At 39.3% G+C, this 106,761-nt stretch overlaps 3 protein-coding genes, 2 non-coding genes and 1 pseudogene across 13 annotated transcripts; 1 reads left to right on the forward strand and 5 right to left on the reverse strand.

Annotated features, from left to right (window-relative positions):
- Window positions 1–33,940: 33,940 nt before the first annotated feature.
- TTC5 (tetratricopeptide repeat domain 5) lies at window positions 33,941–54,388 on the reverse strand. 3 transcript variants are annotated; one of them, XM_047862728.1, is made up of 11 exons: window positions 54,316–54,384; window positions 53,652–53,734; window positions 50,352–50,484; window positions 48,969–49,180; window positions 48,434–48,584; window positions 46,587–46,678; window positions 43,453–43,509; window positions 42,423–42,569; window positions 41,351–41,565; window positions 37,974–38,118; window positions 33,941–35,234 (listed from the first exon to the last, which is right to left on the reverse strand). In XM_047862728.1, the coding sequence occupies exons 2-11, from the start codon at window positions 53,721–53,723 to the stop codon at window positions 35,115–35,117; spliced, it is 1,344 nt and encodes a 447-aa protein (XP_047718684.1). In that variant the 5' UTR covers window positions 53,724–53,734; window positions 54,316–54,384; the 3' UTR covers window positions 33,941–35,114. The 3 variants fall into 3 exon arrangements, with proteins under 3 accessions (XP_047718684.1, XP_047718686.1, XP_047718685.1); XM_047862730.1 differs by lacking the exons at window positions 53,652–53,734; window positions 54,316–54,384 and adding an exon at window positions 52,768–52,847 and having other exon boundaries at window positions 33,942–35,234; XM_047862729.1 differs by lacking the exon at window positions 53,652–53,734 and having other exon boundaries at window positions 33,943–35,234; window positions 54,316–54,388.
- Window positions 54,389–56,030: 1,642 nt separating this feature from the next.
- Window positions 56,031–56,244, reverse strand: LOC125168091 (short transmembrane mitochondrial protein 1-like; annotated as a pseudogene).
- Window positions 56,245–58,992: 2,748 nt separating this feature from the next.
- CCNB1IP1 (cyclin B1 interacting protein 1) lies at window positions 58,993–86,406 on the reverse strand. Of its 6 annotated transcripts, XM_047862731.1 has the most exons (9): window positions 86,372–86,406; window positions 83,421–83,545; window positions 79,089–79,182; window positions 77,947–78,064; window positions 72,809–72,885; window positions 72,520–72,668; window positions 69,472–69,804; window positions 62,131–62,464; window positions 58,993–59,876 (listed from the first exon to the last, which is right to left on the reverse strand). In XM_047862731.1, the coding sequence occupies exons 7-9, from the start codon at window positions 69,766–69,768 to the stop codon at window positions 59,674–59,676; spliced, it is 834 nt and encodes a 277-aa protein (XP_047718687.1). In that variant the 5' UTR covers window positions 69,769–69,804; window positions 72,520–72,668; window positions 72,809–72,885; window positions 77,947–78,064; window positions 79,089–79,182; window positions 83,421–83,545; window positions 86,372–86,406; the 3' UTR covers window positions 58,993–59,673. The 6 variants fall into 6 exon arrangements, with proteins under 6 accessions (XP_047718687.1, XP_047718689.1, XP_047718691.1 ...); XM_047862733.1 differs by lacking the exon at window positions 86,372–86,406 and having other exon boundaries at window positions 83,446–83,528; XM_047862735.1 differs by lacking the exons at window positions 79,089–79,182; window positions 83,421–83,545; window positions 86,372–86,406 and having other exon boundaries at window positions 77,947–79,055.
- Window positions 76,769–76,915, reverse strand: LOC125169349 (small nucleolar RNA SNORA79). Its single transcript, XR_007153656.1, has one exon. It is a non-coding gene; the product is annotated as a small nucleolar RNA SNORA79 (small nucleolar RNA).
- Window positions 78,827–78,903, reverse strand: LOC125169356 (small nucleolar RNA SNORD126). Its single transcript, XR_007153661.1, has one exon. It is a non-coding gene; the product is annotated as a small nucleolar RNA SNORD126 (small nucleolar RNA).
- A 6,745-nt stretch (window positions 86,407–93,151) lies between the features above and the next one.
- On the forward strand, window positions 93,152–101,965 carry PARP2 (poly(ADP-ribose) polymerase 2). 2 transcript variants are annotated; one of them, XM_047864432.1, is made up of 16 exons: window positions 93,152–93,294; window positions 94,270–94,431; window positions 94,723–94,793; window positions 95,388–95,438; window positions 95,651–95,747; window positions 96,153–96,228; window positions 96,862–96,964; window positions 97,708–97,867; window positions 98,127–98,265; window positions 99,572–99,635; window positions 99,714–99,848; window positions 100,119–100,246; window positions 100,401–100,500; window positions 100,867–100,965; window positions 101,206–101,330; window positions 101,698–101,965. In XM_047864432.1, the coding sequence occupies exons 1-16, from the start codon at window positions 93,264–93,266 to the stop codon at window positions 101,855–101,857; spliced, it is 1,701 nt and encodes a 566-aa protein (XP_047720388.1). In that variant the 5' UTR covers window positions 93,152–93,263; the 3' UTR covers window positions 101,858–101,965. The 2 variants fall into 2 exon arrangements, with proteins under 2 accessions (XP_047720388.1, XP_047720386.1); XM_047864430.1 differs by having other exon boundaries at window positions 93,154–93,306.
- Window positions 101,966–106,761: the final 4,796 nt, after the last annotated feature.

Raw genomic sequence — 106,761 nt, forward strand, 5'->3', positions numbered from 1 at the left:
TTAAAGAACATCCTACTAAGCAATGAATAGGCCAACCAGGAAATTAAAGAAGAAATTAAAAAATATATGAAACAAATGAAAATGAAAATATGACGTCCAAACATTTTACGATGCAGTAAAGGCAGTCCTAAGAGGAAAATACATTACAATCCAGGCCTATATCGAGAAACAAGGAAAATCCCAATATAAAATCTAACAGCACACCTAAAGGAACTAGAAGCAAAACAGCAAAGAAATCCCAAGGCCAGCAGATGAGAAATAATAAAGATTAGAGCAAAAATAAACAATATAGAGAAAAAAAACAGAACAGATCAATAATCTAAGAGCTGAGTTTTTTTGAAAGAATAAATAAATTTGATAAGCCCCTAACCAGACTTCTTAAAAAGAAAAGAGAGAACCCAAATAGATAAAATCACAAATGGAAGAGGAGAGATCACAACCAACACCACAGAAATACAAACGATTATTAGAGAATACAATGAAAAATTATATGCCAACAAACTGGACAATCTGGAAGAAATGGACATCACACACTACCAAAACTCAAATGGGTAGAAATAGAAAATTTGAACAGACCCAAAGAAATTTAATCAATTATCAAAAATTCCCCAACAAATAAGAGTTCTGAGCCAGATGGCTTCCCAGGGAATTCTACCAGACGTTTAAAGTAGAGTTAATACCTATCCTTATCAAGCTGTTCCAAAAAACAGAAACAGAAGGAAAGCTTGCAGACTCATTCTATGAAGCCAGCATTACCTTGATTCCCAAACCAGACAGAGATCCCACTAAAAACAAGAATTACTGGCCAATATCCCAGATGAACATGGATGCAAAAATTCTCAACATGATACTAGCAAATCGAATTTAACAGTACATAAAAAAAAATATTCATGGGGCGCCTGGGTGGCGCAGTCAGTTAAGCGTCCGACTTCAGCCAGGTCACGATCTCGCAGTCCGTGTGTTCGAGCCCCGCGTCAGGCTCTGGGCTGATGGCTCAGAGCCTGGAGCCTGTTTCCGATTCTGTGTCTCCCTCTCTCTCTGCCCCTCCCCCGTTCATGCTCTGTCTCTCTGTCCCAAAAAAAATAAATAAACGTTGAAAAAAAATTTTTAAATATATATATATATTCACCATGACCAAGTGGGATTTACTCCTGGGCTGCAGGGCTGCCTCAATATTTGCACATCAATCAGTATGATTCAACACATCAATAGAAGAAAGGATAAGAACCACATGATCCTGTCAATAGATGCAGAAAAAAGCATTTGAAAAAATGCAGCATCCTTTCTTAATAAAAACCCTCAAGAAAGTCGGGATAGAAGGAACATACCTTAACATCACAAAAGCCATATATGAAAGGCCCACAGCTAATATCATCCTCAATGGGGAAAAACTGAGAGCTTTCCCTGAGACTGGGATGTCTACTCTCACCACAGTTGTTTAACATAGTGTTGGAAGTCCTTGCCTCAGCAATCAGACAACAAAATGAAATAAAACGCATCCAAATTGGCAAAGAAGATGTCAAACTTTCACTTTTCACAGATGACATGATACTTTATATGGAAAACCTGAAAGATTCCACCAAAAAACTGCTAGAACTGATACATGAATTCAGCAAAGTCGCAGGATATAAAATCATTGTACGGAAATAGGTTGCATTTCTGTACATTAATAATGAAGCCACAGAAGGAGAAATCAAGGAATCGGTCCCATTTAGAATTGCACCAAGAACCATAAAATACCTAACCAAAGAAGTCAAAGATCTGTATGCTGAAAACTATAGAAAACTTATGAAACAAAGCATAAGAGACTCTTAAAAACTGAGAACAAACTGAGGGTTGATGGGGGGTGGGAGGGAGAGGGGGGTGGGTGATGGGTATTGAGAAGGGCACCTTTTGGGATGAGCACTGGGTGTTGTATGGAAACCAATTTGACAATAAATTTCATATATTGAGAAAAAAAGAAAACTTATGAAACAACTTAAGGAGACACAAAGAAATGGAAAAGCAATCCATGCTCATGGATTGGAAGAACAAATATTGTTAAAATGCTGTTACTACCCAAAGCAATCTACACATTCAATGCAATCACAATCAAAATTGTACCAGCATTCTTCTCAGAAATAGAACAAATAACTGTAAGATTTGTATGGAACTACAAAAGACCCTGGATAGCCAAAGTAATGTTGAAAAGGAAAACCAAAGCTGGAGGTATCACAATCCCGAACTTTAGCCTGTACTACAGAGCTGTAATCATCAAGATGGTATGGGACTGGCACAAAAACAGACACAAAGACCTATGGAATTGAATAGAGAACCCAGAATTGGACCCACAAATGTATGACCAACTAATCTTTGACAAATCAGGAAAGCGTATACAATGGAAAAAAGAAAGTCTCTTCAGCAAATGGTGGTGGGAAAACTGGACAGCAATATGCAGAAGAATGAAACTAGACCACTCTCTTATACCCTACACAAAAATAAACTCTAAATGGATCAAAGACCTAAGTGTGAGACAGAAACCATCAAAATCCTAGAGGAGAAAACAGGCAACAAGCTCTTTGACCTCAGCTGCAGCAATTTCTTGCTCAACACGTCGCTGAAGGTAAGGGAAATAAAAGCAAAAATGAACTTTTGGGATCTCATCAAGAGGAAAAGCTTCTTCACTGCAAAGGAAACAATCAACAAAAGTAAAAGGCAACTGATGGAATGGAAGAAGATATTTGCAAACGACATATCAGATAAAGAGTTAGTATCCAAAATCTATAAAGAACTTACCAAACTCAACACCCAAAAACCAAATAATCTAGTAAAGAAATGGGCAGAAGACATAAATAAACACTTTTCCAAAGAAGACATCCAGATGGCCAACAGACACATGAAAAGATGCTCAACATCGCTTATCATCAGGGAAATACAAACCAAAACCGCAATGAGATACCACCTCACACCAGTCAGAGTGGCTAAAATGAACAACTCAGGAAACAACAGATGTTGGTGAGGATGTGGAGAGACGGGAAACTTCTTGCACTGTTGGGAATGCAAACTTGTGCAGCCGCTCTGGAAAACAGTGTGGAGGTTCCTCAAAAAAATTAAAAATAGTATTACCCTATGACCCAACAATAGCACTACTAGGAATTTATCCAAAGGATACAGGAGTGCTGATTCATAGGGGCACATGTACCCCCAATGTTTATAGCAGTGCTATCACACTATCAACAATAGCCAAGTTATGGAAAGAGCCCAAATGTCCATCAACTGGTGAATGGATAAAGAAGATGTGGTGTGTATGTATACACACACACACACACACACACACACACACACACACACACAATGGAATACTACCTGACAATGAGAAAGAATGAAACGTTGGTCTTTTCAATGACATGGATGGAACTGGAGGGTATTATGGTAAGTGAAATAAGTCATTCAGAGAAAGACATATCAGATGTTTTCACTCATATGTGGAATTTGAGAAACTTAACAGAAGACCATAGGGGAAAGGAAGGGGTGAAAAAAAAAATAGTTTCAAACAGAGAAAGACGCAAACCATAAGAGACTCAAATATAGAGAACAAACTGAGGGTTAATGGGGGGTGCAGGGGGAGGGGAAAATGGGTGCTGGGCACTGAGGAGGGCAGTTGTTGGGATGAGCACTGGGTGTTGTATGTAATTGATGAATCATGGCAATATACTCCCGAAGCCAAGAGCACACTGTATACACTGTATGTTAGCTAACTTGACAATAAATTATATTTAAACCAAATAACTCAACTTTTTAAATGCACAAAGATATGAACAGAAATTTCTACAAATAAGATATACAAATGGCCAGTGAGCACATAAAAAGATGCTCAACATCATTAGTCATTAGGGAAAAGTAAATCAAAACCACAATGAGATACCATTTCATACCCATGTAGCACAGCTAGCTTCAAAAAGTCAGACAATACAAGTATTGACAAGGATGTGGAAAAACTAGAACATGCACATATTGTTGGCTGAAGTATGAAATGGTATAGCTCCTTTAGAAAACAATTCAGCAATTTCTTGGGGCGCCTGGGTGGCGCAGTCGGTTAAGCGTCCGACTTCAGCCAGGTCACGATCTCGCGGTCCGTGAGTTTGAGCCCCGCGTCAGGCTCTGGGCTGATGGCTCGGAGCCTGGAGCCTGTTTCTGATTCTGTGTCTCCCTCTCTCTCTGCCCCTCCCCCGTTCATGCTCTGTCTCTCTCTGTCCCAAAAATAAATAAACGTTGAAAAAAAAAAATTTAAAAAAAAAAAAAGAAAACAATTCAGCAATTTCTCAAATAAATATAGAGTTACATGATCCAACAATTTTCATGCATAGGTATAAACCCAAGAGAAAAACATATGTGTGCACAAAATGTGTATACAAGTTCTCATGGCAGCATTATTAATAATAGCCAAACAATAAAACAACCTAAAAGTCCATCATCTCATGAATGGACGAAATGTGGTATATACATAGAATGGAATATTATTCAGTCATAAAATGGGGCTAAGTATGATACTTACTACAACATGAATGAACTTTGAAACATTATGTGAAATAAAACATTCCAGACGCAAAGGTAACACATTGTATGATGTCATTTACATAAAAATGTCCAGAGTAGGCAAATCCATACAGACAGAAAGTAAATTAGTAGTTATAAAGGACTAGGCAGCGGGGAAAATGGGGAATGACTGGTAATGGATACCCAGTTTTGGAGGGAGTGATGAAGATATTCTACAATCAGCTGACGGAGATGGTTGTACAACTTTGTGAATATACTAAAAACTACCTACACTTTAAAAAGGTGAATTTTATGCAATGAGAAGTACATCTCACTAAAAAACTTGCATGAACATGCTCATTTTCCCATAGCCTCCCCAGCACTGGATCTTATCACTCTTTCTCATTTGTTTACCAATATGAGTGGTCAGATTAATATTGTGTTAATTTTCCTTCCTTGAACTGAACATTAAATGCCACAAGAGCTTAGGAAAATAAGATATCAATATATACTGTAAACAAATTTATTTAAGGAGGAAGTTGTGGCCAGGGCACTTGGGTGGCTCAGTCAGTTAACCATGGGATTCGGTTTTAGCTCAGGTCATGATCTCATAGTTCGTGTGTTTGAGGCCCACGTCGGGCTCTGCACTGGCAGTGCACAACCTGCTTAGGATTCTCTCTCTCTCCCTCTCTCTCTCTGCCCCAACTTGTTGCTCTCTTTCTCTTTCTCTCTCTCTCAAAATAAATAAATACATAAATGAACTTTAAAAAAAAAAAGGAGGAAGTTGTTATTGATCTGTGGCTTGAAGTTGGGAAGAAGAGAACATTATATATATGTAGATACTACCCCCTCCAGGAAGTGGAGCTTAACTTGTTTTTTATTTTGGAGTATTTTATATTTACAGAAGTTTAAAGGATAGTACATAAAATTCCAGTATACCCCTCACCCAATTTACCCCATTGTTAACAACGTATGTAGTACATTTGGTAAAACTAATAATTTTAGTCCTTCCTGCATTATCTTTTTGCAGATTTAAGTAAGAATGCATAATTTCTTTCACTTCCTTACTTGGCAATAATAGCCCCACAAAACAGGCCAGTATGGTGTCAAAAGCACTAGACCTGGTTTCAGGAGACCCAGATTTAAGCCCAGGCTTACCACTCACTAGTTTAAAACTCTTATACTGATATATCCAATACTAGAGTAGGTGTTTGATCAACGTTGATAAATTTAATCAGGAAGTGAGTCTAGGAGAAACCGGTGAAGAAGTGAAGGAGGCTTCCTCTTTGCTTGCCAACTTATGAATCAAACTATAAGAATAGGCAAACAAATAAAAGAAAGTATATAGTCCTTTCCCCCACCAACCCCCCAGTTGTTCAATCCTGGAAGGCAAAAAGTAAATGGCCTGCACCAGGAAATAAGCACAAAAAGAATGAAAGCTAGACAGGGCAAAAAGACTGGTAGGCTTAATTTCACTAAGATTTCTTATCCCCTGGGAAGCAGTTTTTCCTGACCACACTGGGAGATCATGTACTCTCCCATGCAGTGGGGCCATACCCTAGAATCCTAGCACTCTAGATCTACTTCTGATATATCATTCTATCAGATACTCATCTGATAGAATTCTGGTTAACATTTTCTACAGACATCATGACCTGAACAAAAATGAACAAGACCGTGTAGTCATTTTCTTTATCTTCTCTGTCAATATGAGCATGTAAAGTATATGGGGGGAAAAGAGTGAGAATATCATCTCTTAAATCTAAAGCAAGAATAAGAAAGACATGTGTAAGCAAAAATAGAAAAATGTGTTCAGAGAATTATAATCAACAACAGAATAATGTATATTCATTCAACATTTATTGAGTGTTTACTATAAACAGATACTATGCTAGGTTAGGGATACATTTTAGAAAGACATATTTCCTACCTAGAAGAGATCAAAATCTCATGGGATATTATTTATAATAGTTTACAAATCACTTATACATTACACAGTAATAAGAATATATACATATGGTTGCTTTATCTAGAACACAGTTCTCAATGAACACTGAATAAAACTGTATAGACTGAGATTCCTGTGCCTTTCTTGGTCTTGTCCCAAGATACACCCTTGTAAGCATGTTCATCCATAGGCTAACAACTATCCTATCATTTAGTAGAAAAGTCACAATTCAACCCTTAGACAAGTCTTCCATCCTGGACCTTGACTGTAGCCTGGCCAAAAAGCATTGGTATAAAGCACTCAAAGTCAAGTCTACTACTGCATTGCTTCTCCAAGTGTGAGCTGGAACCAGGACAATTTCCTTCAGCAGTATCCATTTGTTCAGAAAGAGGTCACACGAATGTGCTTGTATATGCCACAGGAGATAAATTTACTCTGTATCATAGCTTTAAAATCATACTTAAAAAATGTTTTTAAATGTCATTTAAAAATGTAATCCAAGAAGGGACACCTGTGTGGCTCAGTTGGTTGAATGTCTGACTTCAGCTCAGGTCATAATCTCAAGGCTTAAGTGTTGGAGCCCCGTGTCGGCCTCTTTGCCGACAGCTCAGAGCCTGGAGCCTGCTTCAGATTCTGTGTCTCCCTCTCTCTCTGCCCCTCCCCTGCTCACACTCTGTCTCTCTCTCTCTCAAAAATAAACAAACATTAAAAAAATATTTTTTTAAATGTAACCCAAAAAGTCAACCCCAAAAGACTATATACTCTATGATTCCAAATGTATGACATTCTGGAAAAGGTGAAGCTGTGGAGACAGTAAAAAGACCCGTGGTTGCTAGGGGTTAGAGGAGAAGGGAAGGATGAATAGGTGGAGAACAGAGTATTTTTAGGGTAGTGAAACTATTCTGCACGATACTAAAATGGTGGATACAAGTCATTATACATTTGTCAAAATCCACAGAATGTACAACCAACCTCAAGAGTGAATCCTAATGTAAACAAGCCATGGATTTTGGATGTAAGTTCATTGACTATAACAAATGTAACATTCTAATGCAGGATCTTGATGGTTGGGGAAGTGTGTGTGTGTGTGTGTGTGTGTGTGTGTGTGTAGAAGGTACATGGGAACTCAACAGTCAACTTTGCTGTGAACCTAAAACTGCCTTAAAAAAAATAAATTATATTTAAAAAATAATCTTAAAAAATTGCAACCCAATAATGATAATTGGCCAAAACTGCACAATTAGTGCTTATTCTCCTTTGGGCAGTGATAAACAGAAGCAAAGTAAGATTTCCACAAGGCTTTTTTTGCTAGAGAAGCAGTCTGTGGACCAAAATGTAGAGGCTCACATGATAACCTTTCCTCAAATGATTAGTTTTTTCATCTACTCGTTTCTCCTATCATTCATTTGTCCCATTTTGGAGACCTCAATCAAGTATCTTCTTCTCCCCTCTGTGCTAGCAAGAACAAAAAAGCCTGCAGGTCAAATACAGCAGTTGGCAAGTCTCAAAGAGGTTGGCATTGTTCATGCTGCCCTTGTGTGAAAGCAATGCCCAATGAGTTCCCATTCCCCCAGGCCTAATTGAAAGACAAAGTTGCTTTAACAGATTAAAAAAGAAACTTGAAGAAGCAGAGTCATAGCAAAAGATCCTGGGGTCCCCAGGTGCCAGTTTGGGACTCTCAGCAGCAGCTCTGCCTTGGCTGATTAAAGCAGGAGTTGGAGACCCGTGAGAGCCAATTAGAAAAGGAAGTCAAGGTGAGGAAAGGAGAAATGATTCCGGCAACTACCAATTAAAAATGAATGGATCTCACAGCACTGGGGGACCATGACTCAAATTGTTGCATCAGCCAAGTTCTAGTACTAACTCCCTAAACATGAAAAGGGAGCAAAAGGGAGAGAAGCAGCAGAGTTTCACACACTGGCAAGCGTCCACTGCTTATCCCAAGTGCACACATACCTGGCAATTAAGGTGAAAGGGATACCTCTTGATTAGCCATGTAGAAAACCCCAAGAAAATGCCATGAGAGTGACAGGCCTTACAGGCTGGAAAACACACCCAATGGAGTTATTCAGGGCGTTGCGGATACAACATCCCTGCTACTAATTCAGACTCACACCTGTCAGACCAGATCACACATGACCCATTGTCCTTTGTAGAACAATACTACTTCCATGATTACCCTCCCCTCCATCCTGTACTTGTAAAATACCTGATGATTTTCAAGCATGTTCACAAATAGCACTTCATTGACTGTCATAAAATCCCTGTGGGTTTTGTCAAGGATGTATCAGTATTTCCATCTAATAATCTAAAGAAGTTAATGCTGAAGTTCAAGAGATTTGCCTAAGATCACACAAATAGTATTACTTGTATATTTTAAGTGATATGCCACTATGCTGACATATACACAGACTATCTGTGGAAGAAAACATAAGAAAATGGAGTGGTTGCTACATCAAGAGAACTAGGAGTCAGGAGGGGAAATGAAGCTTGCTGCTATTACCTTTTTTTTTTCTTTTTTGGTAAGTTTACAATTTTATGCTATTGTGTATTTAACTTCCTGAAATTAGGTAGCTCAGTCAGTTGAGTATCCAACTCTTGATTTCAGCTCAGGTCACGATTCCAGGGTCATGGGATCAAGCCCTGCATCAGGCTTTGCCCTGAGTGTGGTGCCTGCTTAAGTTTCTCTCTCTCTCCCTCTCTCCCTCCCTCTCCCTCTCTCCCTCCCTCTCCCTCTCTCCCTCCCTCTCCCTCTCCCTCCCTCCCCTTCTCTCTCTCTCTCATTCAGATTAAATATTACGTCTCTTATAAAACCTTCCTGAGATCAATTGAAGTAGATTTTGATGTGTCTGTCTTTATATTCTCAGAGCCCTGATGACATTGTGTTTTAATTCTTTGCTCATTTCCTGTGGGTTGTGAGCTTTTTGAAGGTATCCATTTTTGTGGTCTTAGATCCTAGCTCAGTACCTGACACTATCTCTCTTTCTCTGTCTCTCTTATCCCCTCTGTAGCTCTCCCCTTCCCATGCTCCTCTCTCTCTCTCAAAAAAAAAAAATCAACTTCCTGAAGTTAAATGAAAAAGAATGTTATAATTAGGGAACAGAACACCACAATCCAATTTTCTTCCCACTGCATAACGCTGCCTCCCATGTTGGGTAGGAGGCCTGAGTAGATTTCTTTCTCCTGTATCTTCCCACTCTTTCCCATTCCATCACTTCCATCCACACATCCATACACAAGCACAATTTTCTATGAGAACTTTCCCATGAATGCCAGCTCTATGCAAATCTCCCAGGAGCTAAGAGTGTGTCAAAAACCAACCAAGTGATAAGGAAAGTGAAAATGTGATTCTGGCTTATAGATGGAGTGATCCTAACAATACAGTTTCATTTGGGAGGAAAAAAATAGCATCCTTGTTCAATATTTTAAGAGAATATAAATATAAATAAACACTTGAGCATAAAGGATCAAGATTAGAAAGAATGAAGGCCACAAAACCTGCCGGTATTTGGGATTGTGGTTCCCTAATACTCAACAGGCTGGCAAGTCACTGGCAGAGGGGAAGAACTCCCTGTCCTGGATATCAAGGGAGATTTCTCAGCCTGATAGGGTGACACAGGCAGCCACAAGAAGAAAGGTGATATATGACACAATGGCAACTGCAGTTACACACATCTAGAGACAAAACAGATCAAATTAAATTGATAGAGTATTGGAAGAAATTGCCTCTCACGTTACTTTCAACATCGACACTCAGTGACTACAAATCACAGACATAAGTAGAACAGTAAGTAGGAAAGAACGTGCTAACAGAATCCTGACACCAAGATGCAGTCATTACGGTGCATCAAATAAGGTATTTACCATGGGAACAGCATAAACATTCTTTCAAAATTTGTTCATCTGTTCCATGTAAATTTACTGAGCACCTATGTCAGATCCTGAGCTAGGATCTAAGACCACAAAAATGGGTACCTTCAAAAAGCTCACAACCCAAAGGAAATTAGCAAAGAATTAAAATACAATGTCACCAAGGCTCTGAGAGTATAAAGACAGACATATCAAAAAGGTACTTCAGTTGAGCTCAGGAAGGTTTTACAAGAGAGGTAACATTTAAGCTGAATCTCAAAGGACATTTGGGAACACTTCAGCACGTTTCAAGCAGAAGGAACCACAAGTGCAAAAGTACTGAGGTATGAAAGAGTGTGGAAAATATCCAGATATTAAGAATATGTTGGGGGTGCCATGCATTAGGATTTCAAGGAGAAAAGAGCAGAAATGAGGCAATACAAATGAACAGACAAAACATGAAGGCTGTGACCATGTGAAAGAGTGTCTTACTGGAATTACAGAACTGTTTAAGGCTTTAAATAAGGAAATAGGGTAGTCTTCCTTTATTCACTGGCAATTCTGCCCAAGACCCCCAGTGGATGCCTGAAACCCTGGATAGTACCAAACCCTACATATACTGTCTTTTTATACATATATACCTATGATAAAGTTGAATTTATAAACTAGGCACAGTAAGAGACTAACAACAGTAACTAATAAAACAGAACAATTAAAACAACATACTGTAATTAAAGTTATGTGGTCTCTCTCTCCCTCAAAACATCTTACTGTACTATACTCACCCTTCTTCTTGTAATGATGTGAGATGATAAAACACCTACATGATGAGATGAAGTGAGGGGGATGACGTAGGCGTCATGCTGTAGTGTTAGGCTACTAATGACTTCCTAAAAATTCACCAGGAAAATCATCTGCTTCCAGACAGTGACTGAGGAGAGTAACCGAAACAGCGAACAGCAAAATCGTGAAAGCAAAACCTTGGATGAGGGAGAACTACTGTAATGTGATCAGACTGACGTTTGACCAAGGTGAAGCTGTTGGCAGCATTTCACATTTCTGAAATAGCAGCAGCACATCAGCAGAAAGGATAAGAGTACAAGCTATGGAGCCAGGATGACTGAGTTCAAATTCCAGCTGTCACACAGCTGGAATATCAGCATAACTGAGTATTGTCCTACTTGTCTCTGTTTGTCCTGTACCACAGGGAGGACGTATGTTAACTCATTTATTTTTTTTAATTTTTTAATGTTTTTATTTATTTTTGAGAGAGAGAGCACAAGCGGGGAGGTGCTGAGAGGGAGACCCAGAATCTGAAGGAGGCTCTAGGCTCTGAGCTGTCAGCACAGAGTCCAAGGAGGGGCTCGAATTCATGAACTGTGAGATCATGACCCGAGCCAAAGTCGGATGCTTAACTGAGACACCCAGTTGCCCCTGTATGTTAACTCATTTAAACCTCACAACAATCCTACAAAGTAGGTCGTAATATTGTCTCCATTTTCCAGATGGGGTCACTGAATCTCAGAGAAGAAACTTGACAACAGCCTTTGAAGCAAAATAACAATTAAGATGTCAAATCTTGGCTCTGTTATTTACTAGCTATTTAATAGCTCTGTTATTTACTGTGTTTCAGACATGTTGGATATTAAGTGTCTGAGACACATACAGCCTAGTAAGCTGGTATATAAATTTATCACTGGTGCTTAGGGAAACTATCTGGAAATAGGGATTTAGGAAAATTGGTACCTAGTTGGTAATTGAACACATACTTATGAATGAAACAGCGTAGGAAAAATATTTTGAGAAGAAAAGCGGCAGGCCACAGGTAGAACTCCTAAAACCACCATCATTTAAATATGGGATGAGGGAGGCACCTGAGGGGCTCAGCCAGTTAGGCATCTGACTCGATTTCAACTCAGGTCATGATCTCATGGTTTGTGAGTTTGAGCTCCATGTCAGGCTCTGCACTAGCCCAAAGCCTGCTTGGAATTTTTCTTTCTCCCCTCTCTGCTCCTCCCCTGCAGGTGTTCTCTCTTTCTCAAAATAAATAAATTAGCTTAATCTATATGTAAATTATATATATATAAAATTATAGGAAGTGTACCTGTAGGAAGTATGACTCCGTAAGATTCTGACTTCAACACCAGGGCTATGCTCATCACATCCACAGATCAGAAACAGTGCATGTTTTGGTATTTATAGGGGTTCACTATGCTCATGGTTATTCTCTCAGATTTAGCATTCCATACTTTTCTCTTCTCAGATCTTCCCCAATCACTGTAATTAGGCCTCCTTTCCTCCCCTGTAGAACCTAGTTATAAGCCTCAATTTTCGTCACCCCTGGAGTAGCCTCCTAAAGTCCTGTGTGGAATTGCACTGAATTGCACTGTGTCAATCTGCTAAACTGGAGCCACCTTTCCAAGTATCCTCTTTCCTGTACGAGTTCTGGCTTGGAGTGGGGGGTGGGGAGGAATTTTTACAAAACCTGCAAGGTAGAAATGAATCACTAGCTGTTATTCTGACAGTCACTGTGGCAAGAGGTGGTGACAGACACAGAGCTGCCGACAAGTTCCAGCTTGTCCTTACTCTCCTCCACTCTGTCATGTCTTCTTTGTTCCTGACTGGTTGGCCTACAGGGACTGTGTTTACAGTGGCACAGCCTCCCACAGACAACCCCCACCCCCTGCCACTGACAAGCCTCCCTTCTGCAGCCCCATTTCAGTGATTGGATGTGCTTGGCTTCTCAGATTGACTGCCTCAAAACTTCATCCTGGCCCTTCACTTCTCCAGCCACTGACAACTGCATAAGGTCTGTTTGTATAATAAATCCCTTATCCCATACCTCATAAAGGTTCTGCTCCCCGACTGAATGAGGAACTAATATCTTCCATCCTCTTCCCTAATTCTGACCTCCAGTTTCCATGTTCTGCTAAAGAACAGCACAATTTCCACTGTGTCTTTGAAAGGCTAGAGACCATACAGACCTACAAGAAGAGCAACTACCAGAGCAGGAGCCCTGTTCTATAGGTTCTTCATGCCAATGGAATGAAGTTTCCAAATTATGAGTATTCTGCGTACAAGGTATCAATACCCTCTCTATGAGTTGAAAATATCCTACTTTCCTAATCCACCTTCTATAAGGCCAGCCAGCTATTTGTTATTGAGTCAGGCAATATCTAACCCTCAGGTGTATGTGATAATGTCTAAACCTCAAAGATAAGTAGTGTCTGTCCTTAAAGAGTTCAAACCATATAAGCAAGCAATTCTAAAACAATAAAACATGGTCCATGTAATACAGAATGTACGAAGTGCTATATTATTTCCTAAACATATGTCCGTAATGTTTTTTTCTTTAATACCGTTTCCACAGTCTTGGATGTCCTATTTTTCCATTTCACATCAAATTCATAAGTAGCTAACAAATATTTTGTTAAAATATGCTCAACATCATGGATAAAGGAATATAAACTTAAAGAATGAAGTGTCATGTTGCCTATCGAATATAAAAACTACATCCCAGCTAGTTGCGGGAGGGGCCAAGGTGGCAGAACAGCATGGAAGTTTTTTTGCGTCTCTCTTCCCTAAAATGCAGCCAGATCAACACTAAACCACCTTGCACACCTAGAAAACTGATCTGAGGATTAACACAACAATCTGCACAACCTGAACCATAGAATTCAGCAAGTACTCAGCACAAGGTGAACTGGGGGAGAGAGAAGCCATGGAGGGCAGGAAGATGGTTTTGCTGGCAGAGACAGATTGGAGATTGACCAGGGGAGAGTATGGAAAAAACACCAGCTCCCCCAAAAGCAGCTGGAGAGAAAAAGGAACAGTAGAAACAGCCGTAGGGATTGAACAAAAAAGGGAGGAAGGAGAAAGGAGAGGATTTAAATTCCATTAACACTCTATACACAGGGGAAGCACAGAGTCTGAAACTCCACAGCTCAATACCTGGCAGAGCTCTGGTGGGAAGGGCGAATCTCCGGGAGCAGAGCACAAGGTCCAAGAGCCACATGGGAGAGGTGGTTCCCTGCTGGGAGGACATTTGGTAGAGGCAAATCAACAGAGCCCAGAGAATGGCTACATTCACTGGTGTTGGAGCGAGGACGTTGAGGGTGAAGCCTGGTGCCACATGTGTGTTGATTTGCCATAATCCCTGAAATGCTGCTCCTTAACAATCCACGAACTTCTTCTCAGGCAGGCTGGCTCCCAGCTGCAGTCTCTAGGCATTGGAAGCAAAACAAACTAACAAATGTTCCTGGGGGTGGCCAGCACCCGGCCATTGCTCAGCGAGACCCTCCCCCAGAAGTTCAGAAGGGTCAAAGCCGCAGTCCCTCAGAAGTGAGGGGTTGGGAAACACAGCCCCATCTGAGATAAAACCCAGGAAGAAGGTGTTGCCTAGCAGCCTGACTGCTTGGTCACAGACAGTATAGAAACAGGGATCAGACAAAGCCAAAGACAAAGGAGAGATGCTTGATTGCCAGTCAGGGAGAACACAGAGTCTGATACTAGAGACTGGGTAGTTGGGTGATGCCATTTTCACCCCTCGGGGAATAGGCACACAGCCCTACACGTGCCACAGCAATCCACCACAGTAAGCTAAGCAGTGTCACCTGGTGGAGAACAGAGCCATTACACTAAACCCCGCCCAAATGGGTTAACCTGGCACTTGAAGAACACCACAAGTCTCTCCACCTGCTTAGTTTACAGACTACAAAGCATTTCATAGTTTGACTTCTAAGGGAAACTAGATGTAATTTCAAACATATTCGATTCTGTTCTCTGGTCCATCTATTCAATTTTCTTTTCTTATTCTTGAATACAGAAAGAGTAAATTTATTTTTATTTTCCATTTTTATTAAAAAAACTTAATTTTTTTCTAATTTAATTTTTACTTCTTTGTAAATTTCTTATATTCTACTTTACTTCCATAATTTCATTTTATTCTATTTTATTGTATTTATTTTTTCAAATTTTCAAGCATTTTCCTTTTTTTTTCCTTTTCTTATCTTTTCTTTTTTTCTCTAATCAAATTTCTTTCAACAACCAGACCAAACTCACCTAGGATCTAGCGTCATTTATTTGACTTTATTTAATACTTATTAATACAATATTTAATAAATATTGACTGTATTTAATACTTTAATTTTTTTTTACTTTATTAATTCCTTTTTTCCTTACAAAATGAAATGAAGGAATTAACCCTAAAAGAAAGAACAGGAAGAAATGACAGCCAGGGACTTTATCAACATAGATACAAGCAAAATGTCTGAACCAGAATTTAGAATCATGATAATAAGCATACAAGCTGGGATTGAACAGATTAGAATCCCTTTCTGTGGAGATAAAAGAAGTAAAAGCTAGTCAGGATGAAATAAAAAATGTTGAAACTGAGCTGCAATCTCAAATAGATGCCACCACGGCAAGAAAGGATGAGGAAGAGCAGATCATACAAAAAGAGGAAACACTTATGGAGAATAATGAAGCAGAAAAAAAGAGGGAAACCAAGGCAAAAGAGCCTGATTTAAGAATCAGAGAAATCAGTGACTCATTAAAAAGGAACATCAGAATCATAGGAGTCCCAAAAGATGAAGAGAGAAAAAGAGGTAGAAGGGTCATGTGAGCAAATCATAGTGGAAAACTTTCCTAACCTGGGGAAGGACACAGACATCAAAATCCAGGGAGCACAGAGGACTCCCATTAGATTCAACAAAAACCTACCATCAACAAGGCATATCGTAGTCAAATTCACAAAATAATCAGGCAAGGAGAGAATCATGAAAGCAGCAAAGGAAAGAAAGTCCTTAACCTACAAGGGAAGACAGATCAGGTTTGCAGCAGACCTATCCACAGAAACTTGGCAGGCCAGAAAGGAGTGGCAGGATATATTAAATGTGCTGAATCAGAAGAATATGCAGCCAAGAATTTTTTATCCAGCAAGACTGTCATTCAAAATAGAAGGAGAGATAAAAAGTTTCCCAGACAAAAATTAAAGGAGTTTGTGACCAACCCAACCCTACAAGTAATTTTATGGAGGACTCTCTGAGGGGAGAAAAGATGAAAAAACAAACAAACAAAAACCACAAAAAGACCAAAAGCAGCAAAAACTAGAAAGAACCAGAGAACACCACCAGAAACTCCAGCTCTACAGGCAACATAATGGCAATAAATTCATATCTTTCAGTACTCACTCTAAATATCAAAGGACCAAATGCTCCAATCAAAAGACACAGGGTAACAGAATGGATAAGAAAACAAGATCCATCTATATGCTGTTTACAAGAGACCCTCTTTATTTTTTTAATGATTTATTTATTTTCTTTTTTTAATGTTTATTTTTTTATTTTATTTTTTACTTTTAAAGATTTACATCCAAATTAGTTAACATATAGAGAGTGAAAGAATGATTTCAGGAGTAGATTCCTTAATGCCTCTTACCCATTTAGCCCATCCCCCCTCCCACAACCCCTCCAGCAATCCTCAGTTTGTTCTCCATATCGATGAGTCTCTTCTGCTTTGTCCCCCTCCCTGTTTTTATATTATTTTTGTTTCCCTTCCCTTATGTTCATCTGTTTTGTCTCTTAAAGTCTTCATATGAGTGAAGTCATATGATATTTGTCTTTCTCTGCCTGACTAATTTCACGTAGCATAATAACCTCCAGTTCCATCCATGTAGTTGCAAATGGCAAGATTTCATTCTTTTTGATTGCCAAGTAATACTCCATTGTCTATATATACCATGTCTTCTTTATCCATTCATCCATCAATGGATATTTGGGCTCTTTCCATACTTTGGCTGTTGTTGATAGTTCTGCTATAAACATGGGGGTGCATGTGTCCCTTTGAAAGAGCACACCTGTATCCCTTGGATACATGCCAATTGCTGGGCCATAGGGTAGTTCTATCTTTAGTTTTTTGAGGAACCTCCACACTGTTTTCCAGAGTGGCTGCACCAGCTTGCATTGCCACCAACAATGCAAAAGAGATCCTCTTTCTCCGCATCCTCGTCAACATCTGTTGTTGCCTGAGTTGTTCATGTTAGCCATTCTGACAGGTGTAAGGTGGTATCTCATTGTGGTTTTGATTTGTATTTCCCTGATGATGAGTGATGTGGAGCATTTTTTATGTGTCGGTTGGCCATCTGGATGGCTTCCTTGGAGAAGTGTCTATTCATGTCTTTTGCCCATTTCTTCACTGGATTATTTGTTTTTTGGGTGTTGAGTTTGATAAATTCTTTATAGATTTTGGACATTAACCCTTTATCTGCTATGTCATTTGCAAATATCTTCTCCCATTCTGTCAGTTCCCTTTTAGTTTTGCCAGTTGTTTCCTTTGCTGTGCAGAAGACTTCTATTGTGATGAGGTCCCAGTAGTTCATTTTTGCTTTAATTTCCCTTGCCTCCAGAGATGTGTTGAGTAAGAAGTTGCTATGGCCAAGATCAAAGAGGTTTTTTGCCTGCTTTCTCCTCGAGGATTATGATGGCTTCATGTCTTACATTGAGGTATTTCATCCATTTTGAGTTTATTTTTGTGTATGGTGTAAGTAAGTGGTCCAGGTTCATTCTTCTGCATGTCGCTGTCCAGTTTTCCCAGCACCACTTCCATTGGACATTCTTTCCTGCTTTGTCAAAGATGAGTTGGCCATATGTTTGTGGGTCCATTTCTGGGTTCTCTGTTCTGTTCCATTGATCTGAGTATTTGTTCTTGTGCCAGTACCATACTGTCTTGATGATTACAGCTTTCTAGTATAGCTTGAAGTCTGGGATTGTGATGCCTCCTGCTTTGGTTTTCTTTTCCAAGATTGCTTTGGCTATTTGGGGTCTTTTCTGGTTCCATACAAATTTTAGGATCATTTGTTCTAGTTCTGTGAAGAATGATGGTGTAATTTTGATAGGGATTGCATTGAATATGTAGATTGTTTTGGGTAGTATCGAAATTTTAACAATATTTGTTCTTCCTTTCCAGGAGCCTGGAATCTTTTTCCATTTTTTTGTGTTTTCTTCAATTTCTTTCATAAGCTTTCTATAGAGACCCAGTTTAGACCTAAAGACACCTTCAGATTGAAAATAAGGGGGTGGAGAACCATCTATCATGCTAATGGTCAACAAAAGAAAGCTGGAGTGGTCATACTTATATCAGACAATCTAGATTTTAAAATAAAGACTGTAACAAGAGATGAAGAAGGGCATCATATCAAAATTAAGGGGTCTATCTACCACTAAGACCTAACAATTGTAAACATTTATGCTCCAAACGTGGGAGTACCCAAATATATAAATCATTAATCACCAACAAAGAAAGTCTGGGGCACCCGGGTGGCTCAGTCGGTTAAATGTCCAACTTCAGCTCAGGTCACGATCTCATGGTCTGTGAGTTCAAGCCCTACATGGGGCTCTGCGCTCACAGCTCAGAGCCTGGAGCCTGCTTAAATTCTGTGTCTCCCTCCCTCTCTGCCCTTCCCCCACTCACACTCTGTCTCTCTCTCCCTCTCAAAAATAAAACCATAAAAAAAAGAAACTCATTGATAATAATACCAATATAGTAGAGGACTTCAACACCCCGCTTACAACAATGGACAGATCTAAGCAGAAAATCAACAAAGAAACAACGGCTTTGAATGACACACTGGACCAGATGGACTTAACAGATATATTCAGAACATTTCATCCTAGAGCAGCAGAATACACATTCTTCTCAAGTGCACATGAACATTCTCCGAAAGAGATCACATACTGGGACACAAATCAGTTCTCAACAAGTAGAAAAATATTGAGATCACACCATACATATTGTCAGACCACAACACCATGAAACTCAAAATCAACCACAAGAAAAAAATTGAAAAGATAACAAATACTTGGAGACTAAATAACATCCTACTAAAGAATTAATGGGATAACTAAGAAGTTAGGAGGAAATTAAAAAGTACATGGAAGCCAATGAAAATGCTAACACTACACCCCAAAACCTCTGGGACACTGCAAAGGCAGTCATGAGAGGGAAATATATAGCAATCCAGGCCTTTCTAAAGAAAGCAGAAAGGTCTCAGATACACAACATAACCTTACACCTTAAAGAGCTGAAAAAGGAACAGCAAATAAAGCCCAAAACCAGCAGAAGACAGGAAATAATAAAGATTAGAGCAGAAATCAATGCTATCTAAACCAAAAAAAAAAAAAAAAAAAAAAAAACCACACAGAACAGATCAATCAAACCAGAAGCTGGTTCTTTGAAAGAATTAAAAAACTGATAAACTCCCAGCCAGTTTTATCAAAAAGAAAAAGGAAAGGATGCAAATAAGTAAACACATGAATGAAACAGTACAGATCACAACCAACACTGCAGAAATACAAACAACAAAGAGAATATTATGAGCAATTATACGCCAATAAAATGGGCAATCTGGAGAAATAGAAAAATTCCTAGAAACATATAAACTATGAAACCTGAAAAAGGAAGAAATAGAAAATTTGAACAGACCCATAACCAGTAAAGAAATCTAATTAGTAATCAAAAATCTCCCCAAAAAACAAGAGTCCAGGGCCAGATGGCTTTCCAAGGGAAATCTACCAAACATTTAAAGAAGAGTTAACACCTATTCTTTTCAAGCTGTTCCCAAAAAATAGAAATGGAAGAAAAACTTCTAAACTCTGGCTTCTATGAAGCCAGCATTACCTTGATTCCAAATCAGACAAAGACTCCACTAAAAAGGAGAACTACAGACCAATTTCCCTGATGAACATGGATGCAAAAATCCTCAATAAGATCCTAGCCAACTGGATCCAACATTACATTAAAAGAATGATTCACCACAACCAAGTGGGATTTATACCCGGGATGTAGGGCTGGTTCAATATCCGCAAAACAATCAATGTGATACATCACATCAATAAAAGAAAGGACAAGAACCACATGATCCGCTCAATAGATTCAGAGAAACCATTTGACAAAATACAGCATCCTCTCTTGATAAACCCTCACGAAAGTAGGGACAGAACGATCATACCTCAAGATCATAAAAGCCATATATGAAAGACCCAAAGCTAATATCATCCTCAATAGGGGAAAACTGAGAGCTTTTCCCCTAAGGTCAGGAACACGACAGGGATGTACACTCTCACCACTGTTATTCAATATAGTATTGGAAGTCTTAACCTCAGCAATCGACAACAAAAAGGAATAAAAGACATACAAATTGGCCAGGAGGAAGTCAAACTTTCACTCTTCCAAAATGACATAATACACTACATGGAAAACCCAAAAGATTCCACCAAAACTCTGGTAGAGGTGATCCATGAATTCAGCAAAGTTGCAGGATATAAAATCAATGCACAGAAATTGGTTGCATTCCTATACACCAACAATGAAGCAACAGAAGAGAAATCAAGGAATCAATCCCATTTACAACTGCACCAAGAATCATAAAATACCTAAGAACAAACATACCCAAAGAGGTGAAAAAAATCTATACACTGAAAACTATAGAAAGCTTATGAAAGAAATTAAAGAAGACAAAAAGAAATGGGAAAATATTCCATGTTCCTGGATTGGAAGAACAAATATTGTTAAAATGTCGATACTACCCAAAGCAATCTACATATTCAATGCAATCCTTATCAAAATAACACCAGCATTCTCCACAGAGCTAGAACAAATAATCCTAAAATTTGTATTGAACCAGAAAAGACCCCGAATAGCTAAAGCAGTCTTGAAAAAGGAAACCAAAGCTGGAGGCATCACAGTTCCAGACTTTAAGATGTATTACAGGAGAGTTGGGGAAGATGGCGGTGTAGGAGGACGCTGGGCTCACCGCATCCTGCGGATCACTTAGATTCCACCCACACCTGCCTAAATAACCCAGAAAACCACCAGAAGACTAGCAGAACGGATTCTCCAGAGCCAAGCATAGACGAGAGGCCCAAAGAGGAGGGTAGGAAGGGCAGAGAGGCAGTGCACTACATGGACTGGCGGGAGGGAGCCAGGACAGAGGGGCAGCCCACTGGCAAAGCAGAGCCCCCAAGTCTGGCTTGCAAAAGCAGAGGGGCCAGATGGAGTGTGTTCTGACAGTAAGCAGGACTTAACATCTGGAAGGTTATAAGTTAACAGCTCTGCTCGGAAAGCGGGCGGGCTGGAGGATAACGGGAGGGAGAGTTGTTGAGCCCCGGACTACAGAGCGCAGCTTGTTGGGGAACAAAGGCACTCGCCAGCGCCATCTCCCTCGCCCATCCCCCAGCCAAAATCCCAAAGGGAACCAGTTCCTGTTGGGGAACTTGCTTACACCGCGCAAACACCCAACCCTTTGCTTCTGCAGATCCATCCCTCCGGTGGGTCTGACTCCCTCCTGGTGCTGCAGGGCCCCTCGCGAAGCGGGTCTCTGAAGGAAAAACGATCTGAGCCTGCCCCTCCCATCCCAGTGCCCCTTGCCGATCCACCCCAGCTAATATGCCAGATCCCCAGCACCACAAGCCTGGCAGTGTGCAAGTAGCCCAGACAGGCCATGCCAGCCCACAGTGAATATCACCCCTAGAAGAGGGGAAGAGAAGGTACACACCAGTCTGACTGTGGCCCCAGCGGTGGGCTGGGGTCAGACATCAGGTCTGACTGCGACCCCGCCCACCAACCCAAGTTATTCAAGACAGCACAGCGGAAGTGCCCCACAGTTCCACACCACTCCAGGGACTATCCAAAATGGCGAAAAGGAAGAATTCCCCTCAAAAAAACCTCCAGAAAATAACGACAGCTAACAAACTGATCAAAAACAATTTAAACAATATAACAGAAAGTGAATTTAGAATAATAGTCATAAAATTAATCGATGGGCTTGAAAACAGTATAAAGGACAGCAGAGAATGTATTGCTACAGAGATCAAGGGACTAAGGAACAGCCAGGAGGAGCTAAAAAATGCTATTGAGTTGCAAAATAAAATGGAGACAACCACAGCCTTGGATTGAAGAGGCGGAGGAGAGAATAGGTGAACTAGAAGATAAAATTATGGAAAAAGAAGAAGCTGAGAAAAAGAGAGATAAAAAAAATCCAGGAGTATGAGGGGAAAATTAGAGAACTAAGTGATGGACTAAAGAGAAACAATCTACACATAATTGGTATTCCAGAGGAGGAAGAGAGAGGGAAAGGTGCTGAAGGTGTACTTGAAGAAATAATAGCTGAGAATTTCCCTGATCTGGGGAAGGAAACAGGCATTGAAATCCAAGAGGCAGAGGTGGGAGGGAGGGGAGGGTGGGTGATGAGTATTGAGGAGGGCACCTTTTGGGATGAGCACTGGGTGTTGTATGGAAACCAATTTGACAATAAATTTCATATATTGAAAAAAAATAAAAATAAAAATAAAAATCCTGAAAAAAAAAATCCAAGAGGCACAGAGAACTCCCTTCAGACCTAACTTGAATTGATCTTCTGCATGACATACCATAGTGAAACCGGCAAAATACAAGGATAAAGAGAAAATTCTGAAAGCAGCTAGGGATAAACGTGCCCTAACGTATAAAGGGAGACCTATAAGACTCGTGACCGATCTCTCTACTGAAATTTCTCAGGCCAGAAAAGAATGCCAGGAAATCTTCAATGTGATGACAGAAAAAACATGCCGCCGAGAATCCTCTATCCAGCAAATCTGTCATTTAGAATAGAAGGAGAGATAAAGGTCTTCCCAAACAAACAAAAACTGAAGGAATTCGTCACCACTAAACCAGACCTACAAGAGATCCTAAGGGGGATCCTGTGAGACAAAGTACCACAGACATCGCTATAAGCATGAAACCTACGGACATCACAATGACCCTAAACTCATATCTTTCTATAATAACACTGAATGTAAATGGATTAAATATGCCAACCAAAAGACATAGGGCATCAGAATGGATAAAAAAAAACAAGACCCATCTATTTTCTGTCTATGAGAGACTCATTTTAGACCTGAGGACACTTTCAGATTGAAAGTGAGCAGATGGAGAACTATTTATCATGCTACTGGAAGTCAAAAGAAAGCTGGAGTAGCCATACTTATATCAGACAAACTAGACGTTAAATTAAAGGTTGTAACAAGAGATGAAGAAGGGCGTTATATAATAATCACAGGGTCTATCCATCAAGAACTAACAATTATAAATGTCTATGCACCAAATACCGGAGCCCCCAAGTATATAAAACAATTACTCACAAACATAAGCAACCTTATTGACAAGAATGTGGTAAATGCAGGGGACTTTAATACCCCACTTACAACAATGGATAGATCATCTAGACACATGGTCAATAAAAAAACAAGGGTCCTGAATGATACATTGGATCAGATGGACTTGACAGATATATTTAGAACTCTGCATCCCAGAGCAACAGAATATACTTTCTTCTCGAGTGCACATGGAACATTCTCCAAGATAGATCACATACTGGGTCACAAAACAGCCCTTCATAAGTATACAAGAATTGAGATCATACCATGCATACTTTCAGACCACAATACTATGAAGCTTGAAATCAACCAAAGAACAAGTCTGGAAAACCTCCAAAAGCATGGAGGTTAAAGAACACCCTACTAAAGAATGAATGGGTCAACCAAGCAATTAGAGAAAAACTTAAAAAATATATGGAAACAAATGAAAATGAAAATACAACAGTGCTTTGATATGCAGCAAAGGCAGTCCTGAGAGGAAAATACATTGCAATCCAGGCCTATCTCAAGAAACAAGAAAAATACAAAATACAAAATCTAACAGTACACCTACAGGAAATAGAAGCAGAGCATCAAAGACACCCCAAACACAGCAGAAGAAGAGAAATAATAAAGATCAGAGCAGAAATAAACAATATAGAATCTAAAAAAACTGTAGAGCAGATCAATGAAACCAAGAGTTGATTTTTTGAAAAAATAAACAAAATTGACAAACCTCTAGCCAGGCTTCTCAAAAAGAAAAGGGAGATGACCCAAATAGATAAAATCATGAATGAAAATGGAATTCTTACAACCAATCCCTCAGGAATACAAGCAATTATCAAGAAATACTATGAAAAATTATATGCCAACCAACTGGACAACCTGGAAGAAATGGACAAATTCCTAAACACCCACACACTTCCAAAACTCAAACAGGAAGAAATAGAAAGCTTGAACAATTCCATAACCAGAGAAGAAATTGAATCAGTTATCAAAAATCGCCCAACACGGGGCGCCTGGGTGGCGCAGTCGGTTAAGCGTCCGACTTCAGCCAGGTCACGATCTCGCGGTCCGTGAGTTCGAGCCCCGTGTCAGGCTCTGGGCTGATGGCTCAGAGCCTGGAACCTGTTTCCGATTCTGTGTCTCCCTCTCTCTCTGCCCCTCCCCCGTTCATGCTCTGTCTCTCTCTGTCCCAAAAATAAATAGACGTTGAAAAAAAAATTTTTTTTTAAAAAATCGCCCAACAAATAAGAGTCCAGGACCAGATGGCTTCCCTGGGGAATTCTACCAGACATTTAAAGCAAAGATAATACCTATCCTTCTCAAGCTATTCCAAGAAATAGAAAGGGAAGGAAAACTTCCAGACTCATTCTATAAAGCCAGTATACTTCGATTCCTAAACCAGAGACCCAGTAAAAAAAGAGAACTACAGGCCAATATCCCTGATGAATATGGATGCATAAATTTTCAATAAGATACTAGCAAATCGAATTCAACAGCATATAAAAAGAATTATTCACCATGATCAAGTGGGATTCATTCCTGGGATGCAGGGCTGGTTCAACATTCGCAAATCAATCAACGTGATACATCACGTTAATAAAAGAAAAGATAAGAACCATATGATCCTGTCAATTGATGCAGAAAAAGCATTTGACAAAATTCAGCAACCTTTTTAATAAAAACCCTCGAGAAAGTTGGGCTGGAAGGAACATACTTAAACATCATAAAAGCCATTTATGAAAAGCCCACGGCTAATATCATCCTCAATGGGGAAAACTGAGAGCTTTCCCCCTGAGATCAGGAACACGACAGGGATCACCCTTCTCACCACTGTTGTTTAACATAGTGTTGGAAGTGCCAGCATCAGCAATCAGACAACAAAAGGAAATCAAAGGCATCAAAATTGGCAAAGATGAAGTCAAGCTTTCGCTTTTTGCAGATGACATGATATTATACATGGAAAATCCAATAGACTCCACCAAAAGTCTGCTAGAACAGATACATGAATTCAGCAAAGTTGCAGGATACAAAATCAATGTACAGAAATCAGAAATTGCATTCTTACACACTAATAATGAAGCAACAGAAAGACAAATAAAGAAACTGATCCCATTCACAATTGCAGCAAGAAGCATAAAATACCTAGGAATAAATCTAACCAAAGATGTAAAAGATCTGTATGCTGAAAACTATAGAAAGCTTATGAAGGAAACTGAAGAAGATATAAAGAAATGGAAAAACATTCCGTGCTCATGGGTTGGAAGAATAAATATTGTCAAAATATCAATACTACCCAAAGCTATCTACACATTCAATGCAATCCCAATCAAAATTGCACCAGCATTCTTCTCGAAGCTAGAACAAGCAATCCTAAAATTTGTATGGAACCACAAAAGGCCCTGAATAGCCCAAGTAATTTTGAAGTAGACCAAAGCAGGAGGCATCACAATCCCAGACTTTAGCCTCTACCTCAAAGCTGTAATCATCAAGACAGCATGGTATTGGCACAAAAACAGACACATAGACCAATGGAAGAGAATAGAAACCCCAGAACTAAACCCACAAAAGTATGGCCAACTCATCTTTGACAAAGCAGGGAAGAATATCCAATGGAAACAAGACAGTCTCTTTAACAAATGGTGCTGGGAGAACTGGACAGCAACATGTAGAAGAATGAAACTAGACCACTTTCTCACACCATTCACAAAAGTAAACAAAATGGATAAAGGACCTTAATGTGAGACAGGAAACCATCAAAACCCTAGAGGAGAAAGCAGGAAAAGACCTCTCTGACCTCAGCTGCAGCAATTTCTTACTTGACACATCCCCAAAGGCAAGGGAATTAAAAGCAAAAATGAACTATTGGAACCTCATGAAGATAAAAAGCTTCTGCACAGCAAAGGAAACAACCAACAAAACTAAAAGGCAACCAACGGAATGGGAAAAGATATTTGCAAGTGACATATCGGACAAAGGGCTAGTATCCAAAATCTATAAAGAGCTCACCAAACTCCACACCCGAAAAACAAATAATCCAGTGAAGAAATGGGCAGAAAACATGAATAGACACTTCTCTAAAGAAGACATCCAGATGGCCAACAGGCACAGAAAAGATGCTCAACATTGCTCCTCATCAGGGAAATACAAATCAAAACCACACTCAGATATCACCTCACACCAGTCGGGGTGGCCAAAATGAACAAATCAGGAGACTATAGATGCTGGAGAGGATGTGGAGAAACGGGAACCCTCTTGCACTGTTGGTGGGAATGCAAATTGGTCCAGCCACTCTGGAAAACAGTGTGGAGATTCCTCCAAAAATTAAAAATAGACCTACCCTATGACCCAGCAATAGCACTACTGGGAATTTACCCAAGGGATACAGGAGTACTGAGGCATAGGGCCTCTTGTACCCCAATGTTTATAGCAGCACTCTCAACAATCACCAAATTATGGAAAGAGCCTAAATGTCCATCAACTGATGAATGGATAAAAAAATTGTGGTTTATATACACAATGGAGTACTACGTGGCAATGAGAAAGAATGAAATATGGCCCTTTGTAGCAACATGGATGGAACTGGAGAGTGTGATGCTAAGTGAAATAAGCCATACAGAGAAAGACAGATACCATATGTTTTCATTCTTATGTGGATCCTGAGAAACTTAACAGAAACCCATGGGGGAGGGGAAGGAAAAAAAAAAAAAAGAGGTTAGAGTGGGAGAGAGCCAAAGCATAAGAGACGCTTAAAAACTGAGAACAAACTGAGGGTTGATGGGGGGTGGGAGGGAGGGGAGGGTAGGTGATGGATATTGAAGAAGGCATCTTTTGGGATGAGCATCGGGTGTTGTATGGAAACCAATTTGACAATAAATTTCATATGTTAAAAAAAAAGGATGTATTACAAAGCTGTAATCATCCAGACAGTATGATACTGGCACAAAAACAGACACATAGATCAATGGAACAAAATAGACAACTCAGAAATGGACCCATAAATGCATTGCCAACTCATCTTTGACAATGCAAGAAAGAACATCCAATGGAATAAAGACAATCTCTTCAGCAAATGGTGCTGGGAAAATGAACCTGGACCACTTTCTTATACCATACACAAAAATAAACTCAAAATGTATGAAAGACCTAAACGTGAGACAGGAAGCCATCAAAATCCTCAAGGAGAAAGCAGGCAAAAACCTCTTTGACCCTGGCCGCAGCAACTTCTTACTCAACATGTCTGTGGAGGCAAAGGAAATAAAAGTAAAAATGAACTATCAGGACCTCATCAAAATAAAAAGCTTCACAGCAAAGGAAACAATCAGCAAAACTAAAAGGCAATCGACGGAATGGGAAAAGATATTTGCAAACGACATATCAGATAAGGGATTAGTATTCAAAATCTATAAAGAATTTATCAAACTCAACACCCAAGAAGTGAATAATCCGATGAAGAAATGAGCAAAATACATGAACAGACACTTCTCCAGAGAAGATATCCAGATGGCAAACAGACACATGAAAAAATGCTCAACATCACTCATCATCAGGAAAGTACAAATCAAAACCACATTGAGATACCACCTCACACCTGTCAGAATAGCTAACATTAACAACTCAGGCAACAACAGATGTTGGCGAGGTTGCAGAGAAAGAGGATCTTTTGCATTGCTGGTAGGAATGCAAACTGGTTCAGCCACTCTGGAAAACAGTATGGAGTTTCCTCAAAAAGTTAAAAGTAGAACTACCCTATGACCTACCAATTGCACTACTAGGTATTTATCTAAGGGATACAGGTGTGCTGTTTCAAAAGGGCACATGCACCCCAACGTTTATAGCAGTGCTGTCGACAATAGCCAATGTATGGAAAGAGCCCAAATGTCCACTGATGGATGAATGGATAAAGATGTGGTATACATATACAATGGAGTATTACTTGGCAATCAAAAAGAATGAAATCTTTCCAATTGCACCTATGTGGATGGAACTGGAGGGTATTATGCTAAGCGAAACTAGTCAGAGAAGGACAAATATCATATGACTTCACTCATATGAGGACTTTAAGATACTAAACAGATGAACATAAGGAAAGGGAAGCAAAAATAATATACAAACAGGGAGGGGGACAAAACACAAGAGACTCTTAAATATGGAGAACAAACAGAGGGTTACTGGAGGGGTTGTGGAAGGGAGGATGGGCTAAATGGGTAAGGGGCATTAAGAATCTACTCCTGAAATCCTTATTGTGCTATATGCTGACTAACTTGGATGTAAATTAAACAATAAATAAATTTTTAAAAAATAAAAATAAACAAAAAAAATACATCCCAAGTATGAATAGCCATTCTTATAGCAGTTGAGAAGCAGGGAAAACAATATTATAAAGATACAAATAGGGGTGCCTGGATGGCTCAGTTGTTAGGCATCTGACTTTGGCTCAGGTCATGATCTCATGGTTTGTGAGTTCAAGTTCCACATGGGTTGAGCTCAAGCCCCAGCTCAGGTGAGCCCCACTTCTCTCCCTCTCTCTGCGTTTCTCTCTCTCTGCCCCTTGCTCACTTGCACCTTCTCTCTCAAAGACACACAAAAAAGATACAAATAAAAATAAAATGGAAAAAATTTCAAAACATGAGGGTAAACAACATCAAGTTCTTTGAAGACTTACAGGAAACAAACTGCCAAAAGAAAAGACACAAGATACAAATAAAAAATATCAGTACACAAAAGGAACAAAAATTCCGATACCACAAGTATGTCAGGTGCTAGAAGACATGAATAGACATTCTTCCAAAGAAGTGATACAAATGGCCAGCAGACATATGAAAAAATGTTCAACATCACTCATCATCAGGGAAATGCAAATCAAAAACTACAATGAGTTACCACCTCAAACCTGTCAGAATGGCTAAAATGAACAACATAGGAAACAACAGATGTTGGTGAGGATGCAGAGAAAAAGGAACCCTCTTACACTACTGGTGGCAATGCAAACTGGTGCAGCCACTCTGGAAACACTATGGAGGTTCCTCAAAAAGTTAAAAATAAAACGATCCCTACAATCCCACAATTGCAGTACTAGGTATTGACCCAAAGGATACAAGAATACTGATTTGAAGGGGCACATGTACCCTGATATTTATAGCAGCATTATCAACAATAGCCAAACTATGGAGAGAGCCCAAATGTCTATCTACTGATGAATGGATAAAGATGTGGTGTATGTATGCATATACATACATATGAATATATATGTGTATGTATATATATATGTATGCATTTATATGTATGTTTATATGTATGTATTACTCGGCCATAAAAAATAATGCAATCTTGACATTTGCAACAACATGGATGGACCTAGACTATTATGCTAAGTGGAATAATGCAGTCAGAGAAAGGCAAATACCATATGATTTCACTCATATGTGGAATTTAAGAAACAAAACAGATGAATATAGGGGAAGAAAGGGGAAAAATAAAAGAGGGAGGCAAACCATAAGAGACTCTTAACTATAGAGAACAAATTAAGGGAGGGAAGTTGGGTGGTGGATGGGCTAAATGGGTGATGGGAATTAAGGCGGGCACTTGAGATGAGCAACATATATAGCACGTCAGTGATGAATCACTAAATTCTCCTGAAACCAATATTACACTATACGTTAACCAGAATTTTTTTTAATTTTCTAATGTATATTTATGTCTGAGAGATGAGCGGGGAGGGGCAGAAAGAGAGAGGGAGACACAGAATCTGAAGCAGGCTCCAGGCTCTGACCTGTCCACACAGAGCCCCACACAGGGCTCAAACTCACAAACGGCAAAATCATGATTTGAGCCGAAGTTGGACACTCAACTGACTGAGTCATGCAGGCACCCCCTATGTTAACTAAAATTTAAATAAACACTTGAAACAACAACAAAAGCCAGATGCTGATAACTTTATAAGCAAGTTTTACCAAGAAAAAGATAAACTGATATAAAAAAACTTCAAATAATAATGTAGAAGAAACACTCTTTACTCATTGTATGAGGCTAGCATAACTCATATCAAAACCAGATTAGAATAGATTAATAAACTGTTTATTATGTGATTTTTACATACACCTGCTCTTAGATTCCACACTTGTATTGAGTGTTTATCATGAAAAGGTGTTACATTTTATTCAATGCTTCTTCTGTATTTATTGAGGTAGCAAAGAATTATTCTCCTTTCATCTCCTTTAATCCTTTAATCCACCAACTTTAATCAACTTTAATGAACTTTAATCAACCAGCTGTGCCACGCGGTGCCCGAAAATATTCCCTTCAAGTATCAGAATAAGACAAAGATGTTTGCAATCATCACTTGTAGTCAGCATTCTAGAGGTCCTAACTAGTGCAGAAAAGGTAAAAGGATTGGAAAGGAAGAGATAAAACAGTTAATATTTGTACACAGAAAACCCAACAGAAGCATGAGAGATTATTAGGATGTGAGACTCTAAAAAGGTCACAGCTACAAAAAATATATAGAACAGCCAATTGTATTTCTTCTATTCCCAGACACAGCAGAAGTAATTTTTAAAATTACACTATTTACAATGGCATTGGAAACTATGAAGTGCCTAGGAATAAATTTAATAAAAGATATATATAAGACTTTTCTGGAAAAAGTATATAATTATATTGAAAGACACTGAAGAAGTCTTAAATAAATCAAGAAAATTATGGATAAGAAGATTCAAAGTATATAAAGATGTCTAGTCTTCCTAAATCGATCTATAAATGGAATGCAATCCTAATCAAAATCCTAGAGGAGTTTTTTGTGAAAATTTACAAGATAATTCTAAAATGTAAATGGGCTGCTTGCTCAGAACAACATTGAGGAGCTTCTCTGATCAGATACTGACTTCTTATAAAGCTATAAGATGATGTAATATGGGCATAGAAATAAACAAGTAGATCAGAAAATATCAGAATAGAGACCTCAGAAACAAATAAAACAAAAAATATATAATACACATATTACATATATATGTAATATCATGGAGATATAGATAGATATACATATATATGTGTATATATATATATATATACACACACACACACACACACACACACACACACACACACTTGGTTTAAGACAGGGCTTTAAAGATCAGTGGTTAAAAGATAGATTCCTTAATAAAAGACGCTGGGCCAATTAATTATTCATTAAGAAAAAAAGTATATACCTACACCACAACATAAAGAAATGTCATAATGAAAGAAAAAGATGAAAGCATAAAACAACAGAGGGGAAATATCTTTATGACTTCAGGACAGGAAAGGACTTCTTAAAACACAAACAGCACTGACCATAAAAGACTGCTAAATTCAGTAACACTGAAATTAAGATCTGTTCAACAGAAGATCCAGTATGGAGATTACAAAACAAAAGCAACCATTAGATGATGTTTGCAGCACATAAAATGACAAAAGATTAGTATGAAGATAAGTCCTACAAATCAATTTGAAACCCAGTAAAGAAGTGGTCAAAGACACAACAGTCCTTTCACTGTGAGAAATATTAGTAGCTCATAAATACACGAAAATATGCTCAAACCCATTTGTAGTGAGAGAAACGCAAGTTAAGGCCACGAGGGATATCCTTCAAACCTCCCAAATCTGTGGTCCCTAAAAAATAAGACAAATACAAAATATAGAAGAGAGTAAGGAGCATTAGGAAGACTCATCCACTGACTGTAGAGACATAAATTGGAATGGCCACTTTGGAAATGTTTGGTATTTCTCAAAAAAGTTGAAAAAAAAAAAAAAAAAGTTGAGCATGTGTATATTCTGAGACCCAGCAATTCTGCCCTCATGCTAATACTCTGAACAGTGCTTCTCACACATTAGTGTGCATCAGAATCCCAGAGAGGGTTTGTTAAACACAGATTACTGGACTCTTCCCTGAGTTTCTAATTCATGGATTGGGGCTTAAGACTTTGCATTAAAAGAAGTTGCAGGTGGTCTTGATGCTGTTGGTCTGGGGACCACTCTTCTGAGAATCATTGCTATAAAAGAAACTCTTGGGGTGCCTGGGTGGCTGTCAGTTAAACCTCCGTCTGACTTTGGCTCAAGTCATGATCTCACAGCTCGTGAGTTGGAGCCCCATGTCAAGCTCTGTGCCGACAGCTCAGAGACTTCCCTCCCTGCCCCTCCCCCACTCGCACTCTGTCTCTCGTTCAAAATAAAATAAAAACATTAAAAAAAATTTTTTGGGGGGCGCCTGGGTGGCGCAGTCGGTTAAGCGTCCGACTTCAGCCAGGTCACGATCTCGCGGTCCGTGAGTTCGAGCCCCGCGTCGGGCTCTGGGCTGATGGCTCGGAGCCTGGAGCCTGTTTCCGATTCTGTGTCTCCCTCTCTCTCTGCCCCTCCCCCGTTCATGCTCTGTCTCTCTCTGTCCCAAAAATAAATAAACGTTGAAAAAAAAAAAATTTTTTTTTAAAGAAACTCTTGCACTTACTTATCAGGACACATGCAGGATATTAATAATGTACTTCCTTGATACAAACAAACCTAAACATCATTTAACAGAATAACTAAATTATGGTGTAATCAGTGAGATTATATAACTGTGAAAACAAATGAGATCAGAGAGAATACAAGGGCTTCTAAGATACAAATTAATGTTCTAGTTTTGAAGCCAGGTGGACATTTTCAGATATTCTAATCACTCTTTAAACTGTACATACATGTTTTTCACATTCACTTGTCCATGTATTTCATCATAGAATCTTTTCTGCTTCACTCTACCACCTACTGGCCATTTTTCTACTGCCTGGCCCTACACAAAGTATGTCAAATCAGGACTTGAGTAAAAGGAAAATAGTTACCTGGTCTCATCTGTCTACTGACTCTAATGCACACACATTGCACCAGCCCCACTTTCTCCCCAGTTGCCCTCAACCACTTCTCAAGATATTTTACACCTTTCAAGTTCCTGATTGCTCTTCCATGACTGTAGGTCTCAAAATCAACACCCAGAACTGAACACAAAGCTCCACATGTGGTCTGACAGACACTGTATCAAGACCTCTTCTCCCTGGCTGCTACAGATTCATTGGTACAGCCAAAACAGTGTTTTTGCAACCGTATCGTATTGATTACTCATACTAACTTTATCTACTAAAATTCTCAGCAATTTTGGAGCAGCTGGGTGGTTCAGTCCACTAGGTGTTCGGCTCTTGATTTTGGCTGAGGTCATAATCTCACAGTTCATGGGTTTGAGACCCATGTTGGGTTTCATGCTGACAGCACAAAACCTGCCTGGGATTCTCCCTCCGTCTCTCTCTCTCTCTGCCCCTCCCCGACTCCCCCTCAGCCCACCCCCACCACTACTCGTACACGCACAGACATGCGCTCTCTCAAAACAAAAATATACTTTAAAAAAATTCTCGATAATTTTTCATACATAATGCTAAAGATACACCTGGAAAGTTGGCCTCTTCAGACCAAAAGAATGGACTTCAAACTTTTATCTTAGATTCAGCCCTTATAACATTCTTAGATAGATAGATGCTGATTTTATTACCCATTCTCTGAGGATTCCTCTATGCTTTAGATTCTTCATAGAATGAATGAGCCACCAATGATATTCAAGTCACTGATAAAGTTCAAAAGGACCAGACAAGTACAAAGACCTGAGCCAGATCACCAGAAGTCTTCCAAATTTATCTGTATCCATTAATGTACTCTCTGGTTACAGCCATCAGTTGGCTATTAATCCTCCTTCACATTTTCCCATTTTTCCTCAAGGGTATTAAGAGAAACTATTACAAAATGTATCACTAGAATCTAAAGAAACTGAGTATCTGGCACTCTCTGGTCTTTCAGCCTAATAACACTATTCGAATAATATTGCTGCCATCTTGCACCACGAGGGCCACCCCCAAGGATGACAGAATGGGAAAATGGTTGGAAGCTGCTTCCCAGTGACTTTTTGTGGAGTTGCCATTCCTGCCTTGGGATACCTGTTGCCAGAAATCTTTTAACTGGAAGAGAAATAAACTATTTAGTGTAAAGAAAAAAAAGGGGGGGGGGGGATTACAATAATGGATTGAAGTGATCCTAAAACCAAAATCTAAGCTTGAAGAGAATGAAGCCAAACTATACAGTATTTTTTCTCCAAACAAATTTAATTCTGTTCCAGCCCCAAAGAAGGGGAAGGACCTAATGTTTAAAAATAAAATAAAAGTTGCAAAAAAAACAAGCCATTAAAAAATCAAGCCCCCTCCCTTAGCAATAAATACTGCAATGATATATACACATGAGGCTCAGGAAGGAGGCAAGAACGAAAACCGTGGGGACTCTGTCCCACGACAAGATGCCAACACTTCTACCAATTCCATGCTCTTTGCCTAAAACACAGAAGAGCGATGAAAGAGGCAGGAGAGATTACACCAGGGAAGTGTGTGGCCACAGAGAACCTGAACATGTGAACAGGAGAGAAAGACGAGACACAAAGTGTCCTACAGGGCAGGGGAAGGGAAAGTCATCATCTACAACATCCCCCCTTCCTGGCTGAGTCACTGGGTGGAGCTGGCCCAGCTGCTGACGGTCTTGAGCTTATCCTCTCGCCTCCGCTCCTTCTTCAGCATGCAAGTCAAGGACGGTCATTCGCACTGTGGCCGTGATGCCACTGTGGCAGCGGCCTGACTGCTGGAGCCCTGGGGCTTCCCGTTCACCACCAGCAGGAGGGGTGTCTCCACACGAATACTGCAAAAGGAATAGTCCTAGAAAAGACAGACAGACAGAGGTTCATTACAGATCCTAAGGTAGAAGCACAGGGAAACACATCTGTGACTTTCTCCCTCTTCCTATCCCCTCAGTGTATATGCTCCTTCCCTTCGTCTCACGTCAAATAAATAAAGCTGAGTTTATTTTTATATATCCCCTAACAAAGGGGATATAATTTTCCCCAAGTTTTCAATCTTCAGAAGGACAGTCTGGGGTAGGTAAGATGCCAGTAGTTTCACCACAAGAATGGGGCAAATCTCTGAAAAATGACAGGTGCCGCTGCTGCCTAACTAGAGGGTGCCACCAGCCTTCACAGAATCTGCCCGTCCCAGTGTCTTCTGACAATGAAAACCAGACGCACACAGCCACCAGCGAGAAGCCTGAGAAACTCTTAGTGCCAGTGTTTGTAAGGCCCTAAATTAACTTGCCAAAGATAAATTCAAGTTAATTCTCCCTTCTTCCTCCCTATCAGGGGGAAGAAACAGAATGTGTTGTTTAGACATTCCAATAATAACAGAAAAGACAGCCCACTTTACCAGTTCAAATGTACTTTAGACCATAAAACATGTTGTTAAAACATCTTCATCCAAAAACTATTGTCCCACTCGGAGTTGTGAAGGAAGCGCTTTTAAGTCAAAGTGAAGATGTGAATTAAACAGTTCTCATAAGTCAATTTTTTAAATATCCTAACAGGAATATGGGCAATGACAAAAAAATGCCAATTTATAAAAGGAATATAAACAGCCAATAAACTTGATAAAATATCCAACCTCACCAATAATCAAGAAACCAAAGCAAAACAATACCGATGCTGTATTTCTTCGTGTAAAATCAGCATTTAATTTTTCAAAGGTTTCTACCCAGACTTGAAAAGAAAACTACAAAGAAGCAATTACATCTGCTGTTGGTATTAACTAGTCCCACATTCCAAAAAATAACTTGACAATATGAATCAAAAGTCTTAGAATTCTGCATATCTTCTGGAACCAGAATTCTACCTTAGAAATTCACTTAAGTAAATAATCATGGATATAGGCAGATAGAAAATTTTTTTACTACAGTGCCTTTATAATTGGGAAAAACTAAAAATAATCTAGATCTGAGAGAAGTAAATTTTTTCTGTAGAGGGCCAAATAATAATTAATTTAGGCTTTGTGGGTCATATGGTCTCTGTCACAGAAGAAGTATTCAACCCCGACCCCATAGTGCAAAAAGCAAACACAGACAAGAGTAAACAAATAAGTGTGGCTCTGTTCCCAAACAAATTAACTTTTTGGACACTGAAATTTGAATTCCCTATAATTTTCATGTATCACCAGTTATTCTTCTTCTTTCAATTTTTTCATTTAAAAATATAGAAACTGGGGAGCCTGGGTGCGTCAGTTAGTTAAGCATCTGACTTTGGCTCAGGTCATGATCTTGCAGTTAGTGAGTTCAAGACCCACATCAGGCTCTGTGCTGACAGCTCAGAACCTGGAGCCTGCTTCAGATTCTGTCTCCCTCTCTCTCTGCCCCTCCCCTGCTTTTGCTCTGTCTCTCACTCTCTCAAAAATAAATAAACATTAAAAAAAACAGATAAATAAAAATATAGAAACTATTCTTATATCACAGGCTATACAAAACAGTCAGGGAGCCAGATTTGATCAATAGGCCAGTTTTCCAACCCCTGATCTAAATGGTGAAAAAGTGGTGAAACTGCTACTCTTAGAAGATTTCTGTGTTTATTACATGAGCCAGTATAGGCAATAAACCTCTTAACCCAGCACCCAGCAGTCAGTTAAGGTGTTAAGGAAATGTTAACTGTCATCATCATCTTCATCACCACCTTTGTGTGTCAATTCAAAACAATGCTGTTAGAATATGTTAAACTGCAGGAAATGTTCACAAACACTGCATATAATATTCCACTCATTAAAAATATACATATGAATGTACATATATACGCATACATATATGTATATACTATAAATAATATATATAAATAAATATATAATTATAAATATGTTTATAAATGTATATATGTATATATACATATTTATGAAAAAAGACTGTAGGTATATATAAGAAACTAATATCTGAGTGATAATATTTCAGTCCATTTTTAAAAAAATTTTTTATAGAAATAATTGACATCTAACATGTATAAGTTTAAGGTGTAAACATGTTTATTTAATACATTTATATATTGGAATATGATGACCACCATGGTGTTAGGTAACACCCCATCATGTCATACAGTTACCACTGCTTTTTTGTTGTGGGAGCAATTAAGATTTGTTCTCTTAGCAACTTTGAAGTATATAATACGATACTGTTGTCTGTAATCACTGTGCTGTGCATTAGCTCTCCAGGATTTATTTACCTACTAGTTCCAAGTCTGCACCCTTAAACAACATCACCCCAATTTGCCCACCACAACCCCAGCCACTGGTAACCACTATTCTATTGTTTTCATGAGTTCAGCTTTTTTAGATTCCATATATAAGTGTTATCATACAGTATTTTTCTCTGTCCAGTCCATTTTTTAAATTCTTATTTACCAGTAGGTTCCCTTTTTAGTAAAAAAAGTATATACATCATATATGAAAATATGTGTGTATATCACACACACACACACACACACACACATATATATATATATATATATGCATTACCTTACATATTTATTAAAAGAGATAAACTTGGTCCCACTTTCAGAGCCTATAAGCTGGGAAAAAATCCTGGCCATCACTCACTTTTCCTTTGTGCTGAATTCGGTGAAGCCGAAGATTGGGCTCAGGAATGGCTACGGAGTCCCCAATGAGCACTCCCCAACTCTGTACCATATTATACACCATCACTGCACAGCAAGGTCCATCTGAATCTACCAGGCCAAATGTACTGCCAGGTTAAGACGGGTTAAGGGAAGGGTGGGGAGGAAAGCAGGCAGGAAAGAAAAGCAAAAACAGTGGTTTTAGAATACCAGCAAAATTAACAAATGCTTTCTCAGTTAGTTACTTAGAAAACTTAAGACAGGTACCATCATCTACCATCTGAGTCCTCATTTGTCTTACATATGTAATATCTTTAAAGCATATGCACAGGACTCATCAGTCTGTCACTTGACCAAGAACTTGAGACATCTGCACACTGAGACCATTCAACAAATAATAATGAACCAGCTCAAAATGTTGCAGCTGTGACATTATTCCTGGTCTATCAATTTAACCATCACAACCTTCCAACTCTCTAACCACCATCACTGTCGATTTAATTCAGTCCCACAAACTTTCCCTGAATGCCTCTTATGCGTCAAGCTTTGTGCTTAGCAATAAGACACTGATCCAGCTATGAGTGAGTTTACAGTCAAGCAGGAGTCAGACAGTTAAACCATCACTTACAGGACAAATGTGACAGGTGCCAGAATAGTTTTTCCCTTGCGATGAGTTCAGTGAGGCCAAAGATTGGACAGTGGGAACCCAGCGGAGAAATGTTCAAAACTAGAAGGCAGGGAAGATTTCCTTGAGGAGGAGACCCTCAAACTGAATTGTAAAGGATGAAAAATTATCTGGGTTAAAAAAGGAAAACTACTCCTCAGTAGAAATAAAGAACCTCTGAGGGAATGAGAACAGGGACTGACTGGGAGGGAACATGAGAAAACTTTCCGAGGTGCTGGTAATTACTGTTCTCTATCTTGACAGGTGTTTGGGTTACACAGCTGTACGTGTTAGTCAAAACTCAGCAAATGTACACTAAGATTTGTATACTTCATTCTATGTAAATTTTTACGTAAAAAGAAGAAAACTGTAAAAAAAAAAAACAAAAAAAAAACACCAAACTCTAGTTAATGACTATACGCTGGAGTATTCAGAGGCAAGTATATAGATCTCTACAATTTACTCTGAAATGTACCAAAATAAGATGGATCAATGGATAAATAAGCAGATAGATAGACATGTGATACACCAAGTATAGTAACATAGTAGAAGAATACAGGTGGTTGGGTACACAGATACTCACTGTAAAATTCTTTCAATTTTGCTGTGTTTGAAAATTTTTATAATAAATGTTGGGGGGAAAATGTTATCTATATCAAGAAGCAGTAAAAGGATTACCCAGACAGACACAGGAACAGTGTGTAAAGGCACAGAGGCATAAAAATAGCTGTTCTGAAACCCACAAAATAATCCCATGATGGTAACAAAAGGCACAAGTGGGAAAGTGACAGACAAGGAGTAAATTATGAAGGGTTTTTGCATGCTAAGCCAATCTAAGGAGTTCAAACTTTATCCTAAAAGTACCACAGCAGCAGTAAGGGATTTTAGATAAGAAATGGCGATGGTCGGTTTTGCATCGGGGAAATATTTCTCTGCACTGTGGAACACTGGAGGAAAACAAGGAGTCAGAATATGTGTCTGGAGAAGCAATAAGGAGCTATATTAAGTCAGTAGAGATAGAAAGGTAGGGACCAAAAAACCCAAAACAAATGTATGGACGTGGTGAGCACCACAATGCAGGAGAATGGAGAATTCTAGAACTTCTAGAAGTCTTAAGAGACTGAGCAGAAGTGGTACCACCGATTGGCAAGGAATGCAGGGAGGAGAAACAGTTTAGAGAGAAAGAGGAAGTGAGTAATTTTGAACCTACTGAGTTAGAGATTTCTGATTGGAGCCCAGAGGCAGTTGGATATAGGAATCCAAAACTTGGAAATGAGGCCTGGGCTGGAGATCCACCTGTGAGCATGGTGAAGGCAGCCAAAGCCTTGGGCTTATATGACATCACCAAAAGAGATGATCTATAATGAGATGGTGAAGAACTGGTACACATGCCATCACTTGACACACCTGAATTCATAGCCAACCTGCAATCAAGCCCAACATTCTCTTGGTGGATCCAATCAAAGCCTCAGAATCCTTCTACACAGTAACTTGGGCAGCTGCTGCCAAGTGATAAAAGTTAGCACCTATTTGCCATCCTGGTAAAGAGAGAAAAGAGAGTCCTCCTGGAACTTAACATTTAGAAGTTAAGAAAAAGAGAAACCAAGGAGTGACAAAATATTTGTTCTCAAGGCCCCCTAAAATCCACCTTTGTCTGAATTTCCTTCTCCTTCCTCTTAGCTCTAGGGTCTGCTCTAGTTAACAAAACTTTTCTCAACCATCTTCTTGCTCTTCAACCCATATGTCTCTAGAAAACACCATGGAGAAAGCTCGGGCATATTATGGGAAGTGTTTCTGTTTGGATGAAGCAGAAGGGATATGAAAAGGAATAAACAGTGAGAGATAAGACAGTGTTGTGGAAACACATAGTGGAAGCCAATGGACCAGACACTGGTGAGGCTAGAAAAAACAAATCCAGTAGAAAACAGAAAAAGGAAACCAGTCAACAAGGGATTAGGAAGTGAGTGAAGAACCAAGGACTGATGGCACAGACTAAACCCTAATTTTTCAAGGCTTAAAAATCTTCTAAGTAAGGGGTGCCTGGCTGGCTCAGTCAGTAGAGCATGCAACTCATGATCTTAGGGTTGTGAGTTCGAGCCCTGTGCTGTAGTGCAAAGAGAACTTAAAAAATTTAAACCTTTAAGAACATTTTTTTTCTAGGTGAATGTTCTTAACTCATATCCTCTACTAGACTGTAAGCACCTTCACTTGGATCCTTTACATTTCACTCCCTACCACACATATACCAGATGCTCAATAAATATTTGTTAAATAATATCTGAGACAATATCCCCATCAGGCCTTAAAGTCTAACTCAAAGCTAACCTTTCGGAACTGCCTAGTCATACCTAAGTCCAAACAGGACTGAAAATTTTTCCTCCTTTAACTTCTATGATCATGAAAACACAAAGAAGCAGGAGAATTTCAAGGTTTCCTTCTGTCTTCTAAAAAACACAGCAGTTCAATTTCAGCTATGGATGCAGGAATCCACAGAGCACCAAGCTCAGAGAAAAAAATGGGTGATGACAGAATCTACAGAGAGACTGTTAGGTATCACCTCAACACTCATGAGACAGTCACAGAGGGAAGCAGAACTCACTAATCTGTGACCACAAACAATGTCCTCAAATGTCAAAGAAAGGCCAAGTGAGACCAATTCAAAAGAATGAAAAAGAGGAAAGGGAAAACAAACTCACAAGGGGACTTTCTCCTCTGTGGTGAGGCTGAATACCACCTTTCCTAGGACCACAGCACCACTGTTCACACCGGGTTGTAGTGCACTCAGGGGCTTGAGCTCCAGGGTCAACTTCTGCCCGGAGGCTGACTGGTAGCGCCCATCACCACAAGGGCCTAGATGAGCCGGGCGCAAGCTTCCCAGCATGCTCTGCAACTTTTTGGTCTTCACCTTTCCCTGCAAAAGAAAAAAAAAAAAAAAAAAATCGAAAAGAATGAAATCTTGCCATTTGCAACAACATAGATGGAACTAGAGTATATTACGCTAAGCAGAATTAGTCCATCAGAGAAGGACCATATGATTTCACTGATATATGGATTTTAAGAAACAAAACAGATGAACATAGGGGAAGGGAACCAAGAATAAGAAAAACAGAGAGGGAGACAAACCATAAGAGACTCTTAAATACAGAGAACAAACTGAAGGTTGATGGCGGGGAGGTGGGTGATGGGCTAAGTAGGTGATGGGCATCAAGGAGGGCACTTGTTAGGATGAGCACTGGTTGTTATATGTAAGTGATGAAGCACTAAATCCTATTCTTAAAATCATTATTACACTATATGTTAACTAACTTGGGCTTAAATTAAAAAAAAAAAAAAGGATGGGGCACCTGGGTGGCTCAGTCAGTTAAGCATCCACTTCGGCTCAGGTCAGGGTCCCATAGGTTTGTGGGTTCAAGCCCCAAGTCAGCTGCGCTGACAGCTCAAAGCCTGGAACCTGCTTCGGATTCTGTGTCTCCCTCTCTCTCTCCACCTCTCCCCTGTTCACACTCTGTCTCTGTCTCTCTCCCTCAAAAATAAATACTTAAAAAAATATTTTTTAGAAACTTAAAAAAAATTTTTTTTAATTTACAAAAAAGGAAAAATAGATAAGAAGCTGGAAGCTAGTCTGCTCTCTTTGCAAACCTATTCCTACTCCCACTTACCCACTTCTACAGGTAGGGTCATCACTACTGAAGCCTAGTCTTTTCTTATTTTATTTGATCCACAGGGTCAGGAGGATAAAAGTACGATTTGGCCTTTTGACAACTTTACCTTGCTCTCAAGGAGACTGGTTAATCTATTCAGGAATTCCAGAAGTTGTTGCTCTCGTTGCCGGGGCTCCGGCCATGCAGGGTCCAGTGCTGCAGCCCGAGAGAAGCCCTCCAGGGCCTCCCCATAATTCTCTTCGTATTTATGTAACTGCACAAGAAGTAACCAAAAACCTCCCAATTATATGTATATTTAACACAAACTACACCGAGGGAGTAATGGCACAATGCACTAGCAATCTACGGAAATAAACTGTTTCTGGGGCACCTGGGTGGCTCAGTTGATTAAGCATCCAAATTTGGCTCAGGTCATGATCTCACAGTTCATGGGTTTGAGCCCCACATCGGGCTCTCTGCTGTCAGTGCAGAGCCTGCTTTGGATCCTCGGTCTCCCTCTCTCACTCGCTGCCCCTCCCTGGCTCGAAAGAAAGAAAGAAAGAAAGAAAGAAAGAAAGAAAGAAAGAAAGAAAGAAAAGAAAGAAAGAAAGAAAGAAAGAAAGAAAGAAAGAAGAAAGAAAGAAAGAAAGAAAAAAGAAAGAAGAAAGAAAGAAAGAAAGAAAGAAAGAAAGAAAGAAAGAAAGAAACTGTTTCCCTTCTGCCAGCTGTTCTCCTGCTCTACAATGAACAATCTGAATAAACAGCAATGCTTTCCGTCCTTTATCCTGGCTAAGGTGATCACGAACCCCAAAGATGACATCCCTTCAAAGAAGCAAACTTCCAAATTCTAAAACAGCTAAGCTGCAGATAGTGGGTCATTCTATTTGTATACTTATAATGAACATTTCAGAAAAGGCTTCTAAACTGTCCTCCCATCCTCTATGTACCCCTCCCACCGCCTCGGTCCCTTCTCCTTTCCCACCAGACACTCCATCAGACAGTGAAGTCAAACTGAGCCAGCTCTTCCTGGAAACAATTTGGCTCTCTTCTCAAAGTTCGTACTTAACCTTATCCCCGTGAATATCCAGTTATCCTCCCAGGCTAAGACCCAGATGTCACTGTTTTGACTCAGGTGATCACTACCCCACTCGTCTTACCGTTGCCCTGTTCAGATGAAGATCAGGATTGCTGCAAGCCATCCTGTCAACTTTCTCCTACAGTGAGAGAGAAAGACAATCAGTGGATCCTATCTCACTCTTAAGGATGGTCAACATGCCCTAGACCTCTTCTTTGTCAAAATGTTACCTACACCCACCTTTTTATAGAGTAACTGCTTGAGTGGTATATTACTCAGTCCCTGACACCTCAATGATGTAGGTTTTTATGTGTACATGAAATGATGTACACTACATCATTTGTGTACATTACAATGATGTAATGGTTTTTATGTGTACATGAAATATTAAAATATGATTATAATTTATCCATGCAATAGTATACAGATAAAATAAATGTGTAAAAGCATTCTGATAAAAAAAATGTTTAATAGTGAGATAATGGTATAAATGAAGAAAGCCCAGAAAAGAAATTTCACTTATTTAAAGCATTTCCTCTACCCACAAGCCCAGCTCCAAATACTGGCAGAATCACGTTTCTACATTCAAGCCCCCTTAAAGCATCCATTGAAAGTCAAATTCTGGGGGCGCCTGGGTAGCTCAGTTGGTTGGGCATCCAACTTCAGCTCAGGTCTTAATCTCACAATTCATGGGTTCGAGCCCCTGCACTGGGCTATCTGCTGTCACCACAGAGCTGGTTTTGGATCTTCTGACCCCTCTCTTTGCCCCTCCCCTGCTCACACACTCACTCTCTCTTTCAAAAATAAACATTTTTTAAAAAACTATTAAGAAAAAAAAGAAAGTCAAATTCTGATTCTCTAATTTAAATAGATGGCCAGAAATTATGGAAAGAGCCCAAATGTCCAAATGATTAAGAAGATGTGGTGTATATATACATAATGGGATACTACTCAGTGATCAAAAAGAATGAAATCTTGCCATTTGCAACAATGTGGATAGAACTAGAGTGTATTATGCTAAGTGAAATAAGTCAAAGAAAGATCTCATATGATTTCACTCATATGTGGAATTTAAGAAACAAAACAGATGAACATAGGGGAAGGGAACCAAAAACAAGATAGAAATAGAGAGGGAGCAAACCATAAGAGACCTTTAAATACAGAGAACAAACTTGGGGTTGTTGTAAGGAGGTGAGTATAGGGATGGGCTAAATGGGTGATGGGCATTAAGGAGGGCACCTGTTGGGATGAGCACTGGGTGTTATATGTAAGTGAAGAATCATTGGGCTCTATTCCTGAAACCAATACTACACTGTATGTTAACTAACTTGAATTTAAAGAAATTAAAAGAAAAAAAATGATAAAAAAAAAAAGAATGAATGAAGAAATGAATACATACATACATACATACATACATACATACATACGTTGATGGCCAGAAACCACATGCAAGTGCAGACAGATGTGCTGTGAAGAAACTGCTATGTTCCTGGCTATATTCGTTGTATTTTTCTAATTATGTTCATTGCCTAGCACATTACAAAAGTACAAACACATGAATTAAAATTGTTTAAATGGTTGGGTGTGCCTGGGTGGCTCAGTTGGTTAAGCGTCTGACTTCAGCTCAGGTCATGATCTTGCAGTTCGTGAGTTTAAGCCCCACATGGGCTCTGTGCTGACAGCTCAGAGCCTGGAGCCTGCTTCGGATTCTGGGTCTCCCTCTCTCTCTGCCCCTCTCCCACTCGTACTCTGTCTCTCTGTCTCTCTCAAAAATAAATACACATTAAAAAAAAATTTTTTTTTAATTGTTTAAATGGTTGCCCCAAATATGTCTATGGTTGGGTAACAACATTAAGTTAAAAGCAACAATTTAGCAGAAGCCAAATATAAAATTTTTTAAAACTACACTATTATTTTTTAAAATGTAAACACTCACCAAAGTAAGAAATCAGACTAAAATATAATTCCTCTGCCTTAAAGCTCCCTGACTGAAAAAAGGCCAGTCCCTAAACTACAAACATGAATATAAGGTAGGTACATTCTTTATTCTGCCACACAGAACAAAGTAAGTAATGGTAAATTAAAAAGCAAAGGTCTATGTCAAGAGAAGCAAGAAAGCAAAAAAAAGAAAAGTGTATAGGAGGCCTAAATCAAAAGTGCTCAGAAGGCCAATGTGAAGCATCTAATAGTAAGTGGCCAGGCTCTCACACCTGAAGGAAACCCCCATGTAAGTGGCTACTGATATAAAAACAGCCTGAAAGCCTATGCAAAGCAGGAGCTCCAGTGGATTAATCCCAAGGAAATGACTGCAGAATGGGGTATATGCTGTTTTCTACTGTAGCCTGTGGGAAATCCAGAGCCACAGTATCTCATGGTTAATCTAGGGAGAGCACTTAATTTATACTTAAGTATTAGTGCTTTCATTTTTCTTTAAAAATGTACACAAATATTAATAAGCCTTATTTTAAATTTTTTTAATGTTTATTTTTGAGAAAGAGTGCGAGTGGAGGAGGTGCAGAGAGAGGGAGACACAGAATCTGAAGCAGGCTCCAGGCTCTGAGCTGTCATTAGGTACAGAGCCCGACACAGGGCTCAAAACCACAAGTGGGGAGATAATGACCTGAGTCAAAGTTGGATGTTTAACCAACTGGGCCCCCCAAGCATTATTTTAATATACCATTATTTTAATATAGACTTTTTCCCCACTACAAAAGATGAACATGTTGGGATGGGCTCTGCGATTGGTTATACATGCCTACAGGAAACCTGGATAATTCAAAGAGCTGTCTAGCAGTGAGGCACCCTTGCAGGCTGTTGCTAATACTCAAGTTATAAGAAGATATAGGGGTGCCTGGGTGGCTCAGTCAGTTGAGTGTCTGACTCTTGATTTTGGCTCAGGTCATGATCTTCTGGTTCGTGAGTTTGATCCCCACATTGGGGGGCTCTGTGCTGATAGCATGGAGCTTTGCTTGGGATTCTCTCACTCTCTCTCTCTCTCTGCCCCTCCCCTGTTTGCTCTCTATCTCTCTCTCAAAATAAATAAAAACAAACTTAAAAAAAAATTAAGAAGAAATAAGTCACCCCTGCATACACAGCTTTGCAAAACCACACACACTGAACGCCACTAATGACCGCCCATGCTGCTTGCTAAAGAGCCAGATGGAAACTGCTGTTCCTACCTCTATTCATCTGGCCGGGGTGACCATAAATACTTACTGCTTGGGCATAGGCACTGAGGGCTTGCTGGGAGATCTTAGGGTTCTGGCCAGTATTGAAGTAAAGAGAAAGATATGCATTCCCCAGAATATCTGAAAGAGAAACAAAGGGTTTCCGGCTCCTTGTGTAAGGGGCTTGGAAGTTACCACTCCATCCTGACAGACTGAAAAATCCTTAACTCTTCTTGGATCCAGAAGACAGGGAACAACACAGGGTAAACCACTGCCCCTAAAACTGGAGAGAGTCAGGCGAACACAGGGAGTGACCAGGGCAGACACTCACGAGCTGCAGGACCCGGTGCTGAGGTAGGCACACCTGAACTGTAACTGACAAAGTGCTGGAGGTTCAGCGTGGACAAGTCTGGGAGCAAGAAACTCCAGGGGTCCCTGTGGGGCAATAAACTTAGAGATTCCCCTGGCTTACACCAATGGGTTAACAAGGCGTAAAGAATTACAAAGCCATAGGATGTTCACACCCAAGTTTCGGTAAACAAGATTAGATAAATAAGCATAGAGAGGGCGGGACAAAGGCCCCAATACAGAACACAGACATATGAAATAACCAAGATTAGATATTCAGGGCAGAAGCGCCCCCCAATTTAGTACTACAGCAGAAAGCTGCTTTCACAGGAGGGAAGGATCAAGTTAGATAAACAGGTAACTAGAGCTATAGACTGCTGCCTGCCTGTGGGTGAAGCTGCCCAGAGCGGAGCTGATTAGCAAAAGAAAAAGGTGCCTTGTTAACCCTGAGGTTACTTGCTCTATCTGTCTCATCCCCTAGGCTACCTAAGATAAACAGAGGTGCTGCCTCCCATCTGCTGTATACAACCTTCCATTCGGTGCCAGGATTTTGTTTTATATTAACCCAAACCCCTAACCCCGAATATCTTCAAGACCCCCTTTCCCTCACATCCATGAGTTAATGTTCACACACAGTCTCTTTGTGCACGTCCATCACCATGTTTGTAAGCCTTCTGATCCTAATAAAAACGGGGCAAAGACCCTTATACTGGGCTATTTTCTTTTCCCAGACATTAGCCATCTCTCACTTTTAATCCTGCGTCCCATTTTCTCGCCAGACAAGAAAGATTTTCAGACTTAAGAGTCTATGACAGGTCCAGGTCCTAAGGAGGCCCCCACAATACTGTGAGATTTACCTCCAGAAGCTTCAACCAGCCAGATTCCCCCAGCAAGTATCAGAGAAAAATCCCCTCACACTTCCAGCAAGGGGAAGGGGAGAAAGAACTGTTCTGAACTACGCCAGAGATCCCTGTTCTTAACAAGGTCTGCCCTCGGCAGAAACTATCTAACCAGAGCCTAACTGATCTGAGGAAGGAAAATATCCACCTGGCTCTATCCTTGTACCTAGGAGAGGCGAAACACCCACTTCCAGCCCACTCCAGCCATCCTGCCCCTCCTAAGCAGAGAAAAAACTGAGATACATAGTGATGAATCATCTCAGAGCCCAGGTTCAAGATATCTTATTCTGGTCACCCTCAAGGGTCTATTTGAAAGGTCCCACATCTGACAAAATCCAGTGATAACACTATATTTAGTATACCCCGAATTCCACTGAGATAAAGAGGCAAACATAGACCCAAAGGAGAAACTTGAACAGACTGCACAAAAATCCTGCCTTGCTTATGTGCAAATAAGCGTCCTCTCTTGGATGAAACGATCCAAGAGTTCCTAGAATAGTGGCTCATCAAAATACCTTTCCGGCTTCTTCAAAACAAAGACACTTAGAACCAGACTCAACAGCTGGGCTCCAGATGATTGTGGAGTGTAGCGATACTGAGAACCACTGCTCTAGAAAATTGGAGACCTTTTTCTTTTGAGAGCACTCACACCAGGAACGGCCATCATGGACATCCATCTGCACGGCCAACTTAGCCTGTCGGACACTGTCCATTACATGACGAGAATGTTCATCTCCAGTGTCAGTCCGCAGCTGGCGAAGCACCATGGACAGGTTTTGAAGGGAGACTTTGTTCTTGCACTGCAAATGGAGAAGACACATACTCACCCTTCCTGATTCTATTTCCCCTTTCTTATGCATCTTAATCTTCTAAATCTAATTTTTCATCTTAATTCTTACTGCCGTCTATATCTTAGACCCCTATCTACAAGGATTAACTTGATTGTTAATCTTTCTTCACCTCTCATCTATCCCTGAACCTGATCCCATCATCTTCTTCCTTTCTCAGTCCCCTGGCCCTATTTTCCTCATCCAGGTCTGCTCCGACTCTCCCTCCCCTCTGATTTCATTCTCCTAGTTCCAGTATAGTTCTATTCTGGTATTCATATCCTAGGGAAATTCATAGAACCAAAACAACCTCATCTTTCCCATCTGTGTTTTCCAAGAGTATAATAGATGGCTCACATGGGTGAGGGCTCCAGAGAAGCAGGTGTGGGCAGATGCAATATCCCCTTTTTTCCAGTACACCTCACCCAGCTGGTTCCAGGCTTCCACCAGCTTGGGCTCCAGCTTCACAGCCTTGGACAGAAGTTCCTCAGCCTTAGGGCTATAGTCAGGAGTCACATTCAATGCCTTCCCAGTCAGCATCAGAACCTGGGCCTTGCCCTGGGCAGAACCTAGGTGGAAGGGGAAAAAGATAAAGGCAATTGGAAAAACTGAGGCAATCTTACAGGACACTTTCTCTCAAGAAATAACCTCAGGTCAGCCCTAGGAATGAAACAGTTGAAGAAAATCTGTATGAAAAAACCACTTATTGAAAGCCTACCATATGCAGAGTACTGTGTTAGGTAATGGGGTAACAAAGAAAGCATTATCCCTACCCTGGAGGGGCTTATTGCCCCTCTGGTAGAGAGCCGATAGAGAGAACAAAGCATATTCGTGGAAAATTAAAACAACAATGAAAAGGGGCATATGGCATATCCCAATGAATGAGCTTTAAAAAGTGAAAAGGAGAAAATTATGTAAACCAAGACAGAGAGGCAGAAACCCCTGTGGCATGTTCAAGGAAGAATTGATAGTCCAACCCAAAAGAAACAGAAAGTTCCTCTGTAAGTAAGTAGGCAGAGGGAAGAGTAGAAGAAAACAAACAGAAATGGTCAGACAATAGAGACTTGAATACCATTTTAATTCATACCAAATTAAGGTGTTGAGACTTTAACCAGTCAGCAGCAGGAATCTTTGAATACACTTGAGAAAAGAGGCAAACAAAAGGATAAGGCTAAATGCAGGAAGAAATATTTAGAAAGATAATGGCATGATCATTATATAAAAAATTTGGAAGTAAAAAAAAATTAGAAGCAGAAAGGTCAATTAAGAAGAACAGTCTCAGGAAAAAATATGTTCTTTTATTTTATGGCATTCGCTATAATCAAACTTTGGAAAACATTGTCTAGAGGACCGGTAGGCTGCCATCCTACACAGTGGCCCTTAGAAGAAATATTCTGTTGGGGCGCCTAGGTGGCTCAGTCGGTTAGGCATCCGACTTCGGCTCAAGTCATGATCTCATAGTTCATGGGTTTGAGCCCCGCATTGGGCTCTGTGCTGACAGCTCAGAGCCTGGAGCCTGCTTCAGATTCTGTGTCTCCCCCTCTCTCTGCCCCTCACCTGCTTGCTCACTTGCTCTTTCTCTCAAAAAGAAAAAATTTTTTTTAAAAAAAAGAAATATTCTGTTGTACCATCCTGCAACAGCCACAAACAATATAGCAGAGGTTAGAAAGAGAGAGCAAAACTCTGCAGCACGTTAGTTAGCCTCCCGTAGGGGGCTCCATGCTCTTTTGCGACTCGTACCCACTACTTCCTCCATCTGCTGCAGGGTCTTCTCCATCTCTTCCCGCACATCCTGTTGCTTCCTTCCAGCATCCTCCACACCATGTGTCTCGAAATAGCACTCTCGAAATGAATAGAGCTGATCCACCAGTTCCTAAGAAGTGTAAAAAGGGTACCATTAAGAGGAGAGAACATCATACTCTGGTTTCTCTTCAGATCGTGTAAATCTTTCACCTTTTACTCAAGATTTCTGTGGAAAAGAGGAGCGAACGGCAGACAAGGAAATTTGAGACTGGCTGGCCATACCGGTTGGGGCCTAGAATTACTGATTCTCTATCTCACTAGGAATGACACAAGAGGCAGGCGGACAGGTCTACCAAAATGCACAGGTCATGAAGAAAAGTAGCCACTGTCCCAGGACCACTCTGGTGAAGTTCCGTGCCAGTCTGTGCACCATGATGACAGCTGTCTCTCTCCTAGCCCCAGCAGGGCTTCCAGTATGGCTAAGCACTTCATATACCATAGTCAAGAGGAGGGAAACACTTTGCAACTTGAGATAAAACAAAAAGTTAATAAGATAATCCAATATGGGACTGCCCTCCAGAATATATAAAACTTTGAAATTTCCCCTGAAAACTGGACTTCCTGACAAAAATAACCTGCTCTCTGATTTTTCCTATGCTGGTATCTGAAAATATATGACCTTTGTGAATATGATAAACATGTGAGAGCCACTGTTTTCCACAACAAACAGACCAATTTGAGAACCTTGGTGTTTTTCCAGGATTTTGTTTCTTCAAATACTCCTATTTTTGTTTGTTTGTTTTGTTCTGTTTTGTTTTTGTCAAGTCACCTTCTGGCTCTCTTGTATTCTTCCCAAGTAAATGTTCCCTTTCCTATTTTAAATACCTCTGTCTCTGAGTCTTCCTGGGACACCAAAGCTTTTCCATTACCTGTTCTTTCCTGAAAATGAACAGCAGCAGAAATATATAACACAATTCACAACACATCTGTCACATCTTAACTACCTCCACAACTAAATCCATCTACCTATCTCCATCCCACTAGTAATATCCTGGACTAAATCAGCACCATTACTTGCCTGGACTATTGCAATAGTTTCTTACCTGGTCATCTTGTTTCTATTCTCTCCTATTCTCCTCATTATAGTTGGAATGACCTTACAAATATATACATCACCTCACAAACTCTCAGTTTTCCACTGTAGAATAATATCGAACTCCTAACCACAGCTGAGAAGACTGTACGATCTGACCTCACACTACTCACCCTGCTACAAACTTCACTTCTCACTCTCCCCTCTACAATACTCAAGCCACATTGGCTTTCATGGAGTTCTTCAGATTCAGCAAGCTCAGTCCCACGTTGGGAGCCTTATACATGTTGTTCCCCCTGCCTGGACATTCTTCCACCAGATCTCTGCATGACTCATTCTTCATCATCATTTAGATCTCAGTTCAATATCAACTTCTCAGAGAGGCTTTCCATGACTCCCCAAACTAAAGTAACCACTTCCACTTTTGCCCACTGTTAAATCACACTCTTATTTTTCTCCATTGTACTTATCAGTTGAAATTATGTGGCCTATACATTAGCGGTCTATGTCTGTCTCCACCACTAGAATGTAAGCTCCATGACGGGAGGGTCTTAATCTCCTGTCTCCCATGTTTAGAACTATACATAAGCACTACAACAGGATTTGGGACATGATAGGCCCTCATTAAAAATGTTGACTGAGGTGCGTCTGGGTGGCTCAGTTGGTTAAGTGTCTGATTTTGGCTCAGGTCATGATCTCAGGGTTCATGAGTTCGAGCCCCATATTGGATCTCTGCTGTCAGCACAGAGCGTGCTTCGAATCCTCTGTCCCCTTCTGTCTGCCCCTCTGCCACTTGTGCTCTCTCTCAAAAATAAACACTTTAAAAAAAAATGTTGATTTAATGGTTTAATGAATCATCCCTATCTCTAACCAACAGGTTATGTGCTGTACTTAATTTAAAACCCCACCCAGAGCAAAGAGAATGGACAGTATCCTCTGTAGTAGCGATATTTTTCAAATTTTATTGTGTGCACTATTTTCAGGACACAGCCCACAGATTCTGGTTTTAGAAGTTTTCGCAGAACTCAAATCACCTATTAACAAGCACTTTAGATGGCTGAAATGAAAATGGTCTATAAAACACACTTTGAAAAACATCCTTTTGTTACATTCCTTTTTCCCTTTTTAGGCAGAAATCAAAATGTACCACCATTCCCATAAATAGTAACATCACTATCTTTTTCCTCTCCTCTACTCCATTCCCCCCCATTCCATTCCTGCACCACTCCTGCCCACCTACCCCAAGGTACTCCCAGCATACATGCTTAATCCATCTACGACAAATGAGCCCAGGAAAAGACAGTTCTCAGCAAAACTTACAATAGAATTCCTTTTGTCCTGCAATCAGCATGGCTGCCAATTAGGAATTTTAATTAGAGAGGGTCTCATTGTCTCATTCTAGCTGTGAAAGCAAATATGCATGAAATTGTTTAGTTTTGTTGTTTTGTTTTGCTGCAGTAAACACTTTTTAAATGTTTATTTATTCATTTTGAGAGACAAAGAGCACACTCAAGCAGGGGAGGGGCAGAGAGAGGGAGACAGAGAGAATCCCAAGCAGTATCTGTGCTGTCAGCCCAGAGCTCAATGCAGGGCTCGATCTCACCAACTGTGAGATCATGACCTGAGCCAAAATCAAGAGTCAGTTGCTAAACCAACTAAACCACTCAGCTGCCCCACTGCAGTGAACATTTTTAATAACTTTTTGTCTCATGGAAAAATCAATATATGTAAGGTGCTAAAATTCAAGTATGTACATGTAAAAAATACAAAGTAAGAAATTCCTCATAATCACTCCGAACAACCTCAGGGATAACTACTGTTTAGTATACCTCTTCAGACTTTTTTCTAGACGTATCCAAATACATATATACAACGTCTCTAATATGGAGCCAGTATTGATAATCTCTGATTTCAGCAAGTCACGACAGGGAATGAAAATAAATTAATCCAAGTCAACTGGAAGTAAAATAAAGCTCACACTCTAAAAAATGTTATTTTAATAGGCTCAAGAAACAAATAAATGTCACCAATGTTTAAACTTTTTTGCATTACAAGCCTTTAGTCAAGGTATAAGCCTGTCACAGGTCTAATATTTAAATTTCAGGCTGTCTTAGAATACAAAGAACTGAGTTTCTGAGTTTTAAGGAAAATATTGGGTCATGGAAATAAGGTAAAGAGCAAGTAACCAGTTAGCTCATACCTACCAAGTACAAAAGACTAGCCCTCCTCACAACTGCAGTCAACTGTGAACTGGGTGGAGCATGGACCCTCTGCATCAGACCCCAAACTGGAATAGCAAGTGTGCAAAAGAATCAAAACCGTGCAGTCCTGAGAGGAGTAACCAGGATACAAGGAGTGCAAGCTATTACTGTGCTTGTTGCCAATTTCAAAGCAGGTAAGTAGTAAAGAAATGGCCAATTTCAAAGCAGAGAAGTGGTAAAGAAATGGCCTTTGTGGGAATGAAAACAATACATGATAATAGCCCCTGCAGATCTGCTACATACATGTGTATACTATCTGTTATGGGTGAATCGGAAAAACAAAACAAAACAAAACTCCGTAAGAACGTTGAAGAATACATTTAGAAGCGCAAGAATAAACTTAGGAGCAACAAATCCTCTTCCAAACAGGAGTGAAGTTGAGTGCACGCAGGTCAGCAGCAGAAGGTCCCAACACCCCGCTGCGCCCCTTCCGTAACAGGGGAGGCTCTCCGCCAGCGGGCGAACCCTCAGGAGTTGTTATAGTAACCTCACTAACACATGCAGCGTCCTGCATGCGCCAAGTAATTCGCTGGTAATATATACACTGGACTCCCCCCTTCTTCCCGAGTAACAAAAGCACATATAGATTTTAACCTATGACTCCCACCTGCAATTTCTGCAAGATCTGCTTGACTTCCTCGTCTTCATCAGCCATCATTTCCCAGCCAGTCTCGGCTTCTCCGCCCCCAACTTTGTAACCACAGAGACTCAGGCCCACCCCCATCGTGGAGCCAGAGCGACATCTAGGGTACTGGAGGCTTACCTGCACCTGAGTAGAGGAGCTGGTTGGTTTGGGTTTTACATGTATCCAAACATTACTTTTAATTTAAAAAAAAATGGACAAATTATACATTTGACAAATCACAATGGTAATTTACGATTTCAGGGGAAAAAAAACAAAAATTCTCCAGTTTTCTTATGAGAATCACTATAAAGTTATAATGTAAACACATTTCTCAATGTGAAAAGGCATAAAATTTCCTTTATAGATAACGTGTCACTTATCTATCATGTAATATCAAATGCACCTGTAATGCCTTAAAGTAAATATGATTCTTTTGAGCAAAAGGAGCCAAATCAAAGACATCATTAAGGAAAAACATGCATACGAGACTGAATTCTATGGAGGACAGAGGCCATTATTTTACTTATTTTTAATTTTTGTATGTTTATTTATCTTTGAGAGAGAGGTGGGGGAGGGGCAGAGAGACAGAATCTGAAGCAGGCTCCAGGCTCTGAGCTGTGAGCACAGGGCCCCATGCGGGGCTGGAACTCACAAACCCCAAGATCATGCCCTGAGCCACCCAGGTGCCCCTATTTTACATATTTTTAAACTCGATAGTTCTGACAGAGCTCTCAGAACATAGTTTTTCAGTTAATGGGCAGCAAACTGACTTACTGGTTAAATTAGCAACCATGCAGCTGCCTGACAACAATTGGATAATTTAGGAGTAACTGGCTTCTGGACATTAATTTTAATTACTTTGAAAAGCCATAATTTAGTACCAAATGTTTAAACACCCACTATAATTGCTAAGCTGTGAAGTCAGCTTTATAACAGATCAGCTATACAAAAGTCATCAATTTTCTTCAAAAAAAAAAAAAGCTAGTAGAAATCCCAAAGAATAAAGAAAAAATTACTAAAGGTCACATTTACTAATCTAGTACCATAAGTCCAGTCTTAGGCCATCCCAAGTGGCTGCAAGGAGGAATGGCAGAAGTGATGATGTTGGAAAAGGGTACTTCGTTTATTTATTTATTTATTTGTTTATTTGTTTATTTATTTATTAGCTTTTAGGGCATGATCTCTCCTCTCCTGAGTTTGAGCCCTGCACCTGGGTGGCTTAGTAGGTTAAGGGTACGACTTCAGCTTAGGGCATGATCTCACCTCTCCTGAGTTCGAGCCCTGCACAGGGACTCTGCTGACATACTGTGTCTCCCTCTCTCTCTGCCCCTCTCCCACTAACGCTCTCTCTGCCTCAAAAGTAAATAAACGTTAAAAAAAAATTTTAACGTTTATTTACTTTTGAGGCAGAGAGAGACAGAGCGTGAGTGGGGGAGGGTCAGAGACAGAGGGAGACACAGAATCCAAATCGAGCTCCAGGCTCCGAGCTGTCAACACAGAACCCAACGCAGGGCTCAAACCCACAGACCAAGAGATCAAGACCTGAGTCGAAGTCCGGTGCTTAACAGACTGAGCCACCCAGGTGCCCCAGAAAAGGGTACTTTTTAACCTGTGGGCCCTTTTGTGCTGTAAGGCAACACAGGATCTAGCAGAGAGGAAAATCGATGAGGTGGGAATTTAAAACAAAAGTTTTTGGTTCAGATGGTAAGGAGGCCCTCAAGAACAGCAGAAATCAGTATATCCAGGAGGCAGGGCTGGAGTCTACTTCGTGAACTAGAGGGTTTCTTCTTGGTATCCAAGTCCCTTTTAAATTTCTTCAAGTTTTTTAGCCAGGTTTGATATGTCATAATTCTGAGCCAGATACATTCCAAACACGTTGCCAAAAGTAAATCCAAGCAGGATCTGGAGCATGAGGTCTGCAAGGAGGGGGAGGAGGGTGCAAAGGGTGGCTAAGAGCTGGTTTTCAAGGAAGGGCACCATGGCAAACCAACTTAACCCAATACCTGTAGCTCAAGAGAGGCTCTATAAATCACTTTGAGTTCATAAACTTGTTTCTTTCCCAAATCCTGGAAACATACTAGTCTCAATTGCATGTATATTTTTGTTCTGTATCTTTTTATTTTGGGGGGGTAGGGGGAAGAGCACCAGCAGGGAAAGAGCAGAGAGTGGGGACAGAGGATCTGAAGCAGGCTCTGCGCTGACAGGCTGACAGCAGCAGATGACGTGGGGCTCCAACTCACAAACCACAAAACCATGACCTTAGCTGATGTATGCCATTCAACCAACTGAGCCACCCAGCAACCTCTGTTCCGTATCTTTGTACGTATACCAAGATTGTATTACCACCTCCCCCTGCCAAAAAAGGACAGGTTAAGACAGTGTATGCCTGTGTTGTAAGTTTAAAATTTTGAAAGAAATTGGTTGAATATTTTCCAAACACTCAGGATGGTATCATGAAAGCCATAACTAATACACTGACAGTATATTGACACACTCTTAATGCCAATATATTGACTACACCTAGAATATATAAGAAACAATGACACTGTCTCTGTAAAGGGAAATGGGGACCAAGAGCTGTCAGTGGGCAAACAAAATTCTTTTCCTGTGTACACTTTTGAATTTATTATGTACATGTACTACCTATTCAAAAACAATTGATTTTTTTTTTTTAATGTTTACTTTTGAGGGAGGGGAGGGGCAGCAAGAGAGGGAGAGAGAATCCCAACCTATCAGCGCAGAGCCCAAAATGGAGCCCGAACTGATGAACCACGAGATAGTGACCTGAGCCAAAATCAAGGGTCAGATGCTTAATCGACTGAACCACCCAGGCACCCCAGAAATAAATTTAATTTTTAAATAAAATATTAGTTGCTTCTACATAGCCTATCTCGGAGAGAGACACAAGACACTGACAACAGTTGCTTTCAGAAAAGTGAGGTGACTGGGGGACAGGGGTGAAAGGGATTTCACTCTATGCCTTTTTTTGTACCTTGTGCCATGTGAATATATTAAACTCAATAAGAAACTTTTTTTTTTTTTAAATTTTTTTTTTTTTCAACGTTTATTTATTTTTGGGACAGAGAGAGACAGAGCATGAACGGGGGAGGGGCAGAGAGAGGGAGACACAGAATCGGAAACAGGCTCCAGGCTCTGAGCCGTCAGCCCAGAGCCCGACGCGGGCTCGAACTCCCGGACCGCGAGATCGTGACCTGGCTGAAGTCGGACGCTTAACCGACTGCGCCACCCAGGCGCCCCAATAAGAAACTTTTTAAAAGTGACATATAATAGTCCTAATAAAGGCTCTCTTTACTTTTTAATTATAGTTCATTTGTATTTCAAACTGATCCTGTGGGGTCTGGGGAAGAAAAAAGAAAGAAAAACTGATCTTGTGAACCTAACAAAAGAAGCAAAGGTCCAAGGCAGAAATCATGAATATACATAAAATTATTTCCCCAAACCATTTTCCAGCAAAATTTAAAACTGCTTAAGGAAGAAAAATACTTTGCAACATAACCTATGAAATCTGTGTTAACAGCTATGAAATGGGGAGAGGGGTTTTAAAAGATTTTACCTTTTTCTCAGACACCATTTTAACTTTGGAATACAGAAAACAAATTTTTAAGTGAAGTTATATTCTATACTATTAAACGAAGAAAACATTACTTCCTTTCTATCCAATTATATAAAGCAAGGGTATTTACTTGCCTTTCTACAATTAAATATACAACCTCTTCAAATGCTTTCAGTATGACTTTATTACCCAAATAACAATGGGATTTGACATTTAGGGTAGTCCCATTGTATTTCCTCCCAAACCAATAAAAATAAATAAAATTCAAGAGGTAGAGAAGGGTTACAAGATAATTTAATTCAGTCCTTCATTTTACAGATGTAGAAGCAAATTCCCAGAAAGTTTAAATTCAAACTCACAACCAATAGGAAAAAAACATAATTGGAACCTAGATGTCCTGCCTCTGCAATCAGTATGCTTTCAAGTCACGCCCCTAATAGGATGTAAGGTAACTGAAAGTGTCATTCAAATTTCTTTCCTGGCTCCACATTTTTCAAAATTTTTTTTTAATGTTTATTTATTTTTGAGAGACAGAGCATGAGCACAGTAAGGACAGAGAGAGGAAGACACAGAATCCGAAAGAGGCCCCAGGCTGAGCTGTCAGCACAAAGCCCCACGCGGGGCTCCAACCCATGAACCGTGAGATCGTGACCTGAGCCAAATGAAGTCGGATGTTTAACCAACTGAGCCACCCAGGGCACCCCTTAGCTCCACATTTTAATGTTTATTTATTTTGGGGACAGAGACAGAGCGCGAGTAGGGGAGGGGCAGAGAGAGAGGGAGACACAGAATGTGAAGCAAGCTCCAGGTTCTGAGCTGTTAACACAGAGTCCGATGTGGGGCTCCAACCCACGAACCATGAGATCATGACCCGAGCAGAAGTCGGTCACTTAACCGACTGAGCCACCCAGGTGCCCCACATTTTAAATAAGTAATCTGTGATAGTAGTCAGAAATGCTATTTAATAAAGGAAAACAAGGAATAAATCTTTAAAAGTATTTTAATTAATATAATCTCTTGAGATCAATAATATATTGTTTAAATTTTCTGCGTAAGTAGGCCCAAGGCAACTGCTGGCAAAAGGGTAAAGAAAAAGTAATTTTATTTTAAAATAAATGCCAAAAATCAACTTTACAAAATAACTTTATCAATATGAATCATTTTAAAAAAGAAATATAAGACTTCATATACATGCATCAAATTGTACTCTCATTCACTGACATGAACACACCTCCACAAACTAACACAAGGGCAAATAAATAAATATATACAAATAGATATACATGGCCAAATAACAAGCTACAGATTCACCTGCCATTTCCAGAGACCAAAATCTTCTTATAAATACACTGGCAAATACAGCAAAATACCAATATAAAGGAACACATATATACATATATGCATAAATACCAGAACCCAAAGTGACATGTAGACATATACCACAGTGCTTATATACACATACATCATAAATAAGCATGTAGTCCAGAAAGAAAACAAATGGTGATCTACAAAACAGTCAAAAATATTATACCCTTTTCATTGCTGGTGAAAACTTAACAGTTCACAATAAAATTCAGTTTAATATAATGCTCATGTCTTAAATAATGGAAACAGAAAAAGACACTAGACTCTAAAGCCATTCCTACAGACACTCTCTCATAAAAATATAACAGCACAATGATGGGGACTCCTACCCTAACTAGAATAAAGGTAATTTGCTAAATGAGACCACTGAAAGTGATAAGAGAAACATTCTGTAAAATGAGCTAAATTCTTTTCACTTTAAAGGCCCTGCTAGAGATTTGCTGCTGCTCTACTTCACGACCTGGGGAGGCAAAACTAAAAAAGCTGTTGCTGGGTTCAGGTGCTGTGGGAGAAGCCACAAAAAATGGTCTGAACTGAAAATCTCCATCTCCACCACCCCGATTTTGAACTGGTGTACTGTCCAAAGGAAACTTGGAGTTGTTCCCTAGGAAAAAAATAAGGGGAAAACTTAAGCATCCATTTGCTTACAGATCTTTAGGTACAAAAAGACAAAATTCATTTAATAAATATTTTAACAGAATCAATTCCTATGAGACAGTAAAATATAAACTTAATATTGGATAGAGAAAAGGGTTATGATGGCTCCTACTCCCTCCCCCAACCACAGTATATACTATACCTTCTGCTGTGATGCACTTTCCAGTAGCTATGAACTCATCACCAAAAGTAATTTTACAGTGAAATGTTTTTTAGTATAGCCAGAATTTACAATTCATAATTTCATTCATTATCTATGTAATCTACTTCAAAGGAATATTGTGTGTGTGTGTGTGTGTGTGTGTGTGTGTGTGTGTGTACGCGTAATAAAGCCTTTTGTCCCAGGTTCTTTAAGAATAATTTTATTTATTTACTTATTTTATTTTTGAGAGAGAGAGAGAGTGCACCTAGCGGGGTGCGGCGGGGGGGTACATACAGAGGGAGAGAGAGAATCTTCAGCATGCTCATCTGGTGAGGAGCCCAATGCAGGGCTCAATCTCACAACCATGAGATCATGACCTGACCCAAAATCAAGAGTCCGACGCTTAACTGACTGAGCCACCAGGAGCCTCCAGAATAAAATTTTTTTAAAATACTGCCATAAACAGAAAATATATATCAACTATGAAAAACTGGCACATACTCGCAGTCCAAGATTAGAATAACATTAAAAAAAAAAAATCAGACAATAGATCTGATTAAATAAACATTTAACAACTTCCACCGTACCATTCTTTGGCTTCTACAAGTTTTAAATGGAGTATGTAACTAAAAGAGAATGCGGACTATAAACATGCTTCAAGCTAACAGCTGTAACAAGAGATAAAAGTAAAAAGGTTAAGGGGCACCTGGGTGGCTCAGTCAGTGAAGCGTCCAACTTCGGCTCAGGTCATGATCTCACGGCTTGTGATTTCAAGCCCCGCATCGGGCTCTGTGCTGACAGCTCAGAGCCTGGAGCCTGCTCCAGACTCTGTGTGTCCCTCTCTCTGCCCGTCCCCTGCTTGCACTCTGTCTCTCACTCTCTCTTTCTCTCAAAAATAAATTAAAAAAAAAAAAAAGTTAAAAAAAAAGGTTAAGTGTGCATAAAAAGTGGAACAGGAAAGAACTGATGAATATAAAGAAATCAACATAAATGTGGATTGTAACAAGGAAAAAATATCTATAATGTTAATATACAATAACACTTTGACTAAATTATAATTATGATTAACTGAAATTTAAGCAAAAACTTGTTTTTGCTTCAATTCTTATATCTAATATTCTTCACCTTATTACTTCCTGCCTTTTCTAGGACATCTCTTCCCCTACTAAATGTTTTTCCTCAGGCTGTAATTCAAAAAACATGTATTTAGGAAATTAAGCACATGAAACTTCACTTTTTTACATTCCAAAACTAATTTATACTAATAGCATAGTAAAAATCACTTGGATTCTATTATATCAAGAATAGTATAAAGAGAACTCAGGAAGAGACAGGAGTTTCATTGCATCTGTCAAGGGACCTAACAAGCAGAAAAGAACTGGTATCTTCCTAGATTGTGCACTTCCAGAAAGCAGGAATCCTATCTGCATAATCCTTATATTCTCATTGCCTAGGATTATGTCTAGCAGACTAGTACATGAAGTATGTTTGATAAATACTTGATGAATGAATAAACAAAAGCAAACCAACAATAACTTAAGTACTGTGCAATCAGTATTGCCATGTGAAAGAAAATGAAACATGGACTTCTTGAGGATAGGAAATGGTTGAGTATGGGCTCTGAAGATAGTTCTGTAACTTGACTAATTTACTTAAACTTTCTGTGCCTCAGTTTTCTCATCTGTAAAATAAGGGTAATAACTACTTCACAAAGTTTTAAAAATAAAATGAATATATGTAATATTATAACAGTATCTAGTCCTTAGTAAGGAATCGAAAACTGGCAACTAGTATTACTGCAAGGAAACAGCTTTTCACTTAAAGTATCAATTTGCAAACTATTTTGAAGAGATTTACTGTTTACAATGAAGATGTAACTTAACCACAAGCAAATAAAAATAAATAAAAGCAAAGATGTACATGTTTAGACCTGGATAAGGAATCTGGAACCTATCACCACTCTAGGCCTTTGGAGTCTCCATTGACTTTCTAGAACTGTGCAGAACACAATGTGAAAGATTTAAAGAACAGTTATTGGATATTATATGTCCTTTCTTACCTAATGGAAAGCCAAAAACACCAGATTGTGCAATCATGGATGGTTCCAGCATACTTTCTTGGTTAGCAATAGTGATGTTTCGCAGCCTAAGGCTATCATACAGGCCTTGGAGCTTTTGATACTGACGATTTCGCTCCATAAGTTTCTCAGAGATGTCACTGAACTTTTTCTTATATTCTTCTAGCACTTTCTTCATGGAGGTGACTTCCCCCTTCATAGAGGTCAATTCTACATCCTTACTCTGTATTTGCTGAGTGTATATCTTCTCCATCTGTTTCAGATGGCCCTCAGCCTTGCTGAAATTGTATTCTTGATAGAGACGCTCCTGATGTACCTGCCCCGAGAGAAAAAGAGATTTTTAAGGTAATAAGTACAAAGTTATATATCATAAAACTTTACACAAAAAGATTTACACCAGGACATTACTAATTTAACATTTAGAACCAGATTAAGAAGCAAACAAGATGTACAATTGGATGGTTACTATAGAAAATAATACACCATGTCACTAAACACATAAGAAAAAACTCTGGAGGAATATTCTCAAACTGCTACCATTATACCAACAAAAGTATCTATCTAACCCTGAAAAGTGACATGTAGTCTTAGTATTTTTAAAAAATATGAATGTCATATTTCAAGTAATCCATAGTATGGAGAACAGATAAGACAGTCTCCAATTATCCCTGTCTCCTTGTACTTAGATTCTCTCCTACAATGTGGGCAGAAGCTGTGACAAGAATACAGGTAAAATGAAAGGATGCTGCTTGATATTACATAAGACTATAAAGTCGGCCTTAGCACACTCTCTTGCTGGCTTTGTAAAAGCAAGTAGCCATGTTGCAAAGGCCAAGGCAAGTAATTGAGTACAGCCTTTGAGCAACAGCCAGCACAATACTGAGGTCATAATGAATCTAAACATAAGACTGTACACAACCTTCACAAAAATTAACTCAAAATGGATCACAGAACTAATGTAAACACAAAACTATAAGATTCCTATAAGGTAACAGAGGAGAAAATCTAAATGATCTTGGGTTTAATGGTGACTTTTTAGATGCAACACAAAAAGGCACAATCTGTGAAAGAACTGATGAGCTAGATTTCATTAAAGTTGAAAATTTCTGCTCTGCAAAAGACAATGTCAAGAGAATGAAAAGACAAGCCATAGAATGAGAGAAAATATCTGGGGGCACCTAGGTGGCTTGGTCAGTTAAGCATCCAACTTCGGCTCAGGTCATGATCTCATGGTTTATAAGTTCGAGCCCCCTTCAGATCCTGTGTCCCTCTCTCTCTGTCCCCCCACGCTTTCTCTCTCAAAAAAAAAAGACATGATAAGTCTGTTATCCAAAACATACAAAGAACTCTTAGAACTCAACAATAAATAACCCAACTTAAAAAATCAGTCACAGGGGCAGGCACCTGGGTGGCTCAGTCAGTTGAGCAGCTGACTTAAGTTCATGTCATGATCTTGCAGTTTGTGAGTTCGAGCCCCGCATCAGGCTTTGTGCTGACAGCTCGGAGCCTGGAGCCTGTTTCTGATTCTTGTCTCCCTCTGCCCCTCCCCTGCTCACACTCTGTCTCTGTCTCAAAAATGCATAAACATTAAAAACTTAAAAAAAAAAAATCAGTCACAAACCTTAATAGACATTTCACCAAAGAAAATAAACAAATGTGAAGTAAGCATATGAAAAGATATCCCGACAAAGCTGTAATCATCAAGACAGTATGGTACTGGCACAAGAACAGACACTCAGATCAATGGAACAGAACAGAGAACCCAGAAATGGACCCACAAACATATGGCCAACTCATCTTTGACAAAGCAGGAAACAATATCCAATGGAATAAAGTCTTTTCAGCAAGTGGTGCTGGGAAACCTGGACAGCGACATGCAGAAGAATGAACCTGGATGGACCACTTTCTTACACCATACACAAAAATAAACTCAAAATGGATGAAAGACCTCAATGTAACACAGGAAGCCATCAAAATCCTTGAGGAGAAAGCAGACACAAACCTCTTTGATCTTGGCCGCAGCAACTTCTTACTCAACACGTCTCCAGAAGCAAGGGAAACAAAAGCAAAAATGAACTACTGGGACCTCATCAAAATAAAAAGCTTCTACACAGTGAAGGAAACAATCAGCAAAACTAAATGACAACCGACAGAATGGGAGAAGCTTTTTGCAAATGACATATCAAATAAAGGGTTAATATCCAAAATCTATAAAGAACTGATCAAACTCAACACTCAAAAATCAAATAATCCAGTGAAGAAATAGGCAAAAGACATGAATAGACACTTCTCCAAGGAAAATATCCAGATGGCCAACCGACACATGAAAAAATGCTCAGCATCACTCATCATCAGGGAAATACAAATCAAAACCACAATGAGATACCACCTTACACCTGTCAGAATGGCTAACATGAACAACTCAGGCAACAACAGATGTTGGCGAGGATGTGGAGAAAGAGGATCTCTTTTGCATTGTTGGTGGCAATGCAAGCTGGTGCAGCCACTCTGGAAAACAGTATGGAGGTACCTCAAAAAACTAAAGGTAGAAATACCTACGACCCAGCAATTGCACTACTAGGCATGTATCCAAGGGATACAGGTGTGCTCTTTCAAAGGGACACATGCACCCCCATGTTTATAGCAGCACTATCAACAATAGCCAAAGTATGGAAAGAGCCCAAATGTCCATCGATGGATGAATAAATAAAGAAGATGTGGTATACATATATATACAATGGAGTATTACTCAGCAATCAAAAAGAATGAAATCTTACCATTTGCAACTACGTGAATGGAACTGGAGGGTATTATGCTAAGTGAAATTAGTCAGGCAGAGAAATACAAATATATGACTTCACTCATATGAGGACGCTAAGACACAACAGATTAACAGAAGGAAAGGGAAACAAAAATAATATAGAAACAGGGAGGGGGACAAAGCAGAAGAGACTCAAATATGGAGAACAAACTGAGGGTTACTGGAGGGGTTGTAGGAGGGGGGATGGGCTAAATGGGTAACGGGCATTAAGGAATCTGCTCCTGAAATCATTGTTGCACTATATGCTAACTAATTTGGATGTAAATTTTTAAAAATAAAATTAAAAAAAAGAAAAGATATCCCATATCATGTCATCAGGTAAATGCAAATTAAAACAAGATACTACTACACACCTATTAGAATGGCCCAAATCCAGAACACTGATAACTAGCAAGGATGTGGAGCAAAAGGAACTCTCCTTCATTGATGATAGGAATGCAAAGTTTGGAAGACAGATTTCTTGTAAGACAGATTCCTTATAAAACAGCAGTTTCTTATAAAACCAAACATAGTCTTACTATACAATCCAGAAATCATGCTCTTTGGTATTTATCCAAAGGAACTGAAAACATGTCTTGCACACAAATGTTTATAGCAGCTTTATTCATTATTACCAACACTTGTAAGCAACCAAATTGTCCTTCAGAGGTGAATGGATAAATAAACTGTGTAAAATCTAACAACAGAATAGTATTAACATTAAAAGGATATGAACTATCAAGACATGAAAAAAGAGGAAATTTAAATGAGTATTACTAAGTCAAAGAAGCCAATGGAGTGCCTGGGTGGCTCAGTGGGTTAAGCGTCAGACTTCAGCTCAGGTCATGATCTCACAGTCTGTGAGTTCGAGCCCTGCGTTGGGCTCTGTGCCAACAGCTCAGAGCCCGGAGCCTGCTTCAGCTTCTGTGTCTGCCTCTCCCCCCTCACACTCTGCCTCTGTCGATCTATGAAAAATGAATAAACCTTAAAAAAATTAAAAAAAAAGAAGCCAATGAAAAAGACTACAAACTGTAGGATTCCAACTGTGTGACAGTCTGAAAAAGGCAAAACTATGGAAATAGTAAAAAGATCAGTGGTTGCCAGGGGTTAGGGGAAAGGAGGGATAAAGATGGTGCACAGATTTTTAGAGCAGTGAAACTACTGTGGATGATATTATCATGGTGCATATAAGTCATTATACATTTGTCCAAATTCACAGCATATATATACCACAGAGAGAACCCTAATGTAAACTATGGACTTGTATGACAGTGACATGTCAATGTAGGTCCACCATTTAAAACATGTGTACCATCGCGGTGGCAGATGTTGATAATGGAGGACTATACATGTATCGAAGACAACAAATATACGGGAAATCTCTCCATCTTCCTCTTAATTGTGCTATAAACCTAACACTGCTTTAAAAATAAAGTCCCTTCGGGGCATCTGGGTGACTCAGTCAGGTAAGCGCCCGACTTCAGCTCAGGTCATGATCTCATGGTCTGTGAGTTGGGGCCCCACGTCAGGCTCTGTGCTGACAGCTCAGAGCCTGGGGCCTGCTTCAGATTCTGTGTCTCCCTCTCTTTGCCCCTCCCCGACTCACACCTCTGTCTCTCTTTCTCTCAAAAGCAAATAAACATTAAAAAATTTAAAAAACAAAATAAAGAATAAAATCCTTTTAAAAAAAGTAACAAAAAATATGGCCCTCAGTTTCACATTCCACTAGGAAAGGAATGCTGCCAGCATGGGCTTGGAAGCAGATCTTTCCTCAGTTGGCCATACTGTAGCCCCTGTCAACACCTTGATTATAGTTTTGAGAATCTGAGCAGTCTATGCCTGAACTCTTGACCTACACAAACTGAGATAATAAACATGTTGTTCTAAGCCACTAAATTTGTTGATTAAGCCATTAAGTTTGTTACACATACACAACTACTATATACAGACACAAATTTTAGCTTATCTTTGGATTCACTATCCTTTATATATTGACAAGAATGAAATATGAGCACTCACCTCTAAATTTTTTTTTAATTTGCCCATTCAATATAGCGTGATGTAACTCCACCAAGTTTGGGTTACCAGTCCCTTCTATGTAGTCCCACAGCACTCTGTACTTTCCTTATAATGTACACATTACAAATATATTATAAATGTCTGGGGTTTTTTAATCTTTATCACCACTAAACCGTAGCCTTCTTGAAACTCATACATTTTGTTCATTACTGTATACTCAGTACCTAAGAAGGTGCATGAAATATAAATGTTTCCAGAAAATATTTGTTGAATAAATAGGAAAAAAAAAAATTTATTTCTGACTACCTTACTCATTCACTGCTTTCTACCATATTTGAAAAGATGAAAACAGTAACACATTCATGTTCAATCAGTACTATCCCCCAAATAGGAATCCACTTTAAGATATAGTGTCTATTCATTCAGTCAATAAATATTTACTGAGACTTAAGACCAGTAACTATGATGGTCACTCAGGACCCAGAGATAAAGTATCAAAACTTGACATAAAGAACTCTCCCAACTAGAAGACATGAACAAGTATGCAGATAATTATAATACCATATAAATAATACAATAAAAGTATACATAAGATACAGGAGCATATAAGAGGGATGCCTTACCCAGAAAAATATAATGAAAGGATTAACTTGTTGACAAGCAAAATCTTTAAAAAGCATTATAAATGTATATGCAAGATATACAATATACTCAAGGACACGATTAAAGTTCTCCACAGAAAAGTCTTTCTAAGAAGGTACCAGAAATCATGAGTTAAGGATGTGAACTTGGTATTAAGGATGCTCATCACAGTGGTTTTAATAAACTAGAAAAAAATTATGAGACATTTCTATTATATCAAAAAAAAGACTAATAAAAGATAAATAAAAAAAGAGATAATATCTTGCAATATCTGAGTTACGTACATATAAAGAATTCTTGGTAGTACCTGGGTGGCTCAGTCAGTTGGGCATCTGACTTCAGCTCAGGTCATGATCTCAGTTTGTGAGTTCAAGCCCCACGATGGGCTCTGAGACCGGAGCCTGCTTCAGATTCTGTGTCTCCCTCTCTCTGCTCCTCCCCCACTCATGCTATGTCTCTCTTTCAAAAATGCATAAACATTAAAAAAGAGAGAGAATTCTACAAATCAATAGGGAAAAAACCTACAGCAAGTGAAATAAGCAAACTAAAACAGGCAATTCATAAAAATACATGAAAACATACAAGAAAATGTTTTCAGCTAACCGTCATCTAAGAAGTGCATATTTAAACAAGATTTTACTCTACTCATTATCTAATTGGTGAGTAGAAATATGAACAATCAGGCACCCTCATACATTTAAGGGACACAAAAGGTCCTAACTGGAAGACAATTTTAAAATACTGCAATTTGGGGAGCACTTGGCTGGTTCAATCGGTAAAGCATGCAACTTTTTTTTTTTTTTTCAACGTTTATTTATTTTTGGGACAGAGAGAGACAGAGCATGAACGGGGGAGGGGCAGAGAGAGAGGGAGACACAGAATCGGAAACAGGCTCCAGGCTCTGAGCCATCAGCCCAGAGCCTGACGCGGGGCTCGAACTCACGGACCGCGCGATCGTGACCTGGCTGAAGTCGGACGCTTAACCGACTGCGCCACCCAGGCGCCCCAAAGCATGCAACTCTTGATCTCAGGGTTGTGAGTTTAAGCCTCAGGTTGAGCAGAGAGATTACTTAAAAATAAAATCTTTTAAAAGTTAAATTAATTAACTGCAATTTTTAAAACTTTGAAATATGTATTCATCCACTTTCAGGAATTTAATATTAACAAATAATTAAATACATGAATTTGATAAGAATGCTCATCACATTTTTTTATAACTTGGAAGTAATTTATGATACAACTATTAAAATTATGATTATAAAATAACTAATTTAAAAATACTAAAATATTCTAGTAATCATAATATATCGTCAGCTGTAAATGATATTATCCTACTTTGGGACAAAAAATATATATATGTAAAACATATTTATGTACAAAAAAAAGTCCAGTAATACACAAAAATATCAACAATGATCTCCAAGTTATGGAATTATGGGTGATTTTTTTATTTTCTTCCCATAGGATTTCCAAAAGTAAACATATGACCTTTTCAAATTTTTTTTTTATTGTTTATTTATTTTTGGGAGAGAGACAGAGACAGAGCGTGAGCAGGGGTGGGGCAGAGAGAAAGGGAGACACAGAAACCCAAGCAGGCTCCAGGCTCCGAGCAGTCAGCACAGAGCTGACGTGAGACTCAAACCAACAAACCACAAAATCATGACCTGTGCCAAAGCTGGATGCTTAACCAACTGAGCCACTCAGGGACCCCTAAACATATTACTTTTGAAAAAAAAAATTATTAAAAAGAAAGTTTTCTATATATTCACAAAAAATAAATACAAACACAGTGAAGGAAAAACATTAGAAGCCTCCACATGCCTCCAATCATACTGTCCAGAAAAACTAGCCTAAGCACTAACCTGATACGTCCAGAAGGCCAGTGCACGGGAGCTAATGTCCAACACAATCTCTGGTCGAAGTCCTGCCAATACCATGGCTTTATATTCCTCTGATGGACTGAGTTCTGTGCGGACAATGTCTAGCTTTCCAGAAAGGGTACTGTTGCAGGCAGGGCAGATAGCTGGTGAACGACTAAACTCACCACTGCCATGCTGATCACAGAAGATGTGAGAGCAGGCAGTGACCCACGCATAACCAGAGAGTTTGAGACGACACTTGCGATAATTACAAAGCAGCATGTCTTCACACAAAGACATAATAGAAAGTGAGGTCTCCAGATGCTGAAAAGAATCCTAATAAGGGGTAAATAAAAAGGCCAAATAAGTCAACTTTTAGTGAAAATGAAATAAATAGTAAATAAACAGACCATGTTTTCATTTAATTACAATAAAATAATGTATTTTACTGTTTTTGTAATTATTATCAATGTTACATTGATTTCACTCAATATTAACTGTGTTCTTTTGTGTAAACTGCTAGAAAGTCCATGAAAAAAAATTTTAAAGAAACAAATTAAAGACACTAGTGGTCCAAATCTTACTAAAGCCAAAAATAGTATGTACGTAGAAAATAAAGTTCAGGAACATTTTGCAAAGTACAAACAAAAGTTAATTACGCCCTTCGCCATTCCTCAATACCTAAATAAAAAAGCCAAATTTATTACTGTCCATAGTTTGCTAGCATATTTTAGTATCACTTCTCACACTTGGCAGACTTAAGTCCAGGCACTGATTTCAACCATTCTTTAGTGCAAAGTGTCTTTTAAGTTACATTTTTAGGTTTTCCATAATAAATGGACTTCTCAGATTCTTTACCTGCATTGCCTTAACTAAAAAGCCGGTAGTAATCTGCTAGTATTAAAATAATTTAATTCGTCCAAGCAAATGACTATTATGAAACCTGAACAACTGTATAAAAGCTGCTTTATCATCAAACAATTCCTTGCAAACAAATTGCAAGGATAGCATTTAATATTAATACAAATTGAATTGCTATTCAATTGCTATTGCTATTGAATGCTATCCTTGCAATTTTTTTTAAATGTAAAACTAAATAAATACTTTTAGGTTACTTTTCAATATAGCGTCCACTCTCACTGGAGTTTTACTAACCGAGACTGGACAGCAATATTGTGGATATATCAAAATCATATACTGTAAGAAATAATTGTGACATTTCAGTTATACACCAAGGAAAAATGTTCACATTTATCAACCGATAAATTCTGTCAAGAATGTTGCCTCAGTCACAGGGGTCGACGAGGACGCTCTGACACCTTTGTCCCCAAAGTACCCGCTGAGGTAGGCTCCAAAGGTAAATGGCACCTTGCAGCCAGAGTTATAAGGCTTATTTTACCTCCAGCAGGGTTAATAGGCATGGGGCGAGCAGAAAAGCTGGGACGTTTCGAACCAGAGCCTTCTCGGGCAAAGCGAGGGGAGCGGCTAATTCCCAATTTTCCCTGACTGGGGGAATAAAGCCAATTTAGCGAGCTGTCCAAGTTACTGAGGGCCAAGTTTTTGAGAATTAGACTCACAGAAACTTCACTCTGGAGTTGTTGGCCTGCTTCCTGCGGTCTACCGAGAAAATAATAATAATACAAATAAAATATCTAACCTGAGGCGCCCAGATAAAGCGCGGGAAAACACCGTTGCCGCCACAATTCCACAACTACTGTAGGGAGGGCTCGCCCTGCGGCTCTTACTACATCTGAGAGCGCATGCGCGGGGTTGCCCCGGAGCCTGCCGGGTACTGGGCACAGGGCTTCGTACCGCTCGGGATCCTGGGACCGGTCAGGCTGTGGCACCCAGACTTGGTTGGGTACGTATTCCCGGCGCAGGCGCATATCAGGCGCTATGAGGGTGCGAGTCTCACGTAGTGTGGTCTAGGTTTCCCGCTTGGGAGCCCAATGGATACAGCCATTGAGTTCCCTTCACTGCCCTCGACTGGCAGAAGAGTTAACATCCTAGCCCTCCTGGGTGTAACAGCAGAGGTCAGAGTCTCCCGAGGTAACAGCAGGCAAGGGGGCGAGAGGCAGTTGAGAAGCTAACAGAACCTCTGAGTACACAGGCGTGTTTGTCCTAGAAACACTTGGGGATGACAGGCTGGGCACCACATACTTCCTAAGTAGGAAAATGTCCCGGAAATGTGATGCCTGTAATTGGATAGCTATCACCTCCACATTCTAGTTCTGCCATTTTACTTTTCATCCATCTTGGTACAGGGATCTTTATAGCTTTCACATATCTTCTAGATACATTTAAAAATAGAACTTTTCTTTAGTTTATGATGTTACCAACATTTATTACAGGGCCTGAAATGAAGGGAGGATCAGGGGTCACAGCTTTTTTGAGGTGACCTGCCTGTGTGCTCTCCTGGACCTCCTTTTAATTGTTTAAATGTTTGTGCCTGTTTTACCCTAATGCTGTCACCTGCCAATTTCGTTTCTGTTCTGTGTAACCTGTGTGGTCTTCTGCTCAATCTATAGAAGCCTATTGGAATTCATATTAGAAACTAAGCTGAAGAGGGCTTGAGGGGTCCTCAGAATACAAGCCTTAATGCTGCCTTTTGCAGCCACCTGTCCACATAATGTGTAGTAACAGATAACTACACAATGGACACCAAAGCCCTGTAAACCCCTTTATGGGTTGTAAATCTCTATTACTAACCCTTTCTTCTTCAAACAAAACCTATCCTAATTACACAACTTTTGGCTAGTTTTCTGTCAACTTCCAACTTGTTCACAGTAATTAGAAAGGGTCCTCTTAGCCTTTGTATACATTTCCTAAAATGTCGTCTGAGAGTTTACAGTGGTAACTTAATTCTGGTGGTACAAACTGGATTCAAACAAAAGTGGGTGTTCATGTGTAAACCCCTAACATCTCTTTTGCATATCTGAGCAGTTTATGCATTTCCTGATTTTAATTATGCCAAATATACTACAAAAGTGTAGAATCTAAAGTTAGAAGCATTCAAATTCAACCAGTACCTAACTTTGTGATCTAACTTACCTTTGTACTGCAACATGATCTCTTCCTGCTTCTTCATCAAGAGCATTGATTCCCCAAACCTTAGGGTTTCAAAACTAAGTCAGTTTCAAAGTCAGTCTCAAATTTCCTCTAGAGTCAGTTTCACATTTCCAACCCACTTGGCTAAAAACCTGTAAGAATAATATACATATTATGTGGGTGTGTATGTATACTTTTTTTTGCCAACATTTTGCCGGATAGAATAAAAAGGGGCAGGGGGCTACAAAGACTTAGTATCCCAGTTATCTGGAACACCAGGAACTGAACTAACCTCCTTCTTAGTGGCATTGTGTCCTCTTGTTATGGCAAACCTTTCACTGCCTTCACTGGCTCTTTTCTGGAGTGCTCCTGGGGATGAGATTACTAAAATCAATCAGGGCTGAGATACAGAGACCCATCCACCAAACAGAACTTTTTAAAATACTGGTTTTTGGGGTACCTGGATGGCTCAGTTAAGCATCAGACTTCAGCTCAGGTCATCATCTCCCAGTTTGTGAGTTTGAGCCCCAGATCAGGCTCTCTGCTGACCTCTCAGAGCGTGGTGCCTGCTTTGGATTCTGTGTCTGCCTCTCCCCCACGCATACTCTGTCTCTCTCTCAAAAATAAACATTAATTTTTTTTTAAATATTGGTTTTTATTATTAAATATCAAGCATACAAAAAATGTGACGAATGACCATCATGCAGCTTTAATAAACTGAAATCTTTCTCACACTTGATTTTCTTTTAAATGAAGTAACATATTATAAATATAACTGAAGCCTCCCCATTTTCTTCTACCTCTCCAGAGGTAAACAAGCCAGATTTTGGTATTTATCATTCTCATACATGCTTTTATACTTTTAGTATATATGTATATATCAATCTTCTTTTGCATGTCCTTAAACTACTAAAATCTTATTTTGCGTGTCCTAAAACTACTTATCATAGTATGCATCACTTTGCTATTTTATTAACTGTTTTTGACATGTAGTCATGTTAATACACATACCTTGCATTAATTCATTTTAACAGCCAAATTCTAAAAATTTACCACAATGTATCCATTCTTCTAATGGACATTTCTTCCAGGTTTTTAAAATTAAAGACAATACTTCAATAAACTTCCTATACATGTCTTCTTGAATACACATGCCAAGAATTCCTATAGAACATAATACCCAGAGACTGGATTTGTGTATAATCAACTTCAAATAAATTTCACTACCACCAGCAAAGACGAGAGCACACTGCTTCAGACTTAGCAACATATGCAAGTGTCATTTTTCTGGTTTTGTTTTCATTTTTGCCCTTATGATGGCAGTAAAATGGCATCTCAATGTTTTAACATGCCAATTCTTTGATTATTAGTGAGATTAAGCATCTTTTCAGGTGACTGACTACTCAGAGATCCTCATCTGTGAATTATTCATATCCTTTGATCATTTCTATATTTCTATGGAGTCCTTTGTTGATTACATGGTATGTAAACCTAAGTTTTAATTTTACTGTATACAAATTTATCAATCTTTCCTTTTGGTGCTTAAGTCTATTCCAATGTCATCATATTCCTTGTTTTTCTATAGGTTTAAAGTTTTGCTTTTCAGGGGCGCCTGGGTGGCGCAGTCGGTTAAGCGTCCGACTTCAGCCAGGTCACGATCTCGCGGTCCGTGAGTTCGAGCCCCACGTCGGGCTCTGGGCTGATGGCTCAGAGCCTGGAGCCTGTTTCTGATTCTGTGTCTCCCTCTCTCTGTGCCCCTCCCCCGTTCATGCTCTGTCTCTCTCTGTCCCAAAAATAAAATAAAACGTTGAAAAAAAAAATTAAAAAAAAAAAAAAGTTTTGCTTTTCATTTATAGATGTTTGATCCATTCTTCCTAATATAAGGATCTGGATAAACTCTGTAATTTGTGCTTACGCATCATTTATACCATTTAATTACAGATTATCTTCACGTTTCAAAAATGATTTATCATAAAGTTTGATATTGATCTTGGGTAGATATTAAGTGTCTATCAGCTATACTGAGTACTTATATACCACATTGCTCTAAAAATTTCAAAATAGTAATTTCTCCTGTTATTATTGAATCTTAGAATGTTAGCATGATCTAAACTAATTTGATACTTATATTCATTTTAATGGAAGAATCTTAATCTAAAAATTAGATTTCATATTATAGTGACATACCATTTCTATAATTCTAGTATGAGTATTAAATCTCATTTCAAATCACAGGGATAAGTACTAGACTTCCAATACCTGAATTTGTATGTTATATCCCTTGCAAGTAAAATATATCCTCAGGGATATAAATATACTATGTAGGGCAAAAAATTCTTTAAAGTATAATTTAGCCAAAACAATTATAAGTATTTCAACATTAACGATAAAGCAGAAATAATGACTTTTTAACCATACCTGAGTGCTCTGTAAAACTTAAATCAATGATAAATGTCCAATTAAGGCTATAAATAAAATGCTCATAATAAAAGATATCCTATTAAATATCAGTAAGCTTTTGGGGCACCTGGGTGGCTCAGTCGGTTAAGCGTCCGACTTCAGCTCAGGTCATGATCTCACGGTCTGTGAGTTCAACCCCATGTTGGGCTCTGTGCTGATGGCTCAGAGCCTGGAGCCTGCTTCAGATTCTGTGTCTCCCTCTCTCTCTGCCCCTCCCCTGCTCATGCTCTGTCTCCCTCTGTCTCAAAAATAAATAAAAACATTTAAAAAAAAAAGACTTCAATCGACTTCAGCTCAGGTCATAATCTCATGGTTCATGAGTCCAAGCCCTGCACTGGACTCTACTGTCAGCACAGAGCCCACTTTGGACCTTCTGTCCCCCCTCTCTGCCCCTTTGCTGCTGGTTCTCTCTCAGAAAAATAAATAAACATACATACATACATAAATGTAGGCTTTTATATAATTATTCCTCAAACCCAGGTTGTTTTGGCAGCCATTCTTCATTGACCCTTAAAGGATCAAGCATCATAATCAAAGTAATCTCTACACCCAGCTTGGGTCTTGAACTCACAACACTAAGATCAAGAGCAGCATGCTCTACCAATAAGCCAGCCAGGCACCCCAAGTATTAAGACTTTTAGGTAGACTCACTGGTACCCAGATGTACCTATATATACAATGTACCTATATATACATTTTTCATCAGAGTCAAAATTTAAGTTCCAATTATTACATGTAAATAAATGTCTTGCCAAAATGCCATTAAAAAGGGTGCCATTTTCCAGGAACTTAAAAAAATATCTAATGGAGGTTTCACTTCACATATTTTTGAGTATTCTAGGCCAGGCATTACAGATAAGGAAGTTTTCCTGCTTTCATGGAGTTTACAATCTAGCAAAGAATCTAAGAATGATGAAAGAAAATATTTTACTCTTCCTGCCTCTTACATTTTTGCAAGGTTTTTTTAACTAATTTTCTTGCATTTCTTTTAAAAAAAATTTTGTTAATGTGTATTTTTGAGAGAGATAGAGCATGAGTGGGGGAGGGGCAGAGCGAGGGAGACACATAATCCGAAGCAGGTCTCAGGTTCTGAGCTGTTGGCACAGAGCCCAATGCAGGTCTCGAACTCACGGACCTCGAGCTCATGACCTGAGCTGAAATCGGATGCTTAACCAACTGAGCCACCAGACACCCTGCAAGTTGATTCTATAAACCCTTTCTGAGGAGAAAAGTCTGTTTCCATCTTTAATTTCCATCTACTTTCATGCTGTGAAGAAAAATACATTTTTTAAAAATGTTTATTTATTCTTTGAGAGAGAGCACAAGCAGGGGAGGAGCAGAGAAAGACACACAGAATCCAAAGCAGGCTCCAGCCTCTGAGCTATCAGCACAGAGCCCAATGCAGGGCTCAAAACCCGTGAGATCATGACCTGAGGTGAAGTCGGACGCTTAACCGACTGAGCCACCCAGGCACCCCGAAAAATACATTTTTAATACTAACCTAAAATGTGTAAGCAACCACTCGGTAGAAAATTGATCAGTAGAAACTCATCAGTACAAAATGATTACACAACTTAAAATGTAAACATGAATGACTTCAGAGTTATTGTTTCAGAAACTCTCAATTTACTAAACCACTTTCTTTCATAGCCCTAGGTCAGTGCTATTCAAATACTATTGCAGTCAAAGGATTGTCAATAAACTTATACATCCTTATATTTTAATGTTAGTTTTGTTTTATTTTTTCAATCACAGGTACATTGTCTTAACCTAGAATCACCATCTGCTTTGTAATTGTTTGACTCCGCAAAAATCAGAAGACACTAACGGACGGCCAACCCATCCCCATGGTGCCCTGAGTGAAAACAAGTCAGCTTGGATATATGATGGACTAAAATCTCACTACCTAAGCTCTAAGCAGTGAGAGGAACAGCCATCAAAATTTATCTCCAACCATTTTAATAAATGTTTTAAGAATGTTTTAATGTTTAAGAATGTTTTAAGAAATATTTTAAGAAACATTTATAAAAATAAAGATACTAAGTCATTCTTTTTTTTTCAAGTCAGTCTTAATAGGAATCAATCACTACATCTAAATTTTTAAAAAGTCAATTAAGAGCTAAATGAACCATCAAGTATCATCTGCTCCAGCTAAAAGACAAAATGAGGAATAGGATGATAAATAACTCAGTGCCAAAACAAGATCAATCAACTAAAGAAATGTTATTGGAACAGTCACATAGAGATACACACTAGTCCTGATTATCATACTTATTACCATAATTCTAGAACTTTAAATTAGGTTTTATGTGCTGGAGATAAAGATGTCAGAAACCAGCAGGTAGAATAGTTTAAGATAAATATGCACATGGACTTTGATGATAAAACAGCTAATATCTAGGGGCACCTGGGTGCCTCAGTCGGTTAAGTGCCCAGCTTCGGCTCAGGTCATGATCTCATGGTTCATGGTTTGGAGCCCCACATCGGGCTCTATGCTGACAACTCAGAGCCTAGAGCCTGCTTCAGATTATGTGTCTCCTTCCTTCTCTGCCCCTCCCCCACTTGCACTGTCTCTATCTGAATAATAAACATCAATAAAAAAAAAACAGGTAATATCTATTGAACAATCACTATATGCTTAAGCAGTGTTCTAAGCCCACAAATTTATTATCTAATCTTCAAAGTGACGTACTATTCTTTTGAATCTGGCACTATTATTCTCATAAGATATTAAGACACTGAGATGTTAAGAAACTTGCCAAGGTTACATAGCTGTTAAGTGACAAAGGATTGGTTTGAACTCAGTTTCACTCCAGAATCTATGCATAATATACTATGCTACCTCAACATCTTTGACCTTTTAAAAAATTAAATCTGTAGCAACTTAGCAGCTGGCCACGAATCCACAAAGTTGAATTTTCAAAGATTCATATGTATGTCAAAGCTTCTCAGCTTCAACATAAGCCTTACCACAAAAGAAAAATGTTGTCATCATCTGTTGTATATCCAGGACTTACAACACCCAAGGATTCCAAGCTGGGAAAGAAGTCAGACTCAGATCTAGTTTTGGTCTCCTGAAACGTCATTGCTGCAAAAAGACATAGCCAAAAAAGACATAGTACTTTGGATTATTTGCATTTCCTGTATTTCTCCCTCAGATGTACGCCATTCTCTGCTGAAGCATGCAGGCACAGATAAAAAGAATAGAAGCCTGTTCTGTGTAGGTTCAATTAATACAATACATGAATATAATAAAGTCAGAAAACACAGGGTAACAGGATCACCCTTAGAATCCAATTCTAGAAACAATAATCCCTAGTATTGAGTATATCCTTTCATAAAATTTCTGAAGTAAACATAAGTATATGAAAATATTTAAGCATAAAAGGGATTAGGCACACTGCTCTATAATTTGTTTTTAACTCAATGTATCTTGAATATCCTTCCATTTCAAAAAAGGTAAACCTGTATCAGAACTTTTAAGTGACTACATAGTGTTGCATTTTATGATCCTGACAAAATTGACTGAACCAACTCTGAAATCCTTTTAATCTTATATATAAATTAATAAAATAGTGATTAGTTAAAAACCGCAAAGTAAAGTGGGTGATAGAATTATACCAGTTATCAGTGCTTTTTCTGTAGTGTTTGAATGTTTACACTGAGGAAGATTCTTGACCCTGGTTCTATCTATGTCAAGAAGATATCACAAAAGGTCAAAGCACACAACAAAGTGTTGTAGTATCAGATCTGTAATTCAAAGATTTAAGATTTACCTGGGACTGGGGGGCTAGATCCCAGTAAGAATTCCAAGAAGCAGAATTCAACTCCAGGGTTTTGCCCTAGCTTTAGTCTGCTCAGAGCATGTGTTTAATCAGGGTGATCAGCTGAAACACGGACTTAACATGCATTTCATCATGGCAAACTATAGGTGACTGATGAAGGGCAAACCACCACAGGCTCCCCGTCTCTAAACTAGGAGGACACTCTTAAGGTTAGAACTAAGGCTTTTTCAAACTACCAAATTCCAGCCACTAAGGACACTGAGCCCCAAAACTTACTAGATGATTAGAAATCCAAATCAAGTAAAAAGACTTTTCTTTTACATTTACCTCTGATATCAAATCCATCCGCTTCTATCTAGAAATTAGTTGAACCACACGATCTACCAACTACCTGCATATCATCTTTCCAAATGCATCATCTCTGAAAAATAAAGAGTAAATAATAAAGGTTATGATTACAGGACTTGAATGCATACCAGCCTACTCCCAAGCCACATCTCTATAGCCTCAAGGAAAATTAACCTCAAGGAAAACCATTCTTTGTATCAATCGCCAACCAGTAATATAAATTGACCCATCTATTTGGAGAATGAATGGCATGAAGTGCCCAAATGCCCAAACTCAGTATCACATTAGGACAGGACTTCTTACACAAGCTCAGATTCTTGTATAAATTTAAAAGTTTGGGTAAAACTGTACAATAAGTTTAACCAAACTCCAAAAGTTACATGTCCAGAGTCTCACAATAAGAGAACAGTATGGAAAAGGAAGGAGCCATGTGCTGGCTGCAACCAGAGCTTTGCAGTTATGGGAACAAATTCAGTGAGATGGGGCATAAATGACATGGGTTACTGCCAACCTTTCCAAGTCCATAGGGTGTTCAACTACAGAAAATACTTGTAACCAGTCATTAGATTCACAAAATCCTTTAAAAAAAAAAAAAGAAAGAAAGAAAGAAAGAAAGAAAGAAAGAAAGAAAGAAAGAAAAAATAAGGAAACGAGGGGCGCCTGGGTGGCGCAGTCGGTTAAGCGTCCGACTTCAGCCAGGTCACGATCTCGCGGTCTGTGAGTTCGAGCCCTGCGTCAGGCTCTGGGCTGATGGCTCGGAGCCTGGAGCCTGTTTCCGATTCTGTGTCTCCCTCTCTCTCTGCCCCTCCCCCGTTCATGCTCTGTCTCTCTCTGTCCCAAAAATAAATAAAAACGTTGGAAAAAAATAAATAAATAAGGAAAGGAAAAAAGGGCGCCTGAGTGGCTCAGTTAGTTAAGTATCTGACTTCGGTTCAGGTCATGATCTCACGGTTTGTGAGTTCAAGTCCCGTGTCAGGCTCTGTGCTGACAGCTCAGAGCCTAGAGCCTGCTTCAGATTCTGTGTCTCCCTCTTTCTCTGCCCTTCCCCTGCTCATGCTCTGTCTGTCTGTCTGTCTCTCTCTCTCTCTCTCTCAAAAATGAACAAATTTTTTTTAATAAAAAGAAAAAAGAAGGAAAGAGCCAGGAACTCATAAAATAAATAAGGTAATCTTGGGCCCATGGCTTACTCAGTCAATAGAACATGGAACTTGATCTCAAGGTTTGAGTTCAAGCCCCATATTGGGCATGGAGCATACTTAAAAAAAGAGAGAGAGAGAAGGTAATCCAAAATAGTTAACTTTTTTCTCAAAGCATGTTTCAATTTCATGAGACAATACTGATTGTATTTAACGTTTACTTTTGGTAAAAATTTATCACAACAAACTAAAGAAAACTTTCCTGACATAGCAAAATTGAATTAGCATCATTTAGAACCCAAGGCAGCCACAAGATGGCAATATAAGAAAGCATAATTTCCTCTTCCAAGGCTTCAGTGTAATCTAACTTTCAGGTGAAAGCCTAGACACAAAGCTCATCACTGCAGGCAATCTTCAGACTATTCCCTATTATTAACTAGAAAGTTTCTTGTATTATATTTAATGATAATCTAAAACTTACTAAAACTATTATATTTTTATCATGTTCCTTTTCATACAGCAATGTGAAGATTTTAAAATCCATAACCTCAGATACAATCTAGTTAGAAATACAAGACTGATGCAGATTAATGTCCATGGGAAGTACCAAAAAGTGGTATAGCAAGGATTGTTAAAAATAAGAATCATTGGTCAGGATGCCTGGGTGGCTCAGTCGATTGAACGTCTGGCTTCAGCTCAGGTCATGATCTTGCAGTCTGTGAGTTTGAGCCCTGCATCGGGCTCTGTGTTGATAGCACAGAGCCTGGAGTCTACTTTGGATTCTGTGTCTCCCTCTCTCTCTGCCCCTCCCCCACTCATGCTCTGTCTCTCTCTGGGTCAAAAATAAACATTTTAAAAAGTTAAAATAAATAAGAATCATTGGTCATAGTAGTCTTCATGAAGAAAAAAGTTATGTATCTTGAATGAGCCTTAAAATAATACCATATTGTATATTTGGAAGTTGCTAAGAAAGATCTTAAAAGTTATCATAGGGTGCCTGGGTGCCTCAGTTAATTAAGTGGCCAACTCTTGATTTGAGCTCAGGTCATGATCAGTTTGTTGAGTTCGAGCCTAGCATTGGGCTCTGCATTGACAGCACAGAGCCTTGCTTGTGAGTCTCCATCTCTCTGCCCCTCCCCCACTCACACTCTCTCTGCCTCTCTCAAAATAGATAAACTGAAAAAAAATTTAAGTCAAGGGGCGCCTGGGTGGCTTAGTTGGTTAAGCACCTGACTTCAGCTCAGGTCATGATACCAAGGTTGGTGAGCTCAAGCCCCACATCAGGGCTCTGTGCTGACAGACAGCTCAGAGCTTGGAGCCTGCTTCAGATTCTATGTCTCCCTCTCTCTCTCTGACCCTCCCCACGCTCATGTTCTGTCTCTCTCTCTCTCTCTCTGTCTCCCAAAAATAAAATAACATTAAAAAAAATTAAATAATTCTCATCACAAGAAAAAAAAATTGCACTACCCAACAGGTAACACCACATACAGCTGTTAAATTTTAAATTAAATTCCTCAGTCACATTTTAATTGCTCAATAACCACGTGTGGCTAATGGTTACCATGCAGAATACAAATATAGAACACTTCCATCACAGAAAATTCTGTTGGATAGCAGTGCCTTAAAGGATGGGTATGACTAAAATAAGCTGACGGAAAGGGAAGTAGTATCTAACATTCTTAAAAATTCCTATTATCTGGGGTCACCTGGGTGGCTCAGTAGGTTAAGCATCCAACTCTTGATTTCAGCTCAGGTCTTGATCTGATGGTCCCTGGGTTCAAGACCCATGTGAGGTTCCACACTGATAGTGCGAAGCATGCTTGGCATTCTCACTCTCTACCTACCCATCCCCTTCCCCTCTTGTGCATACACGGGTACACTCTCTCTCTCTCTCAAAATATTTTTTAATGTTTATTCATTTATTTTAAGAGAGAGAGAGTGAGAGAGCACGAGTGGGGGAGGGGCGGATCGTGAAAGGAGAGAGAAAATCCCAAGCAAGCTCCCCAATGTCAGCACAGACCCCAACAATGGGCTCGATCCCAAGAACCATGAGCGCATGACCTGAGCCGAAATCAAGAGCCAGATGCTTAACCCAGGCACCCCACAAAATAAATAAGCTTAAAACAAATTACTATTCTGTCAGAAACTTTAAAAACCATTTCACTCAAACTTTATTATCCCATATTTATTGTTAAATTTGAGGCTTAGAGAAATTAAATTAACTAGCTATTAAGACCTAAGAATTAGGGACACCTGGGTGGCTGTCAGTTAAGCCTCCAGACATTTGATTTCAGCTCCAGTCATGATCTCAAGAGTTCTGAGATCAAGCCCCACATCAGGCTCTGCAAGATGATGTGGAGCCTGCTTGCGATTCTCTCTCTGACCCTCCCCCCCTAAAATAAGTACATAAACATTTTTTTTAAAGAGGATTTAAATTCAGTTCTGTCCACTTCACCATGCTTCTTCCTACAAGAAATAGGAAGCAGAGTTACAGAAGATGGTTGGTTTTAGCATATAATGAGAATGACATACTGGCTCAGTAGATCAGAAAGAAACTGAGGTGGTTTAAAGTACCTGAGAGATATAATCAAAGTGTTATTTTACTCCCATCTGACAGTTGAATAACACTTTAATTATTTAAGGCTGTTTTCAGATGAGCAGCATATTAGATTAACTAAGGGAACATAAGTAATAAGACATGAAGTGCAAGGTTTCTACAGTTCTACCAATGGCATTCTACCAATGAAGGCCATTTCATAATTACTAAGCATTTAGGGAACTCAAGTAAATATTTTATAAATACCCCATAAACTACCAATGACCCACTCATTTTGTCCCCTGTGACAAGTAAAAGCTTCTAAGTACTGGTATTCATGGCCAAAACATACATTTTATGTATGGGAACAGACGCTTCATGAAAACCTGATATAAACTACAAACTGATAATACCAAATCTGATTCTTCTAAGATGACAATTGCCTATTCAGTTCCATTCCAATTACTCAATGCCCACTGTGTGCCTAGCATTATGGGAATCAACAGTAATTTAAAGAACCTATCTTTCTGAGATAGAAAAGACACATAGACATGGGACACAGAGAACACTTTAAGGCATTATCTTAGTCAAAGTTCAAGTACTTGCTTTATGGTCCCATCAGCCTTTAACCATTCCTACCGAGAATGTCCAAATCCAAGCCTACTTGATTGATGTTACAGATGCTTTCACGGTGCCACTTCTGGGCTGGCACATAGGCTTTCGAAGACCCAGGCCTGCGTTCCTCCATGGATTCCATCTTCAAACTGAAGCAAAAGGAAAACACAAAATTCTGCATAGGAATTAAATGCTACACTGTCACTTGGCATAGTTCTCTTTTAGAGATAGCTCTATAAGGCACTACTATCAGAAAAGATTCCAAGTTTGTTTCTCACTCACTGTCAGCTATTTTAGCCCAAAATACCAATGGTTTTAACCTCAGTGCAAGCAGAATCCACTCAGAGCATATATAAAAGTGAGGAGCTCAGAAACACAGACGGGCCATGCAGCTCATACCAAAAGACAACTATTTCACCAGGGTCACAAATGAAATACTACCTGAGGGCTTTGGATCACAACAGCAGGAAAGAATAACTTGAAATCAGAATACAAGAGCCAGTAAAAGTCTACTCTGTTAACTTGATATTTTATCTATTTCATAATACTTTGCCTATCTCAGAATTTACAAAGCCCTTTCTATATATTGCCTCATTTTGCAAATATAGGTCATCTCCATCTTATAGGTCTGTAAGCATGGTTTGGAGACTAATGGCAGGCACCTTAGTGGTTAACATAATGGATCTTGAAGTCAGACAAAACTGGAGCTTGACTCCCCCACCTATTTGCAACTTTTCTAAGCCTTGGTTTCCCTTTCTGTAAAATGAGGACAAATACCACCCACCTCTTAGGACTGTTGTGAAGATTAAATGAGGTAAAATAAACATAAAATACTTTGCACAGTAGCTGACATGCAACTAAATTGTTTAACGTGTTGTTTCTATTATTAAGTGTCCAAGCTCAACCAGCTAATGAGTAGGAATGGGGATATTCTGCCTAAAAATTTCACTTTCACAGTATCTTGAAGCCCAGAAAGTCACTCCCTAATGGGAGTGACACATCCCTAATAAGTCCACTTTCAAATCCAAGATACTCCTAACTGGAAAACTAGAGGTTTCACAAGACATGATTTTAGCCTTTTATGACTTAAAAAAAAATAAAAAAGCTTTGGTGGAATTCCCAGAAGCCTTTGTTTTGCATATTTTCATCCCAAAAAAACATTTCTGTTTTCCCTAACTTAATGCTAAAATATGAGTTTACTCACTCAACACTGTTATTTCAGGAAGATATCCAGCATGCATTCTGCTAAGTAAACACTGGAAACATGCTCCTTCTGCCCATGTGGTTTCTCTGGTTCATGTTGCCATTCCTTCTCAACATTAAATGTGTTCACAGCAAAATAAACCATCCCTTAAACTGAAGTGGGCAAAGATCCATTCACATAAAAGCCATCAGCGTGGTTTTGCTTTTGATAAAAAATCCTTTATTGCTCAATCAGGACATTTATGGTGTTGGTTGGTTTCCAGTTATCACCGTGTACAAAATAAATATAAGTAACAGGAAGCGGTGCATGTTTAGAGTCCTTATAAACTATATCAAACCCAACTGAACTGTGGCATGTGACAACTGACTTATATACAGGGTTATTCATTTTGGGGTAAACAAGACTGTAAACTACCTAAATGTTCACCAATAAAGCTTAAATTATGGTATGCACATACATTAGATTACTGTGTAACCATCATAAAGAATATGGATGTTCTTTATTCATTTGGAAATCTCAAGTGGGAAAAGATACATGGTAGAGTATGTAAGAGGGGAGGGTAAAATACATATATTTGCCTATACTTACATAAAATATCTCAGAAAGTATACATAAGAAACTGTTAATGCTGTTACTGGGTAGAGAAATTAGGCGACGTAGGAGACTTCATGATACACGCTTTGATCCCTTTTTAATTTAACCATGTAACTATTACTTTCCAAAAAAATAACATTAATTTAACAATAAAGCATAAGAATTATAAGGATGTTGAGAAGTCTACAACATTCTATTACTAAATTCCATCCACTAGTTTATTTCTTTCACATCTTCTGCCTGGAAGAATAATGAACACATACATTGTATTCAAACTAATGTATATCAAGGAGGAAAAAAAAATGGGAATCCATTTACACTCAAAGTCACCAGGCAAGACTTTTTATAAGAAAAAATATATCCAAAATAAATTTACTTCTTACTTCTAGAAGGTATATAACATTTATTATAATGCCTGGCCTTCGTATATTTTGATTTTCAACAGCGGGGCCTCATAGTGGCCCACTGAGTTACCCAAGGTCACTGGAGGAGTAAACTGTAGTGCTAGAATTTGATTTGGGCTTGTCCCGAGCTAAGGCCCCTGATTTTTTCTTTAATAGTTCTTAGGCTTTTTAGGGCACCCTCACTACAGTGGCGACATTAAAATTGGGAGCTCCTCTGAAGGCTCACTAAAATCATCTAACTTCAGAGTTTGCTGCCTAGGCTCACTAAGAAAGCTATAATGAATGCTCTGAGCAAAGACCAGGGAAAAAACAACATTCGCTACAGCTCCCACAAACCCAGGGAGGGCCTGGGCTCTACAGACACGAGAGAAAATGTACTAGTCTGAACCTCTTCCCAAGGTCTACCCTCCGGCCAGGGAGATCTAAGTCAAAACAGCATCAGAATAACAACAATACCTGCCCCTCCAAGCAAAAGGAATCCAGGTATTTTCCAGGAACATGGGGACTCTGTACATGAAGCAGAGTCCGTTGTTTCTGGGTCACCAGGTCTCGGGGAAGGAAGGCAGACCCAGTGCTGCAGAGGCCCACGTGGAAATAAGCCAGGCAGAGCATTTCACTGCCTTCTCCCAATCTCCACACAGCCGAAATTAATCGCCTTGTGACTCACACACACTCTAATGTTTGCTTGAAAAAAAGGCCTGCCATCAGGATACAGGGCTCAAATGGAAAAGAAATTCAGAATAATCAGGGAGCAAAATTAAGTGCATACTCACCAGCCCACCACCAAATCGGAGAGACTAAGTGGAGAGACAGGAAGTGGCTTTGAGAAGTGGCCTCAGAGTCTGATTGGCTAATGAGTTAAAAGCAGACTCCCTCCTCCTTTACCTTAAAAGGTACCGAAATGATACAACCCCCCCCCCCTTCACCTACTTGTCTACTTGTGTCTTTATAGAACAGTGATGCTACTTGCACTATTTTTAGAATGACCTTTTTAAACCAAGTTTCCTTTTGAGTTCAAGTACTTAACACAAGCAAACATAGGCTAATTCAAGCTATTTATACACATGCTTGTTTAGATGGCCCTACTGTAAACAATTTTGTTCCTTTAGGATAATTTCCTAACCTTTGGACTTCAATAGGGTTAATTTATGCAAAGTAACAGGTTTCATTATAAACAGTCTAGATCCATTCAAATTAGAACTTACCTTCAGGGTAATATTCCAGTTAACAAGCCGAGTGACTAAAAGATGGGTGTGGTTAAGCGTTTAGGCTTTGAAAATGTAGTTGTATAAACCAACCTTATTAAACTAACCCTTATCTTGGTAGCTCTTTCTTCACCAGTTTCTACTACTAGTTCAAAGCCCTTTGTCTTTTGTCAATTCTTCACAAATTTGTCTCTTTGACTAAAAGTTTAAAAGTTTCCTACTCTGGTCACTTCTTCATTCTGTGAAGGTTCCCACGTACGTACATGTGAAAATTCAATAAAACTTGTATGTTTTCCCCCTGTTAATTTTTGTCAGTTCAATTTTCAGATCCTGCCAGGGACTCTAAGAAGGTTAAGGAAAACTTTTTCCTCCTTTAGAGTAGCAAATGAAAATCTCTATTTCAAGGTGCGGAACAGGGATATTCTGAGACATTTCACATAAATTGTGATAGTTTCCAAGACATTTTCTAGCTGCACAATCTGGAATAAATTTCTTAAACTCTCTGAGACTCAATTTTCTCCTCTGTACCATGGGGAAAGTAATACCTCCCTCCCTAACATATATACAAATATATGAAAGAGTCTAACAAAATGACTGGTCATAGTATATGGTCAATTCATGTTCTCCTTCCTTCCTTGCTCATCCTTCATTCTTATATAGAGAGGAAATGAAAAAGTAAATAACTGCTTGCAGGACGTTACTTATAAACTTCTATTTGTTTACACATCATACAATTCTTTCAAGATATAAGAAATCAATGGAAATTAGTTTTTGCTCCTAAATTCTGTGATTACAGACCTACACTCACTCATAATGTCCTGCTTCTTAAAGTAACAAGATTACATTGCAGATTTTCTTCTTCTCCAGTGAGTGATATTAGCGGATCATTTTGGAACCCCAGAAAGATGAGTATAAGGCTCTCTGAAATCACTGTGGAAAAAAAAACTACTTTAGTAAAGAACTTTAGAATACCAAGATGACATATAAAGGCAGAGATGCACGGACCCTACATGCTTCAAGGGTGGATAGGAAAGGCTGCCCAGTCTCTAACGTGAATTCAGGAGAAGGGAATGCTCCTCCCTGAAGCCGTAAGTATTTTTAGAGAATTCTGGGGAAGAGAGAGGCTTGTTGTTCTTAGTAAGGCACTGGGAAACAACAATCTCCCCATCCTCCACACACACTCTAAATTTGTGGAAGAGTTCATGTCAGTTACATATCTATAGTTACCAAATGATATAAAGATTATACAGTATCACAGATTTAGCCCATTATCCCAATTCCTGCTGTACCATTATAAACAAAAACAAAAGCAAAAGAAAGCAAACAAGTTTCCCCCCAAATCACCCTTTTTCAGAAACCTCCTTTCTCAGCTCCCTCTGTAGTCACCTCTGTGGCAGCTACTCTGTTCATCTCTTTTGCTCCACTTAATATTTCTCTTCATCTCTTCCCCACTTCCATTCTTCCATAGGATATATTTTACAAGAAGTCCTTGACCATGAGACACTCCCGGGTCCCTTTGCTGTAATCACAATCCTTCACCAGGCTTTTCAGCTGGTTCCTTCCTTCTTCTCTGGACCTATAATTCCTTCCCCTTCCCACTTTATCCCATCAGTAGCCCTGCTGATACGTCTTCTCTTTCTTCCGCATTGGTCAGGCTCTGCGGGTCTTCTGAAACCTTGCTACTATTTCATTTCCCAAAAGTTGAACAAATTTATGATGCCACAGCAATATGAATATTGCTGGCATGTCCATGGAAAGCATACAAAAAATATCTTAACGATTACAAGTCCGAGCAGTAAACTCACACTTACATTGTGCAAATACGACTGTTAAAATTTTTTATCCTTCTTTTTCCACTTTCTTTTCCTCCTTCTCTCTCTTCCTCTTCACTTTTCTTCTGCTCCTGCTATTTCTCCCTATATATTTTATAGATTCTGGGATTTCAGAATTTTTTTTTAGATACTACTTCTATTCCTTCTCAGAACCCAAATAAAGAAAATAAAATCATACTTATTTCTAGATTGTTTCAGCCATTTGAGGTTTGCATGATCTTATGTATGAACTAAAAGATTCTTATCTGGACATGGGAACTAGTTACCCAGTCCAGTGGGATGCAAACCTCAACTAGTCATTAGGAAGAGTCCTTTTCTATTTTAAAGAAGTATCTGTTTAATCTTGGGTATCACAAATCCATTTTTCACGCACTTTACTTTTTGAAATATGTAGACTTCCCCCGAAATTATGTACCTTTTATGTCTAGCTTGATTAATCAAATTTTTCCTGTCATTATGACCTGATAAAAAATGTAAATACATCTTAGGAACATCACATTATAATCAGTAATACTACCTAAAATATTCACTTACCAGGATATGAAGTCTTGATTTGCAGTTGGCTCTTCTCTTTAATTACAGTTGTCTTGACTAATTCATCCTTTTTTTCCATCATTTTTTCCTTAATGTATCTTCAATGTAATATGACAATTTTAAGTGCACAGAAAACTAGAGAAAAGAATATGATGGACATCTCTACACAGATTACCTACATTTAACAATTGTCTGTATTGTACAATATTTGCTTCATTTGATTATTTTGGTTGAAGTATTTCAAAGCAAATTCCAGATATCATGACATTTCACCCCTAATTCATTTTTTAAAGGAACTTTTTAAAAATCATAGCTACAATACCATTACCACATCTATATAAATAATCCCCTAAAATCATCTAATATTCAGTTCATATCTGCATACCCTCTTGCTCCCAAAAGGATTTTTATTGTTGGCTTGTTTAAACCAGCATCCAAATACCAAACACTGCCTTTGGTTGTTATGCTTGAAAAGTCTCTTTTAATTTAGAACAGTGCCAATCTTATTCTTTTATTCTTATAACAATAACTTGAAGAGAACAGGCCGATTGTCCTGTAGAATACTAATACTAATACTTTGCATTTTTATGCCATGTGAGCCTGAAAAATTTTTCCACGTCCTTGCATTTCATATTTGCAGTTTATTCATATCTTTTGTTCAGTTATCCACAGAAAATTTTGTTTCTCTTATGACTATTAGATAGCTCTTTATGTGTTAAGTACATTGAATTCAAATTTTAAACACTGTAGCTTTCCATTGGGCATTTTCTAAAATTCTTTCATTTTCTTTTTTAAGAATCAATAGGCAAATGTATTATTTTCCTCTGTTTTCTTGTTTTGTTTAAGACCTAAGAAAATTCTCATTCACCACACATTTGTTAAATAGTTTCTTCTAGTTATCAGTGACATGTTTTAATACTGTTTTGGTTATGTTTACTTTGTGTCTGACTATAAAAAGTTATATCTTCAGGGCATCTGGGTGGCTCATTCGGTTGGGCTTCCGACTTCGGCTCAGGTCATGATCTCATGGTTCATGGGTTCAAGCCCCGCATTGGGCTCTGTGCTGACAGCTTGGAGCCTGGAGCCTGTTTGGGATTCTGTGTCTCTTTCTCTCTCTGTCCTTCCCCTATTCGTGCTCTGTTTCTGTCTCTTAAAAATAAATAAAACATTAAAAAATTTTTTTTAAAGTTATATCTTCAAAATATATCTCAGTAATTCTCACTGACTACCATAAAAAATAACAACTAAGAGAAGAAAAACTAAAAATAAAAATAAATTTTTAAAAATGTGGGGGGTATGGTAATTACTACCAAGAAACTTGACAAATACAATAGTCTAGTAGATAAAAATAAACTTTGGAGTTACATAGATCTGACCTGCCTCTTATGAACTGGGTGTTACGGGCTGAATTGTGATCCTGCCTCCCAAATGCATATGTTTTAAACCCTCCCACGAGCTCAGAATGTGACTGTATTTGGAGATAGGACCTTTAAAGAAGTAATTAAGGTAAAACAGGTCATATGAGTGGGCCTTCATCCAGTATCACCAGTGTCCTTTTAAGAAGATGAGATTAGCACATAGACACAGAGGGAGGATAGTGATTGGGAAGACAGGGAAGAAGACAGCCATCTACAATCCAAGGAGAAAAGCCTTAGAAGAAACCTACACTGTAGACACCTTTATCTTGGATTTCTAGCTTTCAGAATTCAGAAAATAAATGTCTGTTGTTTGAGCCACCCAGTGTGTGAGCTAGCTATGGCAGCCCTAGCAAACAAATAGACTGTGTGAGCTTGAATAAATTACTTAAAATGTTCTAAAGCTCAAATTCTTTAGCCATAAAATGGGGACAAAAACAATACCTACCCTGTAGGGTTGTTGTAAGAATTAATGTATGTAAAGTTCATACCATAGTAAGCACCAAATAAATTCTAGCTTTTATTATTTTGAAGGTTAAATGAGATTATGCACGTTAAAGCACTTTACTCAGTGTCTAGTACACAAAGAAACCTCTGCTGAGTATTAGCTAGTTGTAATAAATTTTCCATTTTTAGTACATTTTCCTATCTCCAAACTAATGCCTTTTAGACCAGTCTAGCTTATTTGTGCTATAATTAAGTTAGATGCAACAGATTTTAACCTACCAACGAAAGAAATTAACCAAACCAATCCCATCCAACAAGCATTTGTTGAGCATCTACATTTTGTTAGATTTATTCCCAAATACTTAATACACTTTGATGTTATATTAAATACTATCATTTCTTAAAAATTCTATTTCTATTTGTTTGAAGCTCTGTTATAAAAATGCAATTTATTCTTACAGGTTATTTTCTATCAGCCTTGTTAAACTTTCCTATTGAGTTAAAAATGTTATCCTGTAGTTTCTTCTGGATTGTTTATATTCACAATCAAACCACATGCAAACAATGAGAATTTTGTTTTCTTTTTTCTAAATTTTATGTGTTTTGATAAACAAAATTCTTTAATTTTAATGTAATTAAATGCATTAATATTTTCTCTTATACTCGGTGACTTTTGTCTTAAGAAACCCCTTCCTTACCTCAAGATCTAAAAGATATTTGTGTGTATTTTCTGCCTAAGAGTTTTCAAGTTTTATTTTTGAATATTAGTCCTTAACCCATCTGTCGTTCATACACACACACACACACACACACACACACGCAGTAGGACAAAATATAGTTTCTAGCCTAGCTTGCTGTGGAAACTAGCTGCCTCTCCGACTGATCTCATACCACGCTTCCTTTTGCACTCATTGTTTCAGCCATTTTTCTCCCCTGTTCACTTTGTGATTCTCCAATACAGCTCAACTCCTGTCATGGCCTCAGTGATGAGTTCCGCAGTTTACTCTCCCATTAGAACTTCCTTCCATTGTAGCTGTACTTTTGCTTCTGCTTGTGTGATTACTTGATTAATATCTGCCCGCAGCTACACTGTGAACTCCATGAAGACATGAGTTCTATCTTGGCCAAAATATTCTCTATCTTGACCAAACTATTGTAACCCCCAAACCCAGTAAGGTCCCCAATAAATATTTGTTGAAGTAATGAATATATAAATATCTCTGTATCTATACATATAATGAAAATCACCAACACCAGGGTTGCCGGGTGTTATCGGTAAGAATGAAGACCCTCACATTCAGAGGGTCTGGGATAGGGGGCGGGGATCTGAAGTCTGTTTGTTATGCTTGTTAGGTGCACTGCCCTCACCCTCTGTGGGGCGGTGGCACCCAAATATCTGAGAACTCCTAATGTCATCACCAAGTACCTTTGTAAAAGCCAAATGACCAGGTTTCTCTGGTCTTCAAAGTCTCCCTAGATCATTAGCATTCCCATAGCTCCCTGACCCTTGTATCCCCCTTTCTTCCCCTAGCCAAACTCAACTTTCTGAAGCTTTCACTACTCAAACTTCCACTATTAGAGCTTTCTATTCTAGGATTTCCACTATTAGCTAGGATTTGTAATTGTAACTTTCTCCTTGTCCCGCTTTATTTTTTTCAAAAGCAGGACGGGGGAGAGTAGTCTGAATTGGGTTATGAAGCCCCCCCGTTGGGGGGTACCTCACCTCAGCCATTGAACTCACTTCGCTGGCCGTGAGTCTTTTCCAAGCTCCGGCTAAGGAGGCATCCGCCAGGCCCCTCCTCGAGGGCGGGGTCCATGGCATCTCCTGCCCAGTCTGCCCTCGCGCGGAGCCCCGTTCTCTGGGAACTCACCTCCCCGAAACTCAGGGAGGACCCTGTTAGGGCCGCTTTTGGCCCTAGTCTCAGACCTTCCCAGGGGACATGGGGTAGAGTGACTTAAGGCACTCAGCGCGTAGCCCCACCGATGAGCTTCCCTCCGCCCTATGGGAAACGGTGGCCCCGCCGAGCATTTATAAGACTCCCATATCTAAAGACATTTCTCAGTTATGGTGATTTCCCACAACACACAGCAACATGCAAATATCGAGGGGTGTACCGCCCCTGTCCTTTGTAGACGTCTTCTCTCCAGGACGCACGCGCGCTGTATTCCCGCCTTGTGACTCTAGGCGGGCGATTCCTGGGAGAGGGTTGATGACGTCCAAGTTCTGGCTTCATGGCGGCCCGGCGGCGGGGGACTCGCAGCGGTAGGGCACGAGGTTCGGAGCACATTGTAGGGGGCTAATGCTGGAGGGGCGGGGAGTCTGAAGGGAACGGTGCCCTCTGCCCTAGCCCCTCCCCTTCCGTCGCCCTTTGACCCGCCCTTAGCTATCAAGCTAGTTTAGGTGTAAAACTCTTAAAATTTCGGTTCTCAGACCTTTTTGGATTACAGAATTATGAGAAGGGCTTGCTTGTAGACATCTAATAACTAACAGTGCCAGCACTATTTTAAACACCTAATGTCCAATTAAAAAAATTTACTTGTAAGGTGCATCATTATGTATCACTAAGAAAGGAAAAATGCTTCCAACTAAAACGTGATTCATTGCTTATATGTCATCCACTGTAGGATGCATACCAGTTTCAGAGATAGTAAAATTCAGGTTTTAGGACTAATGAGCCATCATACTCTCTGTGTACTATGTTTTTAAGTGCATAAGTCCGTCCTACAAATTATATACTATTTTTGTCATCCTCTGGATTTTACAGTGGGGGCAACTAAAGTACAAAGAGATGAAATAACTTCTACAGGGTTTCACAGCCAGAAGAGACAGGGCTAGGCTCTAAGCTAGACAACTCCAGAGCACTCTATTAACCACAATCTCATACCACCTTAGTTTGAGGATAGATGTTGAGAACGTTTGGGGGCATGAGTAAATAGAGATAAGCAGGCTATGAGACTCTTGCCTTAGGCTATGAGCTCACAAGAGCCCGTGGGGCTCCATTTTAATTTAATTTAATTTAAGTTTAGTTTAGTTTATTATTTGGCTAGAATAGCAGTTTAGGAAGTGATTTCTCAGACTATTATCAAGAACAGTGGTATGCAGTTATTATTTCTTTGTAAATTTACAAAACCATCTTGAGCCATTTCTTTAAAAAGATGATGTTTTTTCAAAGTAGGATCGTGTTCAGTGGGTACTCATTCTTTCTTTTGGTTCTTTGCCCATTCTTTGTGCCCATAGCTTCTGTAGCATTAAACAAAGCTGGAAGAGTTAATAATAGCAACGTAGCTACAGAAGACTGGCCTCCTGCAAAGAAAACTCGAAGATGTGAAAGGCAGGGGGTAAAGAAGGAGCCTGTGACTGAAGGAAAGGCCAATACTGACAGGACAGAAGATAAGCAAGGTCAGCTTCAAGTGGTAGGCCAGGGAGGCTAGCAAGAATGTCTATGGGAGGCTGCGGGTGAAGGATGTCTTGTTCTTTCAACTCTTCTTCCTTTCTCGAAGATATAATTAATATTCTATCCTTTGGGTGTAGTACTCATCTACTTTCTCGGAATCTTCAGTTTCATGTAGTTTAAACAGCTTGAGAACTGGGCAGATCAGGATTGCTTGGGAAGGGCAAAGTTAATTATGACATGATAACTATTTTTGATCCTCATATAAGTAGCTGTAGTCCGTATCTGTCTTTCCTCAGAGTCTGTGAAGACTTTGCTGTTAAAGGGAAAAGCTCCTGTGGACCCGGAGTGCACAGCCAAGGTGGGGAAGGTGAGAGACTCCTCTGCCCATCGGTTTCTCAGAAAGCAGTTGTTCATTTGTTACTTGGATTCTTGTCCAGAACATTGCTAGGACTCATTTTAAGAGTCCTTTCCCAAATACTGCTTGTGATTAATTTTCTCCAAGACTAAGAGATGGAAGTGGTGGAGTTTGGGGATAATAATCGGTATTTCTAACTTCTGGGGTTGTCATCAGCTTCCCACACCTCATTCTCTTTCTCAATTAGAAAATTATACCATTATGAAGGAAGAACCATCTCTGTTCTAATGAGAAACTGCCCTGGTATGGTGTGAGTTACTGATAAATGTGAAAAGGATGTGAAGAATACAGAAAAAAGGCTTCCTCTGGAGCAGGTTTTAACTGTCAGAATCATGTTTTTCTGTAATTACAAAAAAAGCAACGTGTTTTCATTATAGGAATAACAGGTTATGGGGAGAAGAACATACTCTGGCATTTCTTTCCTTGGAAGATGGCTGTTGGCAGTGCTGGAGAATGACACCTTGAGGCAGAAGAAAATTTAGTGTCACTTAGGATCTCATTAGGGCTGAGAATATACTGATGTCAATTTTTTCCTTCTCTCTCTAGGCCCATGTGTACTGTGAAGGGAAGGATGTCTATGATGTCATGCTAAATCAGGTAAAGGGAGGAGCCATTCTATTTATGGCAATTTCTTCTTGATAATTACTGATGACAGTGTCCCAATGCCCAGGTCTTTAATTCTGAAGTCCCTTATATTAGCCTTTTCCTTATAGCAATAACTGGTACCGCCGGTGACCAAGGAAGAGTCATCGGTTTATTGGCTTCCATTTGTAAACCTCTCTCTTATGTTCATATTTCTCTCATCATAGACTAATCTTCAGTTCAACAACAACAAGTACTATTTGATTCAGCTCTTAGAAGATGATGCCCAGAGGCACTTCAGTGTTTGGATGAGATGGGGCCGGGGTAATGACTTTTATTATGGATCTTCTGATTGGTCATTCAGAAAGCCTAAAGCGGCTTAGTGAGTAACCAAAAGATCCCCTGGGTTTCAGTTGGTAGAATGGAGGCTCTGTAACCTGGGAGGGGCTTGCAAATGGAATAGCAAGCATCCTCATTGGAAAAACCTAGGGCAGACTGTTGAGGCTGGGAGTGTCCTGCAGTTGGTCTGCTAATGCTGCTCAGGGACTGTGGCAGTTAGCAGGTAACTAGTATCAACAGGATCAGCTTCTTGGATCCATTCACCTTTCCTTCTCCCCTTCCTGCCCATTTGTCACATGCTAAGCAGGGAGACCTTAGCTGGCTTGTTTCGAGAGAGAACTCTTCTTGGATTGGCAGGAAACCATCTTATGTGTGGCATTTACTTTGCAGTGGGGAAAATGGGGCAGCACAGCTTGGTGGCTTGTTCAGGGGACCTCAACAAAGCCAAGGAAATCTTTCAGAAGAAGTGAGTACCAAAAAAATACTATTCTTATTGGATGTGTCTTCTTTAAGAATTTTATAGGAAGTGTGATTTGGCCTCACTGTTAATGTATTTCCACTGTGACATTCTGTGACTGAAACACCAAACTGCCTCCTTAAGTTAGTGATTATATCACCTAATGTTGAAATTGACTAAAAATAGAAGAATCTAATATAATTAGCACATGACCAACAATTTAGGAAACTTGGGAAACCCAGGTGGGTAGGATGAGAATATTGCAGCTAGAGTTTTAAAAATTCTTTCACTATGATGTGGATGCAGAGCTTTCTGGAGTCTCTGAGAATCTTTCAGAGACAGGGAGCAGATAGGGATCTTTTGTTTAAAATCTCAATGGCTTATGTGGTATTTTGGGGCCTTTAAGAAGCTCAAGGACCCTTTTTCCCCATTTTTTTTGTTCCCTTTGTCTCCAGAGCTTTTCTTTCTATTCAGGATCCTAATTTAGAGTCCAGATTTGTGGGAAGTTGGGTATAAAAGAGTTCTAAGAAGTTTGGGGGTTGGGGGGAGACATAGTTTGGAGATGTTCTAAGGAAACAATTATAAGCCCATTCCTAGTAGACCCTTATTTATAAGATATTCTCACCATCATGGATTCTACAGATTCCTTGACAAAACAAAAAACAATTGGGAGGATCGTAAGAAGTTTAAGAAGGTGCCTGGAAAATATGATATGCTAGAAATGGACTATGCCACCAATGCACAGGTAAACTGACTACACATTTGGGGAGAAAACTGCTTCCTCTTAACCAAGGTGAAGTCTAACAGAATGGCTTAGATCAGGTCCTAGACTAGAACAGACCAGGGTGTCTTGAGTCTTGCTGTTCACCACCTAACTGAAGATAACAGTTACCTCAGGGATAACTTTCACGGATCTTTGTAATCTTAAAGGGACTATAGAATGAAGATAGAAAATGCTGTCTAGTCTGTACTGTCTAGTATGGTTCTTATAAAATCTCAGGTCCTGAAGTTTAATGTATGGATCCAGAGAGGAGTAATACATAGTCACAGTGATGAAACTGCATTTAAAGTTGTCTTCACTTTTGGTTATATACTACCAGTATATACCATACCAATAAAGAAAATAATAATAATTTTGACAAATTGAGTTGCAACCAGGATGCTGAAAACTGTTACATACAGTATCTGAAAAATGTAAAAATCTTAGTCATTTTAAGATGAGAAGATCTGAGACATAATAGCTGTCTTTACATACTTACCAGCATATTAGGAGAGCCTTTTAGACTTATTCTGAGTGTTTAACTATGGGAGGCAGATGTAGGAGTCACACTGAGTACTCTAACTAGGTTAATAATGGAATGAACCTGTGGTTTGGCAGAGGCTGATTGATGTTCACCTGCCAGGAATATTGTAGAGCCATCCCTTGCAGAGACCTCAAAATAGATACTTTCATATTTTTCTTTTCTTTTTTTTTTTTTTTGGCTGTAGAATGAAGAGAAAACAAAAAAGGAATCTCTTAAATCCCCCTTGAAACCAGAATCGCAGCTAGATCTCCGTGTACAGGAGCTGATAGAGTTGATCTGTAATGTCCAGGCCATGGAAGAGATGATGGTAGAAATGAAATATGATACCAAGAAAGCCCCTCTTGGTAGGACTTCAGATGCTATCCTACATTCCCTCTCTATATTTCCTAGTTCCTTTCATGGAATATTTAGTCACCTTCATGATTTAAAGCTTGCTGATAGTATGAATGAAGAACAGGAGATCTGGGGTAAGAGGTAGTATGAGGGGAGAGAAGCTGTTTTGAAAGTTGAGTGGTGAGAGTCTTTGTTGGGTAGGCATGTGAATACAGTTTACAGGGTAAGACTCCACGTGTGGGATCTGATGATCTTTGGCTGGGCCTACAGGGAAGCTGACAGCGGCACAAATCAAGGCAGGCTACCAGTCTCTTAAGAAGATTGAGGATTGTATTCGGGCTGGCCAGCATGGACGAGCTCTCCTGGAAGCATGCAATGAATTCTACACAAGGATCCCACATGACTTTGGGTAAAGCCTGTGCTGTTACTTCTCTTTGGTCTTCTACCTAACCGTATCCCCTATATCACTCAGCAGCAACTATAATTTTTTTAATCTTTCATTTCTAATGAAATGATCATCTTGGATAAACACGGAGCCAAAATAATTTAGAGATAGCCTATTTAGTCGGCTTACAAGTTTGGAATGCAAACTCCTGACCTGATTACAACCATATTTTCTGACCAAATGGAAGTTACCCAAGAGAATATGGGTCTAGCTATCTAACCAACAAGTAAAAAACCTTCAGACATATAACTCCCTAATTCAAATGATTGTAGGTATAATACATTTTATCTTTGTTGATTCTATATTCTGGTGTCGATTCTGTTTTTATTCCTTTCATTGCTTTTTAGAGCTCTGTGACCTAAAAATAACCCTAAGTGGTCAACAGGTCTGCTTCTGCTCCTAGACAGGACTATATCCAAATTATTATTTATGGATATTGATATAAAGATTCATCTATTATTTAAAAAAATACGGGAAATAACAAGTGTTGGAGAAGATGTGGAGAAAAGGGAATTCTCATACACTGTTGGTAGAATTGTAAATTAGCACAGCCACTATGGAAAACAGTATGGAGATTCCTCAAAATACTAAGAATAGAACTACTATATGGACCAGCTATTCCACCTCTGGATATTTATCTGAAGAGTATGAAAACATCAATTTGAAAAGATATGTGCATCCCTGTGTTCATTGCAGCATTATTTACAATAGCCAAGATATGGAAACAACCTAAGTATCTATTGACAGATAATGGATAACAATGTGGTATATTTATACAATGGAATACTACTCAGCCATAAAAAACAATGAAATCTTGCCATTTGCCACAACATGAATGGATGGATCTTGAGACTGTTATGCTAAGCAAAATAAGTCAACAGAGAAAGACAAATACCATATGATTTCACTTATGTGGAATCTAAAAAAAACAAAACAAAAACTAATTCACAGATACAGAGAACCAGACAGAGGAAGGTGGTTGGGGGTGGGCGAAATGGGTGAAGGAGGTCAACAGTATGGTGAGGGATGGTAACTGGACTTGGGATCACTTTGTAGTGTATACAGATATCAAGGTTATGTACATAACCTCTCTTCATATATTTATATATTTGGAACCTCTCTTTATATATATATAGATTCTCCCTCACGTGGAAAACCCCAGTTTTTTATACTTATTTTCTAAAGGACCTATCTTTAGTCTGTTACTTCCAGTCACGTGCCTTCGGTCACACATCAGAGAACTGATTATGAATTATATCTCTGTTCTTAGACTCCGTACCCCTCCATTAATCCGGACAGAAAAAGAGCTGTCAGACAAAGTACAACTACTAGAGGTGAGACATGTGTGGATTGGGAAGCATTAATTCTGTTCCCAAGTTCCTACACATTGATCCTGCATCTCATCTTGCCAGGCTTTGGGAGACATTGAAATTGCCATTAAGCTTGTGAAGATGGAGCTGCAAAGTCCAGAACACCCATTGGACCAGCACTATAGGAAACTACATTGTGCCTTGCACCCTCTAGACCATGAAAGTTATGAGTTCAAAGTAAGAAAAATGGTCATGTATTTTCCTGCCTTTAAGACCCATCCCCCTAACCCCACTGTTCTCTGAGTGCTTCTGGTTAAGAGCAAACTTTTACATAGAGCAGAGTTTCTGTGTACCAGGAATTGGGGAAAGTACAGCTCTCTCACTGCCTTGTGAGACCATTAGGGAGCAGGAAGTCTGCCAGTTTTTACCAGAAGCCCCAAGGTTCTTCAGCTCAGTCTGGTCTCTTGTACAGTCCGTATCAGCCATTTCTTTCATTTTTTTTCACAGGTGATTTCCCAGTACCTACAGTCTACTCATGCTCCCACACACAGGGACTATACCATGACCTTGCTGGATGTTTTTGAAGTAGAGAAGGAGGGTGAAAAAGAAGCCTTCAGAGAGGACCTTCATAACAGGTCTGAGTTTAGCTTTGGGTTTGGGAAAACATTCCCTTGCCTGAAGTGTGGTTATGGGACTTCTGGAAAATGGCAGAAAATGGCTTTTTTGTGTTTATGGCCTATCCCTGCTGGAGAGCAATAGAGGGCAATAATAATAATGGCTTTTCCCTAGGATGCTGTTGTGGCATGGTTCCAGACTTACTAACTGGGTGGGAATCCTGAGCCATGGGCTTCGAATTGCCCCACCTGAGGCTCCCATCACAGGTTACATGGTGAGTAGAAATTGAATCCTGGAAGGAAGCCCAGGGTAAAGGATAACAATAATTTTCGCAGTCCTTTTTTTTTCTCTTGTATTTCTAGATTAGGATTCTTCCCAAGAATTAAAACAGCTCACTAAAAACCCTAACATTTCTTACCTTTTCCCTCTTCCTTTAAATTCCTAAAGATATCCCATCTACCCCCTCAGAAAGCAGAGACTCACCAATACATCTGCCTTCTCTGGAACAGAACTGCAAGGAGAAATGGAGAAGGGTCTATATAGTGTTTAAGATAATGGAAACATAGGGTCACTGGTATAGGCCTCCTTTCTAACACAGTGGGTTAAGCAGCTGACCTTCATGGCTGTTGATATGTTTCAGTTTGGGAAAGGAATCTACTTTGCCGACATGTCTTCTAAAAGTGCCAATTACTGCTTTGCTTCTCGTGTGAAGGATACTGGACTGCTGCTTTTATCAGAGGTGAGATGAACATATTTATGATCTCTAGTTTGTTATGAGTTCCTATGTTTCCAAAGAGAACAGTTTGACTCTGGAACCAGGAGGTATACCTGGGAGAACCTGAGAGGGGACCAAGGGCAATTTTCATTCTGTTCCTCTGCAGGAGTAGGGGAAGAAAGTACTGATGGGATTTTCTGTTTGGCCTTAGAGCCATCCACTTCTCAGTAGGATGTGGGTGTTAAAAGATCTTTTGCTTTGCAGGTAGCTCTAGGTCAGTGTAATGAGCTACTGGAGGCCAATCCTGAGGCAGAAAGATTACTTCAGGGCAAACATAGCACCAAGGGACTGGGCAAGATGGCTCCCAGTCCTGCCTCCTTCATCACTCTGTAAGTATTCAGTCTAGAGGGCCAGAAGACTCCTTTTGGTCAGATAAGACTCTCTACTTTCTGTGTTCCAACTTTTTTTTTTTTTTTTAAATTTTTTTTTTTTTTCAACATTTATTTATTTTTGGGGCAGAGAGAGACAGAGCATGAACGGGGGAGGGGCAGAGAGAGAGGGAGACACAGAATCGGAAACAGGCTCCAGGCTCTGAGCCATCAGCCCAGAGCCCGACGCGGGGCTTGAACTCACGAACCGTGAGATCGTGACCTGGCTGAAGTCGGACGCTTAACCGACTGCGCCACCCAGGCGCCCCACTGTGTTCCAACTTTTGACACTGATGCTGATGTTGACACACTTTCTTCCACTTGGCAGGAATGGGAGTACAGTACCCTTAGGACCAGCAAGTGACACAGGAATTCTGAATCCAGAGGGTTATACCCTCAACTACAATGAATTCATTGTCTATAGCCCCAACCAGGTCCGCATGCGATACCTTCTAAAGGTACGGTTTAATTTCCTGCAGCTGTGGTGAATGTCAATAGTAAATAACCCGGATAAGATGTGATCTTCAAACAAGAAAATGTGTAGTGTTGTACTTTTGACTTCTGATATTTTATGTAATAAAAATAGCACAAATCTACCATTGGCTTCTTTGGGCTCAACTTCTCCAAACACCTATTTCTTCTCACATTCGTACTTCTTCATTTTCAGGACAGAAAGTACCCATTGCTCTATGTATCCTACAGCTAGCTACAAATTACTCAGGATCCTGTTTCTTCACAGAAGAATAGCTTCTGTGCATTGACAATGCTAATGGAGAGTGATGTTTTTCCCCCACTTAATTCAATTTTTATGCAAACTGAAGTTTGTTGGGTATTCTTACAAGAAGGGTAGAGACAACAGAGGCCGAATTGTTCCCTTGTTCCCATCCAAATCTTCTAACGTGACTTTTTCCCCCATTTACCAACTGCAGACCAGGTCTCCCACCACTTATCTTAGGATTCAGCAGATGTCCAAAAATCTGGAAGCACTTAGAGGACTTGTCACTAAGCCTAAATACATCTCAGGGAGGAAAGGAGAGAATAGAATGAATTTTGACATACCCTGTTCCATTTAAGAAGTACCAAAGTCCAGGTCAGATCCAAAGACTTCCTGATTATTTGTAAACACATGCAACACAGACACACACACACACACAAACACAGACAAAACCATACTTCATTAGATAAAAGTGAAGGTTATTTAAATGAAAACAGTAGCCTGTAACTTTTTAGAGATCAGATTACCAATCAAAACTTAAAATGTACATACCCTTTGACCTAAAAACCAGATATGCATGTTTGTACAGATGATGTCAGTGTAGCATTGTTATATGTAAAAAAAGATCCCTAGTTAAATATATTCACTCCTTGAAATACTGTGCTGCTATTAAAACTAGACTACACACTTCTCCAAAAAGTAAAAGAGAGTATTTCCCAACTCATTCTATGAGGTAACATGAAACCAAAACCAGATAAAGATATCACCAGGGAAGAAAACTATAGATCAACTTCCCTTAAGAATATAGATGCGCAATAAAATGCTACCGAGACTAAACCAGTAACAAAAAGGACGATACACCATGATGAAGTGAGATTTATCAAAGGAATGCAAGATTGGTTCAACATATGCAAACCTATCAGGGTAGGACAAAAGTCACATGACGATCTCATGAGATACAGAAAAGGCATTTGGCAAAATCCAACACCCTTTCATGATAAACATTCAGCAAAGACTGGAAAGGAATTTAAAAAAAAAAATTTTTTTAATGTTTATTTTTGAGAGAGAGGGAGAGACAGACCATGAGTGGGGGAGGGGCAGAGAGAGAGGGAGACACAGAATCTGAAGCAGGCTCCAGGCTGATCTGACAGCACAGAGCCCAACGTGTGGCTCGAATTCATGAACTGCAAGATCATGACCTGAGCCAGTTGGACACTTAACCAACTAAGCCACTCAGGCGCCCCCTCAAAAACATTTTTTTTTAAGTGATCAAAATTAACATCACCAGTAAGAAGTCATGTTGATAACATGTGCTTCAGATATGATATAACAAGAAGGACATATATCTTTTATTCTTCCCTTAAATCCACAATCTTAGTTCACTCATGAAAAAACATGAGACAAAGCCAAACTGAAAGACATTCTACAAAACACTGAACCAGTATTGTTCAAAAGTGTCAAGGTTATAGAAAGACTGAAAAACTCCCAATTGGCGGAGACTAAGGAGACAGGATGAGTAAATGCAATGTATTCTGGACTATAGAAAATGGGAATCTAAATGTGGCTATGTAAGGTGTTAGTGTTAGAGGAAGCTTGGTGAAAAGTATATAGGAATACTCTTCTGGAAATCTTAAATGATTTAAAAAAAAAAAGGATTAAGAGCCATTTTACTGGAAAAACACCAATGCCAAAAGGTTCTTTAGGGGTATAACTGTGTATCTGGTTCCTGGTTCTCCCTCCCAGTACGAGATAGGATGATACCTCTCTCCCTTTTGACAGTGGGTAGAGCTATGTGACTTGCTTTGCTCATATTTACAAAATACGAGTGGAAGTGATGTGTTTTATTTCTAGACTGAAGACTTAGAGCCCACAGATTTTGTTTGGTTGGTTTTTGCCACATTTCCTTTTTCCTGCCTTTGCAGTCACTGAAAATGTTAAGCGTGAGCAAAGTAGAGCAGAATCGCTCATGAATCCTTGCTGTGGCATGAGTAAGAAATAAATCTTTGTTATTTTAAGCTGTTGATATTCTGGAGTTGTTACCATAGCATAACCTCACTATCCTGACAGAAAACACATCCATTTTCCTGGATGGAAAGATAAGGTATTTGAAAGAATATCAGTTCCACATATATAAGTTTTTTTGAAAACTGAAGAATTTAGCCCAGATTTCATCTGACCAATTAAATAAATACCAGTAATGAAGACATTTTTGAGGAAGAGTAACAAGGTAATACTTGCACTATTGGGTCAGTAAAAGAACAGTCAAGCTAGACTTACTGAACACTTAGCACATCAAATGTTTCACCCACCGCGACTCATCTAATTCTTACAATATCCCCAAGAAGTAGGTCCCATTATTGTTCCTATTTAATAGACAGGGAAAGGGAGGCATGGAGATTTGAACTCAGGCAGGCTTTTTCCAAGTTCATGCTTTTAGCCACTTGGTTACAGGGTTTCTCTTAAATAGTGTTTCTCAAACTTTCTGTGATGAAGGACCAATTGTTTGTTTCTTTGTTTTAATTTCTGGTCTGTCATGGAACAATACTTTCATAAAATTTAATAAAAATGAGGAACTAGGAAAATGAAGTGAAAAGCATACAAACTACAAGCTTCAGTTTTTATTATTAAATTTGTCAGATATATAAGATTATTGTTCAAATTTCTATAACAATTTCTAAATGCTTACTCTCAATTTCTGTACCTACTGTGAACCACTAATAATTTGTAGACTGGCGGGGCACCTGGGTGGCTCACTCAGTTAAGCGCCGGACTTCAGCTCAGGTCATGATCTCATGGTTCGTGAGTTTGTTGAGCCCTGTGTTGGGCTGAGCCTGGAGCCTGCTTCGGATTCTCTCTCTGCCCCTCCCCCACTCATTCTCTGTCTGTCTCTCTCAAATATAAAAAATAAAACAAAAACTAATAATAATAATTTGTGGACTGGCACTAGTTTACAAACTAAACTTTAAGGAGCTCTGCTCTCGATTTGAAAACAGATTGTGAATAGATAGGTAGAAACATGTATAAAAATTTGGTATATGAAAAATATGTTTTTGTGGATGGGTAGGAGAAGACTGCTCTGATGTCCTATGATCCCACAATCCAATGGCTATAATTGTGGAACTCATCCAGATACTAGGAGACACTGAATTTCTTCTTAATGATAAGAACTCAGAAGATGTTTAAACTAAAACCTGAACTCCCTTGGGCACATACTTACTTTTACCTAGAGTCTCTTCTTATTGTCACTCATAGCAATTATACTCTGACCTTGCCATACGTCTACAAGATAAAAAAGATAGAAAAACCCCTTCAAGGAGGCCTGGCCAACAAGGCTGAGTCTATTGAGCAAAGGTCAAGTTAGCCTTTTAATTTTCTTTATCTCCATTCCTCTAGCCTTCGGTGGGGTGCTTTTGTAGAACTTTTATGCATGGAAGACAGACATCTAGGGCTTCCTCCTGTCCTTGGCCCATGCTTTCAGAGGAGGAAAAGGCCAAAGATTGAAATCAGCAACTTTTAGGATGATGCCATGCCATGGATCTCTAGCGTTTCTAGGTAGTATTATAAATCATAAATTTCAAAAAACCTTCATTTGGACTTCTAGTCACAAGGTGTATGGAGGAGGTGGTCTTGAAAGTATTTTTAGAGTCCTTGCATGAGGCACATGAGAAAAGATAGAAGCATGACCTATGATTAAGACATCAGCTGATGGCATTTCTTATGTCTTTATCCTCTGGCTGAGGGAGACCATGAGGCATTGGTAGAGGTAAGGAAAAAGTCCCTCAGGTGATTTCTCCATGTAAAACCTAGAATCAAGGTGAAATGAGAACAAAACTCAGTACCCCTCAACTCCCCAAATCCACAAAACTCATTTCTAGGTCAGAGTGCAGTGGTATTTCTTTAAGAGAACCTTACCAACCAGGACAAAATCTTGGCTTCTCATATACAAGTCCTTGAATTCTTGGGACATAGATCTTTAACCTTTCCCTAACCCTTAGAAAGGGCCTCAGGGAACTTCCTCTCCCATAAGATAGAATTACAGGAAAATAAGGTTCTAGAGCTTAGAAGGATCACAGTCCCTGGTGAGTCCATTGGTATAATTATTCTACCTTTTCATTTGTTTTAATCTGTGTGAACTTCAATTTGAGAGATACACTTTTGTGATTTCTTCCAAGAATGCAAATTACTATACTGACAAATGTATACAAGTCAAATGGCTGCTGCTGCTCTGTCAGAGGGTGTGAAAACCAGAAGTCTCGTAGTTTCAGTGCCCTGGCTTTTCATCTCTTAGCTGGGTAGGTAGTTCTGCATAGAAGACACCGTTTCTATGAGTGGAGCCTAATGTTCTCTCTAAATGCCCTAACTGGGCACTTTCAACTCACTCTTCCTTCTCTTATGCTTTCTTCTTTTAGTTTTTTTTAATGTTTTATTTATTTATTTATTTATCTATTTAGGGAGAGAGAGAGAATCCCAAGCACACCCCGCATTATCAGTGCAGAGCCTGACACAGGGCTCGATCTCATGAACCGTGAGATCATGACCTCAGCTGAAATCAAGAGTCAGATGCTTACCCAACTGAGCCACTCAGGGACCCCTCTTATTCTTTGTTGACTAAGTGAGAGGTCTTCAGCTCTCTGTTCAAACTAAGTGCTGGCCAACATCACTCATCCCTCCTACTGG

The sequence above is a fragment of the Prionailurus viverrinus genome, chromosome B3, assembly GCF_022837055.1.
Source record: "Prionailurus viverrinus isolate Anna chromosome B3, UM_Priviv_1.0, whole genome shotgun sequence".
NCBI lineage: Eukaryota > Metazoa > Chordata > Mammalia > Carnivora > Felidae > Prionailurus > Prionailurus viverrinus.

What these genes read in the sequence shown, in the direction of transcription:
- PARP2 (XM_047864430.1), top strand. Translation starts at nt 93,264, where the DNA reads ATGGCGGCCCGGCGGCGGGGGACTCGCAGCGGTAGGGCACGAG. An exon ending in AAGGAAATCTTTCAGAAGAA is followed by an intron (nt 96,229 to 96,861) that starts GTGAGTACCAAA and finishes TGGATTCTACAG; the next exon opens with ATTCCTTGACAAAACAAAAA. An exon ending in TACCAAGAAAGCCCCTCTTG is followed by an intron (nt 97,868 to 98,126) that starts GTAGGACTTCAG and finishes CTGGGCCTACAG; the next exon opens with GGAAGCTGACAGCGGCACAA.
- TTC5 (XM_047862728.1), bottom strand. Translation starts at nt 53,723, where the DNA reads ATGCAGAGGGTCCATGCTCCACCCAGTTCACAGTTGACTGCAGTTGTG. An exon ending in TCTCTGGAGCCCTCACCCAT is followed by an intron (nt 48,585 to 48,968) that starts GTGAGCCATCTA and finishes CTCCATTTGCAG; the next exon opens with TGCAAGAACAAAGTCTCCCT. An exon ending in TTCATCTGAACAGGGCAACG is followed by an intron (nt 42,570 to 43,452) that starts GTAAGACGAGTG and finishes CTTCTTGTGCAG; the next exon opens with TTACATAAATACGAAGAGAA.
- CCNB1IP1 (XM_047862731.1), bottom strand. Translation starts at nt 69,768, where the DNA reads ATGTCTTTGTGTGAAGACATGCTGCTTTGTAATTATCGCAAGTGTCGT. An exon ending in TGGCCTTCTGGACGTATCAG is followed by an intron (nt 62,465 to 69,471) that starts GTTAGTGCTTAG and finishes CTCTCGGGGCAG; the next exon opens with GTACATCAGGAGCGTCTCTA. An exon ending in TGTTTTTGGCTTTCCATTAG is followed by an intron (nt 59,877 to 62,130) that starts GTAAGAAAGGAC and finishes TTTTTTTCCTAG; the next exon opens with GGAACAACTCCAAGTTTCCT.